The 144,179-nt window shown below is 43.2% G+C and overlaps 1 protein-coding gene and 1 long non-coding RNA gene across 9 annotated transcripts; one reads left to right on the forward strand and one right to left on the reverse strand.

Moving 5' to 3' along the window:
• Positions 1-24,330: 24,330 nt before the first annotated feature.
• On the reverse strand, positions 24,331-110,357 carry LOC119648046 (cysteine-rich motor neuron 1 protein-like). Of its 8 annotated transcripts, none has more exons than XM_038049499.1 (3): positions 110,240-110,357; positions 108,354-108,709; positions 24,331-26,740 (listed from the first exon to the last, which is right to left on the reverse strand). In XM_038049499.1, the coding sequence occupies exons 2-3, from the start codon at positions 108,445-108,447 to the stop codon at positions 25,662-25,664; spliced, it is 1,173 nt and encodes a 390-aa protein (XP_037905427.1). In that variant the 5' UTR covers positions 108,448-108,709; positions 110,240-110,357; the 3' UTR covers positions 24,331-25,661. The 8 variants fall into 8 exon arrangements, with proteins under 8 accessions (XP_037905427.1, XP_037905429.1, XP_037905428.1 ...); XM_038049501.1 differs by having other exon boundaries at positions 108,354-108,758; positions 110,240-110,343; XM_038049500.1 differs by having other exon boundaries at positions 110,079-110,325.
• Positions 82,494-83,221, forward strand: LOC119648047. Its single transcript, XR_005249005.1, has 3 exons — positions 82,494-82,542; positions 82,624-82,900; positions 82,963-83,221. It is a non-coding gene; the product is annotated as an uncharacterized LOC119648047 (long non-coding RNA).
• Positions 110,358-144,179: the final 33,822 nt, after the last annotated feature.

The raw sequence follows: 144,179 nt of genomic DNA on the forward strand, positions 1-144,179 counted from the left end.
TTCTGAGAATGGGTCCGTGAAAGAAATGATCGTTTTCGACCCCCGCACTCCCTACCTCTCCCACAAATGTCAAAACTAAGACTGGCTAACTAACACCACAAAACCTTAAAATTGGAGAGTCCTTAACATCAACATCAAGCTTAGGTTGGTCCATGCCGATGGTGTATTTATGCTTTTATATAGGAAGCAGCTTTGAGCTCTCTCATTTGATACCCCATACGATCATATTCAGTGACAAGGTTCACTTGCTATTTATAAAAGGATTCACAGACCACACATTCTCACCAAATTTGGTGGCCATAGGTTCATCTGTTTCCGAGTAATCGAGTGTGGCAGATAGACAGATGGAAAGACAGACATGGAATCGATTTTAATAAGGTTTTGTTTCACACAGTTCCAAAGTGAAAGCAGATACGGAATTGACGGACTTGAATCAGGTAAAGATAGAAGGGGACCTGATGAGGATGGCGTACCAATTCCTTTTTTTTCTATAGCCGTACAGACCTTCCCTTTCATTCTACCAAGTTTCCCTCTGCATCGCTTGTAGATTCACTTTTGATTAATGGAGGTGGTTGACAGTGCTGCGATTTCGCTATTAGTTGGGCCACCAACTGCTTAGATGCGATCAACTTCAAGGTGGAAGTTATGTCTGTTAACTTCAGTGAGCAAGAATTGGCCATTGTCACCGTCCCCGAAAAAACAGCAAGCCAACTTCTTCACTGCGGGGAAATAAATTTTTGATGGACCCGCTGCTTTGAGTAGTGGGGCTACGAATACATGGCCGAGGTTGGCAAACGACAGAACAGCAGAATTAGGGATGCAACTGCTCACGATCTTATGGGGCAGATGGTGCGAGAAAGAAGAGCTTGTTACTCAGTAAGAATAGGAGTTCACTTTCTTGGTATGCCGATATATCTCGAATTGCTGCTATCTGCATTAAAGATACGATCCAGTCGCGAGTGGCCGAAGAGATGGCTTAGTTTGAGATCACTGTGAGGAAGCTAATTTTTTTCAGCTTCACACTGAATGAAATAATAATTCAAATAGTTTTTCCTGTCCATCCCATCCAGATTTGAATTGGATACCGGTTATTGCGCACTTGATGATGATGATGACCCTATCCGAGGTGACGATGTCGATGAGCGAGGGAGTGCTGAAGAATGTCCACTCTTTACCATAAAGGAAGCGGAAGGTCCACAAACGAATGGTGTCCCCAGTGAAGTGCTGAAACTTATGTTTAAATATAAGCCGGACTTGTTACTCAGCGCATTCAACGAATGTTTGAGAGTGGTGGCGGTGCGGCTGTAAGGCTCGCGCTGATAAACAAGGGTGATTCCACGGCGCCAACAGCATACTGGTTGAGGCATACACTGTCGACGACCTTTTGTTTCACTATATTTAGGGAACGCTATCTATATGGCAATGTGGTGTGATATGCTCAAGACGATGGAAAACTGTTTCCTTATGCCGCGCTTTTTCGGGGGGATGACGGGCGACTATTTAAAGGACATTGGCCTACTCGGTAAGACCCGGGAAGGGCATCGGGCAGCGCCATATTGGCGGCTGCTTGGTCTGGACCTTTGGATCGCTTTATACAATAGCCTGGTATGAAATGTTTCATGAGCCGTATCCGAGAAAATTCACGGATTATGCCGCGGTTTTGGTCGGAGTATAATTGAACAAACTTAGCATACATTAGGAATGGTACATGCCAGGTCTTTTACTGACGAGTCGCGATCCTTTCCTCCTCACGGTTATGCGATGTTACTCTCTCGGAGCCATTAATAATGGTGTCAGTGGGAGGAAGTACCCCGGTAGCACATGCAGTTCTTTGATGCCTATTATCCTTGTTATTGTAATTTTTTCAGCTCCTGCCACCATATAATAGAAACGTATGTTGGGATGGGACATACCACGACTATGTACATACAGAGAACCATTCTCGGCCAGAGACCTGATTTCTTTGCAACGATTCCCTGCCGGCATGGAAGGGTAAACAGGCCATTTAACCTTTAACTTCAGTTCGTCTGTCGTGGGAATCTTCCCAAATTGCGGACTCGATAGTTTTTTTCTGACAACTTGACTAAACGTCTATCCTTCTGGGGTCTCTGAAAGGGATGGGGAAATCTGCAAAGAGATCTAGCCTGAGAAAAACATACAATTGTCATCTGTGAAAGATCTGTGGTCAGCACATTCTCCAGTTTTTACACCAAGAATCCCATTTTCTGTTAGTAGAGTTATATCGAGGACTATCTTCCAATCGTGGAAATTCTTCGAGTTGGGAAAATGGATGGTTGGTCTATTGTCTCTGTTACGCAACAATAGATTTGTGTTAATAAGAAAATCAAAAAGTGACTCACCTCCTTCGTTGTTTTCCGACCTGCACCAAAGCATACGCCTTGTATTGCCACCGCCGCCTATGAACGGAATCTTCGCTGGTATGGTGGGCACCAAATGAAATAATTCTTCTGCAGGAACGGATCGGTCCTGGGCCATGTTAGCCGAAGTGGCCACCTGGGGTTCTTCTTCTTTCATAACTAACCATGCCCACGGGAATCCTCGGGTTTTTAAGGCGCAGGGCTTGAACGAGATTTTGTTTACCTGAGCGGATCTTCGGCAACCAGATGCGAATCTCGTCATAGGGAATGACTTTGAGCTTTACGTTCTCTCAAGCGTCGGTGATCTTGGAGATGCCCGAACCGAGGCATTCCCCTACAGGATTGGTCCTCCTCCACCTGAGAGCAACCGAAGAAGTGGATGAACACTGTATGCTCATCTTTGTCGTCCAGGAGATGCTCGATGATCATCGGCCATCCTGGCCTCAATACTGGTTCACACCTCCGAAGCAAGTTTACCGTTAGTTCAATTGCCAACTGCCAACACCACGCGGAAGTAATTTTTGGCCACGTCACTGAAGTATTTCGCAGTTCTTTGGCCGGCCGGCTGCTTCTACTTACTTGTTTGCAGAGGTTGCTTGACGTTGAACAATGTGCTAAGCTTGAGTTGTTGTTCGACCTCGTCTAGAGATGAATTGTGTTTGAAGGCGGTAGGCTTAGATTTCTACTCATTTTTCAGGCATTTCACACCGTTCATCAACAGTGCCAGTTTCCCTATTCTTCGCAATCTTGTTCAGAATATGTAAGACTTTCTGGTCGTGGCTCTTGGGAAGGACTCCAGTGGGCCAATTTCTGGTGACCGACATTTTTGTTAGCCCTTGCTTTTGAGGGGGCCCCGACGTTTTCGGGTTAGGAGTACTATGGCTGTTATTCGCTACACCTAGCTCGACAGCAGTAGAGTCGAGGCTAGAAACCACTTCTCCGTCTGCCACCTCGTTCCAGCTAGCACCGATTGAACTACCTTCGGTGGCTACTATCTCCTGGCTAGATGTCAGCAGCTTATCCACCGATGATACGCTTGGGATCACTACCTCTTATTCTACCGTCTGTTTTTGTATTTTTTTGTTGATGTGACGCGTTGGTCCCACGAGTAGTTCAGGAAGAATATCCACCCTGGTTAGCCCGGCGGTAATGGTTTTATTTGAAACTAATGATGCCCGAGGTATTCAAAGTTCGCATACTAATAACCCATTGGCCACGTTGCCCTCGGTGTATGCTGTCCCACCTTAGCTTGGATCCTGTTAGCACCTTTTCCAGTGCAGGAAAAACGAACCCCGGACTGTTGCTTTGGCGAATCCTCCATCCTCCTTGTCGCTAACACCCACACACTGCAAACAGATCCTCAACTGTAGGATGAGCTTACTCCTACTTCAATTCTCGGTTCTCAATTTCTGAATTTTAGGCTAAACGCTTGAGGAGGTCACCTTGCTTTCCACTATTTAGAGTGTGAGCTGACGAGGTAGTTTTACGTTCCTGTCTTTCAAGAGAATTGAGAGAGTTGAGAGTTGATACTCGTGCATACTCTCTACTAATTTCTGTGACTATAACTGAAATTAGGTTCAGTCTTACTTCTCGAATTTTCTGAATGGCAACTCCAAGCTCAGAATATGTCACGAAGAGAGAAGATAATTTGCTCGCGATGAAGGTCATAATTTGGTTCACGCTAGAGCCGATCAATAGACTTCTCATATTTCCAAGAACCTGTCATTGTCACTTTATTGGACGAATCCGAACTGGTAAAACAACCCGAAGACCGGGTAATGGAAGACGCAGACTTTGGTTTTTTGGGTTCGAATCAATTCCACACAATTTTCTTATCTTTGGACATTGAACGGGCAAGTCGAACGGCATAAGTCCTTGGCCTCTAAAGACGTAATTTGATTAAATAGATTGGTTTTTGCGAGTCGATGACATTCTCGATAAAATTTCAATTTAGGATTACCATTGCTTGCTGGTCTAGTGCAACAGCGATGAGGGATAAGAGTGAGATGTGGCTTAGTGTCGTTTCGGTTCAATTTGATTGAGAATATGTCGATATCCTTTGTAGGAACGACGATGTGATATTCTCATTCAATCGGTAAATTGATATTGAAGCTTCAAATTCATAATAAGAAAACCTTAATCTAGCGAGGCATCCCGAAAGGCTGAAAGGTTCATTTCATCCCAACTGCACATTTTTCAGCTTGTTTTGCTCCTAAATTTACCATAAAATTGAAGTCATTTCGATAAAATTAAATCAGATCCTTGTGCTTAAAAAATCATCTCGAAATTCGCATCATCAACGCAAAGCACCATTTTTATGCGTCCCTAGCGAGCTAACGGAAGCGCCAGGAAGTACCGAAAACACATCGCCTTCAATGTCGCCATTACAACACGAGGCAAACTCTTAACAAGTGTATTGGCAACCATTATTGGCGCCTTTCAATGAACCGCAACAACTAAGTGACTTTAACTTCGACCCTCTCCACCCACAAATTCCCAGGCAGCCATCCGAATTTCGCCTAAAACTCAACGAAAGAGAAAAACCCAACCGAGTAAAAGAAAATGAAAATGTCTTTTCTTCAAGCGTATTCGAGAAGCGGTAGTCACATCAATGGAGGAATGCCTGCAGGGGATACAACCCATAAAATTGTTCCTTATTTAACATAACATGACACTTGCTAGGCTTTCGGAATGTAAATGGTCCTATTACATGTCACGTCTCCGTTAACCAGTTCTGCCTGAGTTCAGTGCTGTTAGGTGAGGGGACCAAGGAATGACAACTCAACCGAGCGGGAATCTATTTATTGGGGAACTCAACCGCAAGGATATTCGCAAATCTATGAAAAAAGTAAGAATGTCCCCTGGAGCTCATGTCGGCTGGCTTTTGCTGAGAGCAGGGGAGCGTAGGTGCGACGTGGATGTGTGTGGTTCTGACACGTTGAAAATTATCCATCATATATCCTGTTGTTCACCATCTCTCTCTCATCACATTCTAATGCATGGCAGCGTCAGCCTCCTGACACGAGTCGCACATGGTCCTAGTTCTTCCCTAACTCTAGTCCGCCTGATGCCAACATGTCGGCAAAAGAGATTAAAAAAATCACACATAGTTTTCATATTCTCCATGAATATTTTGGCTCGGGATAGCCAAGCATGTAGGTATATGTGTATCCTTCACATTCAGTCTACGTGGTTATGCCAGGAATATGTGCCACTTTCATCAAGAATAATTTGATTGCAGCCCCAGCGAAATATAGTTATGCGGCATATTATCATCTGGGAAGTCGGAGGCCAGCTGAGGATCTAGTCACGCATTCTGGGAGCCTGCGGCGATGGGAGCTGGAATATCTTAGTGCCGTTCATAAAGAGCAAGGAAGGATAGGACGTGGGAGATATTTTTAGAAAAAAATCTGATTTCGGTGTTTGGTGTTGATCCTCAGGCAAGGAGCATCGAATTATTGGGGGATGATTATATGCCTGTCTAGTTTGGCTAGCCTAGTGGGTTTGTATCAAGTGGGAATATTTTCGATTGCCAGGTTGCCAGGTTGATGTGCAGAATTCTGTTCTACTTTCCGACTGGAGCGAAAATCTTGAAGATAATGCTTCGCTTCCGCACCTTGCGTCAGACTGAATTCACCAAAAAGTTATCAACTCAATTTCAGTTGAATTGCTTAACGCGTTTTCAGTACAGTTCTAAGAAAATCAATCTAATCCATGTCTGTCTCCGTTCTATGGAACCCCATAGGTGTGACAAGCCCAATGTCGAATTTGTTGATGGATTCGGCATCTCCTTATCCTTGAACTTTTCAAGGATCCCGCAGACATGTGCATTGTCACCGTTACCTTTTTTTCTTTCCGGCAACAATACTCAAGCATTACTAGTCCTAGTAAACATCACGTTAAATATTTGCATATTAGAAATGACAGCAAATATTACTTCCCATTCGTATGTGCGCTCCTTTCAGGCTTTATCCTTGTCGCCTGTACATTCTAAACCTGTGCCTACAGCGACTCACTCGTCCTTGTCGCCAACCGCCATCACTGTGACTACACAATTTCAGCTCATGAGATGATATCTTAGAAAAGTGGTTTCTCCACCTGACAATAGTCATTTCACAAGGATGTCGGGAAGAACAGGAATGGTGACGGCCTTGGTGGTGATTGCGGTGGCGAGCGAAGGGGATGAAAGAAATTTTGCATGGTAACGTTTTTAAATTTGTCGAAATAAGGAAATTCTTGGATGATTTCCAACGTGTCAGGTATTTGTTCGGATGATGTTGATATTGTCAAGTACGGACGAAGCCTGAAGAAGTGTTTGTACTCGAGGAGAATGGGTAAGAAAGAGGATACTGTCAGGATTTCAAGATAAAGATGTTGATTTTGTCTAGATGATAAGTAATTCTTGAAATCCGAATGGAGATAGCGTGGTAATTTTCAAGGTGGAGTCCTTGTACGAAATTGTTTGGAGCTGTGAAGGATTTCTTGATTTTCAAGGGATTAAATTGTGGTATTGCTGTCATGAAATACATAAAAATCTTATGTTTCTTGTTACAGTTACACGGGTAGCTGGTCGTTACTTACTTATACAACACCATTTTGAATGCAATCAAAGAGTAACCAGGTGCTAAACCAGAATAATTGGTTCGTCTTGGTTTCATAAAGTGATCAAGAAATATCTTTAGAGATCTAAGGTGGCGCTTCGACCCTACAGCAGCTATGTGCGAGATGAGTTTTGGTTCTCTTCAGTAATATATGGTGGTTTTATAGTGACGAATGTGGTTATGACAACGTAGCAGGGCTGTTGAAACAAAATCCGGTCCCGGACTATATATCAGTTATTCTCTTCTGGGCTACGGTTGTTTTGAAACCAATAAAATGCTGAAGTCAAAATTGAACTCGGTGCCTATCATCAGATCTACACATTGACCGTTTTAAATAAAAGGACGATGTGGTTGCCTATGCTTTAGGAGATCTCGTTTCATTGACAGTTCTTTATATATGTATAAATGAGTTTTCTTTTTCTCCTTCTCCAGTTTGTCTTCATTATTATCATCATGTCCGGATAGCTGAATGGTTAGAGCGCAAAGCTGTCGTCCGAAAGGTCGCAGTTCAAATCTCACTGGTGGCAGTAGAATTTGTATCGTGATTTGACGTCGGATACCAGTCGACTCAGCTGTGAATGAGTACCTGAGTCAAATCAGGGTAATAATCTCGGGCGAGCGCAATGCTGACCACATTGCCTCCTAGTGTACCGTTACGGTCTTAAATGAAGTGCTCTAACACACTTCAAGGCCCTGATCTAACATGGATTGTTGCACCAACGAATATTATTATTATTTCCGAGTTATCATAATCTCGGCAGATGCCGGATTTTACCTAATACTAGCACTAAGTGCCAAGCATTTAGGCTCGGACGATCCTACCTACTTAAAAACTAAAGGGGCACTGGTGGTGGTGGCCGGTGGTAGGTCAGTGGGAGAATCCGTCGAGTACTCTCCGCAGCATCGAGCACGTATGGAGAATGGTGTACTTCTGCATGGTTTGAACCAGACTGTGCGAAAGTCCCAGGACATCAAGGGAAGCCGTGAGGGATAGCCATACAATACCCTGTAGCTGACTACAACCACCCGCTCGAGACGCCAATGGCTCATAGTTCACCTTCTTCTCCACGTATTTCCGTTCAATGTTGCTATTATGGGGGATAGCAACATCAATAATATACGCGAAGCGACCCGTCTTGTCAACGAACAGTACGTCAGGCTTATTGTGTGCGGTATGGCGATTAGTCAGAGCTTGCCGGTCCCAATACATGCTGTAAGCAGAACTACCAAGTACTGCTTGCGGCTCATATCGGTAAACCGGACATGTTCCCGTGATCAGCCCATGCTTATATGCAAGGTTTTGATGGACAACCTTACATACAGCGTTATGCCTGGTGATGTATTGCACCGGTGCCATAACAGTACAGCCAGAAATGAGATGGTCCAACGTCTCTAACGCTGAACCACACATTCTGCACTGGTCGTTCTCCACCCGTTCTTTCATGATGAGCTTTTTATAAGCTCGGGTGGCGACCACGCCACCCTGAATGGCACACATGAACCCCTCCGTCTCAGCAAAGAGCTCCCCAGCACACAGCCAGCTGTTCGACAGATGCAAATCGACAAATGGCTGCCAAAGACAATTCACGTGTTTACCGTGCATTGCCTTCGACTTCCATTCATCGATCCGCTTTTGGTCCGACTTCACCCTACTCAGAGGATTGAAAGATCGATCCTTCAAGTTAAGTGGAGTCAGTCCACAGTCTGCCTTACAGACAGCCGCATGCAAGGGACTCGCCTGCTCTTTGCTGTAAAAATAAGCGCGCAACGAGTCGACTTGGCGATGATGTTGTGCCGCCACGTCAACCACGCCTCTACCTCCGATGTCACGAGGCAGGTTCATCATTCGGAATTTGGACATAGTTGTCCGTATCCACCGCTGGACGTTTTCCAGGTCGGTCTTCGTCCACGGCAATATTCCGAATGCATAAGCCAGTGAAGGGATAGCGAATACATTCAACGCGCTTATTTTATTCTTCCCCGAGAGATGCGATTTCAGCACCAGCTTTACACGTCGCAGGAATTCGGACAGCAGAGCTTCCTTCAGATCACCAACTCGAGCATGGGTTCCTTGCAGAATTCCTAGGTACTTGTAGACGTCTGTCTCGGTCATAATTTCGATGTGGAGGTCACCAATGCTATGTCCGGCATGCGGCTCGTGATGACCTTTGCGGATGGCTTGGATTCGACACTTGTCTTATCCAAACTCCATCCGAATAGCACGGCTGAACATGTCTATTATTCGCAACAGACTTCTAAGATGGTTGTCAGTACCAGGATACAGCTTGATGTCATCTAGGTACATCAAGTGTGTCAGTTCGCACCTAGCACGTAGGCCATACTTTACTGCAAAACCATGCCCTCTAGCATCATTCAGTAGCCATGAAAGGGGGTTCAGTGCCATACAAAACCAAAGGGGACTCAACGAATCCCCCTGGAAGATGCCCCTCCGTATACGGATCGGCTCTGAGGTATTAGCACCCTCAGATTTACGCACCGATAAGGTGGTATGCCACCCTTCCATGACTGTCGCCAAAAACTTTATTAGTTTTGGATCCATGCGATACAGATGTAGGATGTCGATTAGCCAGGTATGCGGAACGCTATCAAAAGCCTTGTCATAATCGATATAGCAACTGAAGAGGTTTCTTTGGCCTCTAGTTGCTTGTCCTACAACTACCGAGTCGATAATGAGTGGCTCTTTGCAACCCCTTGACCCAACTAGGCAGCCCTTCTGCTCCTCGGACAGAATGTTGTTGGTGTCCAGGTGGGCATTGATCCTTCCACTAATAATGGACGTGATGAATTTGTAGAGGGTTGGTAAGCAAGTGATCGGTCTTGTGTCTGCGGGGTCCTGCACCGTGTTCTTCTTAGGGATAAGGTGGGTAATCCCCGCAGTGAGGAAAGGTGGAAATTCCTCCGGCCGACTCATGACCTCATTTATACTGCGTGCCAACCGACTGTGTACGCTGGTAAATTTCTTATACCAGAAATTCTGCACCCGATCCAGACCTGGGCCCCTCCAGTTCTTCGAGATGTTTATGGCTCGTCGAACTTCCTCTTCGGAAACATCCGCAAAATTCATGCCAGGTGTATTGGCATGGCGGGTGCCTTCGGCGGTGATCCACTCAGCATGCTCTGCATGCTGGACAGGTAACCCTCAAAGTCCAACCCAATACTCTTTCGCTTCCGTCACCGAGAATTGTATTGTCTCTGTGGCGCTCTGTTGGGATTCGTTGAGAGATCTGAAAAAGCTCCGCTGGTTCCTCGCGTATGTTGCATTCTGGACACGTCTGGAATAACTTTCGCCATACCGTCTTAACCGACTGCATATGACAGAAAGTTTCTGTTTTTGTGTGTCCAGAATTTCAACTACGGGTGTCTCACAGGGGATGGCATAGTTCCGGTAAACCCTCTGCACTTTATTTCTCACGCGTCGGCTGGCATTGCCAGTGCTGATCTGAATCAGTCTAGCAATGTCCTGCCTTAGTGAGTCCCGCCGACGTCACTCAAACCAATAACACGAAAGCGAATTTTCTGACCGTGCAATCTGATAGCCGCAACTACACCACAATACACAAGTGATTGCAGTTGCAGCAGCGACATATCAGCACACAGTCAAGACGCAATCTCATCATTGATTTGAGATAAAATTTCCGGAGTTGCTGGAGATGCATGGAGCCTGGGAATACCTGGTCTATGCAAAGAATCCATATCCGAGAATTCTATACACGCTCTTTGGAATTCGTCCCGAACCTCAGCAGAAACCTCAGCTGGACAGTGAAGAAGAGTGCTTCGGCGAGTACTGAAACTGTTTCCTGCAGTGCGGCGTGGTGTTATTGATGCCGCCGCCTCTGCCCCCATCGACTCTCGGTCACCAGTTTCCCCGAAGACTTCAAGTCGAACACGCCCCCCAATGGTGGCCGGGATTGTGTCGCTGCGAGCAATAAAGCGGTACTGGTCTGCGACTCGCTGCACAGTCAGGTGCGCGAATTGCGAGAAACGCTCGACGAATCTCTGGTGCAACAAGGGGCGGTAAGATGTTGTACCCGCTCCCGCCGTTATTTCGTAGTAGGAGCGGATGATGAAGAGGTTCATTTCCTCAGTCCATTTCATCCGCTTCCTGCGCGAACCTGCTGAAGTAGTCACCACAGATTGTGGCGAAACAGCTGCAGCAGGCGGAGCTGTGCTCCTGGTCGTCGTGGCGCCTAGACGTCGAACCGCCCCACGACTAGCGGTTTCGACGCCGTGCTGTCCATTACGAGAGCCCGACCCAGTCACAAAGTTAGACGACTCCCGCCGGTTACCCGTACCGGACCTTAAATTTCTCCTTCTTCTCATTTTTGGTGGTGCATTTTATCCCTAGCTGCCAGGTGTTGGGATAGCTTCCTTAGTGAGTAATCTGCAAGGCTGCAAAGTTGCTGCACTTTCCTCACCTATCCCCTGAGACGCTGCGGTGGCGTACAGCCATTCAGACTGAAGCTATCCGTCCCTCCTCCTTTCACAACCAGGCTTGGGACCGGCTTCGGCGGAGTTATTATTATCATCAAACCCTTTCGGACTGTCTTAATAAGGAACTCAAAATATCCCGGTTTTTCGCCGAAGTCCATCGATTCTATATCCCCAAACAGCCGTATGGCATACTGGGCCACGCCCTCGCTCCACCAGAGATAGGGTCTTCCGGATATTTTATTCTATTATAGATATTGCCCTTATAGACCTTCTAGGTTGGATCACCTTCACCAGTCTACCGCAGTTTTTAAGCCAAATCTTATCAACAACCACATGGTGTAGTCCAGGTTGCCATGCGAACCGTGCCTATTGCGTAGTTTGCCGTTCGGGGTAACTGACTCTATTCGAACCGAGCGTCAGTGATTTCAGATCGCCTGAGTGAGTGAGTTTGACCTTAGCATGCTACGAGGGGTTACGACACGGCGGACCATCTCACCTCCATATTCATAGGAACTAGTTGAGCACACTAATGAAAATAAAGAAACTAAAACAAATAAGACCCTGTGCCGCCCATAAATTGGCCAACCAGGCGGAGGCATATCTCTGAAACACTGAGAGCCAGGTGTTTACACCCAAAAAAATGTATTCACCGGGATACTGCCCAACGGTGGACACTGCGGAATGATGCGGTTCATAAATTGCTATGCTGGGAAAGTTTAGAATTGTTGACATGTGCTGAAGATGATATACTAGAAGCAGACATGGTGATAGCGTTTCATTCGATCGGGGTTGACGACTGATCCCTGGAGGCAATCAAACGTCGAAGTTGCCATATCAGCTATAGATTTGGCAACATACCTGTGGACGTGACAAGGAAGAGCCAAGAAAAGACACGTCTAAGGATACATTGGATGGAAAACCTACCGAGGTCCCGGAAGGAATCTCGGAAGCTCGGACTAGGTAGACTTGCTGTGAAAAGGGGAAGCTGGGCGACCTAGACCTGAATTTTCTAGGGGCTAGTTTAGTTTCTAGGACCATATCGGATGAGGAGGGTGACACACGCACAGTGAAGAATAGGTCCAAATAGTAACGGAGCAAATGGCCAGCCCTAAGATGTCCAAGGTAAACCTCCACCATGAAAACCCTGCATCTGCAGTAATTTCAGGGGCAAGTTACTAGCATAACATTGGAATAGCGCTCCCTCAGGGGCCTGGGTGTACCGGGGCAAGATGCGCCCCACCTGAACTAGTCGCTATACTGGCGAAGTTCCGGGGGAGTAGGGCAACGGCTGTATGCCCACACCCATTGAGAAGGGTGGGCAAGTAGCGATATTAATGTGTACCTTCTTGAATTTAGTTTTAGCAATAATTTAGAAATACACGTTGCTAACACTAGAAAAGTAGTACAAGATATAACTCTAGAGAATATTCTGATGAACTGGCTGGTCAAAAATTGGAGGCTGTCGGATGAACTCTCTGTGTTGGATGGCAGAATAATCACAAAAAGATTCGACAGGGCATTCGGCATTCGAGGGCAACTCGGATATAGAAGAAATAATAAGGAATCCTAGCACAACGGATTGGGACTCCTATGCGACACACCTGAGCGACAATATGGCTCACCTACAAAGGAGTGGTGATACCAAGAGCGAATAGGAACTGGACGCCATTGACGCATATGACGCTTAAATCATTAGCCAGAATGAGAACACAGAGGCGAAAACCCGAGGTACAAAAATGCATAAACTGCGTATAGCAATACGATCAAGTAAGGAAAACGGAGCAGCTTCAGGGAATTCTGCGAGGGGATCGAAAAAAAAACACAGAAGCAGGTAGGTTACAAAAAGCTATTGCTGAAGACGGCAATATCTTCTGTCTGAAGAAGGAATATGGGATACTTACCGAGAATGGTCGGGACAATGTACACCTGCTTGTCAGAACTTATATCCTCGGGTTCTACGCCACGGTAGAAGTCGATTACATTCTGCCTGACAACGCAACAACGAACAAAAGGGAGGAAGGGAGAACTGGAAACTAGCAAAAGAAGTATGCTCCGTAGCTAGGATGAGGTGTGCAGTGGGAACGTCGAAACCATTGAGATTACCTAGAGCAGATCATTCTCCCAGCACCACTTAAGGGAGGCCTAGAAATTATCCTAGAGTCTCTTCTAAGGGAACTAAGAGCGAGCATGGCCTTGGGATATATACCAAGGGCATGGAAGCGGGCCATAATGGTCTTTATTCTGAAAGCGAGTCTGTGATGCCGTCAGGGAGCATGGTGCTGATGAAACTTCAATTAAGTGGATCTATGCTATGCTAACGTAGAGATTGCTGTGTATTGAAGTGGGTGTTGATCACTACCTGACAACGGAAGCGACGGAAGGCTGCCCTCAAGGAGGTGTGCTATCGCAATTTCCGTGGAGTATGTTGATCGATTCACTATTATGTGAACTGCAAAATTTGCCAATATCCGCTTAAGTTTATGCGGATGACGTGGTTGTGGGTCGAGATCTTAGAACGGTGTGTAGAAATACACAACGCGTCGTTGATTTGATTGACAATTGGTGCGTCAAACATGGACTTTTAGTAAATTCAAATAAAACTACAATGGTATTATTTACAAAAAGGAGCACTGCAATGAGAACAGCTAATAGACTAATTCCATTGGATCTATGAGGAAACAGTGGACATGGGGGCACAGAACATTGCAAGAGTTATTAGGAGAATTGAATCCAGTTTTCGCAATGCCCTCTGATTTCCCCCTATCCCCGTAGATCTATTTAGTTGAAAATATGAGGTTATCTTGAAACGAAGGGAGAACTTGAACGAAGCAAAAGAATGCCTGTCAGAATATATTGACGTTTTCTACATCGATGGCTCAAAAACAGAATAGCGTTCTGGAACAGGAGCCTACCTCTCGAATAAAAGCGAAAATCGGGCCTTTTCTTTGGGACAGTATACAACATACAACATCCTAAGGACGGCAACCTGGACGATTGACGAGCGGTTGAAGGGCAGGTGGATTGTAATCTGCAGCGATAGCTAAGCTGCAGGTAGTTTCTAGCTTCAATACGGTGGAACTACTCTGAGTACCCGTTCATTTTGGTGTAAAGAGAAATGAAATCTCGGTTGCTGTAGCAAAAGAGGATTCAATTTCTGCCACGCCCGGACCGGAACCAGCAATTGGGGTGTCAGTAACATTAGCTAATGTTGCTAACAAAAACTCGGAACTAGCTTCCCAGAATGACAGGTGTATGTGCCTTAACGCTGCTAAACACTCCAAACTTTTCCCGTCAGAACCAAACAAACATACCGTAAAGTTTATCCTGTCGAAAAGCAGGAAGACTTGCAGAAGAATTGTGGGAATTTTGACTGACCATAATTCACTAGTTGGACGAATTCTCCAAGATGATACGTGCCCTTCTTGTAATCAGGAAGCGGAATCCACGGAACATCTTCTGAGTGCCTCGCCTATGGACGCTTCAGATATCAGATTTTTGGTGCTGATGTGCTACAACTGCAGCTGGTAGTACCACATCCACTTCCGGAAATCTGGGATATTCCGTTAGACGGAGGAATCGGGTACAGTGTACCACTAAAGTCTGAGTACTCAGAAGCTTTGCCTCTCTCCCACCTCAAACATACACACCGTGGTGAAAATATCTCATAGGTATATTAGTAGTGCAAAATTGTCAGAGCTCACTGTAGGGGTATTTTTTTCAAAGCCATAACTATTATATATCAGTCTCATCAGATTAAAAAGGGATCATTTTACAAACACCGATAACGAGCATTGGACGGGATGGAATCTGGGGTACTTTTCTGGTTCCATCCTTTGAGTGGAGGGTAAACTAGGCTAAGATTTTGTTCTCGTCGGCAAATTCAATCATCGAAAGTAATACTTTATCAATACAGTAGAATGATTCCTCCCAATAGTCTAAAGTCTTTGTTGGAACACAATTTTAATTGCTAAATTTTCCAAAAGATATTAAAAGTTCGTAGCCTATGTCTCTATGCCTATCTTCTGGAATGCCTTTATTGTGGGTCTATTCAGGCACTCTAATGGCATTTGCTAGTTTACAATTTCAGTGAAGCGTTTTGATTTATTTTGATTATTTGAGTCAAACACGTTGCATTGATCGTACCGCACCACATTGATATAGATTGCTCGGAAGCCACCAGAGACCTCAATGGATTGATGTTGCCGACCCATCGATCATCTTCCCATCAAAATTTTTCAATCACAATTCGTTCTGTTCAACAGTTTACAGATTTCAATTTCCACACAATATCCAGACGAAAGGCTTGCGAAACCCCTTCAACCTCTCCCATCGATAGAAGTTAATCGTGCGAATAATTTGTGCTGAATGAATCGTGGCACTAAGGTAATTGGCGAATCGTTAGCGCCCCTAGACACAAGTCCCATAAACGGCAACTTCGTGGAAGCTCCAAACCCGCGTCCCAGTGCTGAAGTTGAGGCTCGTGTCTAGTACATGATCATCATTTCATTAAAAACATAAAAAGATACAAAGATAAGATAAAAATAACATTGTGGCAATCATGGGTCGATACCACCTATCGATCTTGCCGTCGATCAATTACGAGATTCGTTAACATATCAAAGTTGATATACTCGTATTGGTCGAAATTGTTAGCGATGAATTGAGAAGTCTCAAGGTTTCCCACAGTCATGAAAATTGTTATATTTGCCTCGACCGACGTTTGACTTGGCAATAAATTGTAACTATTTTATCGCAAGCATACATGGGCAAGTAAGGGAGGGCTACATATGAGGAGTTCTAGCCTGGAATTTACTTCGGCGACAAGACGCCTGAACCTCTTAGGCTGGAGACGCCTACAAAGTGATCTTGTCATTCACTTGTCAGCGTGTTAAATAAATTAGAGCAAATCATGGCGAGGGTACTCGATTTTAAATAATTCCAATCTTTTTTATTGCAATAACCAATGGACATATGTGTTTACATATGTGGCTTAGCACACGGAAGTGTCCCATTCCATGTGGGATGATCTTGTCAAGGAGTTTTATATAGTGCGGTGTTGAGGTACGCTAAGTTATTACAGTTGTGTCAGTTGTCATAATTAAGAGAAAAAGATATTATAGAATAGGTGATTTACGCACGCATCATGGCTGCTGCTGGCCGTGTTTGAGAGGTGTAGGCCGTCCAAGAACTGGTTAGGATGGCGATCACCACTGATCTTTTCGATTAAAAATATGGAAACATGCTCGATGTTGCTATAGATCTGATAGTTATGAATATAAATCAGAATATGTTCTTTTTATAGATCGTTTCTAAAATTAGGAAGCTCATTGAGAACCAGAATTTATGTTATGAAAGAATTAACAGGTTTTCCTCTTGCTAGCCTTCAATGGTTTATTCAAATATCTTAAATCGATTAGTAAATCTTTTCCGAAGCTAGGTATGACGGTAAAAATATCAATCTTTTTTTACGGGAAATGGTATGACCAATGTTTGGTCAACCTCTTTTTGGGGTCTGAGTAGTTTAATACCACTTACCTTCCCTCTAGTCCAGAAGTCAACCCATAATGTTATGCGAATCCCGTCACTTATGCTTATGACTATATTTCGGTGCTTTTACGACCAAGATAAAAAAGAAAACAATGGACGACCTTGCTTTGGATATTTTAAGAGCAATTTTTTGCCTTTATCAGTACGATGCGTCTGCTAAACTGTCGGGAACCCACAATTGTAATTATCGGACCAGAGAATCCATGTCGCAGACGGAAACCGAGTTCTTGACTAGAAGCTTGGGAATGTGCTACAATATCGTTGGGGTAAGAATTCTATCTGTTGGAATGTTTTTTATTTCGGAATGTTTGATAAATATTTGTCTTACCTGATGAGGTAGTAACTATTTCAAAATGTGGAAAAATTTAAATATTTCGAGAACCTCACAAGCACGTGGCACCCACTTCAGAACGAGGATTTTCGGGTGCTCAATTTAGGACTGCACCTCTTCATATGCAGACTGGGAATACTGAAAGACTGACTCGTCAAGGTTCATCAACTATACAGTTCTATTCATACGATCCAACAGCAAGTGTATCCAGCACAGCGTTGACGCTGAAATCTTCATATGATCCAGCAGAAAGTCCACTACTTAACCTGTCTGACACAAAAGAGCTGTTTCATACATTATTTATGAAAGTATGGTATGCATAGGATACACCAGCAGGCATTTTGTGTCCAGCGCGGAGCGTGTCAGAAACGATATCGTAGAAGACAAGACACTTCTCTCTCGGCTTGAGTTTGTATGCTGGAAGAAAACAAATGCATGTAAAATTAGTATCGACAAATACACCTACCGTTCCTGCTACGGTGCTGTGTCATTTCGGATCCGGAACGCTTGGAAGTATAGATCATCCAAATAGTCTCGTCGGTGTCATTGTTATCTCTGCTCCATTTTCAACGAGTAATTCTGTACAAGTGATAGCCTCACAGTGGCGAGATAAACACAAGATGAACACAAACATCCACGACTGGGATTCGAACCCAGGGCAGCGAGATTGAGAAGCGTGGGCCTTACCCCTCAAGCATCGCGCCGTCAGAGGTAAGTGGATCTTGACTTATTACGAATCGCAAGTGACATATTTCATATGACGCTTATTAAGGACTTACATAACGATGCGATATTTGAGTTGGTTGAGCGTCAGTTTCTGGATCTTCTTGTTGTAGGTTCGAAACTCGGTTGTTACTGGGTTGTCCTGCTAATGTGGGTTCATCACCAGTATATCATTAAGTGAGATAATATGAAATTAAAGCACAGTCTTGTTGAAAACAGACACTGAGTGTATGTCCTATACTTCACAAAGGAGAGTCTCTTTTATTCCGTAATGCCGATTATGTCCTAATCATCACCGTCAACAGCATAACAAGTGGTGTCTGGTCTAGTTCTGTCTCAATAGCAACAAGTATTTCAGTCTTGCACTGAGGCCCACTAATTTGATTTTCCAAACAGTTGACATGGCATCCTTACCTACACTATCGCTGCATGTGAAACAGGGTCTGCCGTGTTTTCTTCTTCTACCAAAGATATTGCGCCTATAGATTTTCTGGGGTGGATTAACCTATTCACATCCGGTTCGGTTGTCATTGCCACGCACGATGGATGATAACTAACAGCAGCCTATAATCATTTCCATCTATAGCACAAAAACCCAGAGTTTAGCGCAAAATCACAGTATTAAACGTTGTCTGTATCGTTTAATCTTGCTTTCGTTCTTGGACTTTTGAGGAAATTACTGCTAAGTTTCGTCAAAGTGCGCGGATAGCTCAGTGGTTAGAGCCTTCTGCTAAACCATCCGAGAAGGTCGCAGTTCAAATCTCACTGGTGGCAGTGGTATTTGTATCGTGATTTGACGTCGGATACCAGTCGACTCAGCTGTGAATGAGTACCTTAGTTAAATCAGGGTAATAATCCTGGGCAAGCGCAATGCTGACCACATTACCTTCTACAGACTAACCTGCAGTGTACCATTACGGTCTTGAATGAAGTGCTCTAATACACTTCAACACCCTGATCCGATAGGATTGCTGCCTCAACGATTATTGTTATTCGAGATTTCATTTACGTGTACACCACAATGACCATGTCGCCAGAATACTTTCATTATATTGAATACAGAAATGGAATTCAATCGATTTTTATATTCCTGAAATATTTTTGAAGTAATCAAAGGACTGCTCAATGCCCTCAATGCAGATTGACGCTACAGATGAAGGCAGTTTGTACGTCTCGGCCAAAGGGTACTATAGGTCCTAGGGCGAAACGTGGATTGGTATCCACGATGAAGGATAAAACCTGGAAAACGCCTGCTGAACCAACACCAACTACTGCCAAACCCTGTCTCCACCTCCACGTAGTGATCGCTGGGAGTTCTTTCTTAATGGAAAACTGCAGACCGAGAAGAGGGAAGGCGAGTTTCATGCGCCTCAAAACGGGACAAATTGTATCAACTAGTTCTCCTGGTTGGGGTTTGGTAGGGCTGACAACCCTACATAAAAAAGAACCTGTTACGAAGCCACAAAAGGAGCCTCGGACTGGATTGGCTATACAACGGTGAACCCGCCAACGACAACGGAATAATGATTTGCGTATTTTTTCATGAAACGTGCACGCCTTGTACAGAGATGGAGCGTAATAGCGTTGTAAGTAGGTGCGTTGGATAGGGACCGGTTTCCTGGAAAAGAGCCACTGCATAATATATTATAGCGGTCATCCAGTAAACCATATGCCCAGATAGATTACTTAGTCAATCAAAAAATGAAACCTGCTATTATCGGCTTTGAAAGTATAAACGAAAAGCTATGCTAAGCTCTGCGTTTGCGAGGCAAATTTAGAGATGTAAGCCTCATAAACATTCACGCTCCTACAGAGGAAACTGCAGAGTCGGAAAACGATACCTTCTACGAGGCAGTTGAGCGGACCCTCAAAACCTATCCCAAGTAAAACACCAAAATTATACTTATACTACTTTCAACAGTCAAGTAGGGACCGAGCCCGTATTCATGCGATACATTAGCGCCCATAGCTTACATAAAATACGAATGATAACGGACTGCGGACTGCGGACTGCGGTTCACAAACAAACGCCAGTCTCTCCAGATGGCACCACTTTCAACCAAATTGATCAACTGTTGATCGAACGCTGCTACTTCTCAGCCTTGATGAATGTCAGAATATAAAGGAAGGGCAATAGAGACTCGGATCACTATCTCGTTGGCATTGGGCTCCGTGGTCGAATAACAACATCGCCCAGAATCCCCTCTGACATCAGATGAGAGTTAACGCTTAAGCCATCCGCAATACAGCCCTACACAACACTTATAAGAGGGAAATGGATCCCGCAATAACCGCAATCAACAGAGATCCTGGAGATGAAACATCAACAAATGATCTTTTCAATCATCTGACGAACGTTATCATAAATACGGCCACAAACATACTTGGTCCCAGCCGCAAAAAGGTTCGGAACGGCTGGTTTGACGATGAATGTAAACTAGCAACGGAACGGAAGGATACTGCATACCAAGTAATTTTCCATTCTCAACGCGGGCACGCGACTTCACAGACGGAAAAAGGGTGGCTGGGAGAACCAATAAGACTGTGAATTCGAAAAGTGCAGGGAGCAACCACACCAGTCAGCAGGATGAATGCTCATCTGCCGAGACAAAGAGGGAAATCTGATTTCCGACAGAATGGGCATATTGGAGCGATGGGTTGAGTACTTTGATGAACTACTGAACAACCAGATACATCGACGAGTTGGAGGTCCCGCCAACTGAAGACGCAATTCGTCGGCTTAAAAATTATAAGTCGCCAGCAGCCGATGGAATTACAGCCGAATTGGTTAAATATGGAGGCGACCAATTACACGAAGTGGTTTATCAACTTGTGCTCAAGCTATGCGACAGCAGATCAATGCTTGATGATTGGTAAAAAGGCATTATCTGTTTCATACATAAAAAGGAAGATACCACACAGTGCAGCAATTATAGAGGTATCACGTTGCTGAGTGCCCTCTATAAGGTATTCTCCGTTATCTTGCTAGGCGGAATAGCCCCATACGTCCAAAACATCATTGTCCCATACCAAAGAGGCTTCACTGCAGGTAAATCAGCAACAGATCAGATCTCTCTGCGGCAAGAGATGGAAAACTGTTGGAATATGGACATCAGCTGCACCATCTCATTATCGACTTTCAAGCCGCCCATGATAGCATGGGAGAATACGGTATCCCGACGAAATTGATAAGGCTGACCCTGCCCAATGTGCGAGCCCAGATAAAAGCAGCAGGATTACTCACAAGACCATTCGACATCAACAACGGTTTACGGCAAGGGGATGCCCTATCATGCGTCCTCTTTAACCTCGCCCTAGAGGCCCCAGGTGATCCATGATGCTGACGTAAATGCGAGGGGTACGATCTTCTTTAAGTGTACCTAACTACTGGCCTATGCTGATGATATCGACATCATTTAAAGAATGAGCCGAGACCTACAAACTGCCTTCATCCAGATCGAGCAGGCGGTAACCTGCGCGAGATCTTGGGCTGTACATTAATGATGGCAAGACAAAATATGTGGTGGCAACGTCAGCACCAAAAACCAGCCAACAACATCAAATCATACTGGTCAAACGGGATGAATAAAGACAGGAGACTACAACTTTGTGACCGTTGATAATTTCTCCTATCTAGGGTCGAAAATCACAACCAATAACAGCTATGACGATGAAATCTGTGCACGGTTGTTGGCAGCCATTGGGGCCTATTTCAGCTTACAGGAACTGTTTTGCTCGAAACTTCTCACCATAGGGTCAAAGCTCTTACTGTACAAGACAAAGATCTTGCCAGTCCTCATGTATTCCTCGGAGATTTGGGTTTTAGCAAAAAAAATTGCGAACTCTTGGCTGCCTTCGAGAGAAGAATCCTGCAACGAATTTTTGGCCCCCTCCTGAGGATAGGCGATTCTATAGCCTACATAACGACGAAATCTATGAGTAATACCGACTGTCAGATTGTGCATAAAATCCGGCTCAAAAGGTTATGGTGGGTGGGTCAATTAATCCGCATGGATGAGGTGGATCCAGCCCGAGAAGTCTATAAGGGCAATATCTATGGCAGATCTCAGACTCTGTCTGAGATGGAGCGGTGGGATAGGTTAGGACGTCAAACAGCTTCTAGGGATAGGGAATTGGTGGACCTCGGTGCAAAACCGGGCTGTCTGGAGTTCCTTATTAAATCAGGCCTAGACCGGATACCGGTAGTTGCGCCGTTAATGATGATGAAGAATCCAGACGGTATACTATTATTATGCGGGAGAACTGAAAATGGTTTTCCGTGACGGAGGACGTCCAGGGAGACGCGTACGTAAAATGTTCCAATCGAAAGCAGGTGGAAGGTAATAATAATAATATTTTCCTCCGTTAGGCTATTATTGTTGGCTTACCAGTTTCGCTGGAATTCCCAGGTCAAGTATTACTTTGTACAGTATATTTATTATATACTTATTTCAATACTGTCATATGTCTGCTTAAAGTCTACGTACGGAATATTTGATGGAAACAGATGTTGAATTCCCAGCACTTTTCTAGCATTTGTTTGACCGTTAATAGCTGGTCAATGATCGATGGTTCAATCCGAAAACCAGCTTGGTATTCACCAACCGTCTTGTTGGCTCATAATTGTTCTATTTGGAATTTTTGTGAAGATTTTATAAGGATTAAAAAGTAGTGAGATGTCTCTGTTTTTATCACATGTCAACTTGTCAGCTTTTCTGTGAATAGCTAGTATAGCACTTTTTACCACTCCTGTAATATCTATTGGTGGTTCCAGATGGAGAGAACCAAATTCTGGGAGTAATAATCATAGGCGAGGACAATTCTGACCACATTATCTCCTAGGGTCTGTCCCTATTTTGCTATTAAAATCTCCAAGTATGATTTGGTATCATACCTGACGTATACGAGTAAGTTATCTTTCTCCGACTCTGCAGTCTCCTATATAGTGATGATGAGGCTTAAGTTTTGGAATTTGCCTCGGAAGTTCAGAGTACATAACCGTTTGTCAATGTTACCAAAGCCGATAGCAGCAGGTTTCATTTTTACTCTGACTGGAAAACCTACTCCGGAGACAGGACCGGATTTCCGCTATAATAAACAGTCTTGTCCAGGAAATTGGCCCCCGCTAGCGTTTGTTTGTTTGTTTGCTTGTTACGCTTCGATGTCAGTTTTATATTGGGGCTGGGTATTAGTTAGCAGCTTTCGATCTGTACAGGAAGAGTAAGTTTCATGAGAAAGTTCGCAATTCGTTTGTCCTTTTGCGTTGCTGTGTCTTTCGTTTTTAAATCAATCCAGTCCTAGGCTTCCTTTGTGGGTTCATAATGTGTTGGTGATAGTGGCCATCTCTTGTTTTGATATAAAGGTGCTGGAGGTTTAACAGGAAGTAGGTATTGGTAGCTATTGGTAAAAGCCCACAGTCTCCTTTTGATCCGGGTTGACGTGGGAACTACAATCAGAACCTCGCCGCAGGTAGAAAAGCGATCGGGTTTACACTCATAGCCAACTTTGGAATGACACTGGTGGATGCGAAGTCTATCTAACACCCCTGCCGCAATTAAGAGGTACAGTTCCCAAGTTGTAGAGCACATGTTCATGCATTGAGCCTATAAGGAGCTCGATACGGGCGTAACAAAAACCCCCCAAAAAATGCAAATAACCGAGCCGAAAGTAAATTTTCCAGGAATTTTTCGGGAGCATGTGCTATCCTAGTTCTCATGGTACAGAGGTGAGGTTTTGTGGCAAGAGCAAATTGGTCCCCTGCAGACTCGGGCCTGATTCCTGTTCTTTAGTCTTTGGGCCGGCAACCCTATTTATTGTCTGAAAAGAGTTCGACTTTTGTAGTCGTTAAAATTTATTCTAAAAAGTTTTTCCACTTTTCGACAGGGTATCGCACTTATTTTGGACTCTTAACTCGCTCTGAAGTGCTCATCAGGAAATTGATCCTATAATAATAATGAAGATATTTTTGTTTTTAACAGATTTTACGTTTTTCTCACTCTTTAACGCATTTACTGTTCCTTTCCCCGCTAAAATTGCAATCAGGCAATCAGATGCTTTTCTGGAATTCATCATAAGAGAGTTCTTTGATGGTTTTCCCCTTATTCAATTTTCTAAATAATTTAGACAGCATTTTCCCTTGGAGACAATTCCACTGAATAATCATGCTCTTCAGTTGACTAAATGCCAACAATTAGACAAGTACAATTAGAATCATCGCCAGCCAAATGCGGTTACTTTCCAGGCAAAGATAGTTATTCCAATCTGTAAATGGTGGGGTATCCAAAATAAAATTCCCATATAACGATCGTATATTTTTTTAATTAATACAAACACACATATGTATATTTCACCTTAACTCACTGGATAGTTTATTAATAGTAGTTTACAGATGTTCATTTCCTTTTTTCAGTTTTATCTTTTGAATTGGTTGATAAAATATTTAATTCCTTTCCATGTGCATAAACCCTAGTAGTATGCGTTTAAAACTTAAAAGTAATTATATAGTTTTGAAAAAATAATAATAATAATAATTATGGATAGGATAAAATTAAAAGAAGAAATAACTTACATTCATATATCACAACAGTTCCGTTTTTTATATAATTTATGTCCTAGAAAAGGTGATTTATTTTTATCTTCAACTGAAAATCTTTTTAACTTAATATTTTGAATTTGATTATTTTTACTTTAGTATGTATATCTCGTGTTGAATAATGTTATATTATAAACTAAAGTTTATCCTATGATATTTATATTTTAAAGGCAGTTCATACATTATACAGAATTTTATTCTGTGCAAATTGCGCAGAATTGCATTCTGTGAAAATTGCGCAGAATTAGATTCTGTGCAAAAGTGTTATATATTTGATGAATAAATTATGAAACGACTTATCATATTTTATTTATTTCAATAATGTTTTGATGCTTTTGATACTTCTTTTGTATGAAAAAGGCAAAATTTTGGAAAAAGCTGGATTTTGTATCTTAATTATTGCTAAACAGAATAATTTGAAAAACGCGGACTATTTTTATTTTGTTTTAAAAGATCAAATATTTCCCGTTAAGCTAGGACAGCTTCTAGTAAATAGCATCCATCTTATAGCTACCATGTATTTTTTCCTGCTATTGATCAGTTATTTAATTACTAAATAAAAATAAGTAAATCTTATAGAAAAATTAAATTTTTTTCGTTATAATAGAAATGAGGTATATTTTTCAAATGAATATATTATTTATATGGTCAATAATTATCCGACGATTTGTCAAATTTAAATTTAAGTTAGTTTTGTGGCAAAGATCTAGTTGATATGAATCAATCACTTCAAACTTGACAAATACTCATGTAATACTGACCCTGTGATTGCGAATTTGCAACAGAAGATAAACTTGTAAATAAAAGATTATCGTGAAACGGCACAGGACATTCTCTTCCAGCAATCTTTCAATATTTTTTTCAAAGTTGGTTTAGTTTTAGATTTCACTTTCGATGCATAGTGTTAATGAATCTGAATCTGTTCTTTGAGAGGCTAACAAACCTTTTTATTGATTGTTTTAAACAAAAGAGAAAATTCAAACAAGATTACTTTGAAAATACCTGAATCATTTTTCACTTTCAGATTATCCTTAAACCTACGACGATATATTCGACTTAATTTTATTGAAGTTCGAATCGAAAACCGGTACGGGCCGGTATGATCGTTGTTTGGACCGCTCATGGTAATATAACCCGATGAAAATCATGGCAATCAGCGCCAGGAACGCAATAATTGCATATAGAATGCAATTTTCGTTCTTTGACTCGACAACATGAACGATCCTTTCGTCCTGATTGGCACAAGGCGGCACCACTGGTGATACTCCCTCGGTAATAGTTGGCAATGGGGTAGTTGGAGAAGATGTGCTCACCACTTCAGGCACAGGTTCTACATCAACGCACATCGGACAGCATTCACCGGTGAGCTTCACTTTGTTCGGACAATTCAGGGCCTTGCAGAAGCTCGTCAGGCATTTCTTCTCCCCACTTACGCATTCGCACGTGGTACACTCGTCTTCCTTCCAGGACTCGCCGTTTGAAAATGACCTTTTTAGAGTTTGCGAAAGGCAATTAGCTGGACCGGGGCGAATTTCATCACATGATCGATGGCAAATCCTTTGACCAGCGACGCATTCACAGACCTGGCAATCGATAAGCCATGACCCATTGGTGTTGATGACCTGCGCGCAGTTGGGCTCAAAACCGCAAGTGTATTCCGCACAGCACTCTCCAGGTATGTTTGATCGTGGCTTGGTTTCAATAAGGACCAGGGAAGCGTTGAAGCAGGATGGGATGTGGCAAATTTCATTGCAAACGCACTCAGCTGTGGGGCAACATTGCTCAGTAAGATTACGTTCAGGAACATCTTGACTAATAAGTGGAAGATCCACCGAGTTTGTTGCAACATCCAGTCCATGAGTTGCAGCTGCATCTTCGGTTGTCGGTTGTACAGTGGGAACCCCATCTGTGGTTGGAGTATCTGTAGTTATATTTACAGCCTGTGCGGCGAGATCACGGCGTCTTCTGAGGTTCGTCTGTGACGAATTATTTACATTGCTAGTTTCACTTCCATTAGCAACCACCAAATGGGGTTGTATGATGCGAGCGTTGCTGTCTGGTGGACACTTGATAGTCTCTACGAGTGGACATTGTACTTCTTTACAATCTGGTAGATCTGGAATGAGAGAAATAAAAATAGTGATGAGCTAATTTGCTTCGTAGTACAACAAAGAATGCGATAAGAAAACTAGAACTAACATTAGAAGACCTAAAAAAACTTATCTACCGTAAGGTGATTTGGTGACGGTAGAATAAGGGGCGTCTATCTTATCAGCGAGGCCTTGGATGTTAGTTATTTGGCTTTGAGTGATAATAAAAAAGTTTCTTAGTTTTACAAGACAAATTGAATAGTTTCTGAAAGAAGTGATGAAAGAAATTGTAGTTTTTGATAGTTAGTTAGCAATATATTGGGAAAGATAAGAAACTGATATTTATAATCTTTTGGAAACTGATAAGGCTTATATTTATATTTTTCATATTGGAAGTTGTGTAATAATTGGAACAATATTGAATTAATACGAGAATTTGAATAGATTAAATTCCAAAATGTCTAGCTTTTATTACAGCGTTTTCGCGGAACAATTTGGATGATTTTTGTTGCGTAAAACAAAACCTTATTAAATTGGGTTTACTGTCTGTCTTTTTTTTTCAGGAGGTGGAAATCTTCAAAAGACACTAGTCTAGACAGCGTGTGGGATTTTTACCCACTAAAACCACCCCCGACTCCCTCTCTGCCCCGTGGAACCATCAGCCTATCGCAGTTTGGTTTGGATTGAGTTGACAGCATCCCAATTTTCTTGATGTCCTGCCATTTTCGGCACCAGATTTTCTGGTACCAGCACCTCTCCTAGAGTCCCCTCTAAATTCCTCCTTTCTTCAACAAATCTCGTACAGTGGAAGAATACATGCTCTGAGTCCTCTGTGATTCTATCGCAATTTGGACAATCGGGAGAGGTCTCCAATTTAAACTTGTGCAGGAATTGGCGATATCCTCTATGCTCCGTGAGAAACTCAATCGGTATCATTCCAGGGATGACGAATACTGCATTATCTGAGACAGTCCTGAAAGCAGAGCATACCCTTAGGGCTATCCTCCGGTAGACTGCACTCAGTTTGTTAATGTTAACTGATATCCGCAACGCCTCTCTCCAAACTGGCGTCGCATAGAGCATGATTGAGGTCACCGCCCTGGCTATAAGCAACCTAGAGGTATGCCGTGGCCTCCCACGTTCGACATCATCCTCGTCAAGGCCATACTAGAAGTGGATGATTTATCGGAAACATACTGTACGTGTTGCTTATAGCTGAGCTTCCTGTCTATCACCAACCCCAAGTATTGGATGGTCGGCTTGGAAGTGATAATATGATTCCTGATTCTAATGCAGGCGTAACTTCTCTTCCGGCACTTAGTGATGAGGACGGCTTCCGTTCTTTCCTCCGCAAGTGTCAGACCAGAGCTCTCTAGCCACCTTTTAACAACACTGATTTCCAGGCTTGGGTATAACTCAACATCTTTGGGATGCTTTGCGACAACAACCAGTGCTATGTCGTCAGCGTAGCCCACCATTGTGGCTTCCTCTGGGAGGGAAAGATTAAGTACATCGTGGAAACAACGTACTCTTGGGGTCCGTCATCAGTGTCTCAGAGCCTCCTTTCAGTTAAATAATTATTGACGATAGCAGCGAGATAGGCGGGAATAACAACCTTCGCTAGGGATTCCCGTATTAGATTCCAATTGGCCGAATTGAATACATTTTTCACGTCCAGGGTTACTACGCAATATTTGCTGGTATTACCCTTTCCGTACATTGCATCTTCGGCCAAGCCAGTAACGAATTTGATGGCATCTATGGTTGACCTGGCTTTACGGAACCCATACTGCCGATCTGAAAGGCCGCCTTAGCTCTCAACAACCGGGGGTTATGTATTATAGATTACGCGCTCTAATATTTTCCCCACAGTGTCCAAAAGACATATGGATTGGTATGTGGATGGTTCACCTGGAGGTTTACCAGGTTTCGTCAGAAGTATCAACTTCTGCCGCTTCCATGCCGCTGGAAATATTCCCTCGGGCATGCACGCTTCGAACAACTCAGTGAACATGTCCGCCCAGGATTTCACTGCAAGCTCAAGGGCCTTTTTCGGTACTCCGTCCAGGCCCGGCGCTTTATTGTCTCCTATTCTACAGCAGATCTCCAGCTGCTCCTGTCTGGTGACTGGGAGAATTGCCGTCACATTCAGAGGCGGTTAGAATGGGTTGGTGCTCTCCTCTTGCTGGGGGAACAACCCCTGGATGATTTTCAACAAGAGGGTAGGACACGTGGTCTGCGGAGATGAACAGCCTTTGAATCGTCCCATCACGATTCTATAAGCGCTCCCCACGTCCGCTTCTGAGCAGAGCTCCTTAAACATTTCCTCTTGCTTCGCTGGATCGCGAGCTTGAGGGTTTTGCGGGCTGCTTTACAGGCGCACTCTTTCTGCCTCTTACCGACTCTACCTGCGCCCTCTGAGCCGCTCTTCTGGCTCGTTGGCAGGCTAATTAAAGGCCAGTTAGTTCATCATTCCACCAGTAGTTTGGTCCTCTACTAGGGAATGAGCACCTCCTAGGCATGGACGCGTCACATGCTTTAGCGAGGCTCTCCGAGGTTCCCCGTACATGCAAAAGGCGCGTGTATATTTTTTTCTTCAAATATAGTCATATCGGATATCAAATGAAAGGTCTCGGTTAGTACTTTTCGAAGCCCGTCCTAGTTTTGACATTTGTTAGAAAGGCGGGGAGTGCGCGGGTGCTGAAAATGACCATTTCTTTAAGGGCGCCATTCTCAAAAACTACCCAACCGAAAAATCTGAAAAAAATCAGAATACTGCCACTATATGGTGCCTGCGCTTCGAAATACCTTCCATACCGATATCTGTTCAAATAAAGTTCATAACAGTATATTATCATAATTTTTAGTAATTGGCTGCGAAACCGTCTTTAGGTTCATCCTAGGACCACAAAATTTTGCAGTGATGTAGGCTATAATATAGAGCACGATCTTATCAAGCTTGGTGGAAATCGTACTATGATGAACAAAGTTATAATACGTCAAAATTGTTGTTTCTTTGAAAATTCAAGACTATAAATGTCAATATCAGCCGAAAGTGGACACTCTCACATAATATATGCATAAATTTACGCGCTACGTACTAAGAAATACAGAAAACGCTTCGCGGGGTGGGCTGGACTTTAAGAGACCAAACCTTCCGTTCTTGACGTCCTCCTTGCGCGTTCGGCTTTTCCAAGTTCCTCCTATATACTTTTGACTGCGAAGTTCACCGTACACCAGTCTCCCTCCGATTTCAGTATTTCTCCCAAGATGTTCCGTGGGCTTAGGTTGATTTTTAGGGAGTCTTCTAGGCTCCTCCTATCTGACTAAAATCATTGGAGTATAACATGCTCCGAATCCTCAGATGTGCAACCACATGCAGGATAAAAGGGAAAATTATCTATCTATCGGGATCATTCCCGCAATAATACACGCTGCGTCGCCTGATATTGTTATCGGCACTAAGTGCTAAGTCATATTTACCCTCCTTCGATTACTCTCACATGCTAGTGCTTCCTCTCAAACTGGTGCCGCGTATGGTAGTGTAGAGCGAACCACTCCGGCCACATCTAATCTACGACTATCTGACTGTAACAAGTCAGCACTGATAAAGGGAACAAATAGTTCCCGAAATATCGGTATTTGCAAAATAAAAATCAATACTAGCGAATAGGAAAAACAAGTTTTTATTATTTCAAATAATCTACGACTGTATCTTGGGCCTGCAATGTTAGGCATCATTCGTGCTAATGATACGCTGGTGTTTGCCGCTTTCTCATAGGCATAGTCTTGTTGTCTCTTGAAATCCAGCTATGCTTTTTTGGCGCTAATGGTTTCGTGTGTGTACATTTCAACGTCTTTAGGCTGTTTCGCAACGGTGACGGTGTACTGCTTGGATCCCTCATCCGCATCGTACCAAAGTATCCTCTTCGAGAAGTAACTTTCGAGGAACTAAGTCAAATAATTAGGGACACCCGTTTTAGCCAGTGAGTTTTTTATCCACTTTCAGCTAATGGAATTAAACGCATTTTCGACGTCCAACGTCACCACGGCACAGGATTTATTAGACGACATCGCGTCTCGAGCCAGTTTCAAAACAACGTCTACGGCGTCGATTGTTGAGTGGCCTTGTCGAAATCCAAATTGTCGCGGGAACAGTCTATTGTAGATGGCCCTTTTAAGCATCCTTCCTATCGTGTCGATGGGGCAAGTCGAGTTCGGGAGCAAAACTAGTTTTTGCTTCTTCCACGGGTCGGGGAAAACTCCTTCCATCATGCACGTTTCAAATATGCTGATAAACTAGTCGGGTTTGGTCTTAACAGCAAGTTTAAGAGCTCTATTTGGAGCAGCATCCAGACCGGGTGCTTTGTTATCACCAATTCTGCGGAAAATTTGCGCAAGTTCCTCCTCCGTTACCGCAAGTATGGTGTAAATGTCTAACGCTTGCTTGTGTTGTTTGCGCTCCCCTTTATCCGGGGGGAAAGGTACCTATCTGTCTGTCCGGAACACGCATTTTTCTTCGAGACAGTTGTAGCAATTGACATCAAATTTGGTGGAAAGGTGAAAGCTGTGAACACTCACGCATAGAGTGAGTTACATGCAAAAATGGTGTGTAAATTTTTTTATTATTTTATTTTTATGTATTTTTTCTTTTTTCTATTCTTTATCACAATTTTTATTTATCTACTATTTTATTGCTCTTCTTGAATTCTCCTTATTTTATTTTGTTATTTACCCATTTATCGCTTTTATATGGAAATATACTTCGTCATGAAGTATAATTATTTTTTTTTTCATTTGAGGCCCCCTTCGTCGCTCCTTCTTCTTAGCCCCGCAGAACTCCCATATTTTAGTGACATCCTGCAGAATATTGGCCTGAGGATGTCAAGGAAGGAAGGAAACCTCAGGGGCCGCGCCTCAATAAACATCTGAGGGAGAAAAAACAGGGATCAAAATTGTGATCTGTCGTGGATCTCCCTCGTTCGATCGCGGCACTCGGGTCTGGAGATTTACGCGCGCAGTCGAACCGTCCTTTTTTGGTAAAACAAAACCTTATTAAAATTGGTTTACAGTCTGTATGGCTGCGTGTCCGTCACACGCATTTTTCTTGGAGACAGTTATAGCGATTGACACCAAATTTGGTGAAAACGTGGGAACTGTGAACGCTCACACATACAGTGCATTACATCCTCTTACGTTGAATTTAAGGGGCGGTCCCCATACATGCAAAAGGGATGTGACATTTTTTTTTTCACCAATTATAATCACGTGGGGTATCAAACGAAAGGTTGGTACTTTCCGAATCCGGTCTTAGATTTAACATTTGTTGGAAAGGTGGGGAGTGCGGGGGTCGAAAGTGATCATTTCTTTAACGGACCCATTCACAGAAACTACCGAACCAAAAAAACCCGAGTCAAGAGGCTGCACTATATGGTACCTGGGCCCTGAAATACCGCCCTCCCTCCTGTGGCAGCTTAACTTCCTTTTTTAAAATGCGCGGGGGGGAAGGGGATACTATAAAGTTTTGTCCCGACACGGTTCAGTCGCCATCATGCGTTGGAATAGTGAGGAGCGTGCCTTTGCCGTTGAGGTTTACTTTTCAAGCGGATGTTCGGTTATTGCAACACAGCGTGCATTTCGGAATCGCTTTAATTTAGTCCCGTTGGCTCCCGTCCCAGACCGCAAATCAATTGTTACATGGGTCACTACATTCAGACAAACTGCAAGTGCGACGAAAGGAAGAACTAGAGTCCCTCGGCCCGTTAGATCACCTGAGAACATTGAAGCAGTGAGAGCGTCAATGTTGCGATCTCCACGGCGTTCTGCGCGCAAACACGCATCTGCCCTTGGACTATCCGATCGTTCTGTGAGAAGAATTCTTCGTGATGATATTCATTTTCATCCATATAAGATGGCGATAGTGCAGGAACTTTCAGAACGTGACTTCAATTCTCGGATGAACGCGTGTGAGCTTCTTCTTGATGTCGTTCTCGAGGGTGCTATTGTTTTTTTAGCGATGAAGCCCATTTTCATTTGTGTGGGTCGGTTAACAAACAAAACATGCGCTACTGGGCTGACACCAACCCTCGAGAATTGCATCAAAAGCCTTTGAATCACCCAAAGTTACAGTGTGGTGTGCAATTTCCACAGCTGGAATTATTGGTCCCTGGTTTTTTGAGGAAAATGAGGTTACAGTGACAGTGAATTCGGACCGGTATGTAAACATGCTTCAGAATTTTTTTTCCCACGGCTAGAAAATTTGGATTTGGGGGACACTTGGTTCCAACAAGACGGTGCAACAGCACACACTTCAAGAGCATTCAAGAGCTGTTTTGAGGGAACACTTTCCAGAGCGCCTTATCTCAATTAGAGGCGCTCTCCCGATCTTTCCCCTTGCGATTTTTTTCTATGGGGTTTTTTGAAATCCCGTGTTTATGTGAACCGTCCAAGAACCCTACAAGATTTGAAGACGAACATCCAAGAAGAAATTGCCAACATAACACCTGCTATGCTAACAAGAATCATGACAAACGCCAGAAATCGGTTTACGCAATGTATGGAGAATGGAGGGCGTCACCTAACAGATTTGATCTTCAAAACAATGTAAATAAAAACTTTAGACATGTACCTACATTATAAAAAATAAATAAATATTTTCCGATGCAACAATAGTTTTTATTGAGTTTTGAAAAAAGGAAGTTATGCTGCCGCACCCTGTATTACGTACTACATACTAATGTGTCTTTATATAAGAAATACACTAAACCTTTCATGCCTGAAGAGTCCAACTTCCGGTTGCCCGACTTGTTTTTATTGTAATTTTTCAGGTTTTAGCTCACGTTTTGGTTTATCTCGTTCGGCTCACGCGAATCCCTATGGTTGTGCGGTTATTTTCAACATCCGGTGCGGACAAACGCATCAGTATAAACACGTGAATTTTGTATAATGATACGTGAGGGATCATAGCGCTCAAAAGACCTCCCTCCCCCACAGAGGCGTGCAAGCATGTGTCGACCAAGCGTTCCGATGGAGCTTCAGTATTGGCGACCGTCAACTTTTAAGGTTTTTCGGATAGCTCTTTTCTCTAGGTCGTCTTCGGCCACTCAGGATGATCGTCTGACCATCGCATTACCCATCAGTTCATTACAAAGCCCCATCCAGATGGGGCATTTAACAGAGCAAAATGTAGCAATCGATCACTTTGTTAATAATACGAGGATTTCCAGCAAACTTTTCAGTGTGATGCCTCATATTAAAACTTATATTACTGCATAATTGTACGGATCAAGGATGAATATAGGGGGTTGAAAAAAAAGTGAATTTTCAAATCAAATAATCCACCATTATTAACTATATTTGTGCAGATATCGTAACTTTGAGAACTTAGGGTATTTTGAGGCCAAGATTCTCCATGTACCACCATAATTTTTTTCCAATTTTTCGCTTGGGTAGTTTCTGAGAACAATATCTTGAGGTAATTGACTTCTCTCGGATCTCACTCCTCCCTTTGAAATTAATATCAAAACCAATACACACTGCGGAAACTACTAATCGAAAGCCTACTCTCCATGGTTATATTTGGTATCCAGCTGTTAGGTTAACTGTGGGGGTTCACAGTTATAACCTTTCTACCAGTAGATGTAACCTTTTCTAGGAATAGGGCGTCTGATAGGAAGATGGATGCTCTCTAAATATCACTCTCAGAAAGGGTAATCTATAACAGAATACTTCCGGCTGCCGAAAAGGAAGCCGGCCCCTCTGAGAATCAGTTCGGACGGAAGCAGTTAACCTGATGGCTAACATACCTAAAGCCATACTCGTCAAAGATAAATGCTGTGCTCACTCGATGTGAAGAATGTCTTCAATTTCGCTAAGTGGGGCAAAATATTACCAGTTGCGTATCATTGCCGACTTCTTAGCCGATAGGCTTTTCTTCTGAGAATCAGACGAACGACCGAAATCATATCGACTGACATGCGAAGTCCAACAAAGCTCCTTCCTTGTCCCACTTTTATGGATAATTATGCATTGCGGAGTAGATCCCTCTACTGCTGTGGCCTTCATTGATTTCGCGAACGACATTGGGGTGATGGCTATTTCACGCCTCCTCGAGGAAGTCAAGCTTTATGCGAATGAAGGAGCATTTTTATGAAGGAAAGTCGGGACACAAACATACATCCGCAGCTTTAACTCAAGCATTTCACATGTGCAATATCTAGTATCCAAGGCATATAACATCGAAGCATTGATCACGATAATGCTACCAAATATAGGTAGCGGGAGGCTGAGCCGTCCACTCTTCCTTTACATTATGGAACCCCAGTATGGGCAGATGCCCACATTGGGCGCCGTTTAATCTAACTACTTCCCTTTAATGGAGGGAGGTGGTGAGAATTTCATAGGCTGCGCTTTATAAGCTGCCAATGCAGAGAGAACGTGAGGAAGTAATAAAGTTAATCATACTACTCACGTGCGCCATGGAGACGCTTTTTTATCATTTTTTATCGACTTCGACATTATTAGAATTGTTTGGTTACTGCGATCGTCAGACATATCATCAATGGCCCAACTAGAGGTCTGTGGCTGTCTACAAACAACCTGGCTGCGCGGAGGTCCACCAATTCTATCCTTAGCAGTCGCCTAAAAGCTATCGAAAAGCATCATCCAGTGGTTGAAATAGAAGGAGGAAAAAGACGAGCTTTCATTTTCAGTGTTGCTAAATACACTCCCCATTGACAGATTGGACATGCAACATCATCACCGCATTACCACTTTTACCATTCTTGCAAAAACGGATATCAAGTCTAATGTCATCATTGTCGATAACTCGAAATATAGGGTTGGGGAAAAAGAAATGTCATATTTTGTCAATAGATGACGACACTTAAACATATCTTGTGTGGTACTCATCGCATCGGGTTATACTATACGGCGATTTGAAGACGACAATCTGTGCTACAAGTGTCTCTTTGACAATACTGTGATCGTACGTTTTAGTCTCAGGTTATAGCGCGTCAAAGATGGAGTCCACCAAGCAAGAAGTTCGTCATATTTTACGTTTTTACTATCTGACAGGTAAAAATGCAACGAAGGCGGCCGAAAAAAATTGTGAAGTTCATGGCCCCGATACTGTAACGATTCACACAGCACAGCGTTGTTTCGATCGATTTCGTTCTGGTGTAGAGGATCTCGAAGATACACCCCGTGCTGGTAGGCCAATCATCGTAAAAACCGATAAAATCGTCGAAATCATCCAAGTAGACCTGCATGTGAGCATTCGCTCGATTGGCCAGAAACTGAATATAGACCATCAAACCGTTTGGAACCATTTGCAGGAGATTGGATTCCAAAAAAAGCTGGATAGTTGGGTGCCACATGAGTTGGCGCAAAAAAAATCTCTTGGACCGAATCAACGCCTGCCATGCACTGCTGAAACGGAACGAATTCGACCCATTTTTGAAGCGGATGGTGCCTGGTGATGAAAAGTGGATCACGAACGACAACCTCAAACGAAAAAGATCATGGTCGAAGCATGGCGAGCCGGCCCAACCCATCGTCAAGCCCGGATTGACGCCCAGGAAGGTTTTGCTGTGTGTTTGGTGGGATTGGAAGAATAGGAATAGGAATGGTGTTGTGTTCCACCAGGGCAACGCTCGGTCTCACACATCTTTGATGGCCCGCCAGAAGTTATGGGAGGGCGAATGAGATGTCCTATCGCCCCCACCGTATAGTCCGGATTTGGCACCAAGTGATTACCATCTCTTCCGGTCCATGCAAAACGCTCTTGGTGCTACTAAGTTGGTCTCAAAAGAGGCTCGCGAAAACTGGATGTTATTTATTTGCAAATAACGAGGAGGTTTTTTGTAAAGCGTCAAATTTCCGAATATATAGCCCCAAGATCCAATTATCGATCGATTAATCTAATTTCATCAGAACCTACCACAGTACCATGACTAGTACCGACGATGTCATTCGTCCCATAACCACGCGCTGTAAATTTCAACCTATCAAAACTCTGAGGTCACTGCATACTTATTAGATTGCAACGATACAAAGCCTCTCACCACCTAAATTTGTCAACACGCTTACGCATTTTCATGAAATTTGGTAGCAGCAGCTTCTTTTAATTTATTATTTGTCCCCCTAATTGGCGTTTTCTTCTCTTTAAAAAGAAGCTGATCCAATCGAAAGTTTATTAACCCCACGTGACTTTTAGAACTGCCAAAATTAGCAAAATGACGAGCCGCTTTCATGAAAAAGTATGCGCTCTTGTTTGATCATCGAACAGATCGCCGAATTCTCGCACTGAGCTGCCCCCAAAACTGTCCGTATTCAATGGAAAAACCAAAGAAAATAAAAACAAATTTTTGTTTACCCAAGTTTTCGTCAAAAACAGAATTTCACATTGAATTCACTGCGGTAATTGTTAACTATTTTCCATGTTTTATTGCTATTTCTTCTCATTGTGTTTCCGATCAAGACCGTCTACACGTTCCAGATCCACATTCCTAACAATCTTCCACTTGAAATTGGGGATATGAAGCAGTCAACCCGCCAATTTGACTGATATCATGGAGGTCAGATCAATGGATGGGTGGATGGCGCCCAATAAAACCCCATTTCCGGCTATTCACTGAATAATTGAATTGAATTTAATCTCGAAAAATATTGCCAGGCATTTTGGTGCGGTTCATGGTAATCAGCCTCCATCGACATAAGGAATTTCTCAAATCAATTGACGGGCGAGATGCGTTTAATGGCATTTCTATAAATACTTGGCAAAAAATGGGCCTGGAAGTATTTGTAACCGTAGGCGGCAGCAAGTCATGGTTAAATTTGGGATATTTTGAAAAGTGTACTAGTGGTAAGTGCGCGGGGTGGAGAACTTCCAGATTTTTAATGTTCGATCCTAGTGCATGTCCTTCCATGCATTTGAAGTGCCATCTGATTTCCTGAATCCACCCATGGTGATCCCGAAATAAATCAGGTCTAGATATCGTCTCATAACCCCAGGTGCAATTTTGAACATTCACAGGACTGCTCCTATCCCCCAACACCTCCAAAAATCCGTGTTCATAATTATAAACTATGTCGGCTCAGTGTAAATCCAACGGATAATCCAGAAGATAATGGACGTGCGTTAACATGACGCAGGGGTCTATCATTTTATCTCCAATAGATCACGGCTCTGTATAGCGATCGCAAGTGGTAGCAACATTCAGTAGTGGTAGCAAGAAGGCGGGCTGTAATTAAGTGTGGCCCCAAATGTGGCTTGCGCCAGGCACGCATCACTGGAGCTCCGAATGGTTAATTAGGTGCTTATTATCTGTTGTTCTATAGTCGATCGAATTAATAATGTATCTTTTCTCGTTTCATCTCAGATATCTGCTTGCTTGTAACGAATATGGGCACGAGAATGTAAGGAATGTGGCCAATTATCTATGGATGATCGTTATTATGTTTTTTACTCCACAATTGCTCTATTCTCTATGGAATTTTAATGAACAAATGGAATAAATGTGCGTAGTGTTGTGTTTAAGGCAATTATATGATTGAGATCGTGTGTTTTTTTAATTGGAATTTCAAGGGGCGTTTTTTGTAAATAGATTTACCCAATAATGTAAAATTGATATGGCTTGTTTGTTTTTAATTAATAAGGCCATTAGTCCTTCACTTTGTTTATAATATCTTTTTTCGAGACTTTCTAGCTAAATTTGTTCATACAGAGACAGACAACAGCTGTGCCGGAGACAGTCAACCTGGAAAAGTTGCACAGGGCAATAACCTCCCCTCAGTACATTTGTTGTAATTTTTGAAGTTTTGTGGAAAAATAAAGCCTTACTAAAATCTGGTTACTGTCTATCTATTTTTAAGGCTTTGTGAAAAACAAAACATTATTAAAATCGGTTTACAGTCTGTCTATCACAAACATTTTTCTCGGAGACGGTTGTAGCGATTGACCCCAAACTTGCTGAAAAGGTGGTAATTGTGAACGTTCACGCATATAGTGACTTACATAAATCGACGTTGAATTTAGGGGGGGGGTTCCCATAGATGTAAAAGGGGGGTGTACATTATTTCCACCAAATATGGTCACGTGGGGTATCATAAAAGGTCTCCGCTAGTACTTTCCGAAGCTGGTCTTAGTTTTGACATTCGTTGAGTGGGGAGTGCGATGGACGAAATTGATAATTTTTTCTCTGGCCCATTCTCAAAAACTACCCAACCACAAATCAAGAGGATGCCACTATTGGTGCCTAGGCTCTGAAATACCCTACATATATATGTATATATATATATTGCTATAAATATCTGGAAACCCCCTTTAAGTTCACCCTAGCACCATGAAATTTAGCAGAAATATAGGCTATAACATACAAATTTGCTGGAAATCGCACTGTTGCTGACAAAGTTATAATAGGTCAAAATTGTCGCTTTTTTTGCAAATTTGAAGACTTTGAAATGTCAATATTACCTGAAGGTGGATATTCTCTTATAATATCTGCATATATTGCGTGCTACGTCCTAATGGGACAAATGCACATTCAAATGTCTTTATAAAAGAAATATACAAAACCTTTCATACCTGAGGCGTCCAGCTTCTGGTTTCCCGACTGGCATAAAGTGAAAATTTGACAAAAACACTACTGAGCCAGATTGCAGCAGTGTGTGGGGTTCTTACCCTCTAAGACCAGCCCTATTTTCTCCGTCTTTCTTTCCCGCGGGACCGCGACAAAGCATTACTTTACGTGGAAAACAGCTACCAAGCCATCTGTCTTGTCAAGTTTCGCCCAAATCTTCCTGATTACGGTTTCACTGCGCACAAGCTTTCCTCTAACTTCAATATTTCCCCGAATGTTCTGTGGAGTTGGGCTGACTTTCACAGATTCTTTCAGGAAAAGAGACCTCTCTGAGAAGAAGCGCGGTTCGTAGAATATACAGGCTTTGTGTCTTCAAGTGCGCAACTAAATTCTGGACAAACAATCAGAATCGATTGGGATACTTATGTAACCACCATGTCGTGGTAGGAATTGTGCCAGTTGTTAGTTAATTGCGGCTTATCATCGTTGAATCCGAATGGCGAATAAGTGTGATGGTCCAGCTTACGTTCTGTGAATCATTCAGTACCCTTTTCTAGTTCGGTAGATGATCTATCAGAACCATTCCTCTAAAAATACACTTTATTTCACTTCACATTATTCTGAAGGCGTTTCACACCCTTGACACCACTGAGCGGCGAGTAATGTTTGCCCTCCGTCGATTACTTTCACACGCTAGTCCTTCCTCACAGACCGGTGTTGTGTATAATTGCGCAGAGTGACCACAAGTACTTAGCGGTTATATGTCAAGTCTACAATGATAAGTATTGTCCGTGCTAACGATAGGATACAGCTATTTTCCAGGGGTCCTTTGAAATTAATCTTCGTGTTCTTCATCCCCTAACCATAACCAACTTGCACGTGATGGTGTGGCCGCTAACTCGAATACTAACTATTACGTATCCCTTTTTTTACAGCTGGTAGTCAAGACCGCCTTCGTCTTTTGTTCCGCTGTGTTAAGCTGGATTATCTCCAGTCATGTTTTATAGTGTAGACGGTTTCATTAGCTTATACTTGGTAATAGCCGTAGCGAATTTACTCGGAAAGTTGATTATCTTACGGGAAGAGTAGGTTCTCCATCGTATATTATGTTCCCAATAGTGAGTTCTATGGTACCGTTGCCGTGACAGTGTACTGCTTAGGTTCCTCATACATATCGTACCAAAGGGTCGCTGCCGAATTAACTTTCCGAGTACCTCTGTCAAGTAATTATGAACAAACGTTTGTCAATTTTCAACTGGCTGAATTGAACATATTTTTAACGTTAAATAGTATCATAATATTTATTGGCAAACTTTGGAACTGTGAATCCACATGCAAAAGGAGGTGTATATTTTCTTTTCTGGCCATAGCCCTACGAGATATCAAATGAAATATTTTATTTAACACTCTTCGACATAGATTTTAGTGTTTAATCCAGTGGCAAAGTAGAATATAGGAGGGTTATAAAACCGTCACTTAAATTTAAGGGCTGATTTCTGATTGATCTCTAGTTCCTAACTGGTGGATTCTCTCTTGATTTCAAGCTATTCGTGCTCAGCTAAACTAGCAAAGAAAAGGAAACTCTTGTGTTTCTTCACATGCTGTAGTCGGGTCGCTACAGAAATTCATTTCATTACAGACAGCGATTGTTCTTCATTATCTGATGCACAATATTTTCAATCCCATTCTGACGTAATTTTAATTAGTTGTTATACATAATCAGGTGAATTCAATTATAAAAATTTCTACTAAAAACCTGTCAATATTAAAATTCCCGGAAACTCTTAATCCTGCTTTATAATCATATCGTTCAATACATTCTTTTTAAGTCAACCACGATTGTCGATTACCTTTTTTATGCCTCTTTTACTTAGTATCGCAATTCTATTTATATGTCCACGCCAACATGTAGTTTAATGTATTTCGCCTAGCGGCTACATGCCGGCAATAGGGAAACATTTGTTTATACTCTGCCGTGAAGTTGAGAGTGTCATTGACAGCATTGGCAAGTGACAAAAACGCAGCGACGAAGTAGGAAAGGAATCGGTTTTTCTTTTATTCATGGACGGTCATGCAACCTGACTGAAGATGTGGGTTGTGGAGACCTGTAGGAGTTATTATTACTTTCTACTCGAGGATAAAGGAGGCGGGCCGAGTAGACTTGCACCCGATTAGAATTGCGTTTAAGTAATAGCGACTGTTTCGTCGTGACCTCTGTAAAGTTATTGCGGGTGCTAGAGACAGTTCGAGTAAAGACTTGTTTCCTCAGGGCAACTTGAACAATAGCCTAGGAGAACGAAATGCTCAGAATAGTGAAATGGTGGTCCAAATGCGATTGGCTATGTTATTGTTGCCATTATGGGTGTACCTCACTAAACGTCTCGACACAATCTATGCTAAATAAATCAGCAACGCGACTTGTCTATTCATTCATAATTTCCATTCTTGATCAGTAAAGAAAAAAGAACAGAGCTTACACGTGGAGAGCAATGCAAAACGAAAACGTGTTTTGTTCCAGACAGACGACAATTCAGTGGCACCGGTGTAGCTGCTCCAGTAAATACAACTCCGAGTGATGGTCACCCAATTTTTTTGGAGGGAAAGACCGTTTGCAGTTTCCTGCGGCTTTGATGCCATTGGGTGACAGGGCAAGTGGTCAAGAGATTGGCTTTGCCCTTTTTCCAGAGGCATTTTGTCCTGCCTGCAATGCCCTCGTTCGGTCTTGCCTTGATTGGGAGATTTCAGAGCAGGTGAGGCTACTGTAAATGCAGCTGCCTTATTGATATAAGTCGCCTGATACACCCACAGGAAGGTAGCTTTAAAGTGCATTCTCGTCACAGCCGACATAATTTTCACACTTAGCACAGTTAACTTTCCCCCACTCCTAATCAACCATTGTTGTGAATATGATCAGCAGCCAGGAACATCTTCATCCGATGCTTCCTTTGATTCAGATGCTGTCGAGGTGCTGCCTTTTGGGTAAAGTCAATACCCTTACCAACGGCCTCAAGCAGCAAACATTTTGAGAAGGCACATTTTTTATCTTGTATTTAACTTTCCACTGATTCTGATTTTAAATTGTGGCGTGATCGCAACCCACTACCTTTAAGCCACGCGAAGTTTAATAAAGGACCCTCCAACTGTCCTGAGCCCGGTGTCGGAGCAGATGGCTCCCCAATGAATACCAGCTAACAGGCCTGTGAACTAAAAACGTGCAGGGATCAATTGCATAGCGCCCGCGATTTTTACCAATAAGTCAACAGGGCGAAGTATTATATACCCCGATGCTCATGCTGCCGTGACAAATCTGATTTTGGACCGTATGCGCATATTGGAGCGATGGGTTGAGAATTTTGGTGAACTGCTCAACAACCGGAAAGTTGGCGAGCTGGAGATCCCGCTAATTGAACACGACGGATAAATGATGCCATCACCAACCATAAAAGAAACAGTCCCTGCAATTCATCGATTTAAAAATCCTAAGTCGGTACGAATTACAGACGAATTGATTAATCGCCGAGGCGACCAATTACATCAAGCAGTCTATCAACTTATGCTAAAGGTGTGGGACAGCGAATCAATACCAGATGGCTAGCAACATTAGACTGACTACACTGATCTCAACCAATGCACGAGATCAGCTAAAGACTGCAGGATCACTCTCGAGACCATTCAACATCAACAACGGTCTACCTGTCCCTGGAAAAGGTGATCAGGAATGCTGAAGATAATCCGAGAGACATCATCCTCTTCAAATGCACCCAACTACTGGCCTATGCTGGCGATATCTTCATTATTGGAAGAATAGCCAAAGTTGTTCAAACTGTCTTCATCCAAATCGAGCAGACGGCGTGCGATTTTGGGTTAGGCATTAGAGGAGGCAAAACGGAATATATGGTGACAACGCCAACATCAAAAACCAACTAACCGATATCATATCGCACTGATCAAATGAGAATAATAAAGATAGGAGACCGTTGATAATTTCTTCTATCTCGGGTCGAAAATGACAACCGATAACCACCATGACGATGAAATTCGCACACGATTGTTGGCTGTCAGGAGGAGTCTATTAGAGCTTACCAAAACTGTTCTGCTCGAAACGTCTCACCACAGGGTCAATGCTCTTACTGTACAAAACAATGATCTTGCCAGTTCCCATTTATTCCTTGGAGACTTGTGTTCTTCACAAAAAAATTGGGAACTCTTGGACGCGTTCGAGAAGAGAATCTTTCAAAGATTTTCTGGCATCCATGAGGAGGGACGACTCCTTAGCCTCTATAACGATGAAATTTATGAGCGATACAACCGCCTAACTCTCATACTACCTTAAATCCATACGGTGCGGAAGAATGGAGAGTTTGCATGATAGCCACCCTTGGTTCCTAGCGCTAAATACCTATATCTGAGATGGGGTGTTAAGTGGAACAGCAAAATAAATTAATTTGGCTTCATTTTTGAAAGAATCAGTCGGGACGTGGATTCTCAGATCACTTGTAAAGTAAACCTTGCAAAAATCTTTGCTTTGATATATTAATCACATAGAGCTGCCTGATTAAGCCATACTTGATTGCAAGTAACTTTGTTTCGGCTTTGCTAGCCCTGATCGTATGCACTCATTCTCTCTTTATTCAGGGATTATTGCCTGAATTGTGACTTTCATAAAGGACTTAGGAGATGATAAAAGTAGCCGCAATAATCATAGAGAAATCATCATCAAAGTTTGCAATAAGATATGCGAAAACAAAACCCGAAAGGAGAGCCTTAAAAAGTCTTCAAGGGCAAGGAAAAGACAAGTCCGTTTGCCGAGGCGCGCTGAACATTCATTGAAGAGGTGGTAAAACTTCAAGTAAACCATGTTCTTGTTGACACATCTATCTTTTACACTCTATGGGAGAAGTGCAGCGGCGGTTAATGATTGCTCTTAATAGATGGTGACTTGAGAGATTTATAGATTAGCACTGCATTTTTTCGTGAAGTGATCTGACAATTGAAACCACAAAATCGGTAACCTGGTTGGCTGAAAACAGGTTGATACAAGGATGTATCAAAAAAAATTGACAAGTATTTTCCGACTACTAATATTTTCAATTAACATTCTGCTTTTGTTGACAGTTATAAGGAGAAAGGACGGGCCAAATGTGTTCACTATTATCGAACATCATATACAACAATATACGCAGCCTCCAAGAAGCCATGGGTTTGGGAAAGGGTAAAGATGGCATTTCCTGCAATTACAAAATATCTTGAAGAAGTAAAGTTATACTCATGTGAAGATGAAATTGCAGAGAAGGAAACGGAAATGCTGATTATCTCAAAAAACTAAATGAGAAGTTAAGTTTTAAGTCAGCAATTATGGGCAAGCAGCTCGTGCAGTATACTATGCTCGTTACAAAACAGTCACCGAGAGTATGGCCCGGGCGAAAATGATGGCAAACATAGGATTTGTAGTATCGGATAGAACAAACCTCAGGAGAGGAGGGGCGGAAAAGATGATAACCATCAGGCGCGAACTAGCGACCCCAAACAAGGAGCGTCGCATAATTTTCATCTTGGTCCCAGATTTTCTCTCTAAGCTCTCGGATACCACCTTATAAATCTATGCTGATTCAGCCAGGATGTCGCTGCACCCGAAAATAGACCATTCAAAAATCTAGAAAAACAATACCACGCACACAAAGGTGAAATTTTGGCATCAGATGGTTCAAATCCATTAAAATTTTGTGTCGGTTTAAGCAATTTTTTTTTTCTGATTTATAGAGATCTTGGAGCATTTAACATAATCTTTACATTATCACTCCACCTACCACGTATCCTATCCGGACAAATCTGCCGGAAAAAAATAATAAATTCACCCGATTATCTTTAGCTCATCGGGGAAATGTATTTTCTAAAAATTCTCCGTTTGACACCAATAAATTCACTTACTAACCAGGGTCCACTTATCTGCGCATTTTATTCATTCAGCTTTTTTAAAATATTTTATATTTTATATTTTTCAATTTTTAATATTATTTATTTATTTTTCTATCAGTTTCGCCGTTCCTTCCAATTGTTGAGAGATACCGGACAGCAACGCAGATACAGTGGGCTCCTCTTCAGAAAAAATGTCTCCTCAATTAAATTTTTTCTGCGACTCATTTTAAAGACAAGAAATAGAGCCAATCGGGCTGCAAATGCGTATCAAAGAGAAATGAACAAATTCGTGAATACATTCGTCATCCATCATAAAAATGGAGTGATCATGTTTTTATACCGTTCCACTCGTATATCTCCCACTTTCTGCCCATTAATTCGGCTCGGATTTTATTAAACCAATAAAATAAGTTATTAAATGTCGACCAAGGGTGTGATAATTATATCACCAAATCATACGTACTCACGTAAGTGTGAAAAAGCTTGTCGTAAATTAAAAGGAATAAAAATAAAATGGCATAACTTTTGGCTTTGATTTTTTTTTATAGTTGGGTCGTTTCCTCTTAATCTGGCCGGAATCCACGCTTTAATGTGAGGAATGAATTAGGGTAAAGGAAAAAGCAGTTCGCATTTTTTAAACGTGAACATCTGCAGATTGTAAACAAAAATTAATTATCAGATGGTTTTGTGGATTTTTTTTCTAGCTTTATCAGAAAATTAATGTCAAACAAGGCTTTTTGGGATCAGAGGTCAATGCACGACCATTAAAAATGAAAGATATTCAGTGATGCGTTTTTTGGTTCATGATTTGCAAATAAAAGTGGGATGAAATATTATGTAACATTTTCCCGCCGTTACTACACGCATTGAAGCCGGATTTACTACAAAGTTGAAAAAATAACAGATTGCGCATAACTTAACAAATTATAGTACAGCGAATGCTACATACATTTCATTGACATGAGGAATTATTTGGAACATTCATACGATTTTAATGTATGCAATTTGTAGAGTCTTCCATTTTCCAGCCTTCTGAGATGCAATCATTCTTTCGGTCCAATTCGATATTGCATAAAAGATATAGATACAATATGGTCTACTTTCATCCCGCAGTTCCTAGTCTTCATTCATTCATGAACCCATCCTTATTTAGTTCAATTACATTTGCAAAATGTTCTCTTCCAAATTGTTTCAAAAAATTTTTTGCTTTGCACTGGATTGAAAAATTAAATGAAATTTTTCATTGCTGCCTGCTATTGCTATCGTTAGGAACAGCAGAAAGTTCAGTTGCAGTATTGTATGGAGAAATATTCTTGGTGGCGGCAACAGCTATGATGGAGCCAGGGTGAACAAAGCCGAGGAAAGATACCTCGGAGGAGACACCGGATGAAAAACATACCGAGGTCCCTGAAGAAGTCTCGAAAGCCATAGAGGCGGAAAGGACTGGATCAACCAGGGAAGTAGACTTACTGCCCAGTGAAGAGCAGAAGTGGCCAGCACTAAGTCTGCAAGGAGGAAGCATGTGGGTAATTTGGGACCACCCTCGTGAAAAACCAAGAGCTTGCATAATTCTTAAACGTAATTTAAAATACATGTCTTCCATAGTTCTTAACCGGGGACCTTGTCGCTATCCAAGTCTCATTGAAAGCCGGGAGGGGCACTCGAGAGGTAGTTGTGGGATCGGGGTACTTCCCAGGAGACGAAATCCGGGCTCCACCTAAACAAGTCGAAAAACTGACGAAGTATTGCGAGAAGGGGGCGTTACTCCTTCTTCTCGGCTGCGATGCCAACACCCACCACGAAGTCTGGGGAAGCAGCGACACCAATCGTAGAGGTGAGTACCTTCTTCAATTTATTCTTAGCAATAAGTAAGAAATATACAACGTAGGGAACACCAACAATTGTGACCAGCACCAGACAGGAGGTACTAGATATAACTCTAGGAATTACCCTAATGAACGGAATGGTCAGGAATTGGAGGGTGTCTGATGAACCCTCTATATCTGATCACAGGATAATCAGATTCGACATTGAGGGCAACTCCGAAATAGAAAGAATAATAAGGAATCCCAGGAGAACGGATTGGGAATCCTACCTACCTATTCTTCAACCGGGTAAAACAAACAGGGGGCTGGCAGACTGCGTATAGCTACGCGATAAGGGAAGCGAAACAGAACAGCTTCAAGGAATTCTGTGAAGAGATCGAACAGATCACAGAAGCAACCAGGCTGTACAGGGCTGTAGCCAAAAACGGGAGAATATCCTCTGCCTGTTTGAAAAAGTCAGATGGGACACTTACCGAGAATAAGAAGGACAGGGAACACCTGCTTCTCAGAACTCATTTCCCGGGGTCCTACCCCACGGTCGCAGGCGACAACATTCTGCCTGACACCCCAACTGAAACTGCTCTATATCAGCTGACTACGGAATGCCATAGAAACAAAAGAAATTGCACTGTGCGCGTTTTTGGATATCGAGGGAGCATTCGACAACACATCACACACAAAAATGCAAGATGGTCTAAGCCCCAAAGGGGTGGGGAAACACCCTGGCATTCTGAATGGGCAAAAAGCTAGAAAGCAGGCAAATAAAAGTAGCGACAGGTGCAAATTCTTTTGTCATGCACACTACTCAAGGCTGTAGAATACCTGGACATGTTAACAAATACTGGAGTCCAGGGTTACGCGGACGACATTGTTTTAATCTGTAGGGGCAAATATGAGGATAGCCTATGTGATAGAATCCAAACTGGGCTGGGGCTGGGGCTGGGGATCACTAGGAGACGTAAGCTTGATCACCTGAGAGCCATGAGGTTACATGACCTGGAGATGAAACGGGAAACAGAGGTCAAATATTTGGGAATTATGCTAGACCAAAAATTACTCTGGAAGACATATGCCGGAAACACTTCCGACAAGTCACGAGGCCTCTGATGACTTGCAGATCCATAGCAGGAAAAAAATGGGGTTGCAGCCCGAAGATACTACTTTGGATATATACTGCAATAGTAAGGCCAATGATTACCTATGGATCGGTAATCTGGGCAGAAAGAACCGAACTCAGCACACAAGCCAGTGAATTACATAAGCTACAAAGACTGGCTTGCGTGTGTATCAGTGGGGCAATGAGGACATGCCCAATGGCATCCCTGGAGGTCCTTCTGGGATTAACCCCTCTCTATCTGCATATACAGATGCAGGCAAGGAGGGCAATATTCAGGATGGCCGGTTGTATGAGTGAGGCGGGGAGCTGCCTAAATCGAAGGAAGATTGATATTCTTTCTAGGCGGTATCCCGAATTACTGATACCAAGGGATAACATGACAACGAGGTTTCACTTCGATAAGAAGTTTGAAACACGTTGGAGTAGCATGGCGAACTGCGAGAGCGTGGCTGGGACATACGGCTTAAACCAGCAACTGATTACTTGGTACATTGACGGATTCCTCACAGCAGAGGGAGTGGGTGCCGGTGTCATTGGTCCAAGGAAAATGTACTTTGAGCCAATGGGCAGGTACACTAGCATATTCCAGGCGGAAATAGCCATAGACAAATATGCCTCTTTTAATCTGCAGAGGAACTATAGGGAGCAGAACAGCAGAATACAGCAGCTATTCTCACCGATAGCCAAGCAGCGATCAAGGCACTTAGGTCCAACCAGGTAAACTCTAAATTGGTGTGAGAATGCCTTGAGAGACTGAATACACTCGGCTCTTCCAACAAAGTCTGGATACTTTGGGTTCTAGGCCATGCTGGGTTGGAAGGCGACGAGGCAGCGCCGCCTTTACATGGCTATGAATCTAAGAAATGAAGAGGAACGGTTGAGGGAACTATACTGGGCGGGCCTACCAGGGATGGAGCAGTCCAGGGTGCTTACTGGGGGATACGAACCCATACGCACAAAGAATTGTTTTAAACGCACCAGAAAGAACCTCCGAATCATAGTGGGAATTCTTACTGGTCATTGTCGGTTGAACTATCACCTAGGGAAGCTAGGAATATCTACGGACACTGCCTGCAGGTTTTGTGAGGAGGATGATGAAACCTCTATACGAGGCATCTGGGAGAACACTTAATACCAGATGCAAAGCTGAAAGATCTGGAGGTAAGGAACATACTAAAGTTCCTAACGGTTATAGGCCTGCTTGAGATACTATGATCAATAGGTGCGCTATAACCAGTAAAAGAGTAGAAGAATAGTTCTTCAAGGATGCGGTGCGACTTTCCCGCAACAGAATAATAATAATAGAATGGACAAATAGTTGACTGAGTGGAAGGTTGATCGGTTAACGTGAATTCCATTAAATGGCTAGTCTCCATTTAGTTCTCTAGAAGAGCAGTCACGGCAACAGAACAAGCACCACTTTAGGCTCTATCGCGATTGGAATGAGAGAATTTCCTGCTTAAAGTTGAGAGGTAACGTGAAGAAAATTGGGATGGGTGAACCAACAATTTGATATAACCACCGACATTTGCGAACAAATATGACCACGATGCCCAACTATGTCAGCTTTGGTTGAAGTTCATGATTTTTCAGTCATTAATAAATCGTTTAAAATGAAAGCGACCACTTCTCTTTAACAAACAATCCGAAATGATGAAACCTACTTTTAGCGAAGCATGGCGGTTTAAAGAGGTTAATAATCGCAACAAAGAAACAAGTCGGAATACCGGAAGCTCGCGCTTCGGGTATAAAGGTTTTGTGTTCATCTTATGTAAGAGACGCACATTTCTCTGTCCGTATATAGCTACAAATCCAACATAATCCTTCATATTTTTCCAAACTACGAGACATACGTACATATTAGAGCCATAGATATCACGCTCACCCTAAACAAACAAACTGCCTATTACCTGCTGTACACATATATGCACGTATCTAAATTTATCGTACCCATATTTCCGATTTACGTCTTATATCTATCTGAATTAGGCATTAGCCGCAAAGTTCATTAGCACGCATATATTATATACCTACATATACACATGTCTGGTTGACAAATAACTAAAAAACTAAAACAAAATAATTGTCTGCGACCCAATTCATAAGAATTCATTTCGTTGTGGAATTGACGAATTGATATGTGATGATGACGTCATGCGGGTTGTAAAGTGCACGAAATTCACAAAAAATTGTAAAGTTTCACCCCTTATAACTTTGTTAATAATAGTTGGATTTTCTTCAAACTTGACCAAACTGTGCATTATATTCTTCGTTACACTCATGCCAAATTTTGTATTTCTGGGATGAACATAAGGGGGGGTGCCGGGTAAATTTCTAAAATGTGGAAATATACTATTATTAACTTTATTTGTGGAGATATCGGAACCGGATATATTTTGAGGCCTAGATTTCGTAGAGATGCACCACTGTGATTTTTTCCAGATTTTTCGGTTGGATAGGTTCTGAGAACGAGACCTGTTACACTTTTTGTGGGTCATATTTTCAACCCTTACTCCCCTATGTTTCATCTAATATCAAATATTGAACCAGATTCGAAAAGTACTAGTTGAGACCTTTCATTTGATACCCTACTTGGCTACATTCTTAGAAAAAAAAATTTGCACCCTCCATTCACATGTACGGAGAGCCCCCCTTAAACTTAACGTAAGATGGCGCCACTTACTGCATGTAAAGGGATCACCAGATTACATACTCTCACCAATTTTCGTGACAATCGGTCTAGCCGTTTCCGAATAAATCGGGTGTGACAGACAGACAGACAGACAGACAGACAGACAGACAGACAGACAGACAGACAGACAGACAGACGGACAGACGGACAGACAGACACCGTCACCATTCTAATAAGGTTTTGTTTCACACAAAACCTTAAAAAACGACTCGAACGTCCGCGCGAAGCCGTACAACTCCGGACCGTTACTTGCCAGGGAAGAAACCTAAAAGCGCGCGCCTCATTATATATCTTGAGACAGGAGAAGCATCGATTGAGGATGTGATTTATCATGGACCTTCCCTGTCAATCGTGGCATTCGCAATCTCAGCACTAATTCTCGACGCGATTCTGCAGCGACGATGTCAATAACTCCCAAATCAACTAGCTCCTGGATCACTACTACTGCAGTGGCAGTCATCGGCTGCATGGCTAAGTAGCATGGAGTTGTGATGACACAACAATTACAAATTGTGGATCCAGGTGGATCGCGCCAATGCTTTCTGGAACAGAAATCGCTCCCCCGGAATGGAGTTCCTTTACGCCGTGATTTTCACGTGCTAATAGTTTATTATATCAACTACCCTGTGGGTGGATAGCGCGGAACGTTTTTGGGGCGGCAGTGCAGAAAAAATTGACAAATGAGCTGTTGTAGTGACCACCGGCGCACCACTAGCAATGCCCTGCTGCAAGAACATGTCAGAAATATTTAGCTTAGCCAATTCCTGCAAAGAGGAAGGGGTTTTCGCTGATGAAAAGCCCAGTGGAGTAGCTGGTGAAATCAAACTTTCCAAACTTGTCATAATAGGTCATTAAGTGCATGGCAAAAGGCCTGGAATCAGGCGAATGATGGTCAGCGAATAAACAGGCTTATTATCTCGAACATAAATATGTGTATTACGGGGAACCGCAGCGGAAGCTGGTGGCGTCTGCTTGCTCTTTAACCAAGCCATCGACCTTGGTCAAATTGCTCTAGTTTTGGAAAGAGAGACTAGTGAATTTAAACTAAAGATAATCGCCAACAAAGCCAAGATTCTTAGTCGTATCTGGTATGTAGACCCACTTTCGTTGCTTTATCAAAAATCTTGAAATGCAGATATATTAACACCAAGTTTAAGTCGAGACTTTTCTTTACAAATGTTCATTCTGTGCTGCTATATGAAGTAACACATGGAAAGTGACTACCACTGTCCTTCGAAGGCTCCAAGCCTTTATGAAGACCTGTGTACATCTAACCACCGGAGCGCGCTAGCCTGATACTATTTTAAACAAAAAACTTGTTCGGTGTGCAGCTTGTCACCGAAGGAGGAAGGAGGAAGGAGCGACAATTGCATGGCCAACGAGTGGGTTTCCCAGAGAAAACCTCACGCAAAACAGTAGAAAGAACGGGTGCGGGAATCGCTAGAACTCGTGGGGAAGCTGAAGAGCATTTTAGGTAATCTCGAATAATGGCGCGTAGGCATTGTCGACGCGCTATACCCCACCAAGAGGTACATGGCAATCATATATATATAAAACGGACGCGGTGGCTACAGGAAGTGCTTTGATAGGATCAGCTTGGATGAATCATCTGATTATGCTGCGTGTGGAGGTGCCCCCAAAGGTGCACAAGGAGGAAACCTATAACATGAGGTAGATGGAAAAGGTGACAACTCGCATGGTAGAAAGGATTAGGCTTACAACTCTGTTATTTCAGTGATGAAGCGGATGCACTGAAAGAAGCAGAAACTGAAAGCAAACGTAAAAGGGAGCTGCTGAGATTAACACATTATAAAGTAGGAGCAGTTAATTAGCCTGGAGTTAACAGCTAACAACTGAGTAGTCCTGCAAAGCAATACCATTAGGGAGAGCCTGGAAAAAATGTGTCCAGCATGCGCGTTCTCGACTACAAGTGTGTTGCCCTGATAGAATTGTCCAGCCAGAAAAAAAAATACGAACAGACAGTGAACCGATTTTAATAAGGTTTTGTTTTACACAAAACCAGGGGACTATAGAGTGGTAGAATTGGGTACCATCGTCATTTCATTTGACTCTGTCAAGCCGTTCGACTCAGAGACTCAGAACCCAAAGCCTAAGGTTTACATTAAATCAACTATCCTGGCAAATTTTCTTTAGAATAAAACCTTCCAACCTTGCGTTGGCTTGATAAGGCATCCCTCACGGTCCACACTTGGTCCAAAATTGTAAGTTTCTTCCGAAGATAGCCTATATTCGAAAGCTTAATTAACAGTTGTGTTTCTTATATATGGGGCATTTGAGCGTGCATTTGTCCCATTAGTACGTAGCACGTAATATATGCATATATTATATGAGAGCATCACTTTCGGGTGATATTGACTTCGATAGTCTTGAATTTGCAAGGAAACGGCATCTGCGATTTCCACCAAACTTGGTAGGCTCGTGCTCTATATTATAGCCTACATTACTGGGTGGTAATAGGATGAACTTAAGGAGGTTTTGCAGCCAATTATTAAAAATTATAGTAGTATACTATTATATTATTAATTGAAATTTGAAATTTCGATGCCTAGGTTCAGGTTTTTCGGTTTGGTAGTTTCTATGAATGGACCCGTTAAAGAAATGATCACTTTCAACCCCTGCACTTCCCACCTTTTCAACAAATGTCAAAACTAAGACCGGCTTCGAAAAGTATCAACCGAAACCTTTCATGGTACCCTATTATATTCGGTAAAAAATAAATTACATATCCCTTTTGCATGTATGGGGACCGCCCTCCCCTTAAATTCAACGTAAAAGGATGTAACTCACTGTATGCGAGAGCGTTAACAGTTCCCATCTTTTCCCCAAATTTGGTGTCAATCGCTACAACCATATCCGGGAAAAATGCGGGTGACGGACAGACAGACGGGTTCACGATGGGTCCGACCTATGTCGTAAATGCAGAAATAAAGGCCACATTGCAAAAGTCTGCGAAGAAAAACCAAATTGTCTGTTCTGCAGGCAAATAAACGACATTGACAGCGCTTATATCATAAGCAGCAGCACATGTCCGGTGTATAGGAAGGCGATCAACACTATCCGCAAATGAAGTTCTTACAGCTAAACCTGAACCATTGCCAAGCGGCTCAGGACCTGCTCTTCCAAACGGTATTGGAAAACAAAATCGACGTTGCTATTATCTGCAAGCAGTATAAAAATCTAAACAGTGGAGTTTGGGTCGTGGACAAGAGCGGAGAAGTAGCGATATGGACATGCGAAAATCGAGTCATAGACGAAACCATGAAGATTCTCAAGAGTGGCTTCACTAGAGCAAAAATAGGTGGAATATCTGTTTCCAGCTTTTATGCGGCTCCAAGTCTTATGAGAGAAGAATTCCATTCTTTGGTGGAGAGGCTACCAATGAATGCAAACGACCATAGCCCTAAGATAGCGGCTGACGATATCAACTCATGGGCTGAAAAATGGGGCAGCCGAAAAACGAACGCAAGAGGACGGATATTACTCGAAGCTCTTTCTCATCTGGATCTTATAGTTGCTAACACTGGATGCATGAACACTTTCTGAAAAAGAGAGATGGGGTCTGTGATGGATGTCACTTTTGCTAGCGGTGTTTTAGCTAAGGATCTCCAGTGGTATGTCAGTGAAAAATATACACATAGCAACCAAACCATGCATGATACACGAATGAAATGGCATGCCTCAAGGCCAGAAGGTGCAGTCAGCAAAATAGAAACCGATCTGGATACAAGTAGTTACATGGAGAATACAAAAACGCTGGGAAGAAATTACATGTGGCCATAATGAAAAGTAAAAGCGAACACTTTAAGCGACTTGTAATGAAGCTGACACGGCGCCTATAAAACAATAATATCAAAAGTCAAAGGCAAACGCTCCCCACCAATTTCTTGCCCTACTCTGCTTAATGAAATAGTAACAGATATTTTCCCATACAATGTGAGTACCGCTAACCTTCCCACTGTCGAGTCTGACACCGCCGAAGTTCTCAAGGTAGCAGTGAAAATAGCGCCAAATATGTTTGCTGAGACGTTCACCACATGTCTTAAAGAAGAAGCATTTTCTATACGATGGAAGAAACAGAAATTAACACTAGTTCCCAAGCCAAACAAACTTTTGGGTGAAGCTTCGTCGTACAGGCCGATATGCATTCCAAATAATACTGGTAAAAACGAACGAGTAATCTATAACAGATTACTTCGAATTGCAAAAAATAATGTGGTCTCTCCGAGAATTAATCCGGTTTTCGAAAGGGGTGGTCTACAACGGATGCAGTTGTCCTAGTAGCTAACACAGCTTAGACCGCACTTGACGGGGATAAATGTTGTGCAATTATCATACTCGATGTGAAGAACGCCTTCAATTCCGCTAGATGGGGCAAGATACTTGAGTCCCTAATCAACTTAGCTGTGGCAAAGTACCTGGTGCGTATCGTTGCCGACTTCCTAACCGATAGGTTTCTGTGCTGTCAGAAGTCAGATGAAGGAATGAAAGTATACCAAACGGCATGCGGAGTTCCATAAGGGTCTCTCCTAGGGCCACCCTTGTAGATTATTATGTATAACTGAGCGCTCACGCGAGACCTTTCTACTGGTGTGGCCTCCATTGGTTTCGCGGACGATATTGGAGTCACGGTTGTTGTACGTCTTCTCGAAGAAATCAAGCTTTATGCAAATGAAGCAGTCTATGAGATTAAATCCTGGTTGGAGAATTCTGGTCTACAGCTCACAGAACATAAGACAGAAGTAGTAGTTATTACCAAGCAGAGGAAGTGCACTTCCATGAAGACCAAAGTTGAAACGCAAACATTTTATTCCAAGCCTGCCCTTAACGCGATTGACCAGATGTTAAACTTCAGAGTGCATGTAGAGGGTGCAGCAATCAAGGCATATAACATCGGAGCGTTGATTGCGAGAATGCTACCAAACATAGGTGACCCAACGCCGACTCCTCAACTCCTTATTTCGAATGTGGTCAGTTCGATGCTACTGTATGCAGCCCCAGTATAGGCAGATGCACTGAAAAATACAACAAATAAGAGAAAGATTGGAGCTGCGTATTGCATAAGTATACTCCGAACATGTTGCGTTTACTGAACCATCCAATGAAGCAGTTTGCGTGATAGAAAGAATGGTCGCGATGGGGATTCTGGGGAAAGAAATACAACGGCTTTACCATCGAACGTATCTCATCTGAGAATCTCCTGCCCACCGGCGATAGTTCCCACGAAATAAAACTGTCGAGGAATGGCAGAAGAAGTGGGACGAGTCAGAAAAAAGCCACTGGATTCACAGAATCATATGGGATTTCCGCAAATGGATCGAACGGCCTCACGGCCAGGTAGATTTCGACTTAACTCAATTCTTGAGCGGACACGGAGGCTATCAAGCATATATATTTATAATGATTTAGGCGTGATGATTCGCCATATGGTCCAAAAAGCGTTTTTTCCATTGCCGGAGATTCGCAGCCCATAGGGTTGCATTAGAAGCTACAACCGGGGAGCACTTTACACCCGAAAATATAATGGAACGTATGGTGAAAGCAAAGGGGATATGGACCGAAGTCAAAAAGGTGATTGCAGCCATCGGTAAGAAGCTTAGGCAGGGAGAAGTCATCCAAAAGAATGAACGCGAGAGAAACACGAATGTTAACATGAGCGCAGAATAAATTCTGATCCAGCCCCTCGACGTAATACCAAATGGGAGCCCCGCGGGGAGAGTAAAAGGAGAAGGAGGTAGTTTTAGTGGGTAAGAGTCCCACATAGCCGGGTGGCAGAAGTCTGCGGTAGCTCTTGAAGCTTTCCACCTTCCATCGGCAAAAAAATACAGACAGACAGACAGACTCGATTTTAATAAGGTTTTGTGTTTACACAAACCAGCACCGAAGAAGGAGACATGTTATATCCGAAACACGTGTCTGCAAATCTTAAATAAAATCTATAGTCAAACTGGAAATTTTTCATTCTAATAGCTGCAGCGAGAGATTTCTCTGAGTTCCTCAAAGATTGATTTACCTAGGGTCCATAGTCTGGCTCCACCTAGAGCTGGACAATCGCAAAAGAAGTGCCTGACAGCATCTTCCTCTTCTCCGTAGTGTCTTGCCCGTGCAGACTGCCGTGGTTTTGTGGATACTGACCAATATTATGCAATATTGTGTAAAGGACAGTTTAGGTTATTAGTCCTAGGATTCAGAACCTAGAAAGTTCAGTAGGTCTAAAAAGTTAATTGGTAGTTCTGATTAATCAACAAAGTCTGTAAAAGAGATTTTAAACAGATGGAGTATTGCTCCTCTTCTTGTTTAACCTGCCTATAGACGCTAAGTTACGTTCACTTTCGAGGGTTATGTTTTCAATCTGCCCTAGTGATGTCAGTCTGTGCTTCATATTCAAACTTTGGTAGTATCTGGTTTTCTTGGAAGCCGCAGGTGGTTCGAAATTCCAGTCAATTGTATCAATTTATAAAACGTTTCATATGCGATTTAACACAAAGAAAAAATTGATTTTTTTCTCTCACCTCCACTGCTCACTTTTCACGTTATATCCGCGAAAATACAATCAAAATTTCAATCTATATTGGGCCTTCCCCAGAAAACTTAATTATCAGAGAAAAAAACGCGGAACCGAAAAATATACGCTTGAATTACATGAGAAACCACACGTCCCCATCATAATTACGCTCATTTTTCCATTTTCGAATATGAAAGTTAAGCGGGCATACCCTCTGCATCTCGTCGATTTTAAATCGGATTATTCACGATATAATGTCATTTTAATTTGGTTGAATCGAGCATGAAATTTGCATGAATGCATGCTTGGCTCACTTTTTTCTGGTGCATTTTTTCGTGCACTCCGACTATACCCTGAGAACGTGGCAATTTGCATGTCCTGAAAGGAGCCTAGAAACCTATAAATGCTCCACGCTCGTACTTTTCGATCAATATCATTCCATCCGACTCGTCCCACGGCCCTCCGCCGACCGCCCTTATCCTGTCAGCATTCACTACCAGTAGCCTTCCAGCTATCTTGATAATTATTCATGCGCTCACTTGTATCGAAAAAATGAAGAAGTAAATTAATTAGCATAATTAAAAATTCAGTTTAATGTGGCTTTTAGTAGCTTTTTATGGGCGATGTTTACATTTTATTCATACCCCGGGGAGAGCTGGTTGCGGCTTTTGTTATTGCTGGTACCGTGACGGGAACACGTAGTTCACATACTCTTGATTGGTATTTTAAGTGCCGCTTCTAGTTGAGGATGAGGTCTTGTTGTCTAGCCTGGTTGAAGCATGAAGTAATCACTAGAGCTGTTTACACTCGCACCAAAATGGTATGGAAATTAAGTACGTTGACGCGGTACCTACGCGTATTTGGTAGGTTGGGTCGCAAACAATATTTCGGCGCTAATTTTGTGAGTGCTTTGTTTGGTCATTGACACCTTGGTCTTATTGCCTAGAAAGTTGGGGGGTTAGCTAAGATAGCTTTTTGCGTTTACGACTACTCTAAGAGAGGATCAACAGGAGGGAAATAATATCTATGTCGTTAATAGTTTTAGATGGACAGTTCCCAGTTGACTGAACTTGGGGCTGTTTTTTTCTTTCTTTAGCAGAACTAGGTGGGTGGTATAAACCAATCGTAATCACCCCTACTTCACTGAAGTGCATATGAACCTACTACCCACAAAGACCCATCATCCTTGCCATCCGGTTCCTGGACCCTGTATAAAGCCACTTACTTTCGTAAGTATATTCAATGTTTGCTTAGTTCGAATCGATTAACGAACCAAGACTTGCCTCAATGTCGTTTAGGTGCAATAGTCGATATTAATAGTCCTAGTAAAAAGGAGAAATGAGAAAATTAAGGGGATTTTTTTAGTGGATATAATGCGGCGGAACCAATGGCACCAATACCTCAAGTAGAGCTCACCATGTTATGGTATTGACGAATTGATATATGATGTTGAGAGACAGAGGTAGACAGACAGCTGTCTGAGTTTATCAAGGGTAAGTGCAACGTGCACCAAGCTATAAAGAGTATGGTGAGGGCTATTAGAGTCCTTTATAATAGATCACGGATGGAGGAAAAGAACACTAAGGATACGCCGACCCCACAAGCGATCCAAGTTACACCTAACCGCACTGCCATCGAATCACGATGAAATAAACGAGTACGTGAAAACAAAAGGTGGACAGGGAATTCTGAAAACCAGCACTAATAGTTCAGAAGGAGGATAGCATACAGCGAATGTTGGAAAGTCAGCCGGTGTTGCGAAGCCCGAAAGAAAACGATTGATGGACTAAAGTTACCAGCAAAAAAGCGAAAGGAAAAGGAAAAGCAAAAGTGCGAACTCGGCCAGATGCGATTGTTATCTCCAGTAAGGGCAACCTGTCCTACGCGTAGATACTCAGAATGCTCAAAGCTAATCTCGACCTTAAACACCTGAGCGAAAATGTGAACAAAATCCGAAGGACCCAGAAAGGGGATATCATGTTCGAGCTGAAAAGATCCAGCATAGGCAAAGCTGATGACTTTCGCATTTAAGTCAAAAACTCATTTAGGGAGAATGCCGCAGTGCGATCTACGTACAATGTAAGGATCTCGATGAAGCGACATCGAAAGGAGAAATTAGCTCTGAAGGAGCAATTCAAACTAGAAGAACTTACCGAGGAGTCTGCTATGGCTTTACGAAAAGCCTCCAGCGGTACTCAAACGGGCACAATACAATTACCAGTAGGGGCAGCGCAGATGTTATTGGGGCTTGGAAAAACTTGGATTGGATGGGTTGTCTGCCTGCTTTACTGTAAATCTGCCGCTCCTTTGGGCACTTCGCGAAGAAGACCAGCAGCATTGATCTATCCGATCGATGCAAATCTAGGGAAAAATACCATATTGCCAGGGAGTGCAATAGAGAACTCAAATGCCTATTGTGCGAAGTAAAAGAGGGACAGGATAACCGGCATATTACCGGAAATGGTAAATGTCCGGAATTACGGAAGGCGCTCACTGCAATCAGAAAATTAGATTTATTCAAATAAATATTAATCATTGCAGGGTCACTCAAAATTTAGCAGAGAATCAAATGCCAGGTGAACGAAGGTGCTGTAAAAAAATTTCAGAAAGGGAAGTCAGACTGGGTTGCAGACCTGACGTTTGTCAACCATGCGCTGGTGCGCGGTATGTGCTGGTGCATCAGCGAGCGCTACATCCACAACGATCACCAGGCAATCTTCTTTGAGACATGTGTCGAGCCACTTGGCAAAGACCCAGCATGCCCGAAACAGAGAAAGATTTCAGGCTGGTCTGCAAAATCTTTGGATGAGCAGACCTTCATAGAGGTGTGGTTAGATCTACCTAAGAAAGCAGGCGCCTCTATGGAAAGAGCCATCCATGTGGCCCAATGCAACGCCAAAGCATGTCACGGGTCCATTCTTAGGAGGTGCTCATTCCCCAGTAGAAAACCAAACTGCTGGTGGAGTGGTGAACTGGCCGGCCTTCGATCAGCCTGCCATCAAGCCAGAAGAGCGATTCATAGCGCGGTAGGTAGAGTTGACCAGGGTAAAAAAAAGTGCGCCTATAAGGCAGCCCGCAAAGCCCTCAAGCTGGCCACCTAGTGAAGCAAGAGAAAATGCTTTAAGGAGCTCTGTCCAGAAACGGACGTAAACCCGTAAGGGAGTGCTTATAGAATCGTGAGAGGCCGTTCATCTTCCCTTTTGCTGAGAATCATCCAGGGGTTATTTCCTCAGCGGGAGGAAGGCACCGACACATTCCAACCACCTCTGACATCTGTGTGTGACAATAATCCCGCCAGTCACCAGAGACGAACTGCTGGAGATCTGCGGTAGAATAGGAGACAATAAAGCCCCGGACTTGGACGGAGTATCGAATAAGGCCCTTAATGTTGCCGTGAAATCCGGGCCGGACAAGTTCGCTGAGTTGTTCGAAGTGTGCATGTCTGAGGGGATATTTCCACCGGTATGAAAGCGGCAGAAGTTGGTACTTCTGCCTAAGCCTGGTAAAGGTCCAGGTGAACCATTTCCAAACGGACCCATATGTCTTTTGGACACATTAAATTGGTTACTGGTTTGGCCGATTCAGGGCGAGCTGTTTCAGAATCAGGGCAATTCATGGAAAGGGTTGGAATCTAATGCGGAAATCCCTAGCAAAGGTTGGTATTCCCGCCTATCTCGCTGCTATCGTTGATAGTTATTTAGCTGAAAGGAGGCTCCGGTATGACACTAATGACGGACTCCAAGAGTACGTTCTTTCCACGACTGTCTCGCAGGGTTCCGTATTGGGCCCTCTACTATGGAACATCATGTACAACAATGTGCTTAATCTTCCCCTTCCCTTCCACCCCATGGTGGTGGTTTACGCTGACGACATAGCGCTGGTTGTTGTTATACTCCAGCGAGGCAATAAATGCTGTTAAAAGTTGGCTAGAGAGTTCTGGTCTAACACTTGCGGAGGAAAAACCGGAAGTGGTCCTCATCATTAAGTGCTTGTATTAGAATCGAAAATCATATCATCACTTCCAAGCCGACCATAAAATACTTGGGGGTGCTGATAGACAGGAAGCTCAGTTACAGGCAACACGCGTAGTATGTATGCGAAAATCATTAACTGGAAGTATAGCACCGGTAAGGATGATGCCGAACGTGGGAGGGCCACGGTATACCTCTAGGTTGCTTATAGCCAGGGTGGTAACCTCAATGATCATGCGGGAGGCAGGTATTGCGGAAGTCACTTAACGCTAACAAACTGAGTGCAGTCTACAGGAGAATAGCCCTGATAAAGAAACTTTCGTGAAGCTCAACAATGAGGCGAAGAATTAGGTTTGGCTTACGCGTCAATGATCTCCACCAAGTTTATGATCCATTACTGCAAAAGAATGTCTACCGGGTAACTAGTGGGATTACGCTATTTGAATCTGCTTCGATAGTTAATGGGCTTTATAAAGCCCTAAATGGCACACAACTATTGACAAACCCCATATTAAGCCAGTTGCTGCCCAATCTAAGTCGAATAAACAAAATGTTCCTAATTTCGGTGCATTGGCATTTCAGCATCGTAAGCAGCGGCGATTGGTTCGCCAAAGGTCTGCTTCTCTCCTCGGTTTGACTGGACCACCCGTTTTCGGGGTCGGAAGCGGTCCTTCGCTTGAGGCGAACATTTTTGTGGGGATTCTGAGGCATTCTTATTGTACATGAGAGCCCTAATAAGGCTCCTAGGAGATACTGCACTTTAAACTATCACCTGGAGTGAATTCAGATTTTGGGTTTGACGATATTCTGATCTTGTTTAGATGCAACTAATTTTTCGATCCAACTTCTTGTTTATCCGTATCTGGAAATCCCATCGGCACTTTGGTTTCCGCTCAAAGGTTTTCTGGATATTCAAACCAAAATAAGGTTCTAATGTTATTATAGCCATAGATTATTAGGAAACTTTGGGGATCATTATCCTTACAGGAGTAGTTCCTAAAGTGAGTAGCACAGAGGAAGCAGAAAGTTAAAAAATAAAAAAATGCCACTATTTTTCCATTACACGAGTTCACCTATTACCTTGTCAAAGTATGAGACTTTCAATCTAAACCATCAATTTATCTTGGTAACTAAATGTGGAAGTTTAAACAATCTCCAAGTTTACCATAATCGGCTCTGGGATTGATGGTACCCTCCCTAATTACTTTCAAACTTCCTCAGACTAAACTTTATCATGTTCTAAAAAGTGTGACGCCAGCACAAATCCTACCGCCCTGCGAGCCACCCTCCTCCGTCCTTATACAGAGCTTCACTTGAAGGGAGCAAAAACAAACCCCTAATGAAATTCATTCGTTTGAATCAGACGGATGACTCCTATTCAAAACACCCAAGTTCAATTTTCCACTTTGCTTTCAGGATTCATGTACTTCATCCACTCTTCCCACTTTAGAGACACAAAAAAATGCACTTTGCCTACTTACAACCCGGAATCCATTCCATCCCCAACAAGCTCACTCGAGTGATTCGCGCGAAACTCGACTCATCTCCTTTGAAATTGCAACAGCAAACGTTGAACGGATATCAAATTGATGACCTGAAAACTATGACTGATGCAAATAATGGCGGAGCGGGAATGTTGCAATGAATCGAGCTGGAAGATCCAGGTTTTTTCTGTGCCATTTTCTGTAATCCCCGAGGTCCTAAAATCAGTCTGAAGTTTTCTCGGCGTTTATACGTTCTTTTTTTATGGAACGCAAACTCGGGAAGCTATGAAAATTTTTCATGGAACTTGTGCTTTATTATCCTTCTGGAAAAGGTGGAGATGAAGCTCTGTCAGGTGGAGGTGTACCCGCGCATTTTTATGGCATAGTTTTGAAGTTAGTGCAGGAATGGAGGCAGGCAGGTAAACTGCACGTTTCAGAAACATGTTCTCGTTTGGTGGAGCCCTTCGCATCCTGATACCTTATGCTGGATCCGTAGAGAAAAGCATTCTTTCCCAAAAGGAAACATTTCCTCCTATCCGTGAATCTGGAAGCGTAGCTAGCAGGCTGATGCTTCGCAGAACACGTCCATCAGTTGTGCTCCTTAGTTGAGCAGCTACGCCGTCCAACCTGCTCGTCTGGATGTATCCTTTCCTATCTATCCGTCCATGAAGACTATGTAGATGATAGTAGCAAAGACAGAATTGAATTCAATAAAATGCTTAGTTCTGATTCTGCACACGTAGTAGTTTGCTTCCTGGTAACCACCTGATGTCCTGTTTACTGCCAGGATATATGTATAATAGTAGCTATTCGAATTTCATATAATGCAAACGACGATGAAGGCTGTGTGATTATAGGTTTCGACATGGAACTGCTGCATTGTAAGGATTTCAGGGGATCAGGTAGAGATGCTGGGATAGTTGAGTGTGGGGAGAAGGAAATGGAAGGAGGTTTGATCGTTGATATCGTTGCATTATGCTAACAGCATTTTGCGCAATACAAACAGAGGAAGGACAAGAGAATAATGAAAACAGGATGAAAAATTTGCTTGGTGGTATTAAGTGTATCTTAGATGAGAGAGATTCAGGATAAATTGATTAGTAATAGAAATCGTTTGATTGGAATTGATTTGATTTGTTTGGAGATATAGAAATGGCGAAAACGAATTTTGTATTTTAACAAGGCTTTGTATCTGACGCTACGAATTGTATTTAAGGATACCGACAAAGACTTAAGGGCGATTACTGCGTTTTGGATGGAATGTTGCTCGGAACATTTTACTTCAATTGATTATATGAGGCTACTGGTTTTGGATAATTTGATTAATCTGTCACCAGAACTTCCCAAAAAGTTAAAATGCATTTTTAAGGCTTTTGTGTACTGTACTTCTGGATCAAAAAGCTCATCAGGATCATTATCATATTTAGGAATAAAGGTGTCATTTTTTCTTGACGTACCACTCTCGCCAGAGGACTAGAAGTGTGTATTAGACCAGATTGCTTGCATAAACCAGTTTTAGGTAAGGCTCTGCCGAATTTGTGGGCAATGTGGGCCCAGAACAATATAAGACGCAAGTACTGTAGAGCTTGGTTCCGCTTTGCTCATACCTTTGGAAGCTAAAACTCCCAAAGAATCGGTTAGTGGATTAAGTTAATTTTCATCAAGTATACTAACATTTGGATTATCTCTGAAAGTTTTACCAGAATATGACTACGCCGTATTGCTCAAACTCTATGCACTTAGGGCGACTGGTCAAACTGCTATCTAAAGACAGTCAATGACAGACATGGATTGAGCACTGTGCCTTCTTTTCTGGAGTTCAGTATTGTTCCTTTTAGGTAGTAATAGCAGACGTATCAAAAGCGAAAGTGGAAAATATACGTGCCACTCCGTGATCTGCCTTTTAGAGGATACTTCGTTGACAACCAGCTTTTGCTATAACAGAGTACAAATACTTTCAAAGAAACAATTTGGTTTGCAAATTTTTAAGAAACATGTCGCACAATTACACTCGTTTCGAGACGTAGAACGATAGCTTGTTCCAATCTTTGACAAGTTCGCTAGTAATTAAGGGCACGAACAGTTAATGCTGACTTTCTTCGAGTATTCTCACTAAGGATTGTTTGTCGGATTCTTTAATTTCCTCTTTCTATTCATTGTAATTATGAGCCAGCTTTAAAGAAATTTTGGAAATATTCAGCTGGTGGTAAGTTTTCCAAAATGTCTTGGCATATCTGTCCACCTTACAGAGTTGAAGACTTCTGACTTCTGACATGAAGCGTTATAAGGAGCACTAACAGTCTTGATCGGCGGCTGTGTGCTTCGGCTCGGCGAATCGCATCTACTACCTCTATAATACACCTGGTGACCTAATTCACCTCGTTGACCGCTGCGGAGTTTCCTTTTTGCTGATCTATACTATGCTTTATGACAAAGGTCGAGATGCCATGAAGCCGGGTCATTGTTTCGGTATTGTTGGCTGATTAGCATTAGATGAGTTTTTATCTCCGCAGCGAACTGTGCTAGTAGCTGGTTGCACTCCGGTGCATGTCCCGATATGTACCGGTCATCCGTGGTTCGCTTTTCACCATGGGGCTTTCTCAAAGCTACTACCGTAAGTGACCCGTTAAAGGTCGCTGATGACCCTTGAGTAGAAAGTAGAGCACTATGGGCGACTAACATTTACACCGAACTACGAGTGCGAGAGGGAGGGAGTAATGAGAAAGGTGGAAGTTGAGTCGATAGAATAGGATCACTTTAATTATAAAACAGTCGGAACTGGGAATTAGGCGAAACAGGGATTTTAGAGGATTTATTATCCGGAAGAGGTTTCCCCGTCTTTACGGTTTTTTGGATCAGATCAGGGTAAAAGACTTAGAGTGATACCCTTCGGTGCTATATTGGATCAAAATTGGATTTTCTTTAAGGATCATCTCCCTTTTCTTTCCCATTCTTAAGATTTAAAAAGACCAGTTATTACTTAATACTATATGCCGTGAGGAAAAATCCAAAATGCCGTTCGTTTACTAATTTCGTGACTAGATGCATTGGTTCATAATCAAATTTTCTCGCGTCTTTTAGAACGATCTTCTACATTTCTAACTGTTCCCATCGGGGTTCTTCCAACTACCGCCAATTTAGTTCTTAAATCCTTTCATGAGATATTCTCCTGCGCTTTGGTGGATGTACATTTGTGCCGATGGTGTTTAATAGGATTAGACCTGAATTAAAGCAGTAATCATACCAGGGCTTAAAATATGGCAATAAGCTGTGAATTCTGAGTAGCAAAGGCCCTCAAGTGCACAGGTAGTGCTGTTTCTCGATTAATTAGGAAAATGTGGAAAGTTACATGACTAATCTTTGAAAAGGTTACGTCTTGCTATCGTTTGATAAGTGCTCATGCTGGCTTTCCAATGAGGACTGGAGTTGTATTGTGTTATTCAGAATATCCACTGCACGACTCCTTGGGTGTTGAAGATCAATATATAAACCTCCTGCTTGTTTATCAGAACCCTTATTTTACAATACGTAAATTTTTACATGCCAACAGAGATTTTTGTCTAGTAGTTTCAATAGACCTCCAGACTGTCTCGATAATGTCCTCCGTGATGGACTGGCCGATAAAGAAGTACCTGAAGATACCACTGAATGGAGTTTCGATCATTTCCATAATGATAAGGCCATACTCACCAGGACGTTCGTTAGGGGTACCCAATAAGCTAAGAAAGCAGGCGTGGATATCCTAACATCAAAAACAAGAACTGCTGGGGAATCGGGTAGTACCAGAACGACAGATGCTCAGTGAACTCACTTTCATCATTGCAACCAGATAATTTTGTAACCAAAAAGGGGACATGATGCTATTCCTTTCAAAGAGTAATTGTATATTTTTTGAAGACATGCTGTCACAATGCATTAAAGAAAGTGAAAATACTATTTTAGAGCTTAGAGTTGGCAAGGTAAGTGGAACACCAAGTCAACCGAAGATTGGCGCTAAGACATAGTTGGTCAGAAAGCCATGAGGAATAATATAGAAGCACGATTACCCTAGTTGACCATTGCTTTTTTGGATTATGCATTTATATATCTTCTAAATTGCACTTGACAGAAAACAACACGTGCTTTCCTACAATATGAAGAAAGTAAACCTCAGCCAATGGTCCAGAGGACGTCTTCTCGATCCGCGAGATGAACGAGGAAGAACTAAGATAGATAAATTAGGGATAATAAGACTCCGGGATTGCGTAGCATTCCGAACAAAGCTCTCAATTTGGCTGCTAAAATCAGGTCTGCATGGTTCGTAAGTACATTTGAATTGTGCATGGTGGAAGAAGTGTTTCTAGTTCAATGGGAGAGGCAAAGGTTAGTTCTGCTACCGAAGCACACCCTCTTCATACCACCTTATCTGCATTTTGGGTACTATGAAGAAGATGTTAGAGAGGTTGATGTAAAACAGGCCTCTTCCGTTCGTCGGACTAGCGATCTATCGGAATGGCAGTACGAGTTTCGGAGAGCCCCTTTTTTCGGTCAATGAAATGGATCTGACATGGGAGGCATGAGCGTTGATAAATACTACGCGGAGATGACGCTGGATATTAGGAATGCCTTTAACCCGTCCAACTAGGGTTGAATTGAAGGTATCTTGGTTATACTGGGTGTCCTTGGTTAGTTAGCTCGGAAAATCGAAAGTTACCTCTCGGAGAGACTTTGGAGCGAGACGGATGATGGGTCAAAAGAATATATTGTGACAACTGTGCTATGAAATATAATGTATGACGGAGTGCTTGACTTTCGCGTGCCAATAGAGGCATTGTTGATTGGTTTTGTGGGACGATCTAGGTTGTAGCAGCGAAGCAGCTCGAGGACGTGGAACTTTAGGAAAGTGAAACTATTTATGCCATAAAATTATCGTTACGAATGGTTTAACTGGCCCTGACGGACAAAAAAGCGGAGGCTTATTACCGATTACAGGAAAAACAATACTGTCAAAACCCTGGTTGGTAATCACGAGGTCGTTTCAAAATCGACCTCACCAATGGCTCATTATCGCAGGGGTTGTGAAACCAATTCTGCTATACGCGGCTCCTGGGTGGGAGCACTGGGTGTTGTCCATGAATCAGAGAAGGATGACTTCGGCGTACTGGAGAATTGGGCAGAGTGTGTGCAGAGTATATACTACAACATCGGCTAAGGCGGGAATGATTCCCTTGGATTTTCCAGCGAACGAGACACACTGTCTTTACCAGAGAAGGAGGGCAAATCCGGCCGATGTGACTGCGAACTTCCGAAAAGCCATTACGAAGCAGCTGCACAGAAAATGGCGGCAACGGTAGGATAATTTAGGAAAAGGCCGCTGATTCCATAGACTAATCTCATGTATTGAGAGATGGATCGATCGAAAACGTGAATAATTGAATTGCTTCCTTGCGGGACACGGTGGATATAGGAAGTGCTTGCATTGCTTCGAATTGGATGATTCCCCAGACTGTTCTCATTGCGTCATTACATCCGAGGACCCGGGACATGTTATGTTCCATTGCCCGATATTTACGAATGAAAGAGGGAGTTTAAACGAGTTATCGGGCCTCATAATCTCGTGGAAGAGATGCTGAGATCAGAAGTGAACTGAGGCGCGGTAAACGGAACCATAACTGCGATAGACAAAAAACTCCGGGGACTAATCCAAAATGAATTGCCTTGGAGGTTCATGAAGCCAAATATTCCTTGTTTAAATCATTTGACAATTGTTAATTGATTCCACTCGCTGAGCGAGGTCGTCCGATTGTGAAGCCGTATAATATGTGAAGGTTCCCGGAGGCTAACAAACTTTTGGAAGAATGCTTTGAAAGCGACTGTAGTGAGGGACGAGCATTTCTCTAGATGCAATTCTTTGTTGATCGCCGTTTAAATCTCACTGGTGAAGGGGATTTGTCTTGTAACTGGAAGTCGGATGCAAGTTGACTTAGGTGTGAATGGCTACCTGAGTCAATCAGGGTAATAATCACGGCGAGCTAGATTCTGACGACATTGCTTCCTGCGGTACACTGCAGTTCTGTAGTGAACCGTTACGGTATTGAATTAACTGGTCTAACACACTTCAAGGCTTTGAGAAAATTGGATTATCGAGTCAATGATTACTATTACTGGTTAAGCGTGCCTTAACTGAGACGACTTTACCGTAAAAGAGCCACATTAATCCGTACCCAGCTGCAGCTATGGTGGAGCAATGAAGTACTTTCTTCTGATAACACTCATTTTGAGCTCTGTTTCACAATGTTGAAGCTCATTGTGCGTTTGAAATATAAATAATTTTATAAAGTGACATGTAGCTGAAGCGATTGGATGCTTCTGGGTATTAAATAGGGTGAGAGTTTTCAGGGTTTATCGACTGATCTCATACAACAGGGAGGTATTTTGATTCAATCGATTCATTTCCCAAATAGCTCCATTTGCTGACTAGTGGCGATTCGCTCCTGTATATCGTCCAACGTTTCAACCGAGAGTTGCCGTGATTTTTTGGATTTCCATCTGGGACGCTGTGAAATGGCTCTAACCACTCCAGTAAGTGCTGAAATCTGCCTATATAGGTGCAGTCCACTAACGTGAGAGATTAAAGTTTTAGTGGTCCCGATATGTTCTCCCCATGGTGCTGAATCATGACCATCCAGTTTTTGGGGGTATGTTCTACGATGACCACAGTCAGCCGGGTTTGATTTGGATGTTACATTATAGATCTTCTCTATAGAAATGACTTTATTCAGTTCTTCTAATTCATTTCTTCTCGAAGATAACTAAGATAATTGTATAGAAATATCTTCCAGACTTTTCCGGACGTTCCTATATCGAACTCTGCAGTACAACGCTTGCCAATTCTTGCCTGAGAATTGCGAAGACTTCTCCCGTTTGGATGGCCCACTGTTTAAGGAGAGTTGTTCGTCCCCTGTGTCAGTTGTGAGTATTACCGGGGCATCCGCTCTGTGAAAACTTCTTCCTAAATTGTCTGCGCGAGCGAGACTCTGTTCACAAGTATCAACAATGTGTTCGGTTGCAGGGGTCCATTAAACTTTTTGCTGTCATTTTTTCTGAAGTTGTTGAGAGAATCATTAAGCAGAGTTTTTATGTGAGTGAGGTTCTGAATACACTGACGGTGATAATTTTATATGCCCACAAAATGAAGAGGGTTCTTTTGATGAGACTTTGATAAGATTATCGGAATTACGGTTTCTCAATTTGTTAACCAAACTTCCCACAGTGGGAACAACTCATCATTACTCCCTTAACATGGGGTTATGGGCAATATCAAATAAGGCCTATTACAAGGACATAATGAAAGTCATTTTTCATCTACATAATCCTCCCAAGATTAATGAAATAATAACATGCGTCCACCGCAGTATGAAATCGGTCGTCATGTGATCTATACAATCCACTTATATCCCCAGTTTTGGAGTTTAGATCACTTCTAAATTTCCGGGTATAAGAAGGGAGGTTCCGTTCCCTTTTCTATACATATAGATTTCCGAAATTTCGGGATCAAAGGCAACTTCGCGCTTGCTATCCAATATATCCAATATAAAAAATCCATTAACGGACGAAGAAATCCATTAGCAGATTCAATCAAGAGGGATGAAGGCCTTTATTGATAATATCGCGGCACGCATAGTGCCAAAACCCGCTTTGCCAAGGATTGTCTAACTACTATGAACAACAAAAGCAAACAAAGGGAAGGCAAAAGTAGAGGCCATCATATCTTGAAAACGATTTGACGTGCCAAATGAATTCAGAGATACCAAGACGCTAGACACTTACGCAAGCGTGACAAGACAAGGATGACAATGATGAATTCCCCCCGGGAGAGGAGTTGTCCCCGGGATTTCGAAATTGAAATGGAAAAAACTAACAAACGGGCCCGCGTAATTTTCACCTCACATCCGGACTCAGTTCTTCTTCAGAATTTTCATTACGGGCCCCACTCTCTACAGGCCTGCACTTACGAAAGCGTGGAAATCAAAAAATTTGCCAATGAATAGAGGTTTTATATTGTCAACGGATTCAGGGAACTCCCTTTTCTTTTCTTTTCTTCGCCGACCACCCACACCAACAAAACAATGTGAAATTTGCAATAATTATGAGAATACTTTCCTCTCCTGAAAATTACTATATTTAACAGCACTTCATATCCTTTCATCTGTCCAGTTAAGAGCATGTTTCAACCAAAATTTCCACTTTCTGGATTGCCATTGAAGAGGTTTAAAAAGTGAGATTTCAGAAAAATATAAAAACGTTAAGTTCCATTCATGAATGCAAAGCTCTCAAAATACCCAAACAGTGAAATATCTATAAGTAAACTGCACATCCTATAAACAAGAGCTGATCAGATCAAAGGACTGAGTTCATGTGTTAAGGGCTGTTTGACGTTGAACATTTTGTATCATATTTCCAGGATTTCGCACTACCAAAGCCGCAGTACTTCACGTAATCCACCTTCTTTATGTGAGCATCACGTGATAAATGAGGCAAGTATTATGCAATTCTTATTCACGCCCATTCCACTCATTCGGATTTCGGCCTCCTCCACTTCTGGTGGCTTATCCCAAGTCTATTTGAAAAACCGCCCATTCATACGCGTATGCATTATGTACCGCTGATGAATTTATACGAGTCAAATTAAAATAATAAATAGAGAAAAATATTGCATCGCTGAGGGTACATAATGAATATAAATCTGCCGTAGAGAAAGTGAATTTAAACTGATGCGGACACACAGAATAATTAACAATTCGGATTTGGATGTTTTTGAATACTAACGAGAGAAATATTTGCGGAATCCGACGTGCTCTCGGTGATATGTCGCCCAAAATGATGATTTAAGTTAAATTAATTTTTTTTGCAATTAATTTAAATAATTTATGCACAATGTTCAATGATTCAGGTCATGGGAAAACAAGCTGTCGCAAGGGGGTGGAGGGGGTTCATATAAAAAGGCTTTGTCCGAAATGAGACTTGTTTTCCCGGTGGATTTAAAACCGTGAGTAGAATTTAATTTTTATTATTTGGATCATGCACGAGCACGGGTGGCGATGGGAATCCCAAGTGCTTATTATCGGCGGCAAACTAAAAAGATATTGTGCCATATCCCAATTAGTATCTTAATTTTTTAATATTGTTGATAGGTCATTGGATAGTTGATTGGCTATTGGAAACAAGGAAAGACATTGAAAGAGTTGATTTTACTCTGTATTGTATAAAGTAGGGGTAGGAAAGCGTACATTTTACCTAAATTGGAATGAAAACGTGCAGAATCTCACAGAGTCAGTAATCATCAGAAATCTAACAGAATATTTGCCGTAAACTATCTTCTATCTTAGGTAGGTCACATACCGACAAAAGAGCCGATGGGAGGAACAGGAATGTAACAAATCACCCCTTGAAATGCGAATAATCCCTTTCCCTGACAGTGTGATGGTTGAGAGAGTAGAACGTCAGCCCCTTTGTCTTACTGCTGTAAGCGTTACGTGCAACAAAGGAACTGTGTGGATGCCCTATATTCCACTAAGGAGTGAACAGGAAACAAACTCTCAACGGAGCCTTTTGCACCTTTTACAAAAAGCGACGGCGGCCTCCCAATCTCGCTGTGTCGTTGTGTATTTGTCTCACTGCTATGAGCTTATCACTTTCATAACGTTAAGTATGATGATAGTGAAACTGAAGCATAATCTGACTGCGTGGATGTCTTCTACTTCACTAAGGAGTGAACAGGAAACGCCACTACAAAAAGAGAATAACATTTAGATGCTGCTACCATAGTGGACCTTTGATAGAAACCAGTAAAGAAGAAGTTATCCCTTTTCTCGATATTCTTCAGAGATTAAAATTTGGGTTTGGATTTTAGGGACTTAAAATAAAAGTTCTATCCTATAAACCGGGGGGTTCAGATTCTATAGTTGCATTATTCTATTGACAAGACGCCTAGGAAGTCTATATGCTGCAAGCAGGGGCAAGGAAAGATAAACACGGTGGATGCCAGAGTAAAAATTGACTAAATAAGCACGATTAGTATTGATTGCGTCGAGTGTGAGCTTGTTCATTATTCATTCAGGCCCATAATCACAGTAGAATGTAACAATGACAACAGGAGAAAAAATATTCTAATAATCAAAGATTGCATTTAAGATTGACGGTGTATCTTACACAAGGGGAAAAATACGCAGGTAGTGTCGAACGCGCGCTCTTTGTCTGCTGGAATCCTTTTTTGTACTGCTCTAAGGCGATTTGCTCTTCACCTCTATACCTTGATCAGCAATGGAATTGTCGCATCTTCTTCAGAAATAAGATATTCGCGACTGGCGCTTTTCTGATCAATCTATCAAGCAATTTGGAAGGAAACAGCAACGCCAATGCGGCACACAATTTTGACCAGGTCTGATACTGGTAGACTGCGCGACGGTCGATACGCCGGAATGGTTCAGGACTATAGTCTTCAAGTTGCCAGGCTGGAAAGGAGCAGAACTTGCGACATGCGCGTGTGATATACCAGAAGCAGACATGGTGATTGGCTATCTTCCCAAAGCCGCAACGATGCCCTTATCTATGGAGTGTTCAGATGCAAAGCAGAGCCAGAAGAAAATTTCTCATGATCAGGGTGAATGACCAATCTCTTCAGACAATCAAAAGTAATAGGCTAATTACAGATTCAGTAATATTCAGGTGTACGTATGCAACGAAACACTGAAGTACGATACTTCAAAGGACTCATCGGGTGAAAAATCTAACAAAACTTTGGAAAAATCGTAGAGATTATAGATGACAAAACGCAAAAGCAAGTATGGTGGTAGACTTGCCCTACATTGATGAAAAGAATCTAGACAATGTCGACCTGAATTTTCAAAAAGCTCAAGGCCAACAGCAACTCACAAGCAAGTACTATGTCAGAGGGGGAAATGATACTATAATACAGTAGTGAAGCATATGGGCAGCTCTAAGATAGCCCAGGTAAACCTCCATTATGCGAAAGCTGAAAGTTTGCAAGTGCGATTTCCAGGAATTAGGACATTAGAGTCGTGCTGGCTCAAATATCCCTAGTTGTCCCTGCGTATATTACCAAGGTCTGCAAGAAAGACGTATGCAGGTAATTTCGGATATCTCTATTAAAGATCAAGGAGTTTCATTCAGAGTCCCGACCTTGATACCTCATGATTACCTGAGTTCCATTGGAAGGCAGCAGGAGAAACCGACAGATAGTTGTGGCATCGGGCTACTTCCCAGAATACGAAAGCTGGATCCTACCGGTATAAGTCGTTAAACCGATCAGGTACTGCGGTAGGAAAATGCTACTATTTCTTCTGGCACAATATATGAAATAGGCATGCCAACATTCGTGAACAGAACCTGTCAAAATATCTTAGACCTAACGCTTTTCTTCTATTTTTATGAATATGCTACTTACAAACTGGAGAGTTTTGAAGGAACTCTCTACGTTGAATCAAAGAATAATAAAATTTGTCGATGGAGTCAACTGTAAAATGGAGAGAGTTATAAGAAATCTCATGAAAACAGGTTGGAACACATACGCATGGTATGTATGCAAGGTAACTAGACAATAATATGGCTCATCTAGAGGCGGGCAGTAATATCAAGAATGATCTGGAGTAGGCGACAATAATGGACGATCTAAATAATCATTAAAGCATATGAGACAGGTTGTCCGGTTGAGACAGTCGCCTTTTAAAAGAACGTACTCTGTCGTAACACAAATTTAGACAGGATGCGGTGCAAAAACTCTTCAACCGGGCAAAACCAGCCGTGAACTAGTCAAGGTAAAAAAACACAATGAGGAAGCATAACGATACCATCAGGGAAGCAAATCTAAATATTGTAATCTCAGACAGTTTTGTGAAAGGGTTGAGCAAACCAGAGAAGCATACAGGATACACAAAGTCTTAGCCAGCCCGTAAGCTATATAGTAAGATGGGTGGGAAGGATCCAGAGCGGAACATATCTTCCCAGAATTACTCCAAAAGGGCCTTGAATGATTTCAAGGCCATTCAATAGGATTGATGCGCCAACAATTACTATATATGAGGACACCCTCTGCTTATTCTTCAGCCTTTGCTCCATTCACAACGGGGTCAGCTGTACGTTCCTATATACGAGGTTTCAAGGGAATAAAAATTATTTGCAGCTAGTGCAGTAGAATGGAAACAAGCATTAATGCAGCCAAGACCGCCGTGTCCGGATAGCTGGGTGGTTAGAGCACAAGGCTGTGATTTGACATCGGATACCAGTCAATCAGGGTAATAATCTCGGGCGAGCGCAATGCTGACCACATTGTCTCCTACAGTGTACTGTAGTGTATCGTTACGGTCTTGTATGAAGTGGACTAACACACTTCAAGGCCCTGATCCAATATGGATTGTTGCGCCACCGATTATTATTATTATTAAGACCGCCAAGCTACTCTGGCAGATATACGTTGGAAACATGTCGGAAGTCTACAAGAGCTTTTATGATTTAGCAGGTGTATAGCAGGGAAGAAACGGAGGTGCACATCGAAAATACCATTTTAAATATACGTTGTAATAGTGCACATACCCTACATGAAGATAGACGATTCCGTAGCCTACATAACGACGAAATCTATGAGCGATACCATGACCGTCCGGTTGTGGATAAAATCCGGTTCAATAGGTTACGGTGGGCGGGTCACTTAATCCGTATGGATGAGGATGATCCCACCCGGAAAATCTATAAGGGCAATATCTGTGGTAGAAAAAGAAAACATCGATCCATCTTAGGCTTTATTGGCTATCAACAACCGTGCGAAATACGAGAAATTATCAATGGTCTCAAAGTTGTATTCTCCTCCTCTCCTATATTTATTTGTGATTTGAATTTTTGGCAGACATTGCCACCATATGTTCCGTCTTGCCTTCATTGATGTGAAGCCCAATATATCCCGATGATCACTACCTGCTAGATCTGGATGAAGGAAGTTTGTACCTCTCGTGTCATTCTTCCCATGATGTCGATATCGTTAGCATAGACCAACAGTGGGGTGGACATAAAGATGATGGTGCCTCCCGCATTAACATTGGCATCGCGGATCACCTTTTCCAAGCCCAGGTTAAAGAGGGTACATTATAGGGCACCTCATTGTCTTAGACCGTTGTTGATGTTGAATGGTCGCGAGGGTGATCCTCCTGCTTTTATCTAGCCTCGCATATTGGTCAGGGTCAGCCCAGTCAGTTTTACCGATTTCGTCGGGATACCGAATTCTCTCATGGTCGGGTACAGTTTTACTCTGGCTATAAGGTTGCCCCAAAGTTGATGAAAAGATGGTACAACTGATGACCATATTAAAACAATTTTCCCATCATTTACCGCAGAGAAAAAATTTGATCTGTTGCTAATTTGGCTGAAGTCAAGCCTCTTCGGTATGGGCCAATTGTATTCTGGGCGCAGAGAATATCTTATAGATGGCGCTACATGACAACCCGCTTTTTATATATAGGACAGGTAATTCCTAGTTGTCAATCGTCAGGAACTCATTCGCAGTCCCATATCTTAAGTATAAGTTGGTGAAGCGGTCGTCATCAGTTGATTAATTGGTCGCCTCTATATTTAATCAGTTCGGCTATAATTCCATCGGCTTCTGATGACTTTTCCTTTCAAGGCCGATGGATTGCGCAGACTGTCTTTTCTATTCTTCGTGATGGTAGAATTCGTGCATGGTTTTCAGTTGGCGGGATTTCCAACTTGATGATATTTTGATTATTGAGCGACCCATTATTCTGTCGGAAATCAGGTTTCCCCTCTTTGTCCCGGCAGGATAAGGATTGAGGTGTATAAGGCTTCATCCTGCTGACTTGCTGGTAAAACTTGTGCACCTATCTGACATAATAAAGAACTTGTTTCTTTTTTGTTGTTTTTATTCTTGCAAATACCGATATTTCGGGAACCACTTGTTCTCTTCATGAGTGCTAGCACAACGAAAAAGAAACAACAAGTTTTTTATTATTTCAGATAATTAATCGTTGGAAACACCGCATAATTTCACTCAGATTGCGCACCTGGTTCTCGAGATCATAGACTTTTTGTTTCTCCCAGAATTCCTTGTTCTTTTTCGCTGTTCCACTCGACGAAGCTCGTGAGAGGCCTCTGCGCCTACTCGTGTCCTTTGTTGTTGACTACGGTCATTGCATTTTTCGAGTCCGGAGCACTATGCCAACGAGATGGTGATCCTAGTGTATATTAACATCTTATATGCTCTTATATTCATTAAAGCTGAGAGGTGAGAGGGAAGAACCACCCGAGACGTACAAACTGCCTTCCTCCAGATCGAGCAGACGACGATTGGCGCGAGACCTTGAGCTGCACATCGATGAAGGCAAGACAAAATATATAGTGGCAACGTCAGCACCGAAAACGAACCAACCAACAACATCAAAACGCACTGGTCAAACAGGAAGAATAGGGATAGGAGAATACAACTTTGAGACCGTTGACAATTTCTCCTATCTAGGGTCGAAAATCACAGCCGATAACAGCTACGATGATGAAATCCGCGCACGGTTGTTGTCGGCGAACAGAGCCTATTCCAGCTTACAAAAACTGTTCCGCTCGAAAGGTCTCACCATAAGGTCAAAGCTCTTACTGTACAAGACTATGATCTTGCCAGTCCTCATGTATTCCTCGCAAACTTGGGTTCTTAGCAAGAAAAATTGCGAACTCTTGGCCGCGTTCGAGAGAAGAATCCTCCGAAGAATTTTTGTCCCCCTACATGAGGATGGACGATTCCGTAGTCTACACAATGACAATGGTTGTGGATAAAATCCGGCTCAATAGTTTGTGGTGGGCGGGTCACTTAATCCATATGGATGAGGATGATCCCACCCGGAAAGTCTATAAGGGCAATATCTATGGTAGAAAAAGAAGACGAGGCAGACCCTGCCTTAGATAGAGCGATGGCGTGGGCCAGGACGCTAGACAGCTTTTAGGGATATCGAATTGGTTGACCTCGGTGTAAACCGGGCTGTCTGGAGTTCCTTATTAAGGCAGGCCTAGATCGGATACCGGTTATTGCACCGTTGATGATGATGAGAGTTGCGGGCACTCCTTATTGTTGCCGGTAAGGAGCCACAAAAACCTCTGTATTAGGGTCATCCTCCAACTGAAAGGCCTGATGATGCAAAGGCTAGGTGGGAACCTCTAAGGATGCGCCTCATCATACATCTGGCAGGCTCGCGTGAATCCCCCTGTTTGTGAAATTTTCAGGATTCGGTGTAGACCCACGCATTGGATGGGACACGTGAATTTTTGTATAACACGTGAGGGATCGAATTGCTCAAAGGACCCCCTACATTCCCGAGCTTGATTACCACAGCGGCATATGCTGACGGAGCACTTCGATGGAGTTTTCGGTTTTTAAAGTAACTTTTCCCGCTTGGTCGTCGCCAGCCACTTGGAATGATCCTGTGGGCATTAAATTATTACAGTCACTTGACCATGGACAATCCCATAAATTAGTGATTACAAAAGGTATAGAAGGTGAGCATATTTCTGAATTGGTCAGAATGAGACTTGCGTGTGTCGGTAAACTATCATTTGGATTGGAAAATCGAAATCCTCCCTTCGATAATGCGATGAACACATAGTAGCATTTGCTGCCATGTAATCCCTTTATTTTTGGATGTTGCGTTTTCCAGATAGCACAGGCTGATTGAAGCGTAGTTTCGGCTGTAACAGTAACATTACGGAAGGGAAACTTTATTTTTCATAGACCAGCGGCCTTTTATTTGGAAAGCTAAGCTGTTTATTTGATGAGGACAATACACAGAAAATAAATTCTTTATTTATGTAATCATGTATGTCTCCAGAGGGAGGAGCAAATGAATGGCTTATTTTACTCTTGAAACTAGAGAAGGAAATAGAGTCAAAGGACCGAAGTTGTAGGGCGTTGTGGGACCGGCATAACCCCGGGATCGGAAAGTGGAAGTAAATCTCGAGATCCGCGAAGGCTACATCAAAAATGTCAGCACTACGTGTGTTATGAGATGAGGCAAAACGGAAAGTAATATCCGAGTTGGCGGAGCGATCCATCAGATAATTGCAGAGTTTGAAAACAGTACACATATCAAGGAAGATACGGCGTTGCTGTAGGGAGGGGAGGTTGAGGGTGCGGAGTCGTGACGGATAATCAACCCGTGGAAGGTTCTTTTTGTAAAAGAGGGTCCGGGTGAATTTTTTTCACGAATGCGGAAGGGGGAGCAGACTACGCAGCAATAATCCAGGACGTTTCTGACAAGGGAATTGAAGAGTGTTAAAGAGGGATGGATTGAAGTAAAGCCGGAGGATAAAACCAGACATTTTGGAAGTTCTATTGATTATGTCAACGAAGTGGGAATTGAAACGAAGTTTGCCGTCGAATATTATACCCAGATCTTGGAAGGAAGTCAGTAGTGAAAGGGGTTTTCCACTAGGAGAATAGGAAAAGGATGTTGCGGAGGGTTTAAGCGACTAACACATCCATTTGTTGACATTTAGTATTAGCTTGTTGACCGAACACCAAGGGACTAAACTATCAAGGTTGGACTGTAAGAGGGCACAGTCCAACAGAGACGAAACAGAGGCAAACAATTTAAGTTCGTCTGCAAATACGGGCACGTGAGGATGGAGGCGAGGTCACTGATAAAAACAGCAAGAGTAGCGGGCCAAGTATAGAGCCTTGGGGAACGCCAGAAGAAGGAGAGAAGGAATGAGATGAGTAACTATGGAAAGAAACTTTGCAGGAACGGTATGAGAGATAGGAGGAAAGCCAGGAGATGACTGAGGGAGGGAAGTCTAGAAATGAAAGTTTAGAGAAGAGAATGTTATGGTCAACGGTATCAAAGGCTGCAGTCTGCAGTTATGAGAGGTGTAGAAGGTGGAGAGCTCGAGGAAGGAAACACAGAGAAGGCCGCAGGATTGTTTGGGTGGAGTTGGCAGTGGAGTCACCGAAACTGATAGAAGAAGGGAGAGATTGAGTGGGATTAAAAGAATTGCGATCGTGAGACCAAAAGGGTTTTAAGTTACCGCAGGCAACGGCGGCTTCGACACTCAATAAGTACCTTTTACGCGCTTTTCTGATCCGGTGAAACGTCCATGTGGCATGTTATGCTACGGAATCAGTGATGACCATTGTAAACGCCTTTGTAGAAGTATTGGCAAATAGTCATCCTCCATGCACATACTTAGCTCTAGGATAAGAATTAAATTTATCAATCCCCCGTGCATTTAGATACTTTCAAATTAAAAGCAGACAAAGCCTGACAATTCAACTCCAAGGTTTATATAAAACCTTCATCGACTTCATTATGAATGTATTTTTAGACTGAATTTGGAAAAGTTCTAATGACAACAGTTTAAAAGGCAAAGAACTCTGCAGCTGCCATTTCTCATGACTACACATATAATCCCATTTGGAGTATCTACTATTGATGCTATTCCAGAACAGATTAAATTACAATTAGAGTCAGTCATTGAAGGAAACTCAGCCCCATGCCGTGGCTAAGAGAACGAACACTTTCGGGACGGTTTTGTCAATTGACCCACAAATTGGTCAATCAAATTAAGCTCAGGACATGAGAGAAAGCCGGAAAGTGTTTTCCTGAATTCTTTCCTTTTTTTGCTCTTCATGAATGGATTCCTGTCACCGCAATTAGAATTTGAAAAATTGAAACGAACTTGAGGAAGATACGAGTATATTTTAGGATGTCTTTCCGTGATTGTCAACACTTCAAATAACTTTTTCACAGTTTGAGGCTTTAACACACGGAGGAGTTCAGGTTAATGTTCATATCCGACATTTTTTAGAGATTGTTGTACTTGAAAATTCAAAATTACGTGAATAAATTTTATCCTAGCAAAGTCCTTGCTTAATTTTCCTATCTCAATGCAGACTTCCTTCGCCCTTTTGGCTCTTGAAAACAATTCCATCTCCAAACTCCCCAAGTACTTAACGCATTACTCTCTGGACAAAGCCGAAGATGTCCTTGCCCAACTAATCAAGGAAATGAGTTCATTAGAGTTAATTAACTTAATTAGAAGGTGGTAATGGACTTTTTATGGTACACGAGGCAATACAAAGATTCAATTGAAGACTCAGTCACGACATCTCTATATCTACATATTTCCTCCCATTTAAATATTTTCCTTGACAGGATTTTAGGTTTCAAGGAGGACCGTCTCCTCGCCAAATTGGTGACTTAAAGTGTTTTGTAGGAGGCTCACGTTTGATCATTTTTCCTTCTGATCTAGTCCCGATTCGATTTTCAAAAAATGTCCCTCTTTTCCCCCCATTTCAATTGGGGGTGAACATGTGGTAATGTTGGAGGATTTCTTCTTGTCGTTTTTCACCAAATCAAGGTGAAAACGTGACGACTCTAAATTCAAATTAAATACGACTGGAAATGGTAATTAGGACGAGAGGTGTCAGCCAATCGATAACGTGAGATGATTTCCTAATGATTGTAGACGAAAATGAAGGCGGTAAGGGCAGGCTACTGGGGATTATGTATGAGGTGTTGAGAAATTATTAAGACAACTCAGATAAAATGGCTTCTTATGCCCCTGGACATGCCAATTACGGAAGAACAGAGTAACTTCCCCAGTAAAACTCAAGGAGGACGGTCTCCGCTTTGATGATTTTATCTGTAGCAAAGCAACCGTTCCGTTTTTGCAAATTACCAGTTTTTCGAGTTTTATGGAGTCGTACATTCGTCTTTGAAGGAATAAAAAAGACATAATCTGAAACCCGAGCGAATGATAATGCAAATGGCCATTTAATGTCCATTAGTCCTGGCCATCTTAAACTCCCACGCTCACACCACTCCGATAGATACAGCTCTCGTTGCTGTCTTAAATGGTTCCGAAAAGATACTAGGTGGATTGTAGCTTAAATTGCATTTAATGTGCACAAAAGTGTTCGCCATTGTGACGGCCATTGTCTTTATCTGGTTGCGACTATCGCGCTGGCGTGTTTAATGCCATTATCCGTTCAACCACATTACGATGCCTTAGAAGCTCTCGAACGCGTTTTATTGTTACCGTGATTATGCCCTTTCGAAAAGACTTGACGTCCATTTAAGATATCTACTACACATAATACTTTGGGAAACTTTTATTATTTTGTCTTGACTCGGCAGAAATCAATGACGGTCATTGTATTGCAGTCACGTATAGCGAAAAAACGACAGAGAACTGTGAGGGTCGCAGGAGTCCGGGTGGAGGAGCTTGCGATAAGATGCGGAGACCAAGAGCTCTCCTCTGCAGATATTCGAATCTCGAGATTCTCTGGTTAAAACAAAACCTGGTAATAATGATATTATCGACATTTAAAATCGAACACCGGGGACTGAGTAACAATGAAAAGTCTGCTCGCTGAAAGTGTATCAGGTTTCATTTGGTTACTCGCTTTGTTGGTTAGACCCTGCAACTCCGTGGCTGGCTGGGCTGATTAAAAAGTTCGTTCGTTGGTTGAACTCATTTTCTTATCTGATTGTTCAACCTACACTTGGAATGGTATCCAGCGTGGCGGTTGCTCTTTTCTTACACCGCAGGTTAAACTGCTACCTTGGTTTTCCGCCCCGGCCGATTTTTGCCTGTTCAGGTCTAGAAGCTACTGGTGAATGGATGGTACCCGGTTGTGGTTTCGCTGATTACATGGGGAGATTCGTTAAAAGGTTATCCATTGTTTCTTAAAATAACGCTTTCGGATGTATTTGCTATAAGATTTACATTTCATCTATCGTGTGTACATATAGATTTCGTATTCCTTGGAGCAGATGGGCATGGGTTTGCTTCTGCTTCTACCGTACTTGCAGTGGTTGGAGGAAAGCTTGATTTGTTGCGCATTTCGTGGTTTACTCGACATCATATAGATTTGTTTCCAGTTTTTGCATTAAGGAGTTTAGTTTACTTTGGTTTTCTAAAAATAGATTGGATTTGGTCCTGCAGTTTTGACAAGTACCATATGCTACATTTGATGTTGTCCCTTTTCAAGAACTATCCCTCTCAAAATCCAATTTCGGGATGTTAAAGGTAACACTTTCCTCCAAATGTAATCCAAGTTTTGATTTTGTTCATTTTCCTCCTTGTTGCAGCACTGAAGTGGACAGGAATATCATGATATTGAAAAATATTGAGGGAAGACCTTAGAACATTTAAGTGCCCGATTATGAACGGAAAGCTCCTATATTTGCTTTTCCAGATGAGAGGCAGTGAGTCAATCGGGTTTACCGTGAATAGCCCTACTATCAAAAGCAATTATCACCCATTGTCGTCGCATTAACAGCGTTGCAAAAGATGCGCTGGACAGGGACCAGTTTCCAGGAGAAGAGTCACTACACCATATACAGGGTGCGGCAGCATAACTTCCTTTTTTTCAAAACTGAATAAAAACTATTGTATGCATCGGAAAATATTTATTTATTTTTTATAATGTAGGTACATGTCTAAAGTTTTTATTTACATTGTTTTGAATATCAAATCTGTTAGGTGACGTCTCCCATTCTCCATACATTGCGTAAACCGATTTCTGGCGTTTGTCATGACTCTTGTTAGCATAGCAGGTGTTATGTTGGCAATTTCTTCTTGGATGTTGGTCTTCAACTCTTGTAGGGTTCTTGGACGGTTCACATAAACATGGGATTTCAAAAAACCCCATAGAAAAAAATCACAAGGGGACAGATCGAGAGAGCGTGCCGGCCATTCCAAATCGCCTCTAATTGAGATAAGGCGCTCTGGAAAGTGTTCCCTTAAAACAGCCATCGATGCTCTTGAAGTGTGTGCTGTTGCACCGTCTTGTTGGAACCAAGTGTCCCCCAAATCCAAATTTTCTAGCCGTGGGAAAAAAAATTCTGTAGCATGTTTACATACCCGTCCGAATTCACTGTCACTGTAACCTCATTTTCCTCAAAAAACCAGGGACCAATAATTCCAGCTGTGGAAATTGCACACCACACTGTGACTTTGGGTGAATGCAAAGGCTTTTGATGCAATTCTCGAGGGTTGGTGTCAGCCCAGTGTTCAGTCACCGCATTATTTCAGTTTATATTTGTATTAACATTATTTGTATTTTTATCACAACCGCCTTAAACCGTGGACCAGAAAAGAGGGAGTAAGTTGCTCTCCAATTGGTCCGGTCCTGCATTAAGTTGATGCGGACTTAGGACCCCCTTCATTCTCAAAACGAACGCCTTAAAAAAGTTATTATTATATATAGTTATTATTATTAACAAAAGTAACTAAAAATTTTCTAACTTGTAACGAATTAAATGAATCAGTCCTTCTTAGTGATGTTACGTGTGTATCCCGCCGCGGTTTGGAACAGAAGAGACCGACTTATTTCCATGCGGTCCTTACTGTCCCAACCAACGGCATTTTTTCGCCGCTAATTCTCCACTCCCCGGGTGCGTTCCGAAAATGAGCGAGTGGAGAGTTTCGCACCATCTACCCGTCGCATCCGCAACATTCGAAATAAATTTCGAATGCTGCAGATCCTGCCGCGCCACATCACTCCGCCCCCAGACGAAACCTAGGGGGTTTCGGCGATGGATCCCCGAACTTCGTTCGCCGTTAATCCACAAAGCGGACACGACGCTGCTTCGGGGCGCACACGGGTTTCAGCCTGGACAAAGAGACCGCCTTTTTGTGACCACCGATCTCGAGCTGGAAGAAATGCTCTCCCCTCTCGAGAACGCGGTACGGGCCCTCATATGGAGGCTGCAGCGGCTTCCGGACGGCATCCGTCCTGATCAGCACGTGCGTGCATGTGTCCAGTTCCTTGGGCGAACAAGCAGGTATGAACGAGTGTCGAGTGGGTGGTGGCGCTTTGATGCGTCGGAGATTGTCCCTCAGCAGACGCACCAACCCCGACTCCGTGAGACCCGATCTCTGTCGATGTCGAAGACCGGATCGCTTGGGAGTCTTGGGTTCTCCCCGTATACCAGCTCCGCGGGGCTGGCAGCAAATTCCTCTCGGCGGGTTGTACGTAGGCCGAGTAGGACGAGAGGCAAGACTTGAGTCCAGGACGGGTCGTCGCGTGCCATAATGGCGGCTTTCAGCGTCCGGTGCCAACGTTCTAGCATCCCATTGGATTGCGGGTGGTATGCAGTAGTCCGCTGGCGTTTAAAACCCAGGAGTTTGCCTAACTCGGAGAAAAGGGTGGACTCAAATTGCATTCCCTGGTCAGTGATGACCACTGCAGGGACGCCAAAGCGAGGTATCCACTCTCGGCAGAGGGCTTCGGCACAAGATTGCGCCGTAATGTCTTTCAGAGGTATTGCCTCAGGCCACCGCGTGAACCTGTCGATGATTGTGAGGCAATACTTGTAACCGTGCAAGTCTCGCAAAGGCCCTATTATGTCGAGGTGTATGGTGTGGAAACGCTTGGTAGTGCGGGGGAATGAGCCCACTTTTTTCCTTACATGCCTGGAGACTTTACACTTCTGGCATGCGATGCACTCTCTGGCCCAGGAATTGATATCCTTGTTCATGGAGGGCCAGAAGTATTTTCCGGTGGCTAACCGGTTTGTTGTCCTGATGCCGGGGTGCGCCAAGTCGTGAACTGCGTTTTCCTAGACGGGCTCTAGTATCGGGGTCACCACTGTTCAGTCACTGCATTATTTCAGTTTATATTTGTATTAACATTATTTGTATTTTTATCACAACCGCCTTAAAAAAGTTATTAACAAAAGTAACTAAAAATTTTCTAACTTGTAACGAATTAAATGAATCAGTCCTTCTTAGTGACGTTACGTGTGTATCCCGCCGCGGTTTGGAACAGAAGAGACCGACTTATTTCCATGCGGTCCTTACTGTCCCAACCAACGGCATTTTTTCGCCGCTAATTCTCCACTCCCCGGGTGCGTTCCGAAAATGAGCGAGTGGAGAGTTTCGCACCATCTACCCGTCCGCATCCGCAACATTCGAAATAAATTTCGAATGCTGCAGATCCTGCCGCGCCACACCAGTAGCGCATGTTTTGTTTGTTAACCGACCCACACAAATGAAAATGGGTTTCATTGCTAAAAAAAACAATAGCACACTCGGGAACGACATCAAGAAGAAGCTCACACGCGTTCATCCGAGAATTGAAGTCACGTTCTGAAAGTTCCTGCACTATCGCCATCTTATAAGGATGAAAATGAAGATCATCACGAAGGATTCTTCTCACAGAACGATCGGATAGTCCAAGGGCAGATGCGTGTTTGCGCGCAGAACGCCGTGGAGATCGCAACATTGACGCTCTCACTGCTTCAATGTTCTCAGGTGATCTAACGGGCCGAGGGACTCCAGTTCTTCCTTTTGTCGCACTTGCAGTTTGTCTGAATGTAGTGACCCATGTAACAATTGATTTGCGGTCTGGGACGGGAGCCAACGGGACTAAATTAAAGCGATTCTGAAATGCACGATGTGTTGCAATAACCGAACATCCGCTTGAAAAGTAAACCTCAACGGCAAAGGCACACTCCTCACTATTCCAACGCATGATGGCGACTGAACCGTATCGGGACAAAACTTTACAGTATCCCCTTTTGAACGAGACCACTAGCGCTCCGCTATGACATCAACTAACTGAGTGGCGCGCATTTTAAAAAAGGAAGTTATGCTTCCGCACCCTGTATTACAGTGGCCACCCAGTAAATCATGTGCTCGGAGCAGGTTTCTTAGTCAGCAAAAAAATGAAACCTGCTGTTATCGGCTTTGAAGGACTATGCACTCTCCACTTGCGAAGCAAATTTAGAAATATAACCTTTCATAAACGTTCACGCCCCTTCGTAGGAGACTGCGAAGTCCCACAGAGGGATACCTTTGACGAGGCAGTTGAGCGGACTCTCAAGGTTTCTCCCAAGTATGATATCAAAATCACACTTTGAGATTTCAACAGTCAGGTAGGGACGGAGCCCGTATTTAGCAGGACTGCTTACTGTTCAGTTAGCAGTATCGCACGAAATGGTTGTTGGAAGTACCTAATTTTCACGGAAAGCGGTCCACAAACATACATGGGGCTTTCCAAACCCCTTTCAACCAAGTTAACCACGTGCTTATTGAACACCGCCACCTCTCAGCTTTGACGGATGTCAGAACCTATCATCATCGTCAATATCGCAACAGCCAGTATCCGGTCTAGGCCTGACTTTTCAAGTTGGACCATCCTCATCTATACGGATTAAGTGTCCTGCTCACGCAACCTATTGAGCCGGATTTTACCCACAACCTGACGGTCATGGTATTGCTCATTGATTTCGTCGTTATGTAGGCTACGGAACCTATAGAGAGGCCAATATAGACTCGGATTACTATTTCGTTGGCATACTGCTCCGCGCTCGAATTTCAACACCAGCAACAATTCTCCCTGACAATCAGGTGAGAGTGAATACTGAAGCAATCCACAATACAGCCCTCCGCAACACCTATAAGGGGCAAATGGATGCTGCAATCACCGCAGTCACAAGAGGCCCTGAAGGTGAAGCATCGACAAATGATTTTTACAACCACCTGAAGCACGTAATCATTGATACGGCCATAAACGGAGTTGGTTTCAGTCGCAAGAAAAGTCGAAACGGCAGGTTCGTCGATGAATGTAAGCTAGCAACGGAACGGAAGAATGCTGTATGCCGAGTAAAGTCCGCATCCTCAAAGAACGCGGGCACCCGCAGACACTTCTCACGAACTCCCTAGAATGGAGAAGAGACTGACGGAAAAGGGAAGCCTGGGAGAACCAACACGTCTGTGAGCTCGAAAAGTACAGGGAGAAACCGCATCAGACGAGTTTTACTAACAAGTCAGCAGGATGAAGCCTTATAGACCTCGATGACCATCCTGCTGAGACAAAGAGGGAAATCTGATTTCCGGCACGATGGGCATATTGGAGCGGTGGGTTGAGTATTTGGATGAACTACTCAATCAACAAAATTTCAGTGAGTTGGAGGTCCCACAAACTGAAGATGACCGACAAATGCTGTCACTACCAAGCATGGAAGAAACAGTCTGTGCAATGCATCGGCTTAAAAATCATAAGTCGCCAGAAGCCGATGGAATTACAGCCGAATTGGTTTAATATGGAGGCGACCAACTACACCAAATGGTTCATCAACTGATGCTCAAGGTGAGGGACAGCGAATCAAAACCTAACGAGTGGCAAAGAGGCATTATCTATGTTATCCCAAACATAAAAAGGGAAATATTAATCAATGCAGCAATTAAAGAGGTATCACGCTGCTGAGTACCATCTATAAGATATTCTCCTCTATCTTGCTAGGCCGGATAGCCCCATACGCCCATTGGGTCACACCAAAGACCAAAGAAGATCAGCAACAGATCAGATTTTCTCTCTGCGGCAAGCGATGGAAAAACTGTTGGAATATGGATATCAGTTTCACCAACCCTTCATCGGCCTTAGAGCCACCTATAACAGCGTAGCCAAGGTGAAACTGTACAGGGCCATGGGAGAATTTGGTATCCCGACGAAATTAAGAAGAGTGACTGGGCTAATCCTGACCAATGTGCGAGGCCAGATAAAAGCAGGAAGATTACTCTCGAGACCGTTCAACATCAACAACAAGATAAAGGGATGCCCTATCATGCGTCCTCTTCAACCTCGCCATTGAGAAAGTGATTCGCGATTTAGACGTAAATGCGAGAGGCACCATCCTCTTCAAGGCCACCCAACTATTAGCCTATCCTGACGATATTGGCATTATGGGAAGAACACCCAGAAATGTACAGTCTGCCTTCATCCAGATCGAGCAGGCGGCGCCAGATCTCGGGTCGCACATTTATGAAAGCAAGACAAAATACAAGCGGCAACAGCGGCAACGTCAAAGAAGAAAGAACTAACAACATCGAATTGCACTGGCCAAACGAAAGCAATAAGGATAGGATACTACAACTTTGAGATCGTTAAAAATTTATCCTATCTAGTGTTGAAAATTACAGATATCGGTTGATACGACGATGAATTCGACGTACAGTTGCTGCCTATTTCAGATTACAAAAACTGTTTCGCTCAAAACGTCTCACCATAGTGTCAAAGTCCTTACTGTGCAAGACAGTCCTTATTTATTTCTCGCAGGCCTGGGTTCTTAGCAGGAAAAATTGCGAACTCTTGGCCGCGTTCGAGACAAGAATTTTTGGCTCCCTGTGATGTGGTTCTGGTTGTGAATTAAATGCGGCTCAACTAGTTGCGGTGTTCGGGTTACTTAATCCGTATGTATGAGGAAGATACAGCCCCGAAAGTCCTTAAGGGCAATATCAACGGTAGAAAAAGAAGACGAGGCAGACCCTGCCTGATATACGTAGTTCAGGACGCCAGATAGCTTTTAGGGATATCTAATTGGTGGACATCGGCGTAAAACCGGGGTGTCTGGAGCCCCTTACAAAGGCAGGCCTAGACCGGATACTGGTTGTTGCTCCGTTGATAATTCCTAACGGGCTAGGCAGCGCTAACCTCCCAGGAGATAATGGATCACCTGTACGAAGGTTTCGTCAAGCGGAAGGGAAAGGTGTTCACTACTCTTTTCCACTCAGCGCTGCGCCTGACATTTATGAGCAAATGCTGAGCGATCTGCTTTCGATACAAGGTAACGTTGGCCGATAATCATAGTAGATGATTTTAAAGCGTGGGCTCTTGAATGGGGAAACTCAACAGCGAATATGAGAAGACGTTTTCGAATGTTGGGACCTCATACACTCTCTGAGGAAGAGACCTGGCGTCTATACTGGATCTGACATATGTGCCCGCCGTTTTAGCCTGGAAAGTTGCTTGGCAAGGTAATGAGGACTGCACTGACAGTGATCACCAGGAAATCTTCATGGAAGTCAAGGCGAATCGAGCTCCAAAAAGAGCTCTCCCAGAGTTCCGGATGGGTTGTTGGTTTGTGAGGCAAAATGTTTCATATATCCTTGAATGGTACGATAAAAAAAAGAGTCACCCAGATCACCCAATGTGTGATGGAAGTATACGACGCTAGTATGCCCAAAAAGCGACTGCTTTCCAATAGGCAAACCAACTACTGATGGAACAACGAAATCACAAGTTCGCCAGCCGCATGTTTCCGTGCGAGGAGGCTTTACCAGAGGCTTAGCGGAAAGTCCGGTAGTAACGATCAAGAGGATTGGGGGGCCTCTTGGAGAAGGCGATTCGCAGAAGCAAAAAGAACTATTTCAAACGGCTGTGCAAAAGTACTGATGAAAACCCTTCGGAGTGGGCTTACAGGGTGGCAATGAAAAGCTTGCGAAAATCACTCCAGATAAACCGTCTGTGCCTTCCGCGAAAAAAATCTTGCAGCTGTGTTTCCTCATCATGAAAACAGCGAAAAGCAAAGGGTGGCCTAGATCAACGAGTGCGTGATACTTCCAGTTACCAAGGAGGAGCAACGGGAAATATGTGGCAAGATCGGTGACAATAAGGCCACAAGTTTGGATGGCATACTTAGCAGAGCTTTCAAGCTCGATACGCACCTAAAAGAAGGAATATTCCCTGACCAGTGGAAAAAGTAAAAGTCGATTTGGTTCCCAAATCCAATAAGCCACCTGGAGATCCAGCACCACGTCGTCCGATCTGCTTGCTGGATACAATGGGAGAAATGATGGAGCAAGTGACTTACAGCAGACTGCTACCCATCGTTGAAAGCGACAATGGCCTGTCGCAGCATCAGGATGGCTTTTAACGTAAAAGCAATAAGCACGGTAGTGCCTTTGGCAAAAGATTCACTGAATTCTGGTGGCTGTTGTGCCGTGATCGTACTGGATGACGGGACAGATGGGACGAGTTTTCAAACACAGCCTTATTCACAACATTAGGTTATGGCTTGAACAAAAACATGGAGGAACCAACTACTACATTACTCAGTTATTCACAGGACATGGTGGATGCTACACGCAGTATTAGCACCGCTTTGGGTTAGATGCCTCGCCAAATTGTCCTGTATGCAGTGATACCCCGGAAGATGGAGGGCATGTGATGTTTCACTACTCAAGGATGGAGAGAAGGAACCTGAATTAAGCGCTTGGGCAGGAGCATCAGCCTGGAGAGTATAATTGCGGAGATGCTGTGAACGAAAGTGAAGTAATACCTAAATGGCGGTCCCGCTGTGCTAGGGCTAGAGAGACCATACAGATATCTTCTCAAATTAAGGTTAAGAGCAGTATCTTTTTTACTCTGGAAATCAGCTGAGTAACACTCAGTAAGATCAGGCGAGGGGGCATGCATATTGTATGTTTTCCTGAAGAATGCAGCTAATGAATTCCATAGTTTAACCAAAATTTGTAATCCCCTCTCTGAACAATGAACAAGTAAGTTTCTAATTGATGGATTAATTAAACTCTTAGTCGGATACCGGTTTGCCTTTAGGAGTAATTAGTCAAATTAACGTGAGAGAAACTCAACTTCTTAGTTAGGAGATCTAAAGCTGCAGGGTTATGGCACATATGCCACTTCCTCCAACAATGCAGTGGCAACGGTAGTTTTTGACAGTGCACAGGCATCACTAAATCCGTAATTAAAATTTCGCGATTCGCGGAGTCATCCAATTTGACTTTCCCTGAACAGTTCTCCAGCCACTCCACCTTTCGAGCGTAACAATTCAAGTAGCACATGATTCAACTCTTCAAATATGAGTGTCGGTTTGTTCACCTCCATCTGGAGCCAGCTTTATTTACATGACGGCTCTTTTGTTTGCATATGAAAATATTGAATCTAGATAACACACAATTTTACGCTTGCTCATGTTTCAAGACTGTAAAATGACAACGTTTGCTGAAGATAGCGTATAAGCTCATTAAGGTGCTTTCTGCGTCATTTTATCTTCCTTCGTTTTGCAATCTTGCCTTTTTCTCCTTTCTGTTTTCTGCAAAGCTGCTTGTACCCCACAAAGGGGGATATTACGAGTCCACGGGGATGAATCTTTATATAATTGCTCAGACTCAAGCGCTCTAGCAACAAAGTACCAAGAATTTCACTTGAAGAACAATGTGTATTTTATTTTATCTGATTTTTACTTTTTTATGTTTTTAACGCGTGTATGTGTGGGCAAGGTATCTTGTATGTACAAGCATTTTATGGTCGTTTTATTTACTTTGCTAATTACATTTAGCCGCGTCGAGCTTTTGTTACTTGGCTCGGCAAATAATAGAAAATGGATTTACCTGATTTCGCCGTGTACGATAAAGGTAGAATTTCACTCAAGGAAAACAGGTACTCGCCAAAAAATAGAGTCAGCTTGAAGGCTAGTCGTGGAGCTGCAAATTTTATTATTCAATTTCGCGAAAAATTCGCAGATCCAGCGTAAATTTCCACCATTTCTTCGTGGCAGATATAGATGTCATTACAGTATCTTTGAGTCCGTAAAAATGTTCTATGTCCGTAGTAATGGTTTTGTGAGTCGGCTTTGATCCAATCTGTCTGTACAGTATTTTTCGATCCCGGTGTCCTAGCTTGCATTGGTATGAAAGATATGAACTCAAATTTGCATCACTTCTCGATTCCGTATTCTCTATATGTGCAGGTATATTAGGCTAAATTACAAACATTGTAAGATAGTTCATTGCTATCACGGCAAGAAGCTCAAGAAAACTTTGGCATCGAGCCACACCAAAAAAAAGAACTAAACAAACATTGCAAATTGTTGAAGGAAGTCTGAAAAAAAATTAAAGTTACTCATAAGTGTGCATGTGATATCTGCCACGTCTATACGCGCACCGCACGCTTTTCGGATGAAAGGGCAGTAAAACCTACAGAAATGGGGTGACTTTGTCGTTTTAATCATCACTTGTGCAATGACCATCGATAAAGATAGCCAAAGGTTAAAGACTTTCAGCTCCAGTTTATTCTAAGATGAGTAAGATCTCCAGGGGAGTTACAGTATTCCAGGCATATGTACATCGAGCAAGAGTCGTTTTGATGGCGGAATACCATACTGACTGACACATCTGTACTGATTCATACCTAGCATTTTCAGTGGAAAACTACATATGTAGGTTGTGTGGGAGTCTTTTAGCATGACCTTCTTCGATGGGAGCTATTGCCATTTTAAATTAGGGAGAAATTATGGAATACTAAAGCGTAGTCTTTGTCCCCAAAATATGGTCCATGTTGGATATACGCTCCTTAGTCTGGAACCGATAGATAGATCTTTCCTTGCTGTTCCTTGCTTTGGATGGGCTAGTAACCTACGAATTTCGAAACTTTACTGCTATCGAAACCTCGGGGAGGGACTGGCTATTGAAAACGGACTATGATTGATTTCTCCACACGCTCCCCGACACCGGTATCGCGAGTCCCCACAATGCTCGTTTTCTCTAATTCGAACGAGAATTCAAACAATATCAGCTGGACATTCCGGGCCTAAGCGAAGTAAGATGGTGGGCCCCTGGAGGCTACTCCTCTCTCTCTTGCGGCAATGTGCTTTTGTACTCTGGAGAGCCAAGTGATAGCAGACGTAATACTGGTGCTAGGTTGTTAGTGACGGCTATAGCAAAGTGTGCTCTCTTGACCTGGGAGCCAGCCTCTGGCAGACTGCTGACCGCAAGAAGTTAAGGAGCTTTATAATTATACAGTCCGTAGTGAATAAAGGAGACTTTCGATGTAGCGAAGAGAGATGCTTTTTACGGGAAATTACTCACAGTTCAGGGGAGGCTCCCTAAAGATGACATTGTGATCGTGAAGGATGATCTAAATGCCAAGGTGGGCTCTGTAAGACACCTAGCTCGGACATGTGATAGGGAAGCACGGTCTTGGTGACCGTAAAGATAATGATGGCAGGTTTGTGGATTTCTTCAGATTTTAGCAGCTCATCATTGGTGGCACATTGTTCCAGAACAGAGCTTCTCCTAAGGTCAGTTGGGTTTCAACTGACCGACACCAAACGAGCAATCAGATCGACTACTTTACGATCAACAGTTGATTTAGGAGTTTTCTGCTGGATGTGCATAACAAGAGAGACGCTGATATCGGCCTCACAAAGTATCACCATCTAATGGTCGCTTAAATTCCTTTTCGTGTTGCATCCGCCACTTCTCGCAAGGTTAGAGAGCTGCGATCCCCCAAGTTCAGCATCAACCGCTTGTATGATCTAGCGTTACCCCGTTGAACGGCAGACATACTGAGTAGCTCGCCTGACAATATCGATGAACATTGAATCGCTCTCAAAAGACCCTTTTCACGTGTGGAATGCAAGTTATCGACCATCTGGAATAGTGGAAGTCGACTGATAAATGGAAGGGATCAAAAGCCCTATTGACTGCTGAAAGTGAAAGAAAGCTTGACGTATTCGAGCTCCGATACCGTGCGAAATCCTGGGAACTTCAACAGAGTGTGCACCGTAACAAAAGGGAATTTGTTGTTGTGCTAGCTAGAGAAGCGGAATATGCCGTAGATTGTAGTGATTCTAAAAGTGTATACCGTATCACCAAACAACTTAGATGTGCTCGCGGAACTCTCTATGGTCCATTGAAGGCCGTTAACGGTTGACTTCTTATCAACGATGACGAGCAAGTGAAGAGATTGAAAAAACACTTCACCACGGTTTTTAGTTGTATCGCATTTGGTGAAGTTCTGCTTTTTGCGAAAGAAATGACTTTTTCAGAGAGTGGGAGAAGGGGTTGATCGTTAAGATTCAAAGGAAGGACACCTGCTGTGAGTGTGACATTTGGAGGGGCACCTGTGTGTTCCCTGTCGTCGCAAGGATAATAGGTAAAATGATCCTGAAACGTATTACGCAACACAGGGGAAGCTTGATCGACTAAGGCCAGGCTGGTTTCCTCTTTGAATCTTTGGGCTTCGCTGCACCTGCTCTTCATGGATCGCGAGGAAACTTACGACAGCATGAACAGGGGTTGTATCTAGTATGCTTTACACAGAAGGGGGAGAAGCTAATAGCTATTATCAAAGCGACATATGATGGTGAAAAATGCTACGTGCTGTTCTGAAATAAAATCTCAGAGGAATTTGGGATCGGAAGCAAATTATGTCATCCTGTTCTCGATATTATTTCTTCTTGTTATCGGAATTCTTCATACTACCTTGTCCAGAAAACGTGAAGGATTCAGGTCAGTGGACCTCGACTATACAGAGAGTATCTGGTGGCTTTCTCATCGAGTCATGAACTTGGCCAAATGGCTGCGGATTTAGAAAGAGAGGCACTGTACTGCGGATATACACCAACAAAACCAACGCTCTTATTATGACCGGGCATCGTACTCTCCCTAACTGCCAGAATGATCAGAGCATCGACATCTTTGACCATTTTGAATATTCAAGAAGCATGGTTTCCGAGGTTATCAGTGCTAGATCCGCTTTCGCTGTTTTGTTTAAAATCTGCAAATGCGAAAAGTTGATTGGTACCCACGATGGAGCACAGAACCTGGGAAACGCCTGCTGAAAAAACACCAACAGCTCTACTACCAAACCCTCTCTTCACCTCCACGTGATGATCGTTGGCAGTTCTTCCTTAATGAAAAACTGCAGACGAAGAAGAATGAAGGTGAGCGCTTAAAACGGGAAAATTGTACCAACTGGTCCTCCAGGTAGCGGGTTGGGTAGCCCTGACAACCCTACCCTGAAAACCAACATTACGAATCCATAAAAGGAGCCTCGGACAGGATGGAGTTTACAACGACGACCCCAGCAACGAAAACGCAATATTGATTTGCTCATTTTCTCATGGAAAGTGCACTCCCTGTACATACCGAACATAAGGCTGATTTAACAGCGTTGTAAGAAATGTGCTGGAAAAAAACCGGTTTCCTGGAGAAGAGCCACTATACCATATATTATAGCGGCTATCCAGTAAACCATACGCTCGGAGTAGGTTTCCTAGTCATCTGAAAAAAGAAACCTGCTCTTATCTGTTTTGAGAACATAAGCGGTTATGCACTTGAAAATTTTAACAGTCAAGTAGGGACGGCGCTCGTATTCAAGCGATACGTCGGCTCCCATAATTAACGTGAGTATACCAATAATAAGCGACTGCGGATTATATTTGGTTACCAGTATTACACGAAATGTTTGTTGGAAGTACTTGGTTTGTGCGAAAAGCAGTCTCCATTTGCATACATGGACCTCTCTAGACGAGACCACTTTCAACGAATTACAACAGCACCCAGAATCTTATCTGACAATCGGGTGAGAGTGAATACTGAAGCAATCCACAACAAAGCCCTCCGCAACACCTACAAGGGGGCAATGGATGCCTCAATAAGCGCGGTCAACAGAGATCCTGGAGATGAAGCATCAACAAATGGTCTTCACAGCCACCTGAGGAGCATTATCATTGATACGGCCACAAACATACTACGACGATGAATGTAAGTTAGCAACGGAACGGAAAAGTCCTGCTTACCGGGTAATGCTGCACTCTCAAAGAATGCGGGCGCGCGCAGAGAAGCAAGCGACTTCAAAGACGTAAAAAAGAAGCCTGGCAGAACCAAAAAGTCTGTGAACTCGAGAAAAACAGACAGCAACCGCACCAGGCGCGCAGGTTTTACCAACAATTTAACAGGATGAAGTTTTATATACCCCGATGCCCATCCGGCAGAGACAAAGAGGCAAATCCGACAGGATGGGCATAGTGAACTGCTCAAAAACCGGAATATCGGCGAGTTGGAGGTCCTGAAGACGACGGACAAATGCTGCCACCACAAAGCATGGAAGAAACATTTCGTGCAATCTACCGGCTTGAAAACCATAACTCGCCAGTGGTCGATGGAATTACAGCCGAATTATGGAGACAACCAATTACACCAAGAGGTTCATAAACTGATGGTCAAGGTGTGGGATAATGAATCAATGCCTGACGACTGGGAATGAGACATTATCTGTCTCATACATAAAAAGGAAGACACCACGCCGGGCAGCAATTACAGAGGTATCACGTTACTGAGTACCATTTGTTCAATTGGAAACCGATCTTCCAAATTCAAACTGGCTAAGAGTCAAGAAATGTGAATCAAGCGCAAAGGCAGACTTACCGCTAGCTCTAAAAGAATAAGAATACTTGATCAACATTTAAACATTACTCAAAAGCTGCTAAGGATATGAGAAGGTTCTTGGGCATGTTAAACTTCTATCATCGCTTCTCGCTCAAGACCGCCCACCATAAATCTATCCTTAACGCCTTCTTGTCGGGGCTGAAAAGCCAATCGATAAGAATTTGCAGCAAGTCCCGTGAAGCTGGTATACGGGAAAAACCTGAGGCTTCCCAGCTACCCTGTTCTGGATATCAGGTCGGAATTCAACTGTATCGATCTGTTGCATCTACTCACGGGCGCAATGCCAAAGCTACGCGAAAACCGTGGCCGGCGTACTCAGGGATCTCGAATCCCGTACGCAAGTCCTAAGTAGGACAGATACTCACCTTATGAGAGCCCCTCGAAGTCCTCGAGCGAGACCGACATAATTATAGTCTCAACGTCTAGAACATGGTCAAGCGGGTCCCCTTGGCTCCACTAAAGCCCTTCGTCCAGTAAGAAAATGCGACCAGAGCGAGGGGCGCGCGACGCGTCCGTTTTGACTTGTGGCAGCCGAGTTGAGGGGTCGCCCGTCTGGTTCCTCGCTGAAACCCTGGTTTCAGCTGGGGTGGAGTGTTGTGGGGTGAGTATGTCGAAAGCACGTAGATGTGAGTCGTGGCGGCCATGATATCGAAAAATAATTTTTGACAGCGAAAATTGTTGTTGGATGTCAGTTGGATACAGGCAGACAGGAATTAATCCATGATACGCCAATTTAATGAGGGGATCTAAGGACTGCGGTCAATAATAGTTAAGGCGAAAATGTACCAGATGAGAATATAATCCGGAAAAGTTTCCTCTTTTTCAATCGTGGCTGTACGACTTTAGAATTGCTCAATTGGTGCTCAATTAATTCGAGGTGGTGCGGTGAATGGTCAAGTTCAAATACACTTGATTTTCGGAAGTAAAGCTAAAGAGATTTCGTATAAAGAAACCGATTCCTTTTTCAAACTAACGAAATGCCGTGTACTTTGTTGGAATAACATTTAGGTACGGACGGATCCTAACGGGCAAAACTCGCCAACCTGGCGGATGGTTTCGTAGCTCTGGTCTCGTAGCTAGCAATAGTCAATTTAGATATTCATTTGATCTTTCCCCAACCCTCATGCTCACATCTGAGAGGAGTGCCGACATCGACTAACATGTGAATTACTTTTCAGAGTATCTGAAATCTGTTGATGTGCCGCATCTAACATTATTTAACCTGTTAAAGATGACACTAAAACTGCCATTTCAGAGTTTATGTATTCAGACTTTATTCTCACTTTGATTGTCACACATAAAAAATGTTCAGATACAGAACACAAGTGCCGTCAACATTACATAAATTCTATAATGAATTTCAACAGATACTTATCGTAATATGGCGAATGCTTCCTTTTGTGGTTTCTTCACAGTAAATTGTAAACCTGTTAAAGGCTTCACACACAATTTGCCGGACTTTTTTGAAATTCAATGATATCAAGAACATAAATCTCTCAAGATTTTATTGCCGACAAATTGGAAATAACGATTGAGAGAGTCGATAAAATGCTAATATAAACCTCAACTGGAAAATCTTAGCATATTCGTGAGAAAATATGCAACTATGTCACCACCTGAATAGTCACGACTTTATGCAAAGTCATGTTTGCAACGGAAAACGGGTGCGATTTACGTAACATAGAACAAAGTTAGCAAATGGTTTTATCAACTAGACTCGGGTCAGTACTGCATTCACCATGTTCAGGGGGAGAGAACAGCGTAGGCCGCAGAATGGAACCATGTGGTATGCCACATGTACAACTGAACAACTGATCCATGTCTCGGTTTGAAGCCCCAAAAAATGTCAATACTGAAAAAATAGGACAATCTAAAGATACATTTTTACTTCTTGACTTTTCAAATGGTGGTTTGAGATTATGAAGACCAAAACCCAAGCCAGCTTCAATCATGAATTCAGAGTGCGCGAACAATTTGAATTTGCAATTAAGATTGTGATGATAGTAATTTATTGTCAGCATTAGAACCGGATTATTTATGTCGCTTTTTTTCCTATTTGCGCTGCTCACAAAGGAATTGATTTGAATTATGCTTAGTTGAGCAGGAGATACATTTGTATCTTGACGTACCTTTGCAGATGCGACAATAGGCAAATTTCATTGTATCTAACATTGTTGAGATACCGCTTTTCCACACAGCATCTATTGCCATTAGATATTGATACTCGTATGCGTAAAGGTATGTGCATACGTGTGGGACGCTTTATCAAAATGACTGATTGCTCTGTGGCTTTTTATTCAATTTGAATTGAATGGAAAGACAGTATCGGGAAATCATCTTGAAATGGAGATTTGTACGTACATATGGAATGAGAGTGTACTCGGATGTATATACATTTATCTTTTTGCGATGCCATTATTGATTAGATCTATTGTACGAATGTAATTGGATTTGCAGAATTACAGGAAATCAACCCTCTTGTTTACTAAATGGGTATTGTTAGTTTGTTAGCAGGCACAGTGTAGTGTAACAGTCTCTAATGTAATCCTCTCTTGTTGATGAGATTTGCCAGATAGCATTGTTGAAAATTGTTCAAATTTGCATATGGTGTCCAGAGCTTTCCGATAATTCCGAGGCTAATAGATGTAAATATGTGAACTGTTCATATTTGCTAGGATAGCTTTCTATATAGTGAACAGTTTTCTGCTGCGAGGGATCTATATTCATTTTCCATCAGTTCCATGGCTACCACTTAAAATATTAACTTCAGGTAGCTTTTTAAAATGAGCTTGTCCTACAACTATGCATTTCCAATTCTTATTAAGGGGGGAGACTAAATTACGAGGTTTTCGGAATCGAATTTTCTTTTATGCATAGGGCGTTAGTCTAGGTATCCTAGGATGTGCTCAGCCTTGATGAATGTGAGAACATATAGGGGGGGGGGGGGCGGCAATATAGACTCGAATCAACAATACCACCTAGAAATCCCTCCGACAATCAGGTGAGAATTAACATTGAAGCCATTTGAAACACAGCCCTTCGCAACACTTATAAGAGGGAAATGGATGCCCCAATAACCGCAGTCACTAGAGGACCTGAGGATCAAGCATCAACAAATGATCTTCACAACCACCTCACGAACGTTATCATGGATATGACCACAAACATACTTGGTCCCAGCCGCAAAAGGAGTCGGAATGGCTGGTTTGACGATGAATGTAATCTAGCAACGGAACGGAAGAATGCCGCATACCGAGTAATGTTGCATTCTCAAAGAACGCGGGCACGCGTAGAGACTTATCACGAACTCCGTCGAGCGGAAAAGCGACTTCACATACGGAAAAAGGATGCCTGGGAGAACCAATAAGACTGTGAACTCGAAAAGTGCAGGGAGCAACCACACCAGTGAGCAGGATGAAGTCTTATACACCTCGATGCTCATCCTGCCGAGACAAAGAGGGAAATCTGATTTCCGACAGAATGGGCATATTGGAGCGACGGGTTGAGTACTTTGATGAGCTACTGAACAACCAGAACATTGGCGAGTTGGAAGTCTCGCCAACTGAAGACGGCGGACAAATACTGTCACCACCAAGTATAGGAGAAACAGTCCGTGCAATTCATCAGCTAAAAAATCATAAGTCGCCAGGAGCCGATGGAATCACAGCCGAATTGGTTAAATATGGAGGCGACAATTACACCAAGTGGTAATAAACTTGTGCTCAAGGTGTGGGACAGCGGATCAATGCCTGACGATTGGCAACGAGGCATTATCTGTCTCATACATAAAACGGAAGATATCACACAGTGCAGCATTTATAGAGGTATCACGTTTTTGGGTACCATCTATAAGATATTCTCTGCTATCTTGCTAGGCCGGACAGCCCCATATGCCTAGAACATCATTGGCCCATACCAAAGAGGCCTCACTCCAGGCAAATCAGCAGCAGATCAGATTTTCTCTCTGCGGCAAGCGATGGAAAAACTTTTGGAATATGGTCAACAGTTGCACCATCTATTCATCGACTTTAAAGCCGCCTATGATAGCATAGCCAGGGTAAAACTGTACATGGCCATGAGAGAATTCGGTATCCCGACGAAATTAATAAGACTGACTAGGCTGACCCTGATCAATGTGCGAGGCTAGATAAAAGCAGCAGGATCACCCTCAAGACCATTCGACATCAACAACGGTCTACGACAAGGGGATGCCCTATCATGCGTCCTCTTTAACCTGGCCTTGGAGAAAGTGATCCGTGATGCTGAGGTAAATGCAAGAGGTAAGATCCTCTTTAAGTTCACCCAACTACGACCATATGCTCACGATATCGACATCATGGGAAGAACCAGCCGATACGTACAAACTGCCTTCCGTCCCTCCATTCCATCCAGATCGAGCAGGCGGCGATTGATGCGAGATCTTGGGCTGCACATCAATGAAGGCAAGACAAAATATATGGTGGCAACGTTAGCACCGAAGACGAACCAACCAACAACATCAAACCGCACTGGTCAAACAGGAAGAAAAAGGATAGGAGAATACAACTTTGAGACCGTTGACATCTTCTTCTATCTAGGGTCGAAAATCACAACCGATAACAGCTACGATGATGAAATACGCACACGGTTGTTGTCAGCCAACAGAGCCTATTTCAGCTTAGATAAAATGTTTCGCTCGAAACGTCTCACCATAGGGTCAAAGCTCTTACTGTACAAGACAATGATCTTGCCAGTCCTCATGTATTCCTCGGAAACTTGGGTTCTTAGCAAGAAAAATTGCGAACTCTTAGCCGCGTTCGAGAGAAGAATCCCCCGAAGAATTTTTGCCCCCCTACATGAGGATGGACGATTCCGTGGCCTATGCAATGACGAAATCTATGAGCGCTACCATGACCGGTTGTGAATAAAATCCGGCTCAATAGGTTATGGTGGGCGGGTCACTTAATCCGTATGGATAAGGATGATCCTACCCGGAAAGTTTATAAGGGCAATATCTATGGTAGAAAAAGAAGACGAGGCAGACCCTGCCTAAGATGGAGCGATGGCGTAAGCCAGGACGCCAGACAGCATTTAGGGATATCGAATTGGTGGACCTCGGGGCAAAACCGGGATGTCTGGAGTTCCTTATTTAGCCCGGATACCGATTGTTGCGCCGTTGATGATGATGATGTATTTTGTTCGTAATTAAGAGTGATAAATGTCTTCATATCCAAAAGGGAATTTTTCAAAGAATTTTGTTTTTTCAACCGTGTTTTTCTCAAAACGACGTTCTTCAAATTTGCGGGAATTCTAGCTCAAAAAGTAATAAATCGTTCATTATGAAATTTGGAGGCGTGTTTGCTAACAAAATTACCTAGAATGTGAACCAACATTTGGGATGAAACCATACTTTTAAGCGCGTTTTTTTTTTTTTGCATAATTTGCCTTTTTGTGTGCGTGTAAAACAAAATCTTATTAAAATTGATTCACTGTCTGTCTCTCCTTCACACGCGCTTTTCTCTAAAACGGCTAAACCGATCGGAATGAAATGTGGTGGACAGACAAACTATGAAATCCCACGCATAGAGCGAATGATGTAAATTTAGGTGGAGCTACATATATAGTAGGAAGAGTTACATACATGCAAAAGGGGGGATTTAATATGTAGTCGTCTAGGGTATCAAATGAAGGGTTTTGTTGAGTACTTTCCGAAGCTGATATTAGTTTTGGCGTCTATTGCAAAGTGCAGAATGTACGCACTTAGACAAGACAAACAGGACTCATTTTCGGAAACTACCCAACTCAAAAATTCGAAAAAATCATGTAAATTCACGACCTCTACCAAAAAACTAGGTACGCGGGGGTCCCGGCGACGGCCACGCAGAACGCAGTGCCAAGTCGCCTCACGATCCATGATCCTCTCAACAGGCGTAGCTATCTTGCGAATACCGGCGTGGAGGTTTCGGCCCTTCTCGTATCCCGGCACCACCGATTAATACGACAAAATATGAAACTCTCAGCAGCGAACTCCTCACAAATAAATACCTACGGGCACAGGCAAGTGGACGTGAGTCTTGGCCTGCGTAAAACGTTTCCGTGGCAGTTCATCCTAGCGAATGTCGGCTTTCCCATTTTAGGCGCAGACTTCTTGTGTCACTATGGGTTGTTAGGGGAACTGCAGAACACGTCACTTATAGACCCTACAACCAAACTCATTTCGGCAGGTAGAATCCCAACCCGCCCAAATAAGACCCTTTCTTTACTCTTGGAGGACATTACCGAAGTTCGTGTTCGGGCACTCCTCCAAAAGTTCAGCTAGATTACTACGGAACGTAATTTCTCGAAACCAGTGAAGCACGATGTTCTGCAACACATCAATACCACTGGTTCCCCAATCTTTCTGAAGGTACGGCCCCTATCACCCCAGAAGTTGGGTATAGCACGGAAGGAATTTGAGTAACTAATTCAACAGGATATCTGTCGACCTTCAGACAGCTGTTGGTCATCAACGTTCCATATGCTCCCTAAGCCAAACGGCCAATGGCGCCCCTGCGGGGACTACCGAAGACTAATCGACCAGACTGATACCCCACTACTCATCCACGAACTTGCTCCCCATCTCGCAAACTGCCGCATCTTTTCGACCTTGGATTTAGCCAAGGTCTACCACCAAATCCCTGTAGTTCTCGAAAATATACCAAAGACGGCACTGTGTGTGTGCGTGTAAAATCAAAGGCAAACAATCTCTTCCTTGCCCTAGTTTTCCATGCAAGATAGTGATGAACCATTTCCCAAAAATGTTCGCACGGAGTGAAACTATCGCCAAGTGGCAGGAGAGGTGGAACAAGTCAGAGAAAGTCCGATGGAGCTACAGATCATATGGGATCTATTGACTCCACGGCGAAGCTGTTTTCGTCCTAACACAAGTTTTGAGTGGACAGGGAGGTTATCGAGCATGCCGCTATCGACTTGGGCATAACGAATCACCGTATTGTCCAAAGTGACCGAACATTGCAGAAAACGCAGAAAATGCTTTATTTCAATGGCCGATGTTTGCGATTCAAAGAGCTACCTTAGAAGCTACTAACGGTGAGCACTTCACCCCGGACAACATGCTGAATCATATATTGAAATCGAAGGGAATATGGATTGTGGTGGAAAACGTGATCGATGGTATCCATAGGAACTTTAAACAGGAGGAAATTAGCCGGAAGAAGAAATGAGTGAGGAGCACGAAAGTGAACACGAGTACAGGATAAATTTTGATTCAGCCCCGCGACGTAATACCATGTGGGATTCATACATTATGTGAGAGTATCCACTTTCGGGTGATATTGACTTTTGTAGTCTTGAATTTACAAGGAAGTGACAAATTTGACCTATTATAACTTTGGTAGTACAATCATGCTCTACGTTGTAACTTATATTACTGCCGAATTTGGTGGTAATAGGAGGGACTTAAGGGGAGTTTCGCAGCCAATTACAAAAAATTATAGGTATTTTCTGAGAATGGGCCTGTGAAAGAAATGATCACTTTCAACCCCTCCGCACTTCCCACCTTTTCAACAAATGTCAAAACAAAATTTGACACCCCACATGATTATATTTGGTGAAAAAACATTTACATATCCCTTTTGCATGTATGGGGATCCCCCTTAAATTCAACGGAAAAGGATCTAACACACTATATGCGCGAGCGTTTACATTTCGCACCTTTTCACCAAATTTGGTGTCAATCGCTACAACCGTCTCCGGACAGACAGACAAACCGACAGGCAGACAGACAGACATGCGCAAGGTCAAAACAGACACCTCGTTAATAGAGCTAGGGGAAAGTACTAATCACATAAGGCGAACGCAGAAGGGCCACCTCTTGCTCGAATTTAAGCCAGGCGAAAACAAGTCAGAAGATTTGCAGAAAAAATCGAGGCGTCACTCGCGTCAATCGTGTGGTTATTGAGTGTAAAGGCTTGGACGAGATTATAACGAAGGAAGAAATTTGTCAAGCCCTACGATCCCAGCTGGGAATACAGTCAGTCCAGGGTCGAGATATTCTACGGCTAAGGAACACATTTGGCGGCAGACAAACTGCGTCCATAAGTGTAACACATGAAGCGGCCAAAAGGGCTATCACTGCCAGTAAAGATCGGATTGGTTGGGCCGTCTGCCGACTACGAGAGCAGATAATTCTGAAAAGATGCCTCAGGTATTTGGAACTTGAGAACGTGGCGGAAAAATGTACTAGCGTACACGATAGGTCTGATCTGTGTCGTAAACGTGGAAAAAAAGGCGACATTGCAAAAGTCTGCAAAGAAAAACCAATTGTCTGTTCTGCAGGCAAATAAACGACGTTGACAGCGCCCGTATCAAAGGCATGTTCGGTGTACAGCGGATCGACACTATGCTCAAATGAGGCTCCTACAGCCAAAGCATTGCCAATCGGCTCAGGAGGTGCTCTCCCAGGCGGTATTGGAAAACAAAATCGATGTTGCTATCATCTGCGAGCAGTACAAAAATCTAGACAGTGGAGTTTGGCTCGCGGATAAGAGCGGAAAAGCAGCGATATGGGCATGCGGAAATCGAGCCATAGAAGGAACCACGAAGATTCTCGAGAGTGGCTTGACTTAAGCAAAAATAGGCGGAATATCTATTTACAGCTGTTATGCGGCTCCAAACCTTACGAGAGAGGAGTTTCTTTCTTCCGTGGAGAGGCTAGCAATGGATACAAACGACCATAGCCCTAAGATAGTGGCTGCCGATTTCAGCGCATACGCTGAAGAATGGGGCAGCCGAAAAACGAGCGCAAGAGGACGTATATTACTCGAAGTTCTTACTTATCTAGATCTTATAGTTGCTAACACTGGATGCATGAACACTGACCGAAAGAGAAAAATGGGGTCCGTGACAGATGCCACTTTTGTTAGCGATGTTTTAACTAAGGATCTTCAGTGGTAGGCAGCTAATAAGTTCGACGAGGAGATTTTCGAAGAAGTTCTGCAGCAAAATACAGCGCTTGAAGGAAGCGCAGAAGATAAAGCTTTACAGATCGACGAAAATTTGCGGCGAGCATGTCACGCTGCTGTGTCCCAGAGGCGAGCTCCGAACTTTTGGTGGAACTCTGAAATCGGAGAATGCTGCGAGGCCTGCCTCAAGGCCAGAGGGCACAGTCAGCGAAATAGAAACCGATCTGGATACTAGTAGGAACATAAAGAATACAAAAACGCTCGGAAGTAATTGCATGAAGCCATAATAAAAATTAAAAGAAAACACGTTAAGCGACTGTGTAAGGAAGCTGACACGAACCCCTCAGGTGGTGCCTATAAGACAACAATATCGAAAGGCAAAGTGAAACGCTCTCCACCAACTTCTTGCTCTACTCTGTTTAATGGAACAGAACGGATTTTTTCTCATAAAATGTGAGTAGCGCTAACCTTCCCACTGTCGAGATAGACACCGCCAAAGTTCCCATGGTAAGTGAAAAGGAGGTCCTCGAAGCTGCGAACAAAAATGTTGGAAAAAAGCACCTGCCTTGGATAGCACCCAAAATAAAACTCTGAAGCGGGCAGTTAAAGAAAATTACAAATATGTTTGCCGAGGCATTCACCACATGCCTTAAAGAAGGAGCATCCTATACAATGGAAGAACCAGAAATTAATACTAGTCCCTAAGCCACACACCTTTGGGTGAAGCTTCGTCCTACAGGCCGATATCCTTTCCAAATAATACTAGCAAACTATTCGATCGAGTAATCTATAACATATTACTTCCAATTGGCGAAAAGGATGGTGGTCTCTTCGAAAATCAGTTCGGTTTCCGAAAGGGGAGGCCTATATCGGATGTAGTTGTCCTAGTAGCTAACACAGCTAAGATCGCACTTGACGAGGATAAATGTTGTGCAATGATCACACTTGATGTGAAGAACGCCTTCAATTTCGCTAGATGGACCAAGATACTTAAGTCCCTAATCAACTTAGGCGTGGCGAAGTACCTGGTGCGTATTGTTGCCGACGATATCAATAGGGTTCTGTGCTGCGAATCAGATGAAGGAATGAAATTATACCAAACGGCATGCGGAGTTTTACAAGGGTCTGTCCTAGGATCACTCTTGTGGATTATCATGTATGACGGAGTATTGACGCTAGACCTTCCTACTGGTGTGGCTTCCATTGGTATTGCGGATGATGTTGGTGTGACCGATGTTGCCTTCTCGAAAAAGTCGAGCTTTACGCAAATGAAGCAGTCTATGAGATTAAATCCTGGTTAGAGAATGCTAGTCTACAGTTCGCAGAGCATAAGACGGAAGTAGTAGTTATTACTAAGCGGAGAAAGTGTACTTCCATGAAGATCAAAGTTGGAACGCAAACAATTCATTCCAAGCCTGCGTTTAAGTACTTAGGCGTAATGATTGACCAGAGATTAAACTTCAGACTGCATGTGGAGGGTGCAGCAACGGAAGCATATAACATAGCAAATAAGAGAAAGATTGGAGCTGCGTATCGCATAAGTTTACTCCTGCCCGTCGGTGACAGTTCGCACGAACTGAAACTGCCGCGGAATATCAGGAACAGTAGGACGAGTCAGAAAAAGGCCGCTGGGCTCACAAAATCACATGGGATATCCGGAAATGGATCGATCGACCTCACGGTGAGGTAGGTTTCGACCTAACTCAATTCTTGAGCGGACACAACTGGTTATCGAGCATATTTGTATCGATTTGGGCGTGATGATTCGCCATATTGCCCAGTTATTGCAGAGGATGCAGAACAGGTTTTTTTCATTGTCCTAGATTCGAAGTCCAAAGAGCTATATTGGAAGCTAGACCCGGGGAGCACTTTACACCCGAAAATATAATGGAACTTATGTTGAAAATAAAGGGGATATGAACCGAAGTCGAAAAGGTCATTGCAGCCATCGGAAAGAAGCAGGAAGAAGTCATCCGAAAAAATGAACGCAACAACATGATGAATGTTAACACGAGCGTGGAATAAATTCTGACCCAGCCCCGCAATGTAATACCAAATGGAAATTCCGCGGGGAGAGTGGAAGGAGGTGGTTTTAGTGGGTAAGAGTCCCACATAACCATGTGGGAGGAGCCTGTGGTAGCTTTTGAAGCTTTCCACCTTGGATCGGTAAAAAAAAGACAGACAGACAGTAAACCGATTTTAATAAGGTTTTGTTTTACACAAGACTATTCTCTTCAACTGGTTTGGAGTCGTCCATAAGCCAAAACGTGAAGCCAGGAACAACCGCAGTTATCGTAGCTACTGTCCCGAGGTTGAAGCCAACTGAGCAGTCTAATCAGAAGCTTATAGTGTTCTTTAATCTGCAAAAGATCTCTGCTACCACGAGTCCCCGCTAATTTTGGTTCTTAATTCATAGTTTCCTAGATATAGTTGCTCAGACAGGTTCAAATCATATCATTCCTGTCCAAAAACGATTACCATAACCCATAATTCAATACATAAATTCGCAGCTTAAACTAAATTCTTTTATCTTTCCAATAAAAACTATCAAAACTCACCTGTTCCAATAGATATTCCAAATGTTAATGTAATAAAAATAAGCCACATAGTGATCGCTCCTAGCTGCATAATGTTTCCTCCTGATCGCGCCATTTTATTTCATTTAATTCACCCCCGGACAATTTGGATGTTTATTCTGTCTTTACTGTTATCAATGATATTTCTCCCAATTAAATAATATTTACTTTTATGTTTATACTTTTTAAGTATTTCATTTCCACTGATATTCGCTTAACGCATTAATTGAATTTGTGAATAAAAATTTTTTGTTTCGTTTCGAAGCAGTTAGTGATGTATTACATAATAAACCACATCGCCCGCGAGAAAGCGAAGAAAGTTAGATTTCTGTGATAATCTGAAAGGATGTTTGCGAGAAAAGAGTCGATGTTGAGAAACTTGGCGACCTTAGAGAAGGGAGGTACGAAAAATTAGTAAGAAAGGCATTGTATCTTTTATCTTCTATCCTTTATACGACCGATTTCTTTGCGAAATTGGACGCAATGTGTTTTCCGATAAAAGATACGTAATTTGCTTGAGAGCAACAATTAAATCGTTAAGATGAAGGCATATATCTACGACCACGATACAAATATCACAAGATTTTCTCAAATTTTCCTTCCTTCTCGTAGTTTGATTTCTTGAACTTCTCTCAATTATCCACTTTGAATATCTTTTTTTCAAAGAAATAAGAAAAAAAGTTAAAGAAACCCAACTTGGAGTCAATTAAATTCTCATAAATTTCAATTTAAATTTATTGAAAATTAAAAGCAGAGAAGACAATAAGTCGCCGTATTGGTGGTATCTAATATTTTCCGTGGAGACAGTGAGGGGGATTGAAGCAGGGGAGGCATACGTAGTGACAACTTTGGTGAGTAGAGGTCACATTTGAGTATGGTTATATATAGAAATCCACTGTCTGTGTAATCCTTTTACAAGGTGCTCGGTTATTGACACCTCCTTACGTTTCTCAACCGTAAATTAGACGTAGATATTGATTATTACACAATGTTAAGGCACTCGACACCACTTGACCGCATAATGTAGCACTTTCTAACGTTAGCAACACAACGCGGACACTATCAATAAACTTCTTTATCAACCAACATATGATGGTGATTTTTTTCCTTTTTTTCAAATTAGCTTAATTTATGACTGTGGACCAATTGTTATCTAAATTAAAGATTTAAATTGAACCCATTTTTCACCACACGATCATCAGCACCATCATCACCGCACACTATCACAATCACCTTAAATTTTTGCTTGCTTGGCTTTTGCAAGCTGTTTTGCGAATCTTTTTATGAGATCATTTCAATATTTTTGCAGCACCGAAATGTGTACTTGTGCCGTCTTTGACTGCTGCTGGATGGCGGCTGGTTTTGCGACTCGAAGATTTTGATTCCTCTAACTTTAGCTTTTTGGTCTTCTATTATTTCTGTGGCAGCTTTTCTGTCTTTTGTATTTTGGACTGAATATGATTAGCGAGAGGAAAAAATCAAAGGCGAACAGAAGAGTAAACAAGAGTGGAAGGAGCTGATATATGTATCAATGTCGAGCATTCACCATACGAACATGTCATACATATATCTAGATAGAGGTTTCCGTTAGTGTGTATCATAGACCTAGAGGAAAAGATATCAAATTTGGTCTTCGCAATTCGCCGAATTCTATTCGGTTGAAAATTAGGAAAAAGTCAGGTTGTCACTATGTGAACCACATGCCACCTCAGATACTTAGACCGCCACAATGAAAGTCTTTTTAGCCATTTGCTTCTGGGTTGGCACCTGGCCTGAACTGATAGTACCACGGTCACTATTATCATGCACTATTACACGTTTCGGTTGCGTTTTGGCTTAACTCACTTATGAGCTAGCGTCGTGTCTACCTTTCTTGAATGTTAGCGCACAAGCAACAACAATCCCCCAAACGTAAAACCGACCCGATTGTATTAACGAGTTTCACATAACTGCGGTACTTTGGTATTCTTTCGCTTCAGATTGCTGATGTTACCGGGAACTCGACGCTGCCAGACTTGGAAGCTTGTAACCCACCGGGGAATTTTGATAAAGTATAGTAGCCAATGAGGTAAGCGAAAGGAAAATAGTTTCAGTTCTGGAACGTTTTTAGATTCAAGAGTCTCAAAACCAAAATGCGGTCCAAGTGTATAGATGAAGCCAAATATGGATAACGATAGACTTTGATCAAAATCGGAGAATTTACTACAAAAAACAACCAACATTTAAAAAATCTCAACTTTTTGACAATACTTCCATATCACCTTATCCCACGTTGGGCGCCCTTTTATATAAACGTTTAATATTCTTTGAAAGTTACTTTTAGTATCAATTTTTCGCAATTTCATGTAAAAAAATGATATGTTAGCTGTAACCTGTTCATAACAAGGGAAATTTAAAACAATTCACCCCCAAAAAATCCATTTTACCTTGGCAACGCTGAGTCTAGCGTTATGAAAAAGCTGCGGCCAAGTCACGATTGCGCCGATCACACGGATCTAGCTTCGTGTTATGTGTGTACATCCATGTAAAACCTGACTTTTTTTCGGTTAATATAAACACGGCCACCATACACACCTATAGATACAGTCGGACCGCTGTATCTTCAGCAGCAAAACAGCTTTGAACTCCTCTCAAAACTATGTCTCTGACTATCCAAATTGAAAAAGAAAACATCTAAAATAAGTAGATCGCAAAAATTGATCAAACGCAAATTTTAGTGCCTTCTATTCCAAACGCATACCATCCACACACAAAAGTATCTATAGCGGCCTGAAAAGTATCTATCATCGGAAATAAACTTTGTTGCATGTATACTTGCCTATGTACAGTGGATTGTTGAACTGATCGTGGAAAGCTCTGAGCGGGTGCCACGGAGCTTTCCCTACACTCTGAGGAAAATGAGGAAAAAAAAAATTATAGAAAAATTCATGATTTCCATCATATGTGCAGACTACAGATGTATGTAGTCTATTCTTGATTTTAATGAGAAAGCTCACCTAACTGGAGACATAAATTACATTAAGAACTGATCGTATAATGCGAATGAAGGTGACGTCAATGAGAACAGAATGGATTCAAATTGTGCCTGCTGATGTTGATCTTCACAACATAGGCTGCGACAGAACACCGGATAGTTTGGAACCCTTAACATAAATGCCTGACGTTCTGATGCTAAAACTCCACATAACTGGTTGCGTGGAAGAAGGTCCCGGCTGGCACTCTTTTGGACATGTTTCTTTTTTACTTTGGGTCTCAACCAATTGTTGGAGCATAAATTTTGAGACATGGACATTTGTTTTGTATCAATTTATGTTGGATGCAGGCTTATGGTCATGACATTCACCATTGATAGCAAGGTCATGGAATCACTTTCCATGTGGAACTTCGTTGTCTGAAGACACACATAAATTACAGTTGGTTTTATATATATCATCTTGCTACGTTATCATGTGCATCTTTTGCATGGAGATGTAGATTTGTAAGCATATTCTTGAGGGATTTTATACATTCCAGGCATAGAACACATAGCCTATTTTGAATTATTTTTTCGAGTTACCTAAAAAGTTTTTACTGAAGCCAAATTTTACCTTCTCCTTATGTCAAAGCAGCTTCAATAGCATGGCTGGCCAGCCAAAATAGGAAGAAGGATCTTTGCCATAGCAGGTCAAACCCCATTTGAGAGAGAAGGGAAAAGCTATTAAGGAGTTGGTCTAGTGGATGCGGACTCAGGACTCCCAGCATCCTCATCATAATCATCATCAACAGAGAAACAACCGGTATCCGGTCTAGGCCTGCCTTAATAAGGAACTCCAGACATCCCTGTTTTGCGCCGAAGTCCACCAATTCAACATCCCTAAAAGCTGTCCGGCGTCCTGACTTAAGTCATCTCTCCATCTCAGGTAGGGTCTGCTTCGTTTTCTACCATAGATATTGCCCTTATAGACTTTCCGGGCTGGATCATCCTTATCCATACGGATTAAGTGACCCGCCCACCGCAACCTATTGAACCAGATTTTATCCACAACCGGATGGTCATAGTATCGCTCATAGATTTCGTCATTGTGTAGGTTACGGAATCGTCCATCCACCAAAAATTCTTCATAGGATTCTTCTCTTGAACGCGGCCAAGAGTTCGCAATTCTTCTTGCTAAAAACCCAAGTCTCCGAGGAATACATGAGGACTGGCATGACCATTGTCTTGTACAGTAAGCGCTTTGGAGTGGAACAGTTTTTGTAAGCTGAAATAGGCTCTGTTGGCTGACAACAACCGTGCGCGGATTTCATCATCGTAGCTGTTATCGGTTGTGATTTTCGACCCTAGATAGGAGAAATTTTCAACGGTCTCAAAGTTGTATTCTTCAATCCTTATTCTTCTTCGTGTTTGACCAGTGCGGTTTGATGTTGTTGGTTGATTCGTCTTCGGTGCTGACGTTGCCACCATATATTTTGTCTTGCCTTCATTGATGGGCAGCCTAAGATCTCGCGCTGCCTGCTCGATCTGGATGAAGGCAGTTTGTACATCTCGGGTGGTTCTTCCCATGATGTCGATATCGTCAGCATATGCCAGTAGTTGGGTGGACTGGAAGAGGATCGTACCTCTTGCATTTACCTCAGCATCATGGATCACTTTCTCGAGGGCCAGTTTAAAGAGGACGCATGATAGGGCATCCCTTTGTCGTAGACCGTTGGCTGCCAACAACCGTGCGCAGATTTCATCATCGTAACTGTTATCGGTTGTGATATTCAACACTAGATAGGAGAAATTATCAACCGACTCAAAGTTGTAGTCTCCTATCTTTATTCTTTCCGTTTGAACAGTGGGGTTTGATGTTGTTGGTTGTTTGGTTTTTGGTGCAGACGTTGCCACCATATACTTTGTCTTACCTTCATTGATGTGGAGCCCAAGATCTCGGGTCGCCTGCTCGATCTAGATGACGGCAGTTTGTATATCTCGGGTCGTTCTTTCCATGATGTCGATATCGTGAGCATATGGTCGTAGTTGGGTGGACTTAAAGAGGATCCCACCTCTTGCATTTACCTCAACATCAGGGATCACTTATCGAGGGGCAGATTAAAGAGGACGCATGACAGCGCATCCCCTTCTCGTAGACCGTTTTTGATGTCGAATGGTCTTGAGAGTGATCCTGCTACTTTTATCTGGCCTCGCACATTGGTCAGGGTCAGCCTAGTGAGTTTTACCAATTTCGTTGGGATACCGAATTCTCTCGTGTACAGTATGCTGTCATAGACGGCTTGAAAGTCGATGAAGAGATGGTGCAACTAATGTCCATATTCCGGAGAAAATCTGATCTGTTGCTGATTTGCCTGGAGAGCCTCTGTGGTATGGGCCAATGATGTTCGGGCTATCCGGCCTAGCAAGATGGAGGACAATATCTTATAGATGGTACTCAGCAACGTGATACCTCTATAATTGCTGCACTGTGTGATATCCCCCTTTTTATGTGTGAGACAGATGATGCCTCTTTTTCAATCGTCAGGCACAAGTTGATGAACAACTTGGTGTAATTGGTCGCCTCCATATTTAACCAATTCGGTTGTAATTCCTTCGGCTCCTGGCGACTTATGGTTTTTAAGTCTGTTTCTTCTATACTTGGTGGTGGCAGTATTTGTCATTATTATGTGAAAATATCCACTTTCAAGTGATACTGACATTCAAAGTCTTGAATTTGCATAGAAGCGGGAGGTTTGACCTATTATAATTTTGTTAGTAATAGTGCGATTTTCACCAAATTTGGTAGGATCATGCTCTATGATGTAATCTACTCTGCTGGATGAGCTTAGCGGGGTTATCCTGCCAAATACTAAAATACTACTATTATTATTAACTTTGTTTGAACAGGTATCGGTATGGAAGATATTTCGGAGCCTAGGTACCATATGGTGACAGCCTCTTGATTTTTCCAGATTTTTCGGTTGGGTAGTTTCTGAGAATGGTTCCGTTAAAGAAGTGATTAATTTCAACCCCCCACACTCTCCACCATTCCAACAAGTGTTAAAACTAAAACCGGCTTCGAAAAGTACTAACCGTGACCTTTAATTTGATACCCAGTCGTGTTGTATTTGATGAAAAGAAAATTCACACCCTCCTTAAATTCAACGTAAAAGGATTTAACTTACTATATTCGTGAGCGTTCACAGTTCCCTCCTTTCTACCAAATTTGATGTCAATCGCTATAACTATCTCCGAGAAAAATGCGTGTGACGAACAGACAGACAGACAGGATGCATGAGATGGCGCCTACAGGTCTGTATTGTCATCACTGAAAGGCAAGCGCTCCCCACCGATTACCTATCCTAAATTACTACAAAACATAGTAGACACTCTCTTCCCAGAGGATGTGAACTAAACAAATCTGCCTAAAGTCAATGTAAAGCCCGACGAAATTCCTGTAGTGGTAGAAGAAGAAATTCTTGATGCGGCAAGTAAATTCGCCGAAAATAAGACCTTCAGGGCCAGATGTAATCCCGAATATCGCCTTAAAAGTGGCAGCCAGGACAGCACCAGGTATGCTTGCCAAAGTTTTTACGGCATGCCTTAGAGAAGGAGAATTCCCCGAGCAATGGAAGCTGCAAAAGTTGATACTTATTCCGAAGCCAGGTAAACCATTTGGTGACCCCTCCTCATATGGACCGATATGCTTGGCCAATACCATTGGTAAACTATTTGAACGAGTATTATACAACAGGTTGCTCACTGTTGCGGAAAAGGAATGAGGCCTATCCGACAAGCAATTCAGGTTTCGTAAGAGGAGATCAACCGTCGATGCAATCAACATGGTGACTGGCCTAGCTGGCGCTGCAATACAAGATGACAAATGCTGGGCAGTGGTGACACTCGATGTAAAAGATGCATTCAACACTGCAAAGTGGACGAAAATTCCAGAGGCTCCAACTAAACTACAGGCTCCGAAGTACATTGTACGCATCGTTGTAGCATTTCTTCTAGGAGGAAGATTATATTGCGACTCGGACGATGGACTGAAATTATTTCCAATGACATGCGGCGTATCACAGGGGTCTGTTTTAGGTCCTTTACCGTGGTTAATTATGTACAGTGGAGTGCTACCGCTACGCCTTCCTAACGGCGTGACAACCATTGGCTTTGCGGACGATATCGGGGTAACAGTAGTTGAAAAACGCTTAGACGAGATCGAAATCTACGCAAATAAAGCGATATGGGAGATCAACTCCTGGTTGGAAAGGTCCGGTCTATCACTTGCTGAACATAAAACGGAACTAGTGCTAATCGGCAAAAGAAGGAAGGACACAACCGTGAAAATTAAGGGTGGTGAACAAACAATTTACTCCCAAGAGTTGGTTAAATATTTGGGAGTAATGATTGACAAAGGCTCAACTTTAAAAAACATATTGAATGGGCTGCAACTAAAGCGTCTTCCGTCGCTGTAACGCTGTAGTGTCCGGATAGCTGGGTGGTTAGAGCACAAGGCTGTCGCGGTTCAAATTTCGCTGGCGGCAGTGGGATTTGTATCGTGATTTGACGTCGGATACCAGTCGACTCAGCTGCGAATGAGTACCTGAGTCAAATCAGGGTAATAATCTCGGGCGAGCGTAATGCTGACCGCATTGCCTCCTACAGTGTTCTGCAGTGTACCGTTACGATCTTGGATGAAGTGCTCTAACACACTTCAAGGCCTTGATCCAACGATTATTATTATTATTAACGATCTCGAGGATACTACCGAATGTTGGTGGACCAAGACAAAGTCGACGTCGTCTTATTTCAAGGGCAGTTAGTTTCATGCTACTCTAAGCAGCTCCAGTTTGGGCAACCGTTCTGGAAAACAAACCAAACTGCGGAAAATTAGGAACGGGTATCGACTAAGTGCACTCCGGGTATGCAGTGCTCATCGAACAATATCAAGAGAAGCAGCATATGTACTGACAGGGGCAACCCCCATAGACATCTTGGTGAATGAAGGTCGGCGTCTCTGCGACAAAATGTATGCAATCGGGGAGTCTATTGTACTTTGACGGCAACTAGCATGGCGGGAATCCATCGCAGAATGGCAAAAGAAATAGAACGAGGCACAAATTTGCGGTTGGACCCACCTTATCATTCCACACATTCGAAGATGGATTGAAAGGAGCCACGGGGAACTAAGCCACGACGTAACACAGTTTTCAAGTGGACATGGAGGTTATCGGGCTTATCTATATCGATTTGGACAGGAGTAGGTTTTGAACCTTTCCACGTTCCAACGATGAAAAAAAGAAAAACAGACAGACAGACAGTAAACCGATTTTAACAACGTTTTGTGTAAACACTAAAAATGCACTTCGGCCTAGTGTAGGTTGGAACTTAGGACGGATATCACTTCAATATAATTCACACTCATGTCCGTGTTTGAGATTATCTATAAATGGAACGATTACCACCTCTCGCCACTTTTGGTCACGCTGCTCCCAGAACAGAGGTGAGGAAACGTCTGATGAGTTGCCTCTGCCCTGGACGAAACCGTCAGTCAAGATTTTCTCTTTTAGTTAGTCTACTGTTTAATAATAACCATTCATATTAGATCAGGGCCTTGAAGTAGGTTAGAGCACTTCATTTAAGACCGCAACGGTACACTAAAGGATTACAGTACCTCGTAGGAGGCAATGTGGTCAGCATTGCGCTCGCCCGAGATTATTACCCTGATTTGACTTAGGTACTCATTTACAGCTGAGTCGACTGGTATCCGAAGTCAAATCACGATACAAATCCCACTGCCATCAGTGAGATTTGAACCGCGACCTTCCATACGACAGCCTTGTGCTCTAACCACCCAGCTATCCGGACACAAGAATTGACACTAAGACTTAGTAAATGCCACTCGGGGTGCTACTCATTTGATCCTCCGATGAGTGGCTATTGTTTAAACATGGGACTAAATGGGCTTGGACAAACAGGACAAAGATGTTGGTTTGCCATCCTTGTTTATTTCCGTACCAAGTCGCTCCCAGTTGGTAGCCCTAGATAACAACAAATCGGTCTGGTGCTGAACTAACGTGAACGGGGATCGGAATAGGCTGCACATGAGCTGGCAGCTGTTACTTTATTAAAACAGAGGCTTTATTTCTTAGAAACTAGCTGCCTTTGCTGCTGGCAGCGCTGCAAGTACTTTCACAGCACATGGCATGATTATGTAGGAAAGACGAGCTCAGTTTGGGATGGCCTCTTTAAAAGCGCCTGAATCATACAATGGTTCATGTCAATCCCCGCGCAACCTCCCTGGTCATGTGGACATTCACGGGGATTATTTAAGGCGAATGCACTTTCTAGAGGCATTAGTGATAGTAATAATTGGGACCCACAATTCAATGCTAACAGCAACGGCAATACACCACGTTCACCGCTTCCGCGAAGGGGTGAGTTTAATGGCAGATTCTACTATAAATCCCTTCGGAATAAGGGCGAAGTTACAGCGGTTATCTACTGTAAAGGTAGAAAAACCTACTGTCCCAGCGGAAAAGGCGACCAATAATGAGAAAGGGAGTGGTATCAAAGAAAAAGCGTCACAAGAAAAGATAGCAAGTTGCTTGATATTCCCTTGTTGGCAAAAAGACACAAAAATACACATCGCACATAGAAGATTAAAGGTTTTTTCCTGTCCATCTTATTTAATGGGGAGAGATGTATTTATTGCAGTCAAACTATATTTGGCATGAGATTCTATAAAATGTAGGAACACCAATTGAAAATTTAGGTCATGTTGAGTGCTTTTAGCTGCGTGAGTTAGTTAACAAGAATACAGTCAGGGTTTTTTTACTACGTTTCCCCAACCCGTAAATTTTAAAATTTTATTGGTACCCCAACATGAAAGACTCCTCGGATAGGAACTGTCCTCACGACTAGGACCTTTGGTTGTTGAAAACGGACTGAAATTGGTCCTCAGAATGCTCACTTTCTCCAACTCGAGCGAGAATTCTAACGATTTAAGCTGGATATCCGGGCCTAAGCGAAGTAAGATGGTCGCACTTTAGAGCGTTCTCGTCTACACTGCTATGTACCAACTTAGCCTTCCAATGTAGTAGAGAAGGATGGTTTCTAGGAGCAATTTCACTCAGTTCAGGAGAGGCTTCCTAATGGTGACACTGCGATCGTGTTGGGTGATGGGTACGGTTTGACAACATCTTGCTGGATGTGATGGAGAAACACGGTCTTGGCAACCGTAACGATAATGGTGGAAGTATTGTGGATTTCTATAGCATCCACCGCCTCGCCATTAGTGGCACATTATTGGAGCGCAGAGCAGGCCATAAAGCCAGTGGGGAGTCAATCGGCACACCCCATACGAGCAATCAGATTGTCCAGATGCGATCAGCAGTAGACTTAGGAGTTGTCATGAATGTGGGTAACAAGAGCGAAAGGGATCACCATCCGGTAGTCGCACCTCCCAAGCTCGACATCGACCGTTTGGATAATCCAGCTGTTGCTCGACGGTGTTGTCAATCAGGCGCGGATACCCTGACCAACCCGCCTGATATGATCGGCCATTAGGCTGTCATCAAAAATACTCTTTTCTCGAATGCTGTACAGGTCGTTGGCCACGTCGCGAAAAGTCGTTATAAGCTCTGGTAAACTGCGGAATCATGGAAGCGCATCGGTAAACGGAACGGGTTGAAGTCCCCGCTGGAAGTTATAGTAACGCGCCCAAACTCCGACATCGAGCGAAATCCCAGGAAGTTCAACATAGTGTACGTCAGCCGTGGCGAAAAGCAATTTGTTATTGCACTGGTCGGAGGAGCGGAAAATGCCATAGAACGTAATGATTTCAGAAGAGTATAATTCATTACGGAAGAACCTGCATGTCATCGTAGACCTTGCTCCTGTGAGAGACCTTAAGAGTCGACTTCGCATTTTGGATGAAGGTCAGTTGAAAAGGTGGAAGTATCATTTCACCCATGGTCTTGAGGATTGTTAGTCACCGTGATATGCGAATATGGACTTTTCTTCAAACAAAAAAGAAATCACATCGGACAATGAACTCAAATGGAGCAAAGCCGTTGGGCTCCACCGTCTCCACACAGTTTCTGCAGATCTGCTACTTTCACTCGCACTGAAATCTAGGGAATCCGAGATCTTTCCCAGAGAGTGGAAAAAGGAGATAGTCATTAATATTCTAAAGAAGGGCACCGGTTTTGAGTGTGACAATTGGAGAGATATCTGGGTGCTCTGGATTTGGAAAGAGAGGCAAGTGGGGGCTATGAAGACAAATACTAAGAAAACCAAAGTTCTCAGTCTGATGGATTATCGTACTCCCCTACCAACAATAACTGGAAGAGCATCGAAGGTATCGATTAATTTGTAAATCTGAGAGGAACTGGATGTTGTTCGCTGGATCTACCTTCACTGCCATGTCTTAAAGCTAGAAATGCAGTTATCTCAACACCAAGATCATGTTGAGATTGTTCTGTAATTTCTGTGTTGTTATTCGGAAGTAGTACATGGAAAATGACTATCACTGTTACTCAAAAGTTGCAAGCTTTCGTCAACTCCTGCCTGGTACCTATCTTCGGCGCACGCTAACAAAGAACTTGATCGGCGCAGAGGTCTGTCACCGGTGGGCGTGATCGCAAGGCGGAAATGGCGATTGATAGATCAGACATTAAATAGGGCTGACAATTGTATTGCGGGCTACGCCTTGTAGCGGAATCTAGTTTCTCAAGATGGCTCACGAGCGGCTCCAAGAGCACTTGATGTAGAACAGTAGAGAAAGAGTGCGAATATCTCGAGAAGTTCTGGTGGGAGTTGGAATATTCACTGGGACTGAGTCGTATCGGCAGCAAATGTCTGAAAATTTTGTCTAAGCATAATTCCAGGCAAACTACTATTCACCGCATTCAAACTATGTTCGGTGTTCCCCCCGGGAAGCTTGAAAAGTTTAGAGTAAACAAACACAAAGGAGATTCGGCAGGGAACAAGAAAAAACGCAACTCGAGCATCCAATTCAACCAGGGCTTGGGAAAGCGAAGTGTGCTCTCATTAGAAAATCGAAACCCCAAGAACTACAACGAAAAATGAAGGTTTAATTGAGATCCGCGTAGCTTTTGCCTGGGAGCCGCATTCCTGGGACGCCTCATATGATGGTTTATTGCTACTGAATATGCTCCAATAATTATACTTTACCGGGTACGTAAATGATGTGCTATTGGTCATACGCTAGAATGAACTAGCAAAGCGCACAGACGACATTCTATCAAATTTAGAGGAAATCTAAGGTGGTTACCATAATCAAAAGTACAATACTTGCAGTTATTCCTATTCAAGTCGTCCAGACCAAGGTAGAGTTCAAAAAGGTCGTGAAATACTTACACTTGGGGATGAACCTTTCCCAGCTGATGGCTAAAGCCGGAAGTCCCTTATCCGTTAAGTGTCTTTGCTGAAATACTTTTTCTAAGGTTTTGAAGTGTAGGTTGATGTCGTCAGTAAATAGGTGCCACGGGAGTGAACAGCGTACGTATAGCGGTGGAGAGCTCCGTAAGTAGCATTCGTTTATTGCACTGTTTCAGAGTCAACTACATTGGTGATAGCAGAAATTATTCTGATGGTACTCCACGGGTTGTGCTCTCAGCACATGGCTGTAATCCTAGCAAAGCATCCATTAGATATGGGTAATCATGGTTCAAGCCGAATGTCAATTTTCTCTTTAGTAAACACGGGTATTTTCAGCCTTGTTGTACTAAATCGTTAGGCTGAAGATGAAGAAACTTGAAGTGGAGAATATATTTCACATTTTTTTACATTGCATCATGTTCGGGAATGATATTTTGCGTCAGTCCACGCTCTCGAGTTGGAAAAAGCCACCGAGTCTAAGGGCCCTTTTTTAAAAAAATTGATTTAGATTTTAGTTTAGATAGGTAAGTGGGCATTAGTGGTCATTCTGAGAATCCCAATTAACGACGTGGTGCGCCGTTTTGATGCTACAAACAATCTTCAAAGCCAGTCCGTAGGTGGTAGGTAGGTAGGCAGCAGGTCTCCCACCCTGTACCTAGAGATTTCTCTGTGGTCCTCAAAGAACGGTTTACTTAGTGTTCAAAGTCTGGCTCTAGCAAGAGGAAAGGAATTGTCTGCGGATTTCCCCGCTTCTTCCCCGCTTCGAATGCTTTTCCTAGCGTCCCGACCTTTGACTCCAGTTCGACTGTCGAGTAAATTTTACCAATCTACGCACTGGAGAGTTAGTTCTTGATAACTTCCAAATTTTCTCCAGTTGATTTTCCGAGGGACTCTGAAAGGGTGGGACATCTATGCAGCGAGATCTCGACTGAAAAGTATCCAAATGTGATTGAGAAAGACCTCTGGTCAGACACCCTCCAGTTCTCCTATGAAAGTCATTTAGTAGGGTGACATCTAGGACTTCTTCTCAATCGTTACAGTTCTTCGAGCTGGGGAAATGGAAGTTTGGTATGCTGGCGCTGTTACACACTGATATATTTGTATTGATGATAAAATCAAAGAATGACTCACCTCTTTCGTTGATTTCCAAGCGGTTGCAAAGTGTACACCTTGCATTGGCGTCACAGTTTATCAACAGGTTGGCTTTCTTTGCTGCGGTGGCGAACGTCAAATACTGCAGTTTTCCTGGCGGAGGTGATTGGTTGAAAATATGCACGTTCATCACTACAGGCGGGGGAGGGTAAAAAGTCCATCTGGACCATGATAAGGTCGCTAAAACTCAGGTCCTGGCACGGAAAGGCGATCAGGCTCTTCCTGGTGTGGACACATGCTTTAGGTTTGTCCCGATCAGTGTCTCTTGCACTGTGGAATAAATTATAATTTAATAATTTACCCTTTGATGGTTCACCCTCCACCGATCGAGCGCTCCTGTATTAATGGGACGTCGACATCTTCTTTTAGGAGGAAAACAAACAGATTAGCCGGTGCGCACTTCGAGTGGTGTTGGTTTATCTGTGCCACCCTCCGCATAATCTGCTTGTGTAGGGGCTTATCAGTCCCACTTCGGCCGTTGATCCTCATCGGCGTCGACTGCATCCAGATTGTCGTCCGTCCTTGAACCCGAACTGTACTCTGTAAACCGACTTTATCAGTGCCTCCGTTTATACGGAACAGAAGTTGGCTGTACGCCCAGTGTCCCTCCTCTTTGATAACCACCCAGTCGTCCATGGGAATCCTGGAGTTGTGAAAACACATGGATTGGACGAGCTTGTTCTTATTCAAACAGATGCGAGCGACCGGTCTTCTAAGGACATCGTCGTATGGAATGACGTTGAGCTTTATGACCTCCTAGGCGTGGTTGATCTTAGCGACCCGAGAAATTCCCTGATCCACGTATGCTATAACGGACCACCTAAGAAGGTTCGAAGCGGAGGATAAATCCTCTCTCTGTTCGCCTTTGCCTTCCAGGATGCAGCACGATGACCACTTTCGACAGCTTGGCCTCAACACTGGTTCACACCTCCAGCGTCAGTTTGCCCTAGCGGAATTACCATCCGCCAGCGCAACATGTAAGTGACTCTTGTCATGTCGCTGAAGGATTTCAAAGTTCGTGACTCGTCAGTATTTTACTTATCAGTTTTCAGTGGTTGCTGCTTATCAGTTTTCAGAGATTGCTTGGCGTCTTCTACACTCTGCTGTTGTTTGACCTCGTCCTGAGATCGATTGCATTTGAAGGCGGTGGGCTCCGCCTTCTGCTCGTTCTCCAAGCGTTTGCTGTTATATTCTCTTACAATCGCCTAGTATATAGAGAGTTTCTTTTCATTTCGCCCGTCGACAGTATCGGCCTCCTTATTCTTCGCAATCTTGCTCAGGATATGCATGGCAGGCATCACCACCTCTCCTTCTATTGTTTTTTTTTTCTGTATTTGTTGATTGAATGCATGTCTTGGTCGCACAAGTAGTCCAGAAAAAATGAAATGGCTAGACCGGTTACCAAGGTGAGGTTGGATAAACCTATTCCCACACACTCTTGGCTGGTCCAAAGACGGTTTCCTGCGACCACCGCGAGGAAGTCGTGTGACGACTTGCCGAATTATGCAACCTTAATCTGGAGCATAATTAGACCAGGCCGTTAAATCCGAATTGTGGTGCGACTTCAATAATATTTCTCTTGAATGGAAAGCATGCCGCATTTGCATGGCATTCTATTCTTACTCAATTTGAGTGGCATCACCCTGAAAACATCCGACTGTTATTTCAACCTTCAATGCTGATTCGGCTCTCGAATACAATTGAATCCCAAAATTTAAAATGGAGAATTGGAATAATTTATCCGGGAGCACTCAAGAAAATTGTTATCGATTCCAGTATGGAGTATGGGCATAAAAATCTCATAGAGAGGGCTGAATGCGCTCATCCAATAAAAGGTTCCCTCCGATGTTCATGGCGAATTTAAATTGGACGATTTAATTTTTGTTTGTTTAATTTCAATCTATTTTGCAGCAGGATATTCTCGAAATTTAATTTTGATGTTTTTATTCGATAGATTATTTCCTAAAATAGCTTTTCATTTATTTTTGATTAATTGATCCAATTAAAATTAGTTCCGAGGAACCCATGTCGAAAGCGAAACTTTCCAGAGTCTGAACGCTTGACTGGATTCCAGCATATCAAATTTTGAAACCAAACGTTGTACTCACCATACTTCCTAGAAATTTAAATTAAAGACGATGCAGAAGTATTCCCGAAGTTTCCGCTAAACACACTCCAACTAACAACAATCAGAAACAATCAGAAACTTCCCCGTTGTCTTCCTACGTCTCATTGAGGACGATCTCACAGAAAACGCTGAAATCTTAGCGAAAACTTGCCGCTTATGCAACCCTTCCTTGAACTCTATCCTGAGTAATTGCCAATTGCCCGAGCCAGGTGTTCCAGACCGCAATGCTACTAATTTAAAAGTTTCCAACGGGTAACATTTTCATTTCATTTAATATTTCCATTAGCATGAAAGGGTGGAAAAGTTTTCCGAATGATGAAACAATCGCACGGGGAAAAGGAGCCCGAGGTGCGATAAGAAATCACAAGGAATCAGAAGAAATCATGCAATGGGGATACGGTCTTACTTCCTCCCCCGTTCGTAATTAATTAATTGAATCTGTCGGGCGATTCCGTAAGCCGATTAGAACGGGAGCTGTTCGATGAAGCAAAAATTCACCCTGAAGGTTATCAGGGAAGACAGCTAAAAGGAAAATCTGTTTATTTAATAATAAATTTTGACATATTTTCCTGCTGTGAAGGAATGAAGAAAATTGTTTTGTATTCCATTGAAAGGTAGGAAGGATATCCTTTCTTGGAAGTGGATGGAATAAAACAAGAGCAATCGCTTCCCACACTTGCTCAACTACCCTGAATTGAAATTCTTAAAGTTTTATTCCATTTAATGTCGGAAATCCGCTCACAGTCATTTCGTTCCAACTAAAATATCCCCTAATTTTCCAAATCATAAATTTTTTCGGGCAATTCCAAAGCAACCCAGCCACGAGAAGTGAACATCCTCGAGGGTACGAAGCTTGAAATTCCATTGCCTGAGAATTAGGGGGTGAGAATGCGATGCGATTGAGAAATTCTCGGCCGACATTCCGCCGAAAAACCCGAGCGGCAACTGCTCCTTTGCCGTCCTCAAATAAATGTTAGACAACTTTACAATTTTCCCATTTTTCTCTCTCATTCAATTTAGTGGAAATTATGCAAACAGAAAAGTCTGTGTGCAAACAAATCAGCAAGTCAACAAGAAGCTGACGAAAAACGTCGAACTGAAGGAGAAATTATTTATTCCATTGGCTGCAAGCCCTGGGTTAATAGGAGAAGACCCTGTCAACAGGAAAGCCGTGCATTTCACGTCTTTTGATGTTCGCACTGACACATTTGAATGCGTTTGGAAACTCGGCACCATGAATTTATTGAGAAGTTGCCTTGAACATTTATCAGCACTAGCGGACGTACTTCACGAAGGTATTACGTACGCCCCCCTCGTCCGTATACGCCAATATAACTTTCCAAGCGTGTTTTATTCGACTCTGAAGGACATTTCAATCGCAAAATCGGGAAATTTACAGCCGAAAAGTCGAAAACATCTGGCGGCCAAAAGTCACTAAATTCTTTATTGACCGCTGCCCCCTTCAGCTCGACTCGGCTTTTCTGAATGGAAAAACAACATTCCATTACTTTTCATCTGGTTTTTCTCGACTATGCCAAGTTAGCCCGATCAGTCGTCCTGGCCTTCAGTGAATGCTGACGACTACGTTTCCTCCGGCTGCTCTTCGCGTCCCATTTGATGAAGATGAATTGATTTTTCCGACTGATGATGATACGGTACGCATTCAATCGAAATAAATGTTGGATTTCCCTTGGACACGTTTCAAATGAAAAATTGCTGTTTTCCCCCGACGATATGAGCTTGGATTTTTCACACGCTCGCTGTCTCCCCCGTGCGAGGCTCCGGTGCACGCACCTTAAACTTTTTACGGCGGTGTGACGAAAATAAATTGAAATTTTATGGGAAAATAGTTTTATGGTTTATGTTCCGCTTTTCATCTTCTGGTTGTTTTCCGACCAGCGTTCGATTGTGGACGTGTGCGGTTGGGTTGGGGGAAGTCGTCTGGATTTCTTGGATGTCAAACGACAGGAAAGGAAATTCCAAAATGAAGAAGTTTTTCGGCACCCGTGCACGTAAACAAGTGGTTAGTCTACTCCGAATTTATGGAACTTTCTTTCGGGGATTGGACGCTCCATGACTGATATTTTTTTGGGGAAGTGGCGTTTTTTCGTTTGTCATGTTTATTCTGATATGAATTGTTTTCAGTTCATAATTTCAACTGGCCTTGTGCCAAAATCTGAAAGTAGGCGCGTTTGGTTTTGGATCGCCAGAATATATATATTCAGCCAAATGCTGACATTTACCTATGCGCTTTTAACTACTTGCGGGTTCTCAAGAGCGCTTTATTCTATCTGTTCTATTCACTGCCTTTCTACCTTTAATTTGCACCGCACGTCAACAAAGGACGGCAATTTTGAGCAAGTAGTGAAAATATTCTGAAAACTTAGCTAATCTCTTGGTGATCTTGAAGTATCTTTTTGGTCAGCACTTTAGCCGAGCACTTTGGTTGTAAACGTTCCTTAGGTATTGATGAATCGAGTCAACGACAAACCAGAACTTCTTAAAATGAGCATAGCAGGTAGGGAAAGCATTGCGATACCGTGCGGCACTAAGAGCAATTGTGTAGATCGTCTGGATCAACAGTCTGCAGTCTACTAGTTCGATTAAAGCACCCTTTCCTGTTTTATTAGCTATCAACGGTGTAATGTCAGTTCCTACCAAAAGAACATATGGTCGAAAAGGAAAGTGAAGCGCAAAACTAGATTAGAATGATTCGTAGAAATCGCATTAATATTACGATGTTCTTCTATTTCCGATGGTAGGTAAGTATCAGTAGCCGCTTTGAGGAGCCCAATTAGCGCTTTGGTGCGCCTTTTTGTTGCCACAATCTCCTAAGACCGTGACTGTTACGGGAGCAGGGAGGCAGAGTCCAGCCGGCTCGGATATTCAGAGCCAGCCCGTAGCATTCACGAAAGAAAGCAGCTCTCCCACCCTGCAGCTAGAAATCTCTCTGAGCTCCCCAAAGAATGGTTTACCTAATGTCCGCAGCCTGACTCTAGTAATGCGAGTAGACTCGACCCTCGACAGCCGCCAGCGGAACATCGACTGTATTCGCCGAAGGACTGCCGAGAGCAGAGCCTCGCCTGGCCAATCCGTCAGCCCACTCATTCCCCTCTATGGTCCTATGGCCGGGAACTCAGAGGAGAGTGACCTTGAGCGTGCCACCCAGATGATTCTACGCGTTTCTGCACTGCCTCACCAGCCTGGAAGATGTCGTATTCCCGATGCTGAAGAGAGCATCAAAATTTTGATGACGGTGAATAATCAAAGTGGTTGATGGCGGTGATTCATAATCATCATCAACGGCGCAACAACCGGTATCCGGTCTAGGCCTGCCTTAATAAGGAACTCCAGACATCCCGGTTTTGCGCCGAGGTCCACCAATTCAACATCCCTAAAAGCTATCCGACGTCCTGACTTAAGTCATCTCTCCATCTCAGGTAGGGTCTGCTTCGTCTTCTACCGTAGATATTGCCCTTATAGACTTTCCGGGCTGCATCATCCTTATCCATACGGATTAAGTGACCCGCCCACCGCAACCTATTGAACCAGATTTTATCCACGACCTCTCATAGATTTCGTCATTGTATAGGCTACGAAATCGTCCATCCTCATGTAGGGGGCCAAAAATTCTTCATAGGATTCTTCTCTCGAACGCGGCCAAGAGTTCGCAATTTTTCTTGCTAAGAACCCAAGTTTCCGAGGAATACATGAGGACTGGCAAGATCATAGTCTTGTACAGTAAGAGCTTTGACCCTATGGTGAGACGTTTCGAGCGGAACAGTCTTTGTAAGCTGAAATAAGCTCTGTTGGCTGACAACAACCGTGCGCGGATTTCATCATCGTAGCTGTTATCAGTTGTGATTTTTGACCCTAGATAGGAGAAATTGTCAACGGTCTCAAAGTTGTATTCTCCTATCCTTATTCTTCCTGTTTGGCTGTTGTCTTGCCTTCATTGATGCGCACCCTAAGATCTCGCGCTGATCACCGCTTGCTTGATCTGGATGAAGGCAGTTTGTACATCTCGGGTGGCTTTTCCCATGATGTCGATATCGTCAGCATAGGCCAGTAGTTGGATGGACTTAAAGAGGATCGTACCTCTTGCATTTACCTCAGCATCATGAATCACTTTCTCGAGGGCCAGGTTAAAGAGGACGCATGATAGGGCATCCCCTTGTCGTAGACCGTTGTTGATGTCGAATGGTCTTGAGAGTGATTCTGCTGCTTTTATCTGGCCTCGCACATTGGTCAGGGTCAGCCTAGTCAGTCTTATTAATTTCGTCGGGATACCGAATTCTCTCATGGCCGTGTACATTTTTACCCTGGCTATGCTATCATAGGCGGCTTTAAAGTCGATGAATAGATGGTGCAACTACTGTCCATATTCCAACAGATTTTCCATCGCTTACCGCAGAGAGAAAATCTGATCTGTTGTTGATTTGTCTGGAGTGAAGCCTCTTTGGTATAGGCCAATGATGTTCTGGGCATATGGGGCTATCCGGCCTAGCAAGATAGCGGAGAATATCTTATAGATGGTACTCAGTAACGTGATACTATGTGTGTATTTGAGGCGGGGGAGAAATAAACCAGACCCTAGTGGTCCATTGCACTCGTTTTCTCCGTTTAAATGGAGTATCCCATATTCGTTTATGTATCACAGGATTTCCGTCAGTGGATGCGGCACCATCAGCTACAGTTGTAGCACATGAGCGCCAAAAATTGTATGTCTGATGCGTCCATAGGCGCAATTCAGATAGAAAATGTTTCGTGGATTCCGCTTCTTCATTACAGGAAGGACACGTATCATCTTAGAGACTTCCTAATCTGAACATATCACTAGCTAGTGAATTATGGTCAGTCAGAATGCCTATAATAGTTCTGCAAGTCTTCCTGCTTTTCGAGAGGATAAACTTTGTCGTATCTTCGTTTGGTTCTGAAGGGAAAAGTTTGGTGTGTTTAGCAGCATTAAGGCTCAGCCACCTGTCATTATGCCAAGCTCGTTCCCAGTTTTTGGCAGCAAAGTTCACCAATGCTGCTGATACCCCAATTGCTGGTTCCGGTCCGGTTATGAGGAAGTTGGATTCTCTTTTGCTCAAGCAACCGAGATTTCATTTCCCTCTACACCACAATGATCGGGTACTCAGAGTAGTTCCACCGTATTGAATCTAGAAACAGGGTTAAATCAATTTCTACATTCCTGAACGATTTTTGAAGTGATCAAGGACTGTCCATGCGATGTGCTTGCCTTTCCACCGCCCGTCAATCACCCAAGATGCGCCCCTAAGATCGCATGCACTTGGGCCTGAAAAACCATTGTATATTATCCCGTGCGAAAAGCCCAGTTCCGGCTTTTATTCGAGAGGTAGACTCCTTTTCCAGAATCCTGTTCTGTTTTTGAGCCATCGGTGTAAAACACGTCAGGGTATCTTCGCACGCATTCTTCTTTTTCGTCCCAGTTTTCTCTTCATTTCAAGATAACTTCATATCTTCTTCCAACAGATGTATGGGGATCCGATAATCAGAGGGCATTGCAAAAACTGGGAAAATTGGGAAAACTTTTCCAATAATTTGTGCCCCTCACGTCCATCGTTTCCCATATACTTAATCGAACTAGTCTATGAGCTGCTCCCATTGCACTGCGTAAATTGAGTAATACATTTTGAGCTGCGGCGGACGTTGTGCTGATAGCACCGGTAATACCCAGTTCTTTGCAGTGTGACTAGTTTACAGCGAAAACTCTTTTGTTTCACCTTAACCCACCACACTATGGATGCATAAACGAATATTGGCCTAATGATTGCAACGTCCATACAAACATACTGTCGTAAACACGCTAAACTGACAAATCGAGTGGACACTGACAAGTTTGACAAGTTCCACACTAACAGGTTCCACCGACTGCGAAAAAAATCCGGCGAATATTCGAGACCAGATATACACGGTGATGTAAGTGCTCCCGCAAAGCGGAGGACAGTCTCGCACACATTCGGCGAAGTATAACAAGCCGAACGCGAGCCTGCTACAAAAAAAAATAAAAATAAAAGCGAAATCGTGGGCGAGAGTATGGTATGTGCGAAAGGTGTTGCCGAGAGTGCGAAATTAGTATAACCGCAATCAAATTGAATTAGTAAAATAAAGTGTGTGTGTAAATAAAACGGAAAATAGTGTTTTTAATCAAACCCAGAACCCAGAACCCAGAACGCATATAACATTGGTGTCAGAAGTGGGATTAAAAACAAAAAAAAAAAGTGACTGTGAGTGACTCTGAACTGTGTGAAAAAAAAGCAGAGCAGTGTAAATAGTCGGAAATGCCGCGAGATATTTATTCGCTTAAGGTGAGTGAGCTAAAGGCTGAGCTCGCGAAACGAGGATTGCCGACGCGAGGTAATAAAGCCAGCCTTTTAGCGGAATTAATAGAAGCCCTCACGAACGAAGGATTCGACCCGGATACCTACGAATTCTCGGAAGCGAAAGAATTATCGGATGACTCGGAAACTGAACAATCCCCCGAGCAGGCGCCAATCAAAAACGACAAAATAATGGAAATGCTGTCAGCTATGACATCGACAATGAATCAACGACTCGAGCAACAAACTGTATCGATAAATTCAATAACATCAGCGATGAATCAACGATTCGAGGAGCAATCAACATCAATAACAGCATCGATAAATCAACGCCTCGAGGAACAAACTGTGTCGATGAATCAACGATTCGAGGAGCAGGCAACAAAGACGACGGTTATTACCGATCAACTGGCGAAAATCGATTCGAGGTTCTGCGAAGTCCGCGAGGAAATCCGGAAAACGGAAGAAGGCCTAAATGACAAAATCGAGAAAGTCGACAAACGAACGTCGCAGCTCAAGGAGGAAGTTGATGACAGAATCAAGGAACTAACCCAGCGGCTCGAGGGAATACAGCAGAATGGTAGCGTGACAATTGAACGAGCAGCGGTAAAGAGCCTGAAAGCCCCAATATTCGACGAACAAATTCCATGGGGCGTATACAAAACGCAATTCGAAGCAGCCGCCATTCATAACCGCTGGACCGATGAGGAGCGGGCGACCGCGTTGGTATTGGCATTAAAAGGACCAGCTGCCGCTATCCTCCAAACACTTCCTGCAGAGAAACAGAAGCATTATGGTGCTCTTATCACAGCCTTGGAGACTCGATACGGTGACAGCAACCTAATCTCCGTCTATCGATCTCAGCTACGAGGGCGAGTGCAGAAGCCTGGTGAAACACTTCAGGAACTTGCCCAGGATATCGAGAGGCTGGCACTTCTTGGCTACCCAGATTGTCCGGAAAGCCGCACCGTGCAAGGAGTCGACGCTTTCATCAATGCTTTACGAGACCCCGAGCTGAAACATGCCATGACGATGGCCGAACAGAGAAATTCTGTCCAACAGGCGCTCTCGTACAGCCTACGCTACCTAGCCAGCAGAGAGGAGTGCAAAACCGCTGCAAAAGTTCGAGAGGTAGCTGAAGAACGGGTTCACGACTGCGAGTGTCGACGAGCCGAAATTTTAAAGGAGTCATCGGCAGCAGGAGCACCAAGATGCTGGAATTGTGGAGAAAAGGGTCACCTAAAACGTGACTGTAAAAAGCCACAACGGGCATACTTCTGCCAACATTGTGCAGCTATGCGCAGACGAACGGCGCGCAATTCTGCCTCTCCCGCCTCTCCCGTCGAGGAAGCGGGAAACGAGTAAAAGCCAATTTCGTGGGGCAGAAGTTGGCTAATAGAATCTGTGGCCCCGACGACAACACCATCATAATCGCCCGTCTTCACAAAAACGATCATGACTTGAGCTTAAGCGGACGGATCAACGGCGAATGGCGAGTTATAACTATCGATACTGGCGCAATGAAGTCGATTCTGAGGACAGACATAGCGAATGTGAGGTTATTTGGATCCAGTAACTACGTGCTTAGAACAGCGACAGGGGAAGCAGTACCAGTACTAGGAGAGGTCAACCGAAAGGTTCAGCTTGGCGACCTGGAATTCAGGCACGATTTCCTAGTGGTGAATATTACTGACGAATGCATCATCGGAATGGATTTCCTCAAAGCGCACGGCTTCTCACTCGACTTCAAAGGGCGACTCCTTAAGTGGCAGAACGTCGAAGTTCCGATAGAAATCACACATATGGAAGCTAAAAGGCTGCGAGTGATCATAGACAGCAATACGACCATTTCACCGTTATCGGAAAATTTAACATCTGCAAAAATAGACGGCTATCCGCATAGCCACAGGTTCTATCTCGTGGAGCCAACGAAAACGCCAGCCGTCAAAAATCTAAGGCTGGCAAGAATACTGATCAAACCACGCGACGACAATGTAATACCGATAAGAGTCCTAAACACATCGGAAAGGCCAGTAGCCATAAAATAGGGTGACGTAATCGGTCTCTGCGAACCAGTGGCAACGATAACGAGGCTGGAATCGAGTGAAATGAAAGCTGAGGTGCCATTGCGACAAGTATCTACTGAGGTTCTGGAACCAAACCGGTTGTTAGCTGAAGAATATCAGAAGGCGGCGAATCTGGTGGACGAGTTTTCTGACGTCTTTGCCGAAAGCAGCGATGATCGCGGAAGGACGAAGCTGGTAACTCATCGAATCAACACTGGAGATTCAAAGCCTATCCGGCAGGCACCTCGTCGACTACCACTCGCTAAGCAACCTGAAGTCGACAAAATGATGGCCCACATGGAAAAACAGGGAATCATTGAGCCATCAAATAGTCCATGGAGGTCACCGGTGGTCTTGGTCAAAAAGAAGGACGGAAGCACTCGATTCTGTGTAGACTATCGGCAACTAAATGATGTCACTAAGAAGGATAACTACCCGCTGCCGCGCATCGATGACATTATGGATACACTTGCAGGATCAGTATGGTTTTCGACTCTGGACCTAATAAGTGGATACTGGCAAGTGGAAATCGAGGAAAGCGATCGAGAAAAGACTGCCTTTTCTGTTGGATCGGGGCTATGGCAGTTTGTGGTGATGCCATTCGGTCTATGCAATGCTCCAGCAACGTTCGAAAGGCTGATGGAATGCGTACTTCGAGGACTCAGCTGGCAAATTTGTCTAGTGTATCTCGACGACATAATCGTGATCGGTCGGAGTTTCGAGGAACATCTGAAAAATCTTCGAGAAGTATTCCTAAGGCTACGATCTGCAAACCTAAAACTTAGCCCGAAGAAGTGCACCTTGTTTGCTAAGGAAGTAAAATATCTGGGCCATACAGTTTCTGCCGATGGAATTAAAACCGATCCGGATAAAATCAAGGCAATAAAGGATTGGCCAACACCGAAAGACAAACGTCAGCTACGCAGTTTCCTGGGGCTAGCCACATATTACCGACGATTCGTGAAGGGCTTCGCGCAAATCGCCAAATGTTTACATCAACTGACGGAGAAGCACCGGCCATACAAATGGGACGAGCAATGCCAGAATGCGTTCGATACACTCAAAGCTAAACTGATCGAAGCACCCATGCTGGAATATCCACGACCGGGAGTAACCTTCACCATCGACACCGATGCCAGCAATATCGGGATAGGCGCAGTACTGTCGCAGGAAGTGGACGGCGAGGAGAGACCAATTTCATTTTAACCTGTCAAAGAGTGAAAGGAATTATTGCGTCACCCGCAGGGAATTATTGGCGGTTCTAGAGGCGACCAAACATTACCACAAATACCTGTATGGCCAGAAGTTCATAGTCCGGACCGACCATGGGGCACTACGATGGCTGTTAAATTTTAAAAATCCGGAAGGACAAATTGCCCGATGGATCGAACGATTGCAAGCCTATGACTTTGAAATCGTACATCGGAAAGGTCGCACCCACAGCAATGCTGACGCATTATCTCGACGGCCTTGTCCACAGGATTGCAAACATTGTTGGAAGACGGAACACAAGGCGACCGAAATCGAAGTCAACGCGTTAGCGGTGGAACCAGAAATTGGATGGTCTGCGGAAGAAATACGCAAGGCTCAATTGGACGACGAGGACATCGGTTTAATCATTACAGCGAAGGAAAAGAGTCAGCGTCCTGCCTGGGCGGATATATCGGACAAAAGCGCCACGTTGAAGAGCTACTGGGCACAATGGGACTCCCTGCATATGGAAAATGGTGTCCTGAAACGGAAATGGGAATCACCGGACGGTCAGCAACATCGGATGCAGCTACTACTTCCACGTTCCAGGGTAAAGGAAGTACTGGCAGAACTGCACGAAGGCGCAACCGGAGGACATTTAGGTGTCAACAAAACTTTGGCGAAGGTCCGTGAGCGCTTCTACTGGATGCACGCGCGAGAAGACGTTGAAGACTGGTGCCGTAAATGCCATGCATGCGCCATCGATGTCGCAAGACCATTCCCGGAAACAAATGATGGTAACCGTTACACTTTAGTGATCTCGGACTATTTCAGCAAGTGGCCTGAAGTATACGCAATCCCGAACCAAGAAGCAACCACGATTGCCGAACAGCTGGTGTTCAATTGGATAAGCCGTTACGGGGTCCCGAACGAAATCCATTCGGACCAAGGAAGGAATTTCGAGTCGCAGATATTCAGCGAAATGTGCAACTTGTTGGGAATCCGGAAAACTCGCACGACACCGTTACACCCTCAATCGGACGGCATGGTCGGAAGATTCAACAAGACCCTCAAAGACCATCTTGCCAAGGTCGTTAGCGAGAATCAACGCGATTGGGACCGCCATATTCCCATATTCTTGATGGCTTACCGATCAGCAGAACACTCGACAACCGGGGAGTCGCCCGCTACAGTAATTTTTGGAAACAATATCCGGATGCCAGCCGATCTGAAATTCGGAACACCGCCGGGATATTCAGGCATCATGTCGGAGTACGTTAGCGAACTGAAAAACAAATTGAATTATGTACACCACTTGGTAAGGAAACGGTTACGAATTACCAGCGACCGCATGAAGACACGGTACGACAGGCGGGCTAATACCGCAGGTTTCCAGGCTGACGATCTGGTGTGGCTCTACAACCCGAAACGACAAAAAGGTTTATCACCGAAACTACAAGCGGACTGGGAAGGGCCGTACCTGGTGATTACCCGCATCAATGACGTCGTTTATCGTATTCAACGGCACGGAAAACCGAGAGCGAAGATGAAAGTGGTACATATCGACCGTCTGGCACCATATACGGCTAACGACCCAACACATTAGAAGCGGCACCCTTTCGGGGCGAAAGGACTAAAGGGGGGGTAGTGTCGTAAACACGCTAAACTGACAAATCGAATGGACACTGACAAGTTTGACAAGTTCCACACTAACAGGTTCCACCGACTGCGAAAAAAATCCGGCGAATATTCGAGACCAGATATACACGGTGATGTAAGTGCTCCCGCAAAGCGGAGGACAGTCTCGCACACATTCGTCGAAGTATAACAAGCCGAACGCGAGCCTGCTACAAAAAAAAAATAAAAATAAAAGCGAAATCGTGGGCGAGAGTATGGTATGTGCGAAAGGTGTTGCCGAGAGTGCGAAATTAGTATAACCGCAATCAAATTGAATTAGTAAAATAAAGTGTGTTTGTAAATAAAACGGAAAATAGTGTTTTTAATCAAAACGAACCCAGAACGCATATAACAATACTAATACATAAGGCCTGACTTCTCATGTGGAGTCAAAGCTTCGTTTGCGTAGCCCATACCTGGGGCACTGTCAATCAAATTAACGGCGCTTTGTATATTTCAACATCCCGTTCCAAGATCTCGACCAGCACAGCCAAGTCATCCGCAAAAGCTTGCGATCCATTTAGCTAAAGTTTCATCGCCACTCTGTTCTCTGGCGGCATCATAGATCGATTGGAAGTGCGCACAGTCAAACGCCGATTTAATGTCTACGAACATCCCCATCGAGTACTCGCCTGTCAGAGTTGCGACCTCTATTTTTGAAATCGAAAAATGACGGGACTTATACGACTTTCCACGTTGGTAAACATGTTGGTTTTCAATTAGTGGGTGCGACTTTACGACTTTCTCGCGAATGTGATGCTCAACCAGTCGCTCTAGAAGTTTCAGCGAAATCGATAATAGGCTGATTTGTCTAAATTGAATAGTCATCTTTCGCAGGCTTTAAGGCCATCCTAACCTTGTGCCAAAAGGTAGGCACGTAGCCTAGAGCAAAACAGTGAAAAATATTGATTAAAAGCTGCTATAAACGCTCTGTAACCCCCATTAGCATCGCTGGATAGATGCCATCCAAGCCAGGTTCTTTGAAGTGTTCAGAGGACAGTATGCTAGCTCTAACTTTTTCATTGGCAACAACCGCTCTCGTAATGTCCTAATTCCCCAGAATGCAGAAACCGCCAATCCTCTCCTTTCCATTTCTGTGACCTGTTCTGCCGGGTGGTGTACTTGCAAGAGAGTCAATATAGTCTCAACGCTGGGGTTCGTGAAAGTTCCATCCTGTTTTATGAAGGACTTTGGTCGACTTATCCTTTGTAAGGACTCTTGACAACCTGGAAGTCCCCCTTTCTACTTCCAGTGCTCTGAAGGAGTATTTCTTCGAACGTTTTGCGAGCCTCTTATATTCACGCTGTGAATTCCAGAAGCTTAACTAGTCTTTATTTCTTATTGCTTTTATAAACACGTTTCTGGAGTCCTTTGATTCATTGAACTAGCACTGTCCAGACTCTAATCAATTGTAGCAACTTTCTTGTACTTGTATTTCACTTCTTCTTGGCCCCACGAAAGTAGGGGGACAATCTACGTTCGCCGCGATCAGATCAACTCATCCTCATCATCAACGGCGCAACAACCGGTATCCGGTCTAAACCTGCCTTAATAAGGAGCTCCAGACATCCCGGTTCTGTAGCGCGGTTCACCAATTCGATATCCCCAAAAGCTGTGTGGCGTCTTGGCCTACGCCATCCTTCTATCTCTGGCAGGGTCTGCCTCGTCTTCTTTTTCTACCGTAGATACTATTGCCCTTATAGGCTTTTCGGGCTAGATCATCATCATCCATACGGATTAAGTGATCCGCCCACCTCAACCTATTCAACCGAATTTTATCCACAACAAAACGGTTTTTGTACCGCTCATAAACTTCGTTGTTATTTAGGCTACGGAATCGTCCATCCTCATGTAGGAAGCCAAACATTCTTTGCAGATCCAACTGCAGTGATTATATCAAACAGCTTCTCTCCAACAATTTTGGCATCAGGGCCCAAACTCTAGGCCTCTAAGATTTCTCATTGAGAAGATCCTAGTCAAAGGGACTGATTCAATACCACAAACTTTGTTAAATCGAACCTTCATGTCTTCATACAGTCCGCTTTATATGCTTGACACTGCTTATCTTCACGGCAATTCGGTTTTAGAGCAGGGAGGTCCACAGATAATGCTGTCATGCAAGTCGTGGATGCCGTACTACGAGCGGAGGCACATAGCCGCCAAGCCTTGTCGAGTGATGGCGTCAGAAGCGCTATTAATTCCGTAAGATGAAAAACATTCTAGGCACACTGAACAATAATTTCCACGTGCCGAACTATTCCTTACGGATATTGAGGGACTATCTGAGGTACCTCTCCTTGCCATACGAAACGTTAGAGGGTCAGAGGAGGATGGAGGTCACGTCGGGGGTAGGACAAGGATCCATCCTAGGGTGGACCTCTGGAACGCTACCTATGATAAACTCGACATGCCAAGAGAGTTGCGCCTGGGCGGTTACGCAGATGATGTCGCAGGATTTGTTGCTGGACGCACTATCGAACAGGCGCAACGCAGACTCGGCATGTTGATGCTACGGATAACGAGCGGATGAATGACTACTCATGGCTTCAACCTTGCACGGGAAAAAACGGAAGTATTCATCCAAACTAAAAAAAGAATTCCGACTCTGCGTCCCATATCGTTCAGCGAGTCGATAATCGAGTCAAAGCCAATGGTAAAGTACCGTGGGCTGACTCTTAACTCAAAGATGCGCTTTTTTGAGCAAATCAAAGCAGCAGCGAACAAGGCAACAACTGGAGTTTCGGCGTTAAGTAGGCTAATGGCTAATATTGACCCCCAATGTCTAGCAAACGTCTAGCAGACGACATCTCCTGCTCTACGGTGCAGAGGTATGAGCTGACGCTCTTGGCAAGGAGATATATTGGAAGCGTCTCGCGTTCAATTCAGAACTTTGCGGGCAACGTTTGCGTACCGTACTGTCTCTGAACTGGCTGTGATGGTGATCGTGGGAGTGATCCCCGTTGCCCTTCTTGCTAAGGAGCGTCAAGCCATATGCAACGCTTTTGACAAAATGAAACTAGAGGCAGGTGGACTGCGTAGCTCATTGTGTTTTGCAATGGAGTTGTGGAAGACGCCCATCACACTTTTTTTTCTTGTGGAAGGTGGAGTGGGATTCGTCAACAGCTCTATTTAAACACAGGGGCTCTCTTGCCAGACAACATCGTCAAAGAGATGCTGAGAAGTGCTGACGGGTGGAGTCGTGTGGCCCACATTACGTTCGGGTCCTTCTCTTTGCAAAGAAGATAGAGTTCGACCGGTTAAGGAATCGGATGGCAGGGGGTTCCTTGAACTGACCGTCCCTTCCTTCAAAGCATCCACTTCAAGAAACTGAAGCCCGAAATTCTTCACTCGATGGACCTTCCACTTCGACGCCAAAACGGCCCCTTCCCCAGAAAGTGATTAATCTGGAGTTTCTGAGCTCTGCGGTCGACAATTCGTGAACTTGGATCATGCATTTAAAGAGAAAATACTGTAGTCGAAACAGAGAAAGAGCAGTCATGTTGCAGCAAAATAATACCCCGGGTTACTCAACGAGTTTGGGGAAAAGCCTTTTTGGTTCGGAGATGATACTTCACTAGCCGCATTCCTCGGACCTAACTCCGTTCTTTTCGCTTTCGCAGCATGATTTCTGGTTATTTGTCGGCTATTCTTCTCTCTTGGTGATTACGACAGAATAAGTGACGCTTCTCTTCCAATTGAATTGGTCAATACTATGACTTTAATGTAATTTAAACTCAATCAATCCCGGAGGGGTATATTCCTTAAGAATTTCTGAAAAAAAAAGTGAGGACTATCATCTATAAAAACTGTCATAATCTGCACTAGACGTTATCATATTTTTATTTCTGAAGGGATGGGGTACTCCTATACCTTCGGTCCAGAGCACCCAATTAGGTCCACTTTGCAAAGTGAGTACACTATATATCGATGCAGATATGTAAAGATAAATTAGTAACACGTTATACAAAAATGCAGCTGTTAAGAGAGTTGAACTACCTAAAAGTCCTTAAAGGTTGGTACCCACTTACGAAATGTGGTTTCATGTCTGACCAAAATGAAGAGTTTATGAAACACAAAGTGATTTTGATCGTGATATTCGCTCTATATCTATTTGATAAGATATGCTTGACAAATTTATTTACTTCCTTAACAAAAACATTCATAATTGGTCAACATAAATCCCTGGCAATATATAAACTTCTCTTCAGATTTTCAGTTATTTACCGTCGTTCTCTGAGCCAATTTGTCTGCAAACTAAAGCTTTCCACCCTCCATTTAGAAGCTCTAAAATCATTGGGTCAGCGAACCAAGGAGAGAACAAATTACAAACAATGTACGTTAATTGGTGCAGCTAAAACTTGTAATCCCTGAAGAATCCAACACACGACGAATGCTCCGACATTAACAACAGAATAACGAACAGCAGCCAGGATGAGAAAAGCTTTTCAAAACGCCATCAAGTAAGCATGTACTCGTGTGTAAAGGACTACATATGTAGGATTATATGCATGCCTGCATTATGCATGAATGTTGTGAAGAATTCCTTGAGCACCGAGTCAACAAATATGGCAATCGAGTTCGAGCGTACGTAGGGTCGTGTTGCACAAGGATTACAACAATCGGACTGCTAATGCAATTCCTGCAAACACTTAACCTCCCCACGTATTCATATATTAACCGGGACACCCTTCCACCCTGCAATACGTTCGCTCCCTCGGCAATTAATTGAACAAACTGATTCCACGATTCTATGGTAAGAACTTCAAACAGTGCAGGCTCTGACTTTTCAATATCTGAGCGGAACGGATGGAGACGGCTGGAAAACCTAGGCTACCAGGAGGCGAACGTTTTCCTAGTAAGAGAGGAAAATTGAAAGAAAAATCTTTCACCATCGAATAAGTGCTCAATGTAATTGCTCAAGTGCTGATGTCGTCTGCATTTTAATCTCGGAGAAGCCATTTACATTCCAGTAAGAACCATTGGATAAATGGGAGCAAATGGAGGTTGACTTTTTGGTGATGGTGCATGGAAGCTTCATATGTTCCTCAGCGTCTTTTGAAATCATTGGTTGGCTATAGGGTGACATATGCTCTAGGATAATTTATCGATTCGATTTTTTGAACGTTTGTCGTAAATTCATGAGAAATGAGCTGGCACGAGCCTGAAAAAATCAGAAACCGCTTTAGTCACGTCAACCGCTGACGAAGCAAACTTTCGATATGACAAAACATCATTGATAGAAATTATTATTAGAACCTTTCCTATTTCCTTTTCCTATAGATCTATAGGATTTTTATTCACCTAATGGATTATCAACCATCAGAATCAAAACAAATTTTTGGCATTTCCACTCTGAAGGAGTTCTCTTTAGGCCTGTTGTGGAAATCTGTCCAAATATACAGTTGGTATCAGTCTAAGTGTCATTTTCAATACCTTGATAAGGGTTTGATTAATGCCGGGGTCTATCTTATTTTGGACTTTCTTGTTGCCTCCAGAACTTCGTCTTCGATTACAGTAAAGATACCTTCGGCATTTATTGTTACCATTGAGAAAGTAGTTCCTCGCAGTAATCTAGGATACGTAATTGGAGGAGAACTTTTGCCCGATATTGTTAACATTAATGACTTGACCTCATCAGTTGGAATTTGCCTTTTTATAAAGCTGCATTATGAAATCACTTTTAAGGTTTTGTGTAAAACAAACGCTTGCCTTTTTTTAAGGAAAGGGCAGCTTTCAAAAATTATGGACTGGACACGCCAGAGAGAAGAATTTTTACCCACTAAAATCACTTCTGACCCCTCCTTCCCCGTGGAACCTCCATTAGGTATTATATCACGAGGCGGAGTTAGTTCACCTTAACTAGATCTCTTACCTACGGCGCCTTCCTGCCTTCCACCTGACATGCTAACAATATCCTAAAAAAATTCTTCGGTGATAGCACTTCACCTGTAATGTGTCCTCCGAAATTCCCTGCAGTTTGGACACTCAGGTTTCGGATTTTTCAGAAATGACCCTGACGAATATGTTCATCACCTCATCTCTGAAGATATAAATCGGCATCATTCCCAAGTGTCGCAATCTGAGACAGTCCTGAAGGCAAAATACACCTTTGGGGCTGTTCTCCTGTAGACCGCACATGGGATTCTGGAACCTGCAAATAAGCTCTGGTACAATCGGCTCCATTCTTGCTAGACCCATACTCGTGGTGGATGTTTTTTCGCAAGTATACTCGATGTGTTTTTTAAAGATGAGTTTTGCATCTATCATCACTCCTAAGTATTTGCTGCCCGGCTTGGAAGTAATGATATGATTCTTCGTTGAACCGCCTCCGCCTTTTTCTCCGCAAGTGCCTGATTGCTTGGCTGGAGTGCAACTCATCTTTAAAATGCTTTGCGACCACAGCAATTATTACGTTGTCAGCGTAACCCACCACTGTAACCTCTTTTGGAACTGGAAGGTCAAGTTCATCGTTGTAAATTATGTTCCAAATTAGTGGACACAGTATAGAGCACAGTAGTTCATCGGCGATGACAACGTACTTCTTGAATTTACTATCGGTGTCATGCCGCTCTCGCAAGTAGCTATCGTCAGAGACTTTCGTATAAGATTCTTATTTGTTGAATTGAATGTGTCCAGGATTACCACCATACAATATTTGCTGGTGAATTGCACTTTTGACCAAGCCAGTAACCAATTTGATGGCTTTAATGGTTGATTTCTACGGAATTTACGGAACCAATATTGCCGATCTTAAAATCCTCCTTGTATCTTGATAACCGGAAGTAATCTTTTGTAAATTAGTCGCTCCGACATTTTCCCCAGAGTGTCTAGAAGACAAAAGATTTCATAGGAAGATGGTTTACTAACGTTAGGAAGCAGTACTAGCTTCAGCCGTTTCCATAACGCAGGGAGGACCTCCTCGTGCACGTTTCGAATAACTCACCGAAAATGTCTGGTTTGCATTTCACAATAACCTTAAGGACCTTATTCCATATGCAAGGTGGTGGTGGGAGACGGTAGTGCCCCGCCCCCCTTTCTGGCGTAGGGAATATTCCTGAGATGATGTTCAACAAAAAGGTAGGGAACGTGATTTGCGGAGCTGAACAGCCTCTAAATCGCCTCGTCACGATTTTATAGACACTATACGCTATAGGTCGATGTTCGCCTCTGAGCAGAGCCCCTTGAAACACTTCGTATTGCTCCGCTGGATAGCTAGCTAATGGCATATTCTTTTTGCCCTAGATCGATCCTACTCGTCCTTTAAGCCGTTCCCCTGGCTCGTCGAAAGGCGAAAGTCGATTTAAGGCGTGCCAGTTCACCATTCCACTAGCGGTTGGGTTTTCTCCCAAGGAATGAGGTCCTAGACATCGATGCGTAACATGCTTTGATGATGCATTTCGTTTTAGGGAGAACTCTATTTGGGGAAGTTCCTGCCTAGTTGGACGTAAGACTACTTACGTCCGTGAATGTTGGTTCATACACCGCTTTCGTAGAACATCCTGTCGTTCTTTTCGATTTTGGCTTTGCAGGTCTTCTGCACTACTGCATTTTGTCTGTCTGTATGTTGTGTCGTAGCAATTTTCTCAGAAACGTTTGATACGAAATTTGAGTTTTAATTAGGAAGGTGTGAATTCCTTTGCGTGTAATCAGTGACATTATTCTTTGTTGAGTTTGAGGAAGGGTCCCCCTCTATACCAAAGGGGGTGTCAAATTGATTTCCACCGTGTATAGTTATGTGGGGTAACAAAGGAAAGGTCACGATTAGCACTTTTCAAAGCTCATTTTGGATGCGGGGAGTGAAAAGTGATAATTTCTTTTATGGGCTCGTTCTCAAAAACTATTCATCATTAATATTAGGCGAAGACGGCTTTACGGTTTTTTACCAGGGCAGAGGCAAATCGTCAGACGTTGCCTCACCTTTGCTCAGAGAGCAACGTGACTGAAACATCTGACGATTTGTCTCTGCCCTGGTAAGAAACCGCAAAGATGTCTTCGAAGTTTGGTTGCTAAGCGCTAAACGAGAGGTCAGTTGACAAAAAGGAGGAAGTAGGTTGCTTCCCATTTAGTCTGGTCCGACATCAAGTGGATGCGAACTTAGGACCCCTCAATCCTTAAAAAAATTTACTCATCATCATCTATCTGCAACCGGTATTGTCGGTATACCGCAATAGTTTCGGTAACCAACCTGTTTCTGTTTTTACAGATTAGGACTTATTGTTTGTCAATCGTCATATACACTCGATTTTATTAGTGCTTGATCAGTGAGGTACTGTCTACTCTCCAATTCGTTATATTTAACCCGTTCGGGTGTAATTCCATTGGCTCCTGGCGACAATTTCTTCCATGTTTGGCAACATCTGCTGGATCTCCAACTCGCCGCTCGCTTTTCTAACAGCAGGATCACTCTCGAGACCACTCAACACCAACAACAGTCTAAGATAAGGGGATGCCCAATCACACGTCCTCTTTGACCTGGTCCCGGAGAAAGTAATTTGCTATGCAGATGTAAATGCGGCAGACACCATTCTCTTCAAATCCACCCAAATATTTTACTGATGTACAATCAACCTTCATTCAGATCGAGTAGGCGGCGCGAGATCTTGGGCTGCACATTAGTGTGCAATGATAATGCTCTGCAGGTGGTTGTACAGATTATTTGTTGGTGCTTCATGTACAGGACATCTGTTAGCTGCGATTATTACGGCATCCATTTCCTTCCGAGTAATACTCACGATGTAATTTAGTTCTCCACCCATAAATATGTATTCGGTCTAGGCCTGCCTTAGTAAGAGACTCCAGCCATTGCGGTTTTGAAAAAAGGTCCACCAATTGAATAACCCTATCATGGTATCATGGGATATCTCAAAGATTTCATCGTTATAGAGGCTG

The sequence above is a fragment of the Hermetia illucens genome, chromosome 2 (genome assembly GCF_905115235.1).
Source record: "Hermetia illucens chromosome 2, iHerIll2.2.curated.20191125, whole genome shotgun sequence".
NCBI lineage: Eukaryota > Metazoa > Arthropoda > Insecta > Diptera > Stratiomyidae > Hermetia > Hermetia illucens.

Bases quoted from the DNA above. Each gene is read 5' to 3' on its own strand.
- LOC119648046 (XM_038049499.1), bottom strand. From the start codon at position 108,447: ATGGCGCGATCAGGAGGAAACATTATGCAGCTAGGAGCGATCACTATG. The intron at 26,741-108,353 runs GTGAGTTTTGAT...CTCTCATTCCAG, and splicing joins TGGAATATCTATTGGAACAG to ATCTACCAGATTGTAAAGAA.